Source organism: Aquarana catesbeiana, linkage group LG04, assembly GCF_042186555.1.
Source record: "Aquarana catesbeiana isolate 2022-GZ linkage group LG04, ASM4218655v1, whole genome shotgun sequence".
NCBI lineage: Eukaryota > Metazoa > Chordata > Amphibia > Anura > Ranidae > Aquarana > Aquarana catesbeiana.
Window position 1 is genome coordinate 330,273,702 of NC_133327.1, and position 107,476 is coordinate 330,381,177.

Consider the following 107,476-nt stretch of genomic DNA (forward strand, 5'->3'; position numbering starts at 1 on the left):
TTATCTGATTTGGAAATAATTTATTTGCAAATTATGGTGGAAAATAAGTATTTGGTCAATATCAAAAGTTCATCTCAATACTTTGTTATATATCCTTTGTTGGCAATGACAGAGGTCAAACGTTTTCTGTAAGTCTTCACAAGGTTGTCACACGCTGTTGCTGGTATGTTGGCCCATTCTTCCATGCAGATCTCCTCTAGAGCAGTGATGTTTTGGGGCTGTCGCTGGGCAACACGGACTTTCAACTCCCTCCAAAGGTTTTCTATGGGTTTGAGATCTGGAGACTGGCTAGGCCACTCCAGGACCTTGAAATGCTTCTTACGAAGCCACTGTTTGGGATCATTGTCATGCTGAAAGTCCCAGCCACGTTTCATCTTCAATGCCCTTGCTGATGGGAGGAGGTTTGCACTCAAAATCTCACGATACATGGCCCCATTCATTCTTTCATGTACACGGATCAGTCGTCCTGTTCCCTTTGCAGAGAAACAGCCCCAAAGCATGATGTTGCAACCCCCATGCTTCGCAGTAGGTATGGTGTTCTTTGGTTGCAACTCAGCATTCTCTCTCCTCCAAACACGACGAGTTGTGTTTCTACCAAACAGTTCTACTTTGGTTTCATCTGACCATATGACATTCTCCCAATCCTCTTCTGGATCATCCAAATGCTCTCTAGCAAACCTCAGATGGGCCGGACATGTACTGGCTTAAGCAGGGGGACACGTCTGGCACTGCAGGATCTGATTCCCTGGCGGTGTAGTGTGTTACTGATGGTAGCCTTTGTTACATTGGTCCCAGCTCTCTGCAGGTCATTCACTAGGTCCCCCCATGTGGTTCTGGGATTTTTGCTCACCGTTCTTGTGATCATTTTGACTCCGCGGGGTGAGATCTTGTGTGAAGCCACAGATCGAGGGAGATTATCAGTGGTCTTGTATGTCTTCCATTTTCTAATTATTGCTCCCACAGTTGATTTCTTCACACCAAGCTGCTTGCCAATTGCAGATTCAGTCTTCCCAGCCTGGTGCAGGTCTACGATTTTGTTTCTGGTGTCCTTCGACAGCTCTTTGGTCTTCACCATAGTGGAGTTTGGAGTGTGACTGTTTGAGATTGTGAACAGGTGTCTTTTATACTGATAACAAGTTCAAACAGGAGCCATTAATACAGGTAATGAGTGGAGGACAGAGGAGCCTCTTAAAGAAGAAGATACAGGTCTGTGAGAGCCAGAAATCTTACTTGTTTGTAGGTGACCAAATACTTATTTTCTACCATAATTTGCAAATAAATTCTTTCAAAAATCAGTCAATGTGATTGTCTGGATTTGTTTCCACATTTTGTCTCTCATAGCTGAGGTATACCTATGATGACAATTACAGGCCTCTCTCATTTTTTTAGGTGGGAGAACTTGCACAATTGGTGGCTGACTAAATACTTTTTTGCCCCACTCTATACCTTTTCTGAAATCATACAATACAGCGCTCGCAAATATATATAATATGTGATCTCAAAAGAAAAAAAGGAATTTTGTTGCAGCTGCAGAATGAAAGTACTGTACTTTAGTGATAAATAACCAAGTGAACTGCGCTAGCAACTGTATATAATTAAGATGTACCCCAACAAAATAAAAACAACAATAGTGAATATGAAAGTGTCACAAATGGTGAAAAAAGTATCAAAGACCTGGACATGCAACCTGCGCAACGCACCCAATTTGGTGTGAGAATGTGCAGGAGTGCACTACCAGAACCACAAGACCTTCAATATAGGTGATAAACCAATTTTTGTGCCTATTACTGTACAATGAATGGCAACGGGAACGTACAAAACTGCGCTCCCTGAGTGAAAACTTTCACTACAATAAAAAACAATTGGTGTGCATATTTGAACAAATAATATAAAAAATATGAAAAATATCAATTATCATAACACTCATGTGAGGACGGAAAATAAATATACTCTCAAAAAAATATTATATTAATGATATATACAATCAAAGACCGACTTATGGAGCGATCCTCTCAGGAAATGCAGATGGGATAGTGAAATCATAAAATGTCACCAGTACCAAACAGAAGAAACGTAACTAGTGGTTAGAACCCCTTCATGGGAGAAGCAATAGGCAGACTTCCAGCTTTTTCATCCTTATGATCACACAGGGCTGATGGTATAACAATGTTGAAATTGCTTGAAAGGGACCACAAAGCTCGCATTCCACCAAAAGAGAAAGGAGAAGCATATAGCATAAAACCTTAGGGCACCAAGGGGTCACCTGCGCATAAAAGCGCTACTCACGGGACCGGTATGCAGAGCAGGCAATCAGATAATATGGTCGGTTCGCCGCTCTCCGGCGTGCGTTCCACCAACACCAGGAAGTGATGTCACTGGTAGCAAATCAGACAGACGTGGACAGGATATTGCGTCGACGCGTTTCGCCCCTCCCCCAGGGCGTTATCAAAGACTCCTTTTTAGAGTCTTTGATAACGCCCTGGGGGAGGGGCGAAACGCGTCGACGCAATATCCTGTCCACGTCTGTCTGATTTGCTACCAGTGACATCACTTCCTGGTGTTGGTGGAACGCACGCCGGAGAGCGGCGAACCGACCATATTATCTGATTGCCTGCTCTGCATACCGGTCCCGTGAGTAGCGCTTTTATGCGCAGGTGACCCCTTGGTGCCCTAAGGTTTTATGCTATATGCTTCTCCTTTCTCTTTTGGTGGAATGCGAGCTTTGTGGTCCCTTTCAAGCAATTTCAACATTGTTATACCATCAGCCCTGTGTGATCATAAGGATGAAAAAGCTGGAAGTCTGCCTATTGCTTCTCCCATGAAGGGGTTCTAACCACTAGTTACGTTTCTTCTGTTTGGTACTGGTGACATTTTATGATTTCACTATCCCATCTGCATTTCCTGAGAGGATCGCTCCATAAGTCGGTCTTTGATTGTATATATCATTAATATAATATTTTTTTGAGAGTATATTTATTTTCCGTCCTCACATGAGTGTTATGATAATTGATATTTTTCATATTTTTTATATTATTTGTTCAAATATGCACACCAATTGTTTTTTATTGTAGTGAAAGTTTTCACTCAGGGAGCGCAGTTTTGTACGTTCCCGTTGCCATTCATTGTACAGTAATAGGCACAAAAATTGGTTTATCACCTATATTGAAGGTCTTGTGGTTCTGGTAGTGCACTCCTGCACATTCTCACACCAAATTGGGTGCGTTGCGCAGGTTGCATGTCCAGGTCTTTGATACTTTTTTCACCATTTGTGACACTTTCATATTCACTATTGTTGTTTTTATTTTGTTGGGGTACATCTTAATTATATACAGTTGCTAGCGCAGTTCACTTGGTTATTTATACCTTTTCTGAAGCTGCTCTGGTCCGGTCTCCAGTGGCAGAATCTCTGCAGAGGACACAGCCAACAATGGCTGTGTAATGTTGAGTGACGTCACCCATAGAGCTACAATGGGGCTTCCGTTGTCGGACATGTCCTCTGTACCCACCTCCACAGCAAAGCTGCGGCTGACAGCTCAGCGTGGGATCGGGTTGGATCGGCTGCACAAAAGATATGTATACTGATTTCTTCTTTACAGGGCTAGATGGGTTAGTATTAGATCGTCTATGTCTGTAGATGCAGGGATTTTACTTTTACGGTGGACGTCTACTTTAAAGTATGCAAAGATAATTTGGTGACTTTATGCATTAGGAACATGTATTAAACTCCATGCAGTATATATTTTAACTGCCTATGTGTTTCTTGTCTACTTGTAGGAGTGTACATATGCCTTCCACATACTGAGTCTGCCAATTGATGCATTTACTTCTTATAAACTACTGTTCTATTGGGGGCAAAGAGGCAGTGGCAGGTTCTCTCATTCCACCACTCACTGATACTTGCTTTTCCCATTCTCCCTGCTTATCCATTCATCGGACAGACCTCTAAAATACTGTTCATGGTGCTTCATGGGGATAGGGGAGAATGTCCTCTTCCTCCCAGAATGCAGTGTCTAGGCCTGAACACAGATATGGGAAAAGAGTGAAGGTCAGTAACCCAGTACAAGCTCCAACACTGACCTATAGAAAGTTTACACTGAGTTTTAGACAGACAAATAAAGGGCAGGGAGCGCACAGTCCTTCAACCCTATGATGTTGCTGCTGTAGGAACGTAATGTCACAGTAACAGGTTGTAAACAAACTTGTGGCCGAGTATGTTTAGGTATGCTTTAGCAAGCTCCCAGCTGGTCAATAGACGTGATTCAGACAGTTGTAAAGCCACCTTATCATTTCTGTGAGGCCTTTTCATTTCCTGTGTAAAAATTAACAGGTTATCCTCAATTGCCTCTACAAAATTTGCAGATAAAACTTATGGTATATTTTCAATACTATACATGAAACAGAAGGCTGCACCATTATGTTAACTCGAATATAACAATTATTTAATAAATTAGAATAAATAGAAAAAAAACACACACAAATTATTTTTTGGGCATATAAATGGCACTTTATTTATTTAAAGATGAATAAACAAATCTTTATTAAATTCAAATAAACACTGAAATATGTAATAAAATTAAACACATATCGCTTAGTCACAGAACTCAAGCGAAATATAATCAAGAATAATCATAAACAAATGTTCCCTTGAATCAAGGTTGACATACCACATAAAGTGCCTGCTACAGAGTGGGAGGGAGAGGAGCTCTCTGATTCGATGCCAGTCAACTGTGACAGACAGATAAATAGGTTTATTTTCAATTGTGAAGAATATTAAGTAAAGCAGTCACAATTGGGCTTACGCAGGTATCAGGGATCGGCAAGATGTTCGCACATGGACACTGGTGAGTCCATGAGCGGTCCTTGCAGGATCTGCAGCCACCGCAGACTTTTTTTGTACTAACTTGAGTCTGCTGCTCTCTGTCTGTCTCACTGAGACTGTCCCTCCCTCACCTCTGATGCAGTGGCTCCGCTTGGCTGCTTGGCCGCTCGACTCCTGACCCTCCTGTGTACTGTAGAGATGTAGATCCGGCCAGTGCTGCCCACTCAAGTGGAGTGGTGAGGGAGTCCTGCGTGCAGATTGATCGGTTGAAGGGACTGTCTGGGAGGGGTTGTGTTGTGCAGCGGCCGCTGTCACATAGGTTAAAGTGAGGAGAGGGCTTCCCTTGTGGCTAAGTGCAGAGTACCCCTGAAGGTGATGACAGAAAGGGTGATATGCCAAAATATGCATGGACTGCCTGAAGATGAAGCTACCTGATGGTTCCAGATGTGAGAAAACCCAGGAGTAGAGGAGTAGTCACAGCAGGTGATTCTCTGGATGTGCTGGCAGATCTTGACAGGTCTTGATGGATGGGTAAGCAGAAGCAAGGTCAGAAGCCAGGCCAGGGGTCAAACACAGGAAGTCAGTCAGCAGCAGAGGCAGAAGCATGGTAGAGATCAAGCCGGGATCAAACACAGGAAGTCAATCAGGAATAAGGCAGGAGCAGGTCCGTGAAGCAAGCTGGGGTCAGAGCCAGGAGAGAAGCCAGAGCAGGTCAGGGGTAAGCTGGGTTGGTAACAGGTGGACAAGCAAAGCACAAGGCACAGGAACACAGGATACAAGGCTGCCGATAATTCAGCAACTTGTAAGAGCCACTGCTATCCTTATATATCACACGCTGTTTGGCGTGTTATTTATCATACAACAATCACAGCAAAACTGCATCATGTTTAGGTGCCATTAAAAATAAATGGTAAACACACATGGTGCATATTGCCACTTTTACAGTGCAGTTCGGAATTGCGGACTGAATCGCAGTGATTCTGCCAAAGATCCCAAATCACCAGATGTGAACAAGACCTGGGTAATTGTCATTCAAAGTGTAACACCACTGAAATCTGAAAATTGGCCTGGGCAGGAAGGGGGTGAAAGTGTCCGGTATTGAGGTGGTCAAAGTAGCCTATTACGTTTGTAACTACCACAGGCACACAATTAGGACCAATGTTTACCCAACTGCCTTATGAAGCAGGTTAATGTATAGAACAGGTTTCTCAGCTGGGGGTTACGCTGCTTACAGCCATTGCACCAAATTTTTATCCAATCAGTGGTAGCTTCCCCTGTAGGATACACCACTGAGAACCACTGAATGGATTGATATCAACCCAGTGATACTCTGAGATTCAACGCCTGATGTCACCATTGTGAGCCAGCAGTGTGGATCGAGAGGAGTGGCTTGGTTTTCCAGCTAATTACAGCCAATTGATCCTTCAGAGTTTGAAGGGCAAGTGAGGAACAAGTTAATGCTATATTAATCTCAAAAAACAAAAATGTTATATATTGCAGCTTACCAATTATGACAGTGCTACAGTGCCTTGCAAAAGTATTCACCTCCCTTGGCATTTTTTGTGTTTTATTGCCTCACAACCTGGAATTAACATGGATTGTTTGAGGATTTGCAATTTTCAGAACATGCCCACAACTTTGAAGATTTTTTTTATTTTTTATTGTGAAGCAAGCAACAAATAGGACAAAAAAACAGAAAAAGTCAATGTAACTATTCACCCCCCTAAAGTCAATACTTTGTAGAGCCACCTTTTGCGGCTATCACAGCTCCAAGTCGCTTTGGATAAGTCTCTATGAGCTTGCCGCATCTTACCACTGGGATTTTTGTCTATTCCTCCTTGCAAAACTGCTCCAGCTCCTTCAAGTTGGATGGTTGGCGCTTGTGAACAGCAATCTTTAAGTCTGACCACAGAGTTTCTATTAGATTGAGGTCTGGGCTTTGACTAGGCCATTCCAACACATTTACATGTTTCCCCTTAAACCACTCAATTGTTGCTTTAGCAGTGTGTTTGGGGTCATTGTCCTGCTGGAAGGTGAACCTCCATCCTAGCCTCAAATCACACACAGAGTGGTACAGGTTTTGCTCAAGAATATCCCTGTATTTAGCACCATCCATCTTTCCCTCAACTCTGACCAGTTTCCCAGTCCCAACTGCTGAAAAACATCACCACAGCATGATGCTGCCACCACCATGTTTCACTGTGGGGATGGTGTTCTTTGGGTGATGTGATGTGTTGGGTTTGCGCCAGACATAGCATTTTCTTTGATGGACAAAAAGTTAAATTTTAGTCTCATCAGACCAGAGCACCTTCCTCCATACATTTTGGGAGTCTCCCGCATGCCTTTTCGCAAACTCAAAACGTGCCATTTTATTTTTTGCTGAAAGTAATGGCTTTCTTCTGGCCACTCTGCCATAAAGCCCAACTCTATGGAGCGTACGGCTTATTGTCGTCCTATGTACAAATACTCCAGTCTCTACTGTGGAACTCTGCAGCTCCTCCAGGGTTACCTTAGGTCTCTGTGCTGCCTCTCTGATTAATACCCTCCTTGCCCAGTCCGTGAGTTTTGGTGTGCGGCCGTCTCTTGGCAGGTTGGCTGTTGTGCCATGTTCTTTCCATTTGGTTATGGTAGATTTGATGGTGCTCCTAGGGATCATCAAAGATTTGGATATTTTTTTATAACCTAACCCTGACTTGTACTTCTCAACAACATTGTCCCTTACTTGTTTGGAGAGTTCCTTGGTCTTGATGGCAGTGTTGGGTTAGTGGTGCCTCTTGCTTAGGTGTTGCAGCCTCTGGGGCCTTTCAAAAAGGTGTGTATATGTAATGACAGATCATGTGACACTTGTGGACATCATTTCACTAATTATGTGACTTCTGAAGGTAATTGGTTGTACCAGAGCTTTTTATGGGCTTCATAACAAAGGGGGTGAATACATACGCACATGCCAATTATCAGTTTTTTATTTCTGAAAAATAGTTTTATGTAATATATTTTTCTAATTTTACTTCACCAACTTAGACTATTGTGTTCTGATCCATCACATATAATTCAGATAAAAAAAACATTGAACTCAAGGCTGTAATGTAACAAAATAGGTAAAACGCCAAGGGGGTGAATACTTTTGCAAGGCACTGTATGCCCTGCCACTGTGTTAGGAGAGGTAAATCACACAACTCCCAAATTTTGCTATTTGGAGTGACTGTCCTTCTTTTGAGACCAAATCCCTCTGTCCCTTGTGCAGCCTCAGTTGTTTCTCTTTTAGGTCTGATGTGTACATCTTTGTACAAAATGTATTATTTTACCACCAAAAGCATTATGCTTGTTGGAATACAATGCTCATTTGTATTTTGTGCAACAACTACATCAGCCAGTAGATGGCAGTGTTTACAAGTTTTTAGCTGCATCTATGGTAATACTGTATGTCTTTTTTCTCTGCATAATAAAGTTTCCTGTTACTGACTGCAGTTAAGCAGCAACGCCCATGTGGACCAGGTGTGCACTGTTTTTCTGTTCTGTAGGGCTATATACATAATTTCTAACAGGGTATGGCCCAGGCATAGCCCAGAGAAAAGCTGAGAACCCAGTTGTAGCCCAGTCTTAGCCTGCTACACCAAAATAAATATACACATGACTCTTCTATATGCAATCAGCTCAGTTTCAGGGTCTTGGAAATCTTCTTTATAGCCTAGGCCATCTTTATGTAGAGCAACAATTCTTTTTTTTCAGATCCTCAGAGAGTTCTTTGCCATGAGGTGCCATTTTGAACTTTCAGTGACCAGTATGGGAGAGTGAGAGCAATAACACCAAATTTAACACAAGTGCTCCCCATTCACACCTGAGACCTTGTAACACTAACGGGTCACATGACATCGGGGAGGGAAAATGGCTAATTGGGCCCAATATCGACATTTTCACTTAGGGGTGTACTCATTTTGTTGCCAGAGGTTTAGACATTAATGGCTGTGTGTTGAGTTATTTTGAGGGGACAGCAAATTTACACTGTTATACAAGCTGTACACTCACTACTTTACATTGTAGCAAAGTGTCATTTCTTCAGTTTTGTCACATGAAAAGATATAATAAAATATTCACAAAAATGTGAGGGGTGTGCTCACTTTTGTGAGATACTGTATGTATATGTGTGTATATATATATATATGTGTGTGTATGTGTATATATATATATATATATATATATATATATATATATATATATATACTATATATTTGTACTCAGAGTCTCTTGAAGATAATCAAGAAAATGTAATGGAGGAATGTATGCCTAAAATGTCAGTATGCCTAAAATGTCAATGGAGGAATGTCAGTATGCCTAAAAGGGGGCAAAAATAAAGACAGTAGGATGAGCATGAAAAGGAGATTTATTTGAAACAACAGATTAATCAGCCAAATGTGCAAATGCATGGGAAATCTCGACGTGTGGATCTGGAATATACCTGGAGTAGCATGATGACTTCCACCTACCTAACCTCTTGATAATGTTAATGGGAACCCCCTGGGGGGAGGCCGCTGAAGCAGCCCCTATCCTGAAAAATGACCTGAGTCTGACTTAGGGTTCACCCCTAAGTTTATCAGAAGGGTGCGGTAATGTTTGACAAAGAGTGCTGTGGTAAAGGCTGTGGTAGGGGGGTTACCCATCTGGATACCCTTAAGAATGGCCTTAATGGAATGTGCCGAGAATATAGATAGCCTATCAGAATGCCATAAGGACGCAAAATGTTGGATTCCTGCCAAGTATGTTTTAACGGTGTTGTGGGACAGTTTAAGCCATGAGTGGCAGTGGGCCATAAAGCCAGAAGGTATTGAATGTTGTAACAATCAGGCCTAGGGTACTGTGCTTAAAAAGTCTGGAAAGTATTCTAGGCTGTGTTATAAGCCTTCCCCGTGTTGGCAGATAATGATCTGTCGACCAACCCTACTGCAATAGCCCAGTGAGTATCTAATCCATTGTTCGAAGCGAGAAGTGCAGGGATGGGATAGCCCAGGCGTCTGGGACCTGCTGGAGAACAATGGATAATTAAAACGGGATATAGAGTGTCCGCAGCTGTATTCTGTATACCAATTAATGACGCTACAGTGCAGCTGGAATTTGAACTGGAGAGACAGCCAAAAGAGCCTGCGTACGGAAGCCATGATGAGTAATGAACTGGACCTACCTTGCTGAAAATCTTGGAGGTAGCCTGGTTGTCTGTGGCAAAACTTGGTGTTACCTGTCCATAAGTGACCCCACACTTGCGCTGTAGACACTATGGGATAATCTCAAACAAAGCGACGTTTGTGCAAACTTGGAAATTGCCAGGCATTCATCTGGCCATGGTCCTGCTAACCAGTGAGGGCCAAAAAATTGCCTCATAGCCTTTGGTGGCTGCAGTATCAGTAATGACCTGAGGAGACAACAGCGCAACTGCATGGATAAACATGGTGATGCCGTTCCAGTGCTGGAGGAACTCGTCCCAAAAGTGTAAATCGGGAAAAGCCGCAGAATCTAGGGTAACAGTGCCAACAACCGAGAAATAAAAAACCTGCCTTTGGAAATGATCCTCATGGCAAAGTTGCATGCTTAGCAGTGATTGCAATTCCTTCCTGGAACAGACTCGGGAGATCGTAACCAAGGATACGGTCTGATTATTGCTAACTTATCCGCAGCCAGACTATCATAGACCGAGTGTCTTAACCGTGGAAAATGATGAAGTGAACATAGTGCAGGACTAAGCGCGTGGAAATCTCACAGATCATTCTGTATAATACATATTCCTATAGGAAAACATATTTATCATAATGACTTTATTCTTCCAAAGAGGGGAGGATGAATGTAATAACCACGTGGAGCTCAGGAATGTAGAGAGCTCAGGAGGGAGCAGACCAAGCCAGTGAAGCCCAGAATGGAGGGGACCAAGCCCCTGGTGCTCAGGAAGGAGGAGACCCACCACAAGGAGCTCAGGAGGGAAAAGACCCACCACAAGTAGCTCAGGAGGGAGGAGACCGAATACGGGGAGCTCAGGAGGGAGGAGACCCACCACGGGGATCTCAGGAGGGAGGAGACCCTGCTCATGGAGCTCAGGAGGGAGGAGACCCAGCCTGTTGAGCTCAGGAGGGAGAAGACTCTGCCCATGGAGCTCAGGAGGGAGGAGACCCAGCCTGTGGAGCTCAGGTAGGAGGAGACCCAGCCCGTGGAGCTCAGGAGGGAGGAGACACAGCCCACACATACTTTTGGCTGTAAAAGATAGATAAGGCATCCCTGTACTTTCCCCATATATATTATGACTAGTCAGCGGTGACTGGCAGACCTAATCACGATAATTTGATTTACCTAAAAGCTTCAGAAGCAGATCAAGTTGCTGATATGAGTATCCCCAGTCCAGCCAGCTCTGACCCCCGTCTCCTGACATCGGAGTCCCCCAGCCCTGCAGGTAATAGCAGAGCCAGCTGGAGTGCAGCCTGTTAGCATTGCATTGTTGTGAGTGACTAAACAGCTCCTAAGGAACAGCATACATATGTGACACACGCAGTAGCAGCCTCTGTGCTGGGGGAGTGACTGCTGATTGAAGTGAGAGGCTGAATTTTACCGCCATTGGCTCCACAATTACCTGCCTACCTTGCCGGGGAATGACGTAATACAGAGTAACAGCTTCCCCCCCCCCCCCTTTTTTTTTAAATGATCACATGCCCTCTGTTCTCAGCTGCATAAGAGCTGAGGAGAGGAGAAGTAGGCGTACACTGGTCTTCACACTAAAAGGCTACGCAAAGGGCGGGGTTCAGTGTCAGGACACATCTGATTTTTGGAGGCAATCTGGGTTCCCAGCATAGCTAGAGAACTGACCATTGTGTGTTCTCATGCTTAGCATGGTCAGTTTTTAATAGGAAAACAGAGAAGCAGGCAGGAACACCAGGGGTTTCACACAAAGGAAGCAATACAAAGAGAAGAGGATACATTTTCAGACAGTACAGCAGACACATATCATTGATATGAAATGTTGGGTTTACATATTCTTTAATAGGTCGAACTGCAGATACACTGAAAAGTCACAATAATTGGCTGAAGTCCTCACCTTGAATTGCTGAGGGGCGTATACAGAAATATAAGATCAAACTCCCTTCAAGAAATGACCACCAACCACACCTTGTTTTAATTGTAGCTGCTAGTGAAGCTGACAACTCACTCTGGGATTGTTGCTGACTGTTCAGGATGGCTGTCATCCTTTTTCTGGAGGTAATTGATGGCTGCAGGTGAAACTGACAACCTTGTTGACTGGTAAAGATGACTGCCGTCCTTTTTCTGAGATAATGGTAGGCAGAAGTAAAACTGACAGCTTTGTTGACTGTTAAACATGGCTGCCATCCTCTCTCTGAGGTAATGGTGGCCACGGGTGAGACTGACAACTCAATCTGGGATTGTTTCTGACTGTTCAAGATGGCTATCATCATTTTGCTGAGGTAATGATGCCTGCAGGTGAAATTGACAGCTTTGTTGACTGTTAAAGATGGCTGCCGCCCTGTCTCTGAGGCAATGGTGGCCAGAAGTAAAACTGACAGCTTTGTTGATTGTTAAAGATGACTGCTGTCCTCTCTCTAAGGTAATGGTGACCACAGGTGAAACTCACAGCTTTGTTGACTGTTATAGATGGCTGCTGTCCTCTCTCTGAGGTAATGGTGACATTGAAAATCCACCAGGCCAAACTTTCATATCCCTGTGTCCTTCCTCTTCTCCGGTTTGATGCAAAGTTCAACTCACTCTTAGCTATAGACAGAGCCTAGAATAAAAGTGAATGTGCTACTTTAGATGTGACATCCCCTAGCTATACAGTGCCTTGAAAAGGTATTCATACCCCTTGAAATTTAATTCAATCTTATTTTATTGAGAAAGGAAAGTGTACAGTACACAAATATGTCATTCAATAACACATATAAAGAGATAAACATAATTTTAATACCAGTACCATACCGCCTCATGGTATAGGGAATTTGTTAGCTTCATTAAGTTAGTTTGATATACAAGCCTGTGTAGCTATATCATCTATCATGACTTATTAAGGGTCGGTGAGCACCACTATCTACTCAACGAGTGGTGCCTACTTATTACAAATATGCTAGGGCTTTTGTTGTTGTGCTAAGCGCGATTTCTCTTAGGGTGAAACTCTATGTGTGTCATAATTTCCGTCAGATGAGACTAAAGATTATAGTTTGTGTCGTCGTGTAGCACTGTAACATATAGCGTGAAGAAGGGGAATGAAAATGAGGATAGAGGGGTCAAGGCAGTATGGTAGATAGATAGTAAGAGGGAGACATTCCACTTAGGTTAGACAGTTGCGTTGGTGGAGTCCTCTGCAGCCCAAGGAATAAATTCCAAGGAATATCAAAACATAGACCACGAGGTCCAGGTCTTGGAGAATTGCTCCTCTTTACCGTTTCCTGCGACAACATTCGTTCCAAGCTATTGATTCAGTGCACTTCAATTGCCCAATAAACCAGGGAAGGCATGTTCGTCGACTTCCAGTGTCTGGGCAGAACTGTTCTAGCTGCTGCAAGAAAGTGACACAGAACGTCTTTTTTGACCGATTTAAGTGGTCCAGGGAGCATAGATAGCAGAGCCACCTCAGGAGAGAGTGTGACTGAGGTCGCCATAAGTCTGCAGTACAGGTCGGGGATCTTTTGCCAGGGGGGCATTCCCACCAAATGTGGAGTAATGTTCCCTTGGATGACAAGCAATGCCAGCAGGTATCTGGGAGCGCCAGGTTTATCCAGTGTAAAGTTGAGGGGCATCTGTACCAACGGGTCAACAACTTGAACCCTTTTTCTTGATCTTTGGAGGCTAAGGGTATTTTGTGAGTCAGAATGAAGCACTTTTGCCAGTCAACAGGTGAAATAGAGTGAACCAAATCTTCCTTCCAGGCCTGTGTGTATGGGGGGAGGTCGGGATTAGAAACCATATGTAGGAGAGAGTATAGTTGAGAGACCACATAAAGCAGCATATTCTCCAAGTCTGTTCAGTCAGTAAGTATATCGGGCAGGGATGGGAAGGTACGAATGTAGGATATCACTTGTTGCCTCTGCAGCCAATGGGTCGAAGTATGAGGAGATGGGCCGGAGGGAACGTCTTTAATCAGAGAAGAGTCTGAACATAGGACTTGGGCAAGTCGTCTGTGTTCCTCCTTACACCAAGGTCCAAAATTCACCCCCTGTAGGGCCGGTGGAAAAGTCCCAAACAGTAGAGTCATGGGTTCTTTTAGTGGAGATAGGGTCTTGTAGGAATTCATTCGGGTCCATATTTGTTTCGTTTGTCAGGTGAGATCGCCAAGGGGTACCCCTCCCTTCAGTGAATTCTCTGGGGGGCGGTAAAGCGCGAAGGTCTATTGGATTAAGATGGCTTTCTATTTGTACCCATAATTTGGTGGAGGAATGGTGGAACCAGTTAAGTATACGCGTGAGTACTGCTGCTCTACAGTATATAGAGGCATCTAGATCTTGGGGAGTGATGGAGTCTCATAGCGTATCCAAGGACGAGCCCCCCTCCATATAAAGGAGGAAAACAGTTGGCGGAGCTTCCTTAAGAACCAAGAGGGTATGGAAATGGGAATTGTCTCGAACAAATATAGAAACCGAGGGAGGACGTCCATTTTTAGAGCACTCATGTTGCCTAGCCATGATAGTCGTTTCTTCGGGTAGTTTGAGAGATCTGACTTGGTTCTAAGCAGAAGGGGAGCAAAGTTCAGGGAGAACAATTAGGACCCTTCTGTGGGTAAGGATGAGCTCTGGCGTGTTCGCACAGCCCATGTGCAGAGCCCGCCAGGGAGTCGGCGCTGCGCTAATCACAGGCAGTGAGACATTTTCCGATCTCTGCAGCCGCGCATCAGGAAATGTCTCACTGCCTGTGATTAGCGCAGAGCAGTGCCGACTTCCTGGTGGGATCTGCACGTGGGCTGTGCGAACACGCCGGAGCTCATCCTTATCTGTGGGTATTTGGATTCCAAGGTAACGGATGGAAGTGGAGACTTGGCGGAGGGACTCCTGGGACAGTAAGATGTTCAAGATTTCTGACTTAGTATGATTTACTTTGAAGTTGCTCAGCTTCCCAAACCTCGCAAACTCCTGCATTATATGTGGTAAGGATAGATGAGGTTGGGTTACAAACATTAACAGGTCATCTGCAAAGAGAGACAGTTTGGAATGAGTGGGGCCTACCGACATACCTGAGATGGGGTTATTGCGCAAGGCAATTACCAGGTGTTCCATGACAAGGACATAGAGAAGGGGAGATAAAGGACAGCCTTGTCGGGGGACAATGAGCCTTTCACCCTAATTCTAGTGGAGGGAGAGGAGTAGAGGGACATAATTCGGGATAGCACATTGGGGCCCAGACCTATCTGCGCCAGAGACATCTGGAGGAATTGCCAGTTGACCCAGTCAAATGCTTTTTCTGCATTGACCGTCAAAAGGCATAGAGCTTGTGGAGAAGTTTAAATTAGGGTTAGGTTATAAAAAAAAATCCCAATCTTTGAACAGCTCATGGAGCACTGTTCAATCCATCATCCGAAAATGGAAAGAGTATGACACAACTGCAAACTTACCAAGACATGTTCGTCCACCTAAACTGACAGGCCAGGCAAGGAAAACATTAATCAGAGAAGCAGCCAAGAGGCCCATGGTTACTCTGGAGGAGCTTCAGAGATCCACAGCTCAGGTGGGAGAATCGCTCCACAGGACAACTATTAGTCGTGCACTCCACAAATCTGGCCTTTATGGAAGAGTGGCAAGAAGAAAGCCATTGTTGAAAGAAAGCCATAAGAAGTCCCATTTGCAGTTTGCGAGAAGCCATGTGGGGGATTTCATGGATAGAATTCTTTTAAAATAAAGTTATTGGTTCAATGTATCTGTTTTTAACCCCAATGAAGGCCTAACATTTTCCAATATTCTTGTCTTGTTTATTTCATTACTTGCTTTTCATTTCAGGTTGTTTTTGTTGCTTTTGGTTGGGTGCCTTAGGCTCCTTTCACACAATAGATCTGATTAGGTCTGCCTGTCCGTTTTTCAGGCGGACCCTCCATTTTCCTCTATAGGCAGTGGGATGTAGAAGGACCATTTACACCTGGCTACCTCCAACCTGATCAGGCAAAAACAAACTGAAGAGGATTCGTTCCTCTCCGTCTAGCCGGATTGGATCAGAGGGTACTAGGGAGAGAACAGACAGCTAGTCCGTTTACATCTGACTGCCCATAAAGCAGAGTGGGCTGTGTCCGTGTCCCCACTGCATAAGCAGAGTGGACACGAACCTGTTATCTGGCTGCTTTGCTCAGCTCAGTAGGGGATCAGCGGACTGATCCCCAGCTGAGAAGAAATGGATCTGGCCCCTGTAAAAGGGGCCTTATGGGGACTGCAATCCTATGTTGTTGCTGTCCATGGAAGCAAATGTAGTGTTGTCACTGTGCACCAGAGCAAATGTAGTGTTGTCACTGTGCACCGAAGCAAATGTAAAGTTGTCACTGTGCACCAGAGCAAATGTAGTGTTGTCAATGTGCACCGAAGCAAAAGTAGTGTTGTCACTGTGCACCAGAGCAAATGTAGTGTTGTCACTGTGCACCAGAACAAATGTTGTCACTGTGCACCAGAACGAATGTAGTGTTGTCACTGTGCACCAGAACGAATGTAGTGTTGTCACTGTGCACCAGAGCAAATGTAGTGTTGTCACTGTGCACCAGAACGAATGTAGTGTTGTCACTGTGCACCAGAACGAATGTAGTGTTGTCACTGTGCACCAGAGCAAATGTAGTGTTGTCACTGTGCACCAGAACGAATGTAGTGTTGTCACTGTGCACCAGAACAAAAGTAGTGTTGTCACTGTGCACCAGAACGAATGTAGTGTTGTCACTGTGCACCAGAACAAATGTAGTGTTGTCACTGTGCACCAGAACAAATGTAGTGTTGTCACTGTGCACCAGAACGAATGTAGTGTTGTCACTGTGCACCAGAACGAATGTAGTGTTGTCACTGTGCACCAGAGCAAATGTAGTGTTGTCACTGTGCACCAGAACGAATGTAGTGTTGTCACTGTGCACCAGAACAAAAGTAGTGTTGTCACTGTGCACCAGAACGAATGTAGTGTTGTCACTGTGCGCCAGAACAAATGTAGTGTTGTCACTGTGCACCAGAACAAATGTAGTGTTGTCACTGTGCACCAGAACGAATGTAGTGTTGTCACTGTGCACCAGAACGAATGTAGTGTTGTCACTGTGCACCAGAACGAATGTAGTGTTGTCACTGTGCACCAGAACAAAAGTAGTGTTGTCACTGTGCACCAGAACGAATGTAGTGTTGTCACTGTGCACCAGAACAAAAGTAGTGTTGTCACTGTGCACCAGAACGAATGTAGTGTTGTCACTGTGCACCAGAACAAAAGTAGTGTTGTCACTGTGCACCAGAACGAATGTAGTGTTGTCACTGTGCACCAGAACAAATGTAGTGTTGTCACTGTGCACCAGAACAAAAGTAGTGTTGTCACTGTGCACCAGAACAAATGTAGTGTTGTCACTGTGCACCAGAACAAATGTAGTGTTGTCACTGTGCACCAGAACGAATGTAGTGTTGTCACTGTGCACCAGAACGAATGTAGTGTTGTCACTGTGCACCAGAACGAATGTAGTCTCGTTTTCCCTGTGTGCAATAAAGCAATTCCATGGGTACTTTTAATCTTTTATCACATCTACAACTCGCTGCTTACATTAAACTAACAATCCGTGAGCTGTCCCCAAGCCCTGTATAGTTAGCCGTACAGAAGCTTAGTACATTCTCTTATGCACAGACATCTCCATATCAGATTCCATTCCTAGTAACTGTTCCCTCCGCCTCTGAGGCACAGCACGCCTCGCAGTACAGGGAACGTCACTTCCGGGTTCCGCTGATGTGAGTGTGTGCATATAGAAGTGAGTCCCGTGGTGTACACACAGCTATGGCAGCCCGGGGTGAGTTCTACCTGTGCCAGTGCTGGGACAGAACAGACTATGCGAAGTAGCTGTAGTGTCTCGTTATAGAGTGTGTAAGACATGGAATTAATGAGAGTATACACTCCATGGAAATGTGCAGTTACAAGTAGTGTGTGTGAATGGCTGACTGCTGCTTTGTGGTGCAATGAGCTTCCTTCATAGACTGGGAGTACTGCAGTGGAGTGGAATGTTACTGGAATACTTTGGTGCTGGAATGGTAAATGTCTTGTGGATCAGTAAAGAGACTTCTATTGGTATCCAGTATACATGGCTGATCTCTTTCTGTGGGTGAGATCTCATCATAGGACTCTTATCCGAAGTCTATGACTAGGAGGAGTAGTATGTGTTCCACAATCAGTACTGGGATCATTATGTAGAGATATATAATACTGAGAACATCTGCAAAACCTAGTTATCAGCCAGGGTTTTTCTAGAGGTCACCAGGGCTGCCCTGAACAATAACAGATTGATCTTCCACTTATAGTGGCCACAAATGTAAAGCATTATATTACAGTCTGATTACACAATCTAATTTAGATTTACCAAGACTATGTAATAGGAGTACACACCTAAAGAATCCATTCATTTTTAGAATATCTGACAGGCCCTTGCCTTACATAGTTGAGGGTAGATCTAAAGGAGATTGCACAATGAGATTTGTATGGTACAGTATAGAGTTAGTATGGTCACCTTAACCACTTGCCTGCTGGGCACTTTCACCCCCTTCCTGCCCAGGCCAATTTTCAGCGCTCTGTCGCACTTTGAATGACAATTGCACGGTCAGGCAGCACTGCACCCAAATTTAATTCTTCTTGGTTTTTTTTTTTTTTTTTTTTTAGACAGAGTTTTTTTTAATTGTTTGCTAGACAAACGAAAAAAGACCGAGAATTAAAAAAAAAAATTTTTTTCTCAGTTTCTGTTATAAAATTTTGTAAATACGTAATTGTTCTCCTTCACTGATGTGCAGTGATGAAGCACTGATTGGCAGCACTGGGGGGCACTGTTGGGGCTGCACTGATTATCAGTGTAGATGTCCCCCACTTTCACTTAGGGGTGTACTCACTTTTGTTGCCAGCGGTTTAGACATTAATGGCTGTGTGTTGTTATTTTAAGGGGACAGCAAATTTACTGTTATACAAGCTGTACACTCACTACTTTACATTGTAGCAAAGTGTCATTTCTTCAGTGTTGTCACATGAAAAGATATAATAAAATATTTACAAAAATGTGAGGGGTGTACTCACTTTTGTGAGATACTGAAAATTTCAAATCTAATTTGACTACCTATTACACATTCCCTTCTGTAATGTAAGTGTGCCCCCTCTACATTGTAAAGAGCTGCACAAACTGTTGGCACTATATAAATCGTGTATAATAATAATGTTCCCAAAGGTGAACTTATCCTTTGACTGCTGCAGCTCCTGCCCTCATTCAGGACTGTGCTGCCTCCCTCTCTCTTCTCTGCTGTTAAGATGAGAGCAGTGGAGGCTGGAGGGAAGGATCAGCAAAGCTGTATTTGCAAGCTTCCCATCAGCTGCCCACAGACAACGGGTTGCCAAACCTGGCAGTAGGAGAATTTTTTGGTAAAATAAAGTTTTCCCCCTTCATCTTCCAGGACAGGTTACTTGGAAAGATAATTGGCTCCGCCCTCTACAGGAAACACAAATCAAAAAGTTTAAAATGCCCCTCCCCTGTTACAGTTACATAGTAGGTGAGGCTGAAAAAAGACACAAGTCCATCAAGTCCAACCTATGTGTGTGATTATATGTCAGTATTACATTGTATATCCCTGCATGTTGTGGTCGTTCAGGTGCTTATCTAATAGCTTTTTGAAACTATTGATGCCCCCCCCCTGCTGAGACCACCGCCTGTGGAAGGGAATTCCACATCCTTGCCGCTCTTACAGTAAAGAACCCTCTACGTAGTTTAAGGTTAAACCTCTTTTCTTCTAATTTTATTGAGTGGCCACATGTCTTGTTAAACTCCCTTCCGTGAAAAAGTTTTATCCCAATTGTGAGGTCATCAGTACGGTATTTAAAAAAAGAAATCATATCCCCTCTCAAGCGTCTCTTCTCCAGAGAGAATAAGTTCAGTGCTCGCAACTTTTCCTCGTAACTAATATCCTCCAGACCTTTATTAGCTTTGTTTCCCTTCTCTGTACTCGCTCCATTTCCAGTACATCCTTCCTGAGGACTGGTGCCCAGAACTGGACAGCATACTCTAGGTGCGGCCAGACCAGAGCCTTGTTGAGTGGAGAATTATCGTTTTATCTCTGGAGTTGATCCCCTTTTTAACCACTTACCAACCGGCCCATAGCCGAATGACGGCTGCAGGGCGGTTGGATAACTCTGGGTGGACGTACTATGACGTCCTCCCAGAATTCCCCTCTCGCGCGCCCCCTGGGGCGCGCACCTGAACACATCCGTGACCGCCGGGTCCAGGGGACCCGGCGCATCACGGATCCCGGTAAATGGCCGCTGATCGCGGCCGTTTACCATGTGATTGAGCCGTCAAATGACGGCGCGATCACATGTAAACAGACCGGTGTCATCTGATGACGCCGGTTCCTCTCCTCCCCTCCTGTGTACCGATCGGTACACAGTGAGCGGGGAGGGGGATGGATGGATGTCTGCAGCGCTGTGGGCTGTATGTGTAGTGCCCACAGCGCTGCACAGAGACATCCATCCATCCATGCTCAGCCATCCCTCACTACTAATGCTGTGCAATACTCTGCAATACCCCACAATACTCTGCAATGCTGTGCAATACTCTGCAATACCCCCACAATACTCTGCAATACCCCCACAATACTCTGCAATACTCTGCAATGCCCCCACAATACTCTGCAATACTCTGCAATGCTGTGCAATACTCTGCAATACCCCCACAATACTCTGCAATACCCCCACAATACTCTGCAATGCCCCCACAATACTCTGCAATGCCCCCACAATACTCTGCAATGCTGTGCAATACTCTGCAATGCCCCCACAATACTCTGCAATGCTGTGCCATACTCTGCCATGCCCCCGCCATACTCTGCCATGCCCCCGCCATACTCTGCCATGCCCCCGCCATACTCTGCCATGCCCCCGCCATACTCTGCCATGCCCCCGCCATACTCTGCCATGCCCCCGCCATACTCTGCCATGCCCCCGCCATACTCTGCCATGCCCCCGCCATACTCTGCCATGCCCCCGCCATACTCTGCCATGCCCCCGCCATACTCTGCCATGCCCCCGCCATACCCGCCATACTCCGCCATACCCCGCCATACCCAGCCATACTCTGCCATACTCTGCCATACCCCGCCATACCCCGCCATACCCCGCCATACCCCGCCATACCCCGCCATACCCCGCCATACCCCGCCATACCCCGCCATACCCCGCCATACTCCGCCATACTCCGCCATACTCCGCCATACTCCGCCATACTCCGCAATACCCCGCTATGCTGAGCCATGCTCAGCTGTACTCGCCCTCTGTATGTGGCCAGGCTGTGGAAGTCTCACACATGGGGTATCGCCGTACTCAGGAGGAGCAGGAGAATCTCTTTTGGGGTGTCATTTTTGGCATGTACATGTTATGTGGTAGAAATATTGTATAAATGGACAACTTTGTGTTAAAAAAAAAAAAAAAGCGTTTTAACCACTTCCCGCCCGCCGGCCGTCATACAACGTCCTTGACTTTGTGCGGAGATATCTGAATGATGGTTGCAGCTACAGGCATCATTCAGATATCAGCTTTTTCAGCCGGCGATTCCCTACACCATGAGAACGATCATAGCAGCTGTTCCACTGCTTGATCGTTCTTACGGGAGGCGAGAGGGGACGTCCCCCCTTCCCGCCGCCTTGCGGTGCTTCTACCGACTCACCGCTACGATCGAAGCCAGGATCTTTTTTTTTTTTTTTTTAATTTCAGGCTTCCCAGCCTAGAGGTGAGATGTGGGGTCTTATTGACCCTATATATCACTGTAAAGAGGACCTGTCATGCCATATTCCTATTACAAGAATGTTTATATTCCTTGTAATAGGAATAAAAGTGGTCAAAATTTGTTTTTTTTGGAAAAAAGCATCAAACTAAAATAAATAAAGTAAAATGAACAATAAAAAAAAAAAAAAAATTTTTAAAGCGCCCCTGTCCCTGTATGCTCGCATGCAGAAGCGAACGCATACGTAAGTCCCGCCCACATATGAAAACGGTGTTCAAACCACACATGTGAGGTATCGCTGCGATCGGTAGAGCGAGAGCAATAATTTTGGCCCTAGACCTTCTCTGTAACTCAAAACATGTAACCAGTAAAAAATTTTAAAGCGTCGCCTATGGGGATTTTTGAGTAGCAAAGTTTGGCGCCATTCCACAAGCGCGTGCAATTTTGAAGGGTGACATGTTGGGTATCTATTTACTCGGCGTAACTTCATCTTTCACATTATGCAAAAACATTGGGCTAACTTTACTGTTTTGGTTTTTGTAAAGCACAAAACAGTTTTTTTTCCAAAAAAAACGCGTTAAAAAAATTGCTGCGCAAATACCGTGCGAGATAAAAAGTTGCAACGACCGCCATTGTATTCTCTAGGGTCTTTGCTAAAAAAGCATATATAATGTTTTGGGGTTCTAAGTAATTTTCTAGCTAATAAATGATGATTTTTACATGTAGGAGAGAAATGTCAGAATTGGCCTGGGTGCTCCAGAACGCCTGAAGGTGCTCCCCTGCATGTTGGGCCTCTGTATGTGGCCACGCTGTGTAAAAGTCTCACACATGTGGTATCACCATACTCGGGAGTAATAGCAGAATGTGTTTTGTGGTGTAATTTGTGGTATGCATATGCGGTCTGTGAGAAATACCCTGCTAATATGACAATTTTGTGGAAAAAAAAAAAAGTAAAAAAAAAACCTTGATTTTGCAAAGAATTGTGGGAAAAAATGACAACTTCAAAAAACTCACCATGCATCTTTCTAAATACCTTGGAATGTCTTCTTTCCAAAAAGGGGTCATTTGGGGGGCATTTGTACTTTTCTGGAATGTTAGGGTCTCAAGAAATGAGATAGGCCGTCAGTACTTCAGGTGTAATCAATTTTCAGATATTCGCACCATAGCTTTTGGACGCTATAACTTTCAAAAAGACCAAATAATATCCACCGATTTGGGTTATTTTTACCAAAGATATGTAGCGGTATAAATTTTGGCCAAAATATATGAAGAAAAATTACTAATTTGCAAAATATTATAACAGAAATGAAGAAAAATTTATTTTTTTACAGATTTTTCGGTCTTTTTTCTTTTACGGCGCAAAAAATAAAGAACCCAGCAGTGATTAAATACCACCAAAAGAAAGCTCTATTTGTGTGAAAAAAAGGACAAAAATTTCATAAAGATACAGTGTTGCATGACTGAGTAATTGTCATTCAAAATGTGAGAGCACCAAAAGCTGAAAATTGGTCTGGTTAGGAAGGGGGTTTAAGTGCCCAGTTGTCAAGTGGTTAATGCATGCCAATATTCTGTTTGCTTTGTTAGTAGCAGCTTGGCATTGCATGCCATTGCTGAGCCTATCATCTACTAGGACCCCCAGGTCCTTTTCCATCTTAGATTCCCCCAGAGGTTCTCCCCCCAGTGTATAGATTGCATTCATATTTTTGCCACCCAAATGCATTATTTTACATTTTTCTACATTAAACCTCATTTGCCATGTAGTTGCCCACCTCATTAATTTGTTCAGATCTTTTTGCAAGGCTTCCACATTCTGCAGAGAAGTTATTGCCCTGCTTAGCTTAGTATTGTCCGCAAATACTGAGATTGAACTGTTTACCCCAACCTCCAGGTAATTTATGAGCAAATTAAATAGGATTGGTCCGAGCACAGAACCCTGGGGGACACCACTACCCACCTCTGACCATTCCGAGTACTCCACATTTATCACCATCCTCTGAACTCACCTTTGTAGCCAGTTTTCAATCCATGTACTCACCCTATGGTCCATGCTAATGGACCTTACTTTGTACAGTAAACGTTTATGGGGAACTGTGTCAAATGCCTCATCTACAGGCCTTCCTTTATCTAGATGGCAACTCACTTCCTCTTAGAAGGTTAATAGATTGGTTTGGCAAGAACGATTCTTCATGAATTCATGCTGATTACTGCTAATGATACTATTCTCATTACTAAAATCATGTATATAGTCCCTTATCATCCCCTCCAAGAGCTTGCATACTATTGATGTTAGGCTAATTGGGCTGTAATTCCCAGGGATATATTTTGGGCCCTTTTGAAATATTGGTGCTACATTGGCTTTTCTGTTCTCTGGTGGCTGTGGTTACCAGACCCCCTTCTAGGTGCTCAGACTGGGTGTGCCTTAAGTTTGCCTGCCTTATGCTAGAAGGATTCTTCTTTTACACTATACTTGCCTTCAGGTTTGAAAGGCAACTACTGTAGCCCGTCGGTCGACTAAGGCTTCTGGAATGCTTCACGTTTGGTGGAAGCATGTTCCAAGAGTCCTAACGTGGTGACGGCATCATTTTGGGGATATGTGGTCTTTTTGGTGCTTTTCCTATTACTCCCACTTTATACCCACAGCCAAGACACTTATGTTACAGATCCCAGGAGGCTTCCATGCTGTCTGGTTCTCCTGGTGATGTCAGAAAAGAAAATGAAGACACAGGACCTACGTGCCAGATAACAGCAGGACAAATCTGAATTTGCTGGAGTATGTGTGTTTTAAGGATAATTCAGTGAATGTTTTGAAAAGAGTAGGAAAGGGTTAAATAAATTGTTTTTTTTTTTTGTTTTTTTTCTGTCCCACTGGGGGTGGTTGACCTTCACTTTCTGTCCTGAAAACACAACAGAAAATGAGAGGAAATCTCTCTAAAGTGAAGGAGGCTCTAATAGTCTTTGGAAGATGCTTTTCCCTTTTGATGTTCATTGCTGGTGTATTCCTTTGTGGATCCACTATAAGTTGGCTACTGGCTATAGACACACCAAGCATAGGGGTAATCTCCCAAGCAAGGTCAGAGTCAGCAATACCCATTCTCAGTTTTTTTTTTGGATCAACTTCTACTTTGGAGATTTATAGCCTTCAAGAAAAGACCTTTGTACTTTTGAATTTATTACTCAAGTACACAGTATGTATTCACTGTAATGTGATCTCAGTGTTTTATCATTTCATTTGTCTTTTTTTTTTCCCTTTTCCACAGAGAATGTCAGCTTGCTTTTTAAGCTGTATTGTTTGTTGGTAATGACTCTGGTGGCTGCTGCATATACTGTAGCTCTACGATACACAAGAACAGTAACAACGGAAATGTACTTTTCTACGACGGCTGTTTGTGTGACAGAAGTTATAAAGTTATCAGTGAGTGTGGTTATCCTGGGAAAGTAAGTCCCATATTTCTTATTATTCTGTTATGCTATCCAAAAAAGTGACATCAAAAATGTGTTTTGTTTTTGTTTTGCTAACAAAATGATTTAGCTTGACCTGGGTGTGCTTGACTACAGTTAGAGAATGGTTTATAAATGCTTTACAAATGTTGCTATAGTTTCTGATGGAAGAGGACGCATACTTGTTCTAGGTCAGTGGCCCAGAAAGACATTCCATATCTAACATCAATAGTTTCACTCTCTGGACTCTGCGGTGTGGCAGGAGTGTGTGAATCACAAAGTAGCTGTATGTATATGTGTGTAAATGAAATTTCTAGGGCATATACCCTATACCCTGCACCCTGCTCCTCTGTCCCTATCATTGGCAGTGTATAAAATAGCAGCCAAAATGCAGCCACTCCTGGGTAAAATTACATTTACAGATTGCCTTCAAGCTACGTTAAAGCGGTAGTAAACCACAGTCTTTTAGATTAAAAAAAATAACCTGCTAGACAATGGCATAATGTGCTAGCTTGTATCACATAATAGAACAATATGAAATGCTTTCCTTAGAACAAAGCCCTCCAGTGGTGCGCTGTTAGGGCTTCCATCTTCACTCGATCTTCCTTGTGGGTTCGCTGGCCACCTTCATTTGATTGGCCGAGCCGCGATGACGTCACTCCCGCGGCACAGAGCAGACCGCACGGGTATGCATATGCCGTCCCTTTAGAGTGCATATGAGTGCATGTGAACATCTCCTTAGCAGTGCAAGTTCAGAAGATATTCACTGTACCTACAGGTAAGCCTTATTATAGGCTTACCTGTAGATAATGTTAAAAAAAAAAAAAAAAAAAAAAAAAAAGACTTTACTACCACTTTAAGTAATATAATGTATTGTTACATTGTATTTACTATTTCGTCCTATGTAAAGTAATGGGGTAACTTTTAAAATGGTAGTAACGGCTTTTTAAAAAAAAACTGTATACCTACAGGTAAGCTTGTAATAGAGCTGCACGATTCTGGATAAAATGAGAATCACAATTTTTTTGCTTACAATAAAGATCACGATTCTCTCATGATTCTCGGCTAACTTTACTGTTTAGTTTTTATTTAAAATTTATTGAAGAAAGAGCCTTGTGCATTATCGTTTGATAAGTTTTAATAAAAGAATGAATTAAAAACTACTCACGTGTGAAAGGGAACCGCAATATAAAATCGGTCTGGTATCAACAGTCTCCAGGTGACAGAGAGGACATGGGAACCACTGCTGACTGACACGTTTTGAAGGTATACCTCAGAGCCTAGCAGTGCTACCTCCTTCAGCTACTTAAATATACATGTGCATCCATAGACCCCATCCCAGAGAGGCTCTTCAGCCCCTCCCTACTGGACTGCCCATGATTAGCTGTAGAACCTCTCTGGGGTGGGGTCAACCAGCAGTGGTTCCCGTGTCCTCTCTTTGTCACCTGGAAACTGTTGATACCAGACCGATTAAGGCTTTACATTGTGGTTCCCTTTCACACATTTGTGAATAGTTTTTAATTAATTCTTTTATTAAAACTTATCAAAGGATAATGCACAAGGCTGGTGTGCCCTCTTTCTTTTTTCCTTGTATGTATGGGCATATCTGTTCTGCAGTGGTTACTGGGCTGCTTCCAAACTGATTTGCAGGTGCAACACACTGCGAGTTACTGGCACTGAGCCAAGACTTCTGTTATTACCTGCGGTTTTGGTGCGCTTTCAGAATGTGCACCACACCAGCAGGATATAAAAGAAATCTGTGGCAAAGTGCAGCTAACCCACAGGAAAGCCACAGGTGCGCTGTGCTGCACCCAAGTTGCAGGTAAACCACAGGGCATCAGTGTGAAAGCAGCCTTAGGCCCCTTTCACAAGATCGGTCTGACCCAATTGGACCATTCACCTCTATGGAGCGACAGATGTAAATGTCCGTTTACACCCACCCACCTACCTCCAATCCGATCCGCTTAAAAAACAGAAGGGGATCCTTCCATCAGGGCGGATCGGATCGAAGGGCTTGTAGAGTAGAGTGGGCTGTGTCCTATCTGAATATGCAGAGTGGACACGGACCTGTCATCTGCCCGCTCTGCTCATTGTGGCCCGCGACCAGTTACCAAGTCGCTTAAGTGGCCCTCGCTCTTCAAAAGGTTAGCCACCCCTGATCTAAAAAAAAAAAAAAAAAAAAGAATGTATCATTTGGTTCTATCTCAGCGCTGAGCAATGTTGTGATAAACTTTGCAGGTGTTCTGTCAAAAAGTGCATCTCGTCAGATAATGCCTCTGACGATCTGTACAAGACGTAACGTCACGCCAGCTGATATCTTGATCAGCTGGTATGACAACACTGCGCATGCGCAGATCGTCGGATGAATTATCCGATGATCAACAAAGCGCGGTGTTCTGTCGAATAGTGCAGATCGTCTTCTGCCTGTGACGTGATCGGTGATGTCTCGTGCATGCGCAAAGAGAGCGAGGCAGAATGTGACGATTAGATTCTCCCTCCGCGCTTTGCTGATCGTCGGATAATGCCTTTGATGATCTGTGCAAGCGCACTGTTGAGATCACGCCAGCTGATCGGGAGATCAGCTGGAGTGACCTTACGTACTACACATGCGCAGATTGTCAGAGGTATTATCCGACGATCTGCACTATTTGATAAAACCATGGCTGTCTTCTTCCTTTTTTTTTTTTTTATTTTTTTTTGACAGCTGTGGGCAGAGCTCAGCTTTGCACTTGTTGCATGAATTGTGGAAATGCCGGATTAAGATCGTGAGGGGGGTTGAATGGAGATTACAATTGAAGTAAACAATATAATTATTAATATTATATCTGTGTATTAATTTGTCTAATCCCTATAGTAGCTAATCTGTATGAGTCTGATAAGCACAATGATATAACAAACACCTCTGCTTAGTAAACAAGTTACATTTATTTCCCAATAAAAATAGGAATGTATTAAACAGCATAACTAGGAAAACTAACATAAAGATACTACAAGAAATTGCAATATTACAAGGCCTACAATCATAACACAATACAAGATTGATACTTAGCACATCCTCCTCGGCTGGTCCTCAGGTCTTAAAGAGACTGTTTCTCTAGCAAACATTTCTTTTTAACAAACATACCTCATCCAGACCCCCCCCTTTTGCCTGCCCAACTTTGCCTTTGGACGAATCACAGTGTCTCTGGGGCGTTCCCTCAACAGGCTATCATATGGACCGTCTTGCCATAGCTGTCCTCTGGGGGGCAGTGTTGGTCCATGAATTGCCATCATCCAACCGATGTCAAATTCTACAAACACCTGGGCCCTTGATTTCCTGTATCTCACCTCATCCATCATCCCTGTCAGTTGAGCTGCCTTTGAAGCCTGTGCGGAAAGCAGTTAATCAGGAAATTCCCATAGACAGATCGGAGCCCGCATTGTCATGCGCAATGGGAGCTAACCAGGCTACATTCCAACCTGGGAGGCCACATCCTGTCCTCCCGGAAGTGTGAAACTTTCAGTCTTTTCAAAAACCATGGGAGTCTGGCTTCTCTTAGGCATAGTAAGGAAATATATGCAAAATACGATATTCATGTTGAATTCCAACATATGCCGCTTTGCGCCTGAAGGGCGCATACCAGCCTTCTTCAGACACGGCTCCTATTGAACAGCCATAACTGTCTTAACGTATGTTGCTCCCCAACATGTGCTTCCGAACCAGTACCTATGGAACAGTCCTTTAACTGTGGTAACGTATTGCGGTTTTCAACAGGAACATCTATGGAACAGTCCATAAGGGTCTTACTGTGTGTTGCGCCTCTCAACATAGGCCTCAGAACCAGCTCCTGTGGAACAGTCCATAACAGTCTTAACGTGCTGTGTTACCCAACACGTGCTGCTTTGCTACTGGGTGACACACCAACATCATTCTTCCGTGACAGCTTCCATGTCACCACTCTGTGTCTTCTTCTCTCCGATATCTTCAGGACGGGGTGCAGTACAGGCAAGGGGTGTCCATTCACTCACCATTCACCAACACACATTCAGAGCAACCTATCAACCAGCTTTCCGATATAGAGTCTCGAGGAGGGCCTTTGGCCCATGTTATTAGCCTAAAATACACCTTTATCACACTATACCATAACATGAAACCAACCCATTACCATAATATATACATATATACCTATGATCCATCAGACTATGCATCCCATTCCCAACCTCCTATACCTCCTCATTGTAGATACGGGCCGGGATTAGGCAGGCTCGCTCACAATGGCCTTTCCTACCACAATTCTGGCACGTCAGTGGTATTTCAGGGTTCTGAACTGGCAGCAAAGCCTCTACCATGTATGAAGAGACCTTACCATCAATTCGTCCCTCCACTTGTATAGATAAATGCGAGACTTTCCTATACAAATGTCGAGTCCAACAACACATACCAACTTGAACCAATGATGAAACTGCAGAAATAATGAGTAATATTACCACGGGATGTATCAAATAATTCAAAATACTGTTGGCCTTACTGGAATGTCCGAATATTACCTCACACCAAGACCCTCCCACATCATTTTCTAGTTGATGTACTATCTCCTTTATTACATTCTGATCATGGTAGATGGCTATAGTAGCATTAGCTCTCTCTTGCTGCAGCATCCTCATAAGGCTCTCATCTCTATCCCAATCTGTTAATCATTCCTGTATCTTCCTTCCCATACCAAGGTTCAGGGCTCTCAGATTAACAGGGCGGTTCTGGTTGACATCCACAGACAGATTGGCAATATGCGGTACCACATAATTCCATTCCTGTGTCTGGATTTCAGCGACACCGCCAAGGGTACACCATGATCCTCTAGCTATTGTCAGGTTCACAGAACATCCTAGTTCCATGACTAACGATACATTAGTATCCTTTAGGACAAAGAAACAAACTCTCCTATGTCCCAAATAATACACCGGTGTTCCCTTTGAGGCAATGTTCTCCCCATCCAGAACACAGAGTGAGGAATCTTCCCAACATTTCTCATCCACCACCGTGTATTGACCTGGCATACAAAGGATATCATGGTCATGCCTCCGACAGAGGGAAATATCAACCTGCCTCCAGCTCCCGTCCTCTGATCACATGTGGGTAAGTTAGCCTCAGATGCAACAAAGTAGAATCCCCAGTCAGCAAGCCCATCGATATCACCGAATACACAGATTGAGTCTGCACTTCTGTATATGGGATCAATGAGGAAGCGTAACATCTCTCATAATCCAAATTAGTACAGCCTATCCAGGCATTCGACCACCAACTTGGATTAGTGTAAGAGATGTGCTTTGGTAAAATCTTACTGAGCTGTTATGCCAACTCATAAGACCTCTGTCCCTCATATGGAGGCTGTACAATCAGCTCAATGCTGGTTGACACTTCCACCTGCCACTTCGTGCACGCAAGAGCCAATGACAGATTCCTGTCCTCTACCATCACATTCTCTACCAGCCTCTCAACATGGTTGACAAAATCTTGAACCACTTTAACCTGGGTACTTATGTGACTTTGTTGAATGTTATTAAGGATGCCATCAATCTCTCTGAGTAACAAAGCCCCGCTTATTGTCTGAAGCTATGGCTGCGAGTTTGTTCCTCAGGAGGCCGATGTCCACCCCATTAACAACACCCATCCCAGCTCCTATTCCCCCAATATAGTGCTGAATACATCCCTCCTCTTCTGGTTACTCCTCAGACATACGCGCCCTGCATGAACCTCATTCTGTGTCCGCACATCTCTGGGAGCAAGTCACTGGTACAATGATCGCACTTGATTCAGTGTATACTCAGCACATATAGGGTAATAGGTTTTTATCAACCACTGTGAGATGTTGCAGCTCCATGTGGTGAAGGCATGTACCCTGGTAGCCAGCGTTTGTTCCCTTTATGTAACGGAGCATGCTCCTGTGTGTATTCACTGGCCTTCCCTGTGCCGGGTTTCAACCTCTCAGGTGAGACATCAACCAGGCGTATCTCCCCATACAAGGAAATTTTCACCCCATTGATGTGTCACCTAGCCAACCTCTAGTCTGGCCAACCGACACCTTATTATGTATAAGTGCCAGTCTCCTGGGTACCTGCACCATATTACTTCCGTTACGTCAATACATGTCATACATTAAAAACCTTTTCTTCTTTCAATTTCCTCCCTTCAACAAAAAAAACATATTTTACATTTCAGGTTCTGACAGATTGGATGTGTATATTCCTTCCCCAACCTCCAACCCATCGCACATGTATTAATAGCACGTTTGTATTCATCAGGAGTGACTCCGGCAAAAATGTCTCACATGTGTCGTTGATAGGCACAGTCCTTCAGATTCAGGATTAGCACTAAAGTGTCCATAAGCAAAAACAAGTATTAAACTGAATCTTTTTGTTTGTCCTTTCTCTCCTGATGTTTATCAGAACAAATTTGCAGTGTGGTATGGCACAGTCAAACTGCCAACCAGATGAACATCTGTCATCCATGTTCCAGAGACCTCTCCAATCACGCTTCACCAGGACTCTGGAAGTGAAAAAAACAAGAGCAAAATCAAATTCTTATCCATAGTATCTGCTCGCTTACTACGTTTACTTATAGTTCCTTCCTTGGAACCCAGAAACTTAGTATTCCTGGTTTCTGCAACTCTGACCAAACTATCAAAACAACCATGACCTCTTTAGGCTGAACCCACTCTAAAATGGATCCCCATGGTATGATCAACAATTTCAAAACAAAACGAACGTCAATGTTGACTCTCAAAAATTCTCAATTTAAGCATCAAAAACACAATGCATTATCTGTACTTTCAGACCTATGCACCAACCCCCCTTTCAGGTGGACAAAGCGTACACCTTGTAACTTTTTCCACCTGAATGAACATAAAACAAAGAGAAAAAAAAACGAATTCCAGAGGCTAGAATGGCCTCCTACCAACAACTCTTGTCTTAAATCAACAAGATGTATTCAGCTGCAGAACATATCCCATGACCATCTATTCAGCTGCTAATTGACGGAATAGCCAGTTACCCCCCTTTCAGGTGGACTAAACAATAATTTCTCCACCTGAACAAACAAAAATAAAATGGATGAATAAACAACTACCAAAATATTAAAAAAAATTTAAAAAAAACTTAATAACAAAGGAAATTAAAATTCTGGCCGTTATCGCACAAGAACAACATGACAAGACAACCACCTTAAGACAATGACAAACACTCAACTTTTAACTAAAGACATCCATGGATTTTCCTCCTGAGAAGAGTAAGTGCTCATTTCCATCTGAAAGACAATTAGTTAATGGGAAAAACAAAAAAACAAAACATCTGTACCTCATCACAACATTTGTAACTTCACTTGTAACACTTGAAACCCTTAATGCCTGACTATTGTTTATCTTATTTTTTCATTGTTTGCAAACAATTACTAATTAATGAGCTCATGGTACCATTTGATAATCGATTATGCCTTTACCATAACCTAACCCCTGTTTTGCTAAATGTTCTCTTTTTGAAGAACCTGCAAACAAACACAGATATTAGTATCCAAACCAGTTTTATCTTCTTCCAAGGTCTCTGAAAAAGGAATACAAAGACAGTGATTACACACAATTATCATGACAAATGACTTTTTTAATCCCCCAAGCCTTTTCCCATTAATTGTAATGTAGGGGGGCATTTGCTATGTATAAGGTTTAGATGTGAGCGTTGTATTTAAATAAAATATGGCAAGGAGCAGCCATGCAGCTCACTAAGTGCTGCTAACATTGTTTCCCCCAGTGCTACATTTGAATAACAATGCGGCTACCTCCATTTTGACTTTACGTAACTGTTCTCCATACTGACGATTTTCAGTCTGTAGTCTCCACATTTGGGTCTTTAAAGGGAAATGAGTTTGATTACTACGGCCTCCATGCTTTGGGTTGCTACCCCATCGGGCAGAATACACTTCATAATGCCTTGGGGTCGTTTTGGGGTACTGTGATCTTCTTTTGATACCATTATTTGCCGCCCAACAATATTTAGCGATGTGACCCCCCCTTTTACACAAAAAACATTTGAGGGCTGGTCTCTCTGTATAGGCCCTTCTTTGAGCATACGGCAGTGGAAACTCACATTGCTGGACATTATTACTATGCTTGGAATAAGCAGACTTTATACTTTCATCGTCTGAGGAGTCATCAGAAGTTTCAACTCCTGAATCACTTTCAAGCACAGTTATCGCACTTTTAGTTACATCTCCACCATTGATTTCTGTCATAGCAACATCACTTGCAGCAATAAGAGCGTCTGTTTTTTCTGCATGCTTCACTTCTATCTTTGCTGAGCACTGTGCATGTGCGGAGGGTAGCTCCACCATTGCACATTCAGCTTTTGCATGTTTGGAGGATAACTCCATTATGGTTGCCTGTGCACCCTGTAATTCCTCCCTAAGCAGTGTGATAACACACAAACTCTCAGCCTCCTTTTGATTCAATGATGCGATACATTGTTCCTTCAACATACATGTTTTTTCTAACTCATCTAATCTCTGTTCCAATACACACTTCTCAGTCACTAATTGTTGAATGTGATCAGCAACATGTGCATCTGCTTTTGCAACCATTGCCAATATATTCTCTGTTACACTTTGTACCTGTTCAAATAATTGTTTCCTCTCACTATACCATTCTAATTCTTTTTGTTCTGCAATGTCTTTCATCTTCACCAACATGCATATGGCATTGGCAATTCTCTCTTTCTTGCCTTTTTTGGAAGACTTTTTATACTCTATGGCATCATTATAAGTACTGCATTGTTTTAATAGATCATTGTATTGGTGTGTTAATGCATTCTCTTTTATAGACTCAAATCTAACACAGCCATACTTGTTAACAAAACCTTCAATGGCTTCCATTGCTATGCTAATTCGTACCTAGCTACACTGAAGTTGCTTCCACAATGCCCACAGCTAGACAACAAAACACACACAGATAAAACTGTTTGAAAGCAAACTCTGATTTGTAGTTCCACAATCAAGAGCAAAAAAACAAAAAAGCAAAAAACAAAAAAAAACAAAAAAAAAACAAATCCAAAAGCCGTTTAAAAACAACTTTGTTCCTCTCAGCTCTACAGTCTAGAAGACACAAGGCACACTCTTAGTCAATGCCTTACTATATTCCCACTGATTTCTAAACCCCTTAGATCGCAGGCCACATTGAACTTCTGTTGGAACAGAGCGCTATTTCACACTCACGTGGGGACCAAATAAAAAATACACTAGTAATGAAATTAATAAAAAAAATAAATAAAAATGAAAATCAATAAAAAAAATTTAAAAAAAATAAAAATCTATATTTCTCCCACTTTTTCCTCAAAGATGTGTGGTTTATCCTGTCAATCTGCAGGCTATATCAGTACCAGGGATGATCAATCCCTTCACTCACCAGTACCGTTTACTGGTTACAGGCCTAAAACACATTAACGATACAAACGTTTAACATATATACATATATCAGCCAAAGATCTCACCAGGTTCTACGCGTCCATCTCCCTGATGAAATATTTCACAGAATCTTCATGACCATCCAAGCGTGGTTTCAGAATTTGCGAGCCAGCGCCAATCTTGTCCACACTAGAGACAATTTTCAGTTCTGGGTGTATTTGAGGATTTATGCTTACAGGGTCTCAAGACAAAAAATACATTAGGTTTTTGTGGATTCTGTGTAAAAAATAACATTCACACGCTCTCTGGGTGCCAATTGAAGTAAACAATATAATTATTAATATTATATCTGTGTATTTATTTGTCTAATCCCTATAGTAGCTAATCTGTATGAGTCTGATAAGCACAATGATATAACAAACACCTCTGCTTAGTACACAAGTTACATTTATTTCCCAATAAAAATAGGAATGTATTAAACAGCATAACTAGGAAAACTAACATAAAGATACTACAAGAAATTGCAATATTACAAGGCCTACAATCATAACACAATACAAGATTGATACTTAGCACATCCTCCTTGGCTGGTCCTCAGGTCTTAAAGAGACTGTTTCTCAAGCAAACATTTCTTTTTAACAAACATACCTCATCCAGACCCCCCCCTTTTGCCTGCCCAACTTTGCCTTTGGACGAATCGCAGTGTCTCTGGGGCGTTCCCTCAACAGGCTATCATATGGACCGTCTTGCCATAGCGGTCCTCTGGGGGGCAGTGTTGGTCCATGAATTGCCATCATCCGACCGATGTCAAATTCTACAAACACCTGGGCCCTTGATTTCCTGTATCTCACCTCATCCATCATCCCTGTCAGTTTAGCTGCCTTTGAAGCCTGTGCGGAAAGCAGTTAATCAGGAAATTCCCATAGACAGATTGGAGCCCGCGTTGTCATGCGCAATGGGAGCTAACCAGGCTACATTCCAACCTGGGAGGCCACATCCTGTCCTCCCGTAAGAGTGAAACTTTCAGTCTTTTCAAAAACCATGGGAGTCTGGCTTCTCTTAGGCATAGTAAGGAAATATATGTAAAATACGATATTCATGTTGAATTCCAACAACAATTTTTTAACGAATTATCATGCTGCTATAGCTTATAATGAGGCTTACCTTTTTAGGTACAGTAAATATCTCCTAAACCTGCACTGTTTAGCAGATATTTACTTTAGCAGCACCGGTTATGTCATCATGCCGTCCTTGTAGAGAGCCGTGCTGTGTGCATGAGCAGGAGTGATGTCATCCTGGCTCGGCAGATTTAGGCCCTGTTCACACCTGGACCTTTGCGATCATGATCTGACAAATTGCAATCACGCTTGTTCAGGTGCCATTCATTTTCAATGGTACCTAAACGCAGGTGCAATTCTCATGACAAACCGCATCATGTGAAGCTTGTCGCTCAGAAAGAAGCAGGAGCTTCTTTTGGGAGACCAGCTTTGCGCAACGCGGTTTGCTGTGATTGTAGCACGTTGAATCGCACCTGCATTTAGGTACCATTTGAAAATAACTGAGCAAGCATGGTGCAATTTGTCAGTTTTGCAAAGCGTTTTGGGATCGTGGACAGAATTACGATTCTGTCTGCAATTGCAAACGCCTAGGTGTGAATGGGGAGTTAGGCCATGGGCTTATGAAAAAAGGCCTCTAGTATTGTGTTTTTTTGTATGTACGTTTATGATCATACCTATGCGCATTTATGCATGCTCTGCATTAAGAGGCGTATGAGTGTAAACTCTTTTGATTGGCTAGAATATTATTTTATTCTAGCCATTAGAATAAATTTATGAGCATATGCCTATGTTTAGGTGCGTTTATGAGCATATGGGCGTAAATTACGTTTTGAAAACTCCTCTGAATGCAGGTTTGGTGCATTTTTTTTTTTTTTTTTTCTATGCCCCTGAATGCTACTCTTTGGCTCCATGCACACTGGGCTTAAAAAAATGCCAGTTCCCTCATATAGAGTGTTTTCTCTTAGTCATCTTCCAGGACGGCACACCTGAGAGATGAGAGGCTCCTCCCTACAGGAAACACAATCAATCGACAGCTGTTTTAAGTCCCCACCCTTCCCCTGGATCCTCAGTTTTTGATTGTGTTTCTCCCTACACAGCAAAACTGTTTGTTTTTTTCCAAATGACCCGAAGCCTGGGGCTGGTGGTCCCCCCCCTGGGAGCCGGACCAAATGCCTGGGAAGGCCTACAGCCACATCACCCTGAAAGTGAAAGAGGGCGCCGCCTGCCCGATCTCGTATGATCTCAGAGGCTAAGCAGGGTCGGGCCTGGTTAGTACCTGATGGGCCTCTGGGTCTGGCCGGATATATTTATCCTTCCTGGGGGGTTCCCCTATCCTTTCCTCAGGGGGGCAGCAGAAACTGGAAGAGCCCCCCTGAGAGCTGAAGGCCCCTGGGTACAATGGTGTCCCCAGAACTTCAGGGGCCTTTTTCCTGTCTCCCCCCTTACCTGTCCAGGCGTCCGTTCAGACGGGTGCTGGCTGTCAGTTCTTTCCAGGGCCCCCGACTCCTGGGCCCCTGGTAGCTCGCGTGGGCTGCTGGGGAGGGCGCCACCTGAACGACCCAAGTTCTTACCCAGGAGGGAAGGCTGAGAGTCAGCAGGAGCAGGCGCCCACATCCACCTTTCGAGGAGGCACCAGTTCACTACGGTGGATGTCTGCCTAAACCACCTCAGAATGGAATGAGGAACGTACGGCATTGCCCCCCCAGGTGTATATACTGACTGGCAGGACACAGCCTAACCTTGCAGCTCCCTACGGGGACAGCAGTTGGGGGGGCACTTTGGCGGCTATCCTCCTTGCGTGTGGACCATAAGGATGGAAAAGCAAGCCCGGTGGCTGTGGCAAAAGGGGAAGACGACAACAGTGAGTACTTTCCTTTTACCTTGGGAATTTAGCTGCAAAATCCCCAATCCCAGCCAGATGGTTTCTGGGCATTTGAGATAATCTCCCCTGGGGTCTGGATTCAAATAGCCCAGAAGCTTCTGCTAAAAACACCAGCTACAGCTCCCTCTTACATCAGAGATGCTGTATGGTGGACAAGTGGTGCAGAGGAGCGAGTGTGCCTAAACCACCTCAGATGGGAAAGAGGTAGGTAAGGCATTTCTTCCCCTTCCCCCTGTATTTACTGAGTGGTACCGTGCAGGACCTGGGGTCTGCATAACAAAATAGCCCAGAAACTACTGCTAAAACCACCAGCCACAGCTCCCTCTTACAGCAGAGACACTGTGGTTATCACAACAGTAGGTTGCCAGCCTCTCCCTACATGTCCGGTTGTGGGACATTAGTAGGGATGAATAGAGCGAAGGGGGGGGGGGGGGGGGGGGGGGCCTGGTACATACAAAGAGTTCCTTACAGGCCAGGTATACCACTAAACAATTTATGGATTGTGCAATGGTTGAAGGATTCAGGAGTAAGCTCTTCTGGTCAGCAGGTGCACTAGGTTATATGGCCCTATTAGCCCAGCTGCTAGGAATCTGAAGTCATAAGCTCCAACCTCCCACTCCACCTTTTACATTGTGGTTATATTATAGTGCAGGAGGTAAGAAAAACCTTTTTGTTGATACATGATTGCTTGTTTAAGGCCTGCAGGTGGCTATTTTCCTCCAGGCTAAATTGGTGACCACCTTTTCTAGAGGCTGTCCTAAATTGGTCTCTAGGGCTGGGCTCATTGAGACTTTAATTTCTGATCAGCCCCACCTGTGTGTGAGCTGGCCAGCGTTTGCTCAATCTACGGAGGTAATGTAGGACAACAGCTACTATAGTAAGGTGTCTAACCATTTTAGGATTTGCTCCTTCACTGGGGGTGAAGTATTAGTATCTACAGCCCAGGCTATGCCTAGGAATCAAATTGCTTTGTTTGGTTATTTCATAAAGGGATACACCATGACTCCTCCTTGGTTGCACACCAGTAGACCTCAGTAGTGAAGGTTTGTCCTTGCTGGGATGTTTTGTGGCACAGCAGAAATACACATTGAGATATGTGACATTTCTGCTCATAAGGGGTATATTGCTGTACATCAGAAATGCACTGCACTGAAGCTTGGTTGTTGTCTGTTATATCCTAAAGGTACTGCCTTATTTGGCTACAGATCAGAAAAATACAACAGGGAAGGTGGTCTGTACTTTCTGGTCTTGTGACGCATGGAGGAAATGCACATCATTGAGTCTTGTGACACCTCTGCTCATATTTGTTATATTGCTGCACATCAGACATACTCAAAATTGAGTTCTGTCTGGGGTTTTTTTGTGTCCTGTATTACTGCCTTATTGGTTGCTTATTAGAAAGGCAGTAGTGAAGATTGATGGTCCTGAATTGTTGGGAAATACAAATTGAACCTGTGCCAGGGGTAGTACTGGTACTGCCTTTGGTAATCGGTGCAGCCCCGCAAGGTGGCATCGGGCTGACCGTGCTATTAACGGCAAAGGCTGCCGATTTTAGGCATGCGATTTGACAGGTTGAGTCTCATGCCAAATCACTTCAATATGGATGTGCTATCTCTATTCAGATTGTTATATTGTTGCACATCAGATATATACAAGATTGAAGGTTGTCTGTCCTTTTATGTCTTACATTTACTGCCTTATTGGCTGCATATCAGAAGGGACACAGCAGTGGGGTTGCTTGTCCTTTTCTGATTTGTTTTTGCTGCCTCAGCAGGGAGACACATTGAGGGTGGCGGCGTCTCTGCTCAGTATTGGTATATTACTACACATCAGACATACACAAAGATTGAAGATTGTTTGTGTCCTGTATGTTCTATATTTACTGCCTTATCGGCTGCATATCAGAAAGGCACAGCAGTGAGGGGTGTCTTTTCTGTTTCTCATTGTTCTACCTTGCTGCTTCTTAAGGATACACAGCAGGGGGTTGTCGGCTGCACGCCTCCAGGGAGATACAGCATTGGGGACCCCTCGCTTGTTCAACCTGAAAATTGCAAGTTACCTGCGACCTGTGTAATCTTGAGGTCTGTGGATCCAGAAAGCGGGGTCTGTTTGGTGGCGCTGCGACCTGGAGTTGCACAGACACGAATGGTTCCCATTGGAAGCCATAGTGTATGACTTTTCTCTTGCGTTTTTGTGGTTGCAGTTTGGGTCACACAGTTTTATCTGTCCCTTCTGGTTGAGGTTTTGCTACACAACAAGAATAGGCATCATGGAGTTATTGCCTTACTTTACAATACACCAGAAAGATCGCAGCTAGGAAGGCTGTCTGTTTTTATGTGGCTGCACAGCAGAAATACATCATTGAAGCTTGTTGGTGCTTTCTGTTTCAGATTCCCTTACCTTACTGCACTTCAGAAAAACACAATGCTGCAGGTTTCTTGGGTCCTTTCTGTGTTGGTTCTGTGTGACTGCACTACAGAACTGCATAACAGAAAAGATATTGTCTTGTGTGCCATATTGATCTTATAACTGTATTTGGTGGTTCGTCAGAAATACGCAACATAGAAGTTTGGGTCTTTCTGTCTTTATGGCCCTGTTTTGCTGTACATCAGTAAAACTCCACCGTAAACAGGACTCCCGTCCTTTATGTATATATATATCAGTTATGACCTAGCTAGCTGCACTTCAGAAACACGCAGCATTTAGGGTCGGTTCACACTGAGGTAGCACGACTTACAGCGCGACTGCCTCAGGCGACCCAGGACACGACTCAGCGGCGACTTGCGAAACGACTTCTGTATAGAAGTCCATGCAAGTTGCCCCCAAAGTCGTACAGGAACCTTTTTCTAAGTCGGAGCGAACGGTTAGAATGGTTCCTATGCACAGAGCAGGACGCTACTTGTCAGGTGACTAGGTCGCCTGACAAGTCGTCCCAGTGTGAACCAAGGTGTGTTTGCGTGTGTCTTAATGTTTTTACATATTGGCTGCACATCAGAAAACCAGACTGTGAGGACTTTTGTCTACATTGAAGTTCAGATTTGGGTCTCTCCCATATTTGATATGTTGGTTTAGCTAGCCACACTCGGATACACATTATTGTCTATGCTTGTGTCCTTTCTGTCTAAATCTATTGTGCTGGGTCCACAATCTATGATCTTTTTTAATTTGTGATATTAATAATGCATGTATCACCTTTTGTATTTCAGCCCTCTTTTCCGTGGAGGGGCCTGGAGTTCTGGCTGCAGTTGTCACATGTCAGCCTCAGCCCCTTACATTCAGGAATGCTGGAACCATTTCCTAGGGTTGAAGCCCAGTAGGGTTATAGGACACTGGAGGAAGGCGATAAAGAATCACCCTGCTTAGTAAGAACTTGGGAAATTCTGTTCAGAGGAGTATTATGACCTGAAGATGAAGTATAAAGATGTATACCCGACCGAATAGGTTACGGCTCGGTGCATGGCCTTCATCTCACCCTTCTAGCAGAACTAGATGTAGCAGTATAAGTGTTATACTCCTGCTATGAACTTTATTCTCCTGAAGTAGGCACTCAGGCGTAAGTAAAGCCACAGAGTGGGCATGCCTTAAACCCAGGGATCAAGCCTCGGTTAATCTATTACCCTTAAGTAGGCTTCCCTTTAGTCTTTGCTGATGTAAAGATAAAAATGAACAAAAAAGGTTGTCTGTTAGGGGCCCACCTTTTTTTGCAGTTTTAATTCCCTGAACAGGGTAGTGTTAAGACAGGCCCTCTTAGTGATCAATGAGTGTCCTTGTCTTACAACACAGGTCTCTGATTAATCTTTAGGGTTTCTAAGTAGCACCTACAGGCACAATAGGCCATGGTTGTTAGATGTGTGAGACAGGCAACATTGCTAACCTACAAGTTTAACATGTTTTCTGATTCCATCTTTAAGAGCCCACTCCACCTAGGTCCTGCATCCGAAGCGGAGAAGGCAGGGACATCGGTGGAGTAGACCTGCAGACCAGCCGCATAATCCAGCTATAATACCTTCATCAAGCATATGGAGTGGAGGTAAAACTCACTGCAGAACCAAGGTCCGCCAAGAGGGTCTTGCAGTGGTCCCACCCTAAGGTAGGCCTGAGGTACTTGATTATCCTCTCAGGTGTGCCGTCCTGGAAGATGACTAAGAGAAAATTGACAGTTACTTACCGGTAACTGTTTTTCTAGGATATCTTCCAGGACGGCAGGCCTACTTCCCGCCCGTTGGAGGAGGGAAAATGGTAGAACACTAGAAGGTGAGTACCTATAAGGAATGATTTCCCTTGTGAACCAGGTTCAGGAGTTACTTCTCTACAAACTGAGGATCAAGGGGAAGGGTGGGAACTTAAAACAGCTGTCGATTGATTGTGTTTCCTGTAGGGAGGAGCCTCTCATCTCTCAGGTGTGCCGTCCTGGAAGATATCCTAGAAAAACAGTTACCGGTAAGTAACTGTCAATTTTTTTTTTGTACACAATTTAGACGAGTTTAGGCAAGTTTTTTCAAGTTTTTTTTTTTTTTTTTTTTTCTGACAAAGTTCCATTCAGAAAGGCAAACCAGAAGGGTTTTTTCCTGCCTCTAATTGCTGAATTTAAAATATGCCTGTAATCGTCCCAATGTGCATGGACACATAGGATAACATTGTGTTGCTCCTACTGGCAGAACACCAAACTCCTGTAGAACTTTTAAGCCGATTTTTAAGCCAGTGTGCATGGAGCCTAAAATACATCTGTAAATGACACAATGGGGGTTATTCATTAAAGGAAAATCCACTTTGCACTGCAAGTGCACTGAAAATGCACTTGGAAGTAAAGTCGCTTTAGATCCGAGGGGGATGTGCAAGGAATATAAAAAACAGCATTTTAGCTTGCACATGATTTGATGATAAAATCAGCAGAGCTTCCCCTCAATTCAGATCTACCCCTTAGATTTAGAGCGACTGCACTTCCAAGTGCACTTGCAGTGCAAAGTGGATTTGCCTTTCATAAATAATCCCATTGGGGGTTATTTACGAAAAGCAAATCCGCTGTGCACTACAAGTGCACTTGTAAGTGCAGTCGCTGTAGATCTGAGGGGAAGATCTGAAATGAGGGGAACCTCTGCTGATTTCTATCATCCAATCATGTACAAGCTAAAATGCAGATTTTTATTTTTCTTGAATGTCCCCCTCAGATCTACAGCAACTGCACTTCCAAGTGCACTTTCAGTGCAGAGTGGATTTGCCTTTAGTAAATCAACCCCAATGTGCATATGCACATTAGTTAACCCAGAGCTACTTTCAGGGGCAAAAAAAGAAAAAATGCCAGACGCCTCTAACAGCAGCATTTTTTTTTCTGCCCATGTGCAGGAGTTCTTAGAACCCCTGCCAAGTTTTCACTTGGTTTAGATTCTGGAGACAACCTTTTACCAGATGGGAAAATAAGGGAGAAATCAGAAACTGGGAAATAGATAACAATACAAAATCCCTACATACCGTAACTTAAAGCCCACCTCCCAGGAAAATTGAAAAAATCCACCCTTGCGATGGGCAACCCCTCATCCTCTACCCCTGCACTGCAAAGATTAAATGCTAATCATGTCTAGGGGCTAAAGAGCAGGCTGTAGTACTTACCTTACACCCCTTTCCTCATGCTCTTCTTTGGCCGGTGTATATTAGGTGGACACGCTTGTACATTGTGTATACCCCATAATGTGTGCTGTTTTCTCCCTTCTGTCTCCTGTATTATGTAGATGGAATTTTGTAGATGATTTTGCCACTATAGTGAACTAATCATCATCCATATGATGGGAGTCACAATACAATAAGCATATACTCCACAGTGGTATTTATTTGGTTGAGGGGTGCCCCCGATATTTACATTTCATATTTTTTTACTGCACCTGCATGGGCATATTTATAGATTTGGGAAGTATATATCTTTGCACATTTTGCAGTTGGCAATTACATTTTCAAATGTTGGAAAGAAATCGATCCTTGCACACAATTGCTATATTTCATAAATGCTGATCAGCTGGTCTGCCATGCCGTTCTCAGTTCAAAGGTCAGTTTCTGCTAATATACCTGAGCTGATTGACCTTCTTACTGCTGCAGGTAATCTATAACTATATTACTTTCCAGCCTCCTATAGATCACTTGATTACATTAAATGCTTATAACCTGCATCCTTGGAACTTGATTAACCCATATATTAGCAGGTTCTCTTACTTAAATATATTATATTTTGGAATTATTTTGAAAATCATGCAGCATGTTAATAGGGACTTGTTCATACCATGATGCTTGTGTTAACACACGTTGAACATGTTAATTTGTAAAATGGCTGCAAATTTTTGGTAATGATAATTCGTGCCTCTTAATTACGGTCATGCCTGTTCGTTTAATTCTGTACCCCTCAATTAAATAGTCAGTGTTGTACTACTCCTTTACATACAATTCACTTTAATAAGCTCCATGGCTCTCACAGTATATAACCTGTCCTTCAACTTGTAGTCCTTCCCAATCAATCAATATTGTGCCCCTTATTTTCTGTATGGAAATCAGCATGGCACAATTGTAGGCACTTTGGCTGGGCCTGCCACTTCTTGTCCCATGAGTGTGTGCTGTGCTATTTCCATCTTTCCATGTGAGAAATTAAATGGTTCCTAAAAGGGGCTTGATTGAAAATATGTGGCCTGCTCATTCTCATGGCACAACCGTTGTTGCTGCTGTTCCATGGGAGGACTTCAACTTCTAGCAACAGCTTTCTAATTAAGGCCACATTCACACGTCTGAACAGGGCCTTCAGCTGATGACTGCAGCAATAATTAGCAGATTCCTGCGAATACCATAACAGATCGGCGCTGCTCCAAGCCTGCAGTATCAGTCTCCCAGGTTTACACTCTGTATTCAGGTGCTGGCAGAGATAAAGCACATCTCGTTCCAAAATATAATATGACATTCAGGTACTGCCACACACTGTATTGAACTCCAGACTAAGATAAATGAAAGACAGGCTTCAGCTCAGATCCCAGCCCATCAGTCACACTCCTCTGACATGTTCCACCCACATTGGGCTTAATCGTAGCCCAATGTGGGTGAAGCTGGGATCTCAGCTGAAGCCATTTGCCATTGCCATTTACAGTATGTGGCGGTACCTACATAGCAGATTCCTGTGGCTGGAAACCTAGGTATATGCAAAAAATGTCAGCATGTACAAAGCAATGACAGGCTGACAGGAGCCATTGTCTACCTCCCAGGTACATCTGTCCCTAGTCGCAGGTAACCACCGGATGTGCGAATATATGTGAACAGTGGCATAGAGCGACAGCCCCTGTCAGCCTGTCATTGCTTTGTACAGGCTAAACAGCCACAGTTGTTTACAGACACCTGTTATTCAAGCTGCAGGAATCCACTGCCCAGCTTACCTACCAAATAGTGGGGCTGGGGGCTGAGCTTTGCTCCAGAATGGGGACCTTGTGATAATGCCCTTTACTTAAACAGACCTTTTAGTTTTGAAATATTAGAAAGGCTGGTAGGTTTGGTTTAAACAGTTTTAATTGTACATCTGATTGAAAGCTTATGACAATCCATTGCTTTTGTTCACATTGCAAAATTATTTCTGTGTCACTGAGACAAAGATTTCTTTAAAGTAAAACAAAGGAACATAAAACATCAGTATTAAAAGTAAACCCCAAATTAATACATTTTACCTTTTTAAAGTAAAACTTTTTTTTTTTTTTTTTTTAGGTAATGATAGGTTTTAAACCTTGTCCGTTTTTTGCCATCTGTGTCCCATTGGGGAGATTTCCCATCACTTCCTGTCCCATAGTTAGTACAGGAAGTGAGAGGAAATCCCTGCAAACTAAGGCAATCCCTTGCAGGGGTCCCCAAGGTCACCAGAATTGGTGTCCCCAATGGAAGATTTCCTTAAAGTGGATGTAAACCCAATGTCATCCTTTCTAAACTACTGCCATAGAGGTTATCTATAAGGATATACATGCCTCCTGCATGTATCTTTACCTGTCAAATGTCTCCCCTCTGTCTGTTATTAGACCTGAAAAACTGCATATTCTGTGGGTGGATGTTGTCTGGAGCTCGGTGGGTGGAGTTGTGATGTCAGTAGACTCCCTGCCCACCTCTACACTCCCCTTGTCAATATGCATTTAATCCTGTGTATTTCTAACACTGAACTTCTGCTATGATCTCTAACATCCAGTGAAAAGACAGGAAAGTAACCACATGACTTCAGCATGCCCAATTATGCTGAGGTGTGATACAGCCAATCCTTGCAGAGCTGCTGAAGAAAGGAGTGGGGGTGGGAATTAAAAAATACTGCATGTGTTTTAGGCTAATGCATGAGATGTAAAAAAGAAAAAGGAAAAAAGATCCCCCAAGGTGGGTTTTTTGGCAGCAAAATATAAATATCGAGTCAAAGTGTGTATAAAATTGAAAAAGTTTATTTTACAAAAAATCACGTTATGAAATTGAGACATGAGCTCCAATGGGAAGTATATGAACCTTATTTCAAAATTGGCATACACTGTACAGACATTTTTCATAATGACGCCAGAAACAATGTCAACCGTATGAAAAATAAAGCTGACGCGTTTCAACCCAAATACTGGGGGTCTTCTTCAGAGGTTCAGTCTGTAGAGAAATATATAGTATGAATACACATATGGCATGACATTTGCATGTGACAAAAATAATCCACAGCGTATATATCTAATGTAATTACCCAACAGTGTATGTCCAGTGGGAAAAACAAGGGACTTCCTACATATAAGTCCCTTTTAAAAACTGCTCACTTCCTCACCCTCAGAAGATCCCAACACAACTCCACCGACACCGCAACCAGAAGGAGGGGGCAATGGTCCACCGATGTGGCTTACGAGAAGTCACACTGAAAGGTCACCCTCCATCGGGCCAGATGATCGATTGGGGGAAAGGGGCGCACCTGCAGTGCAGATCCAAAAATGGACAAACTGAATGCTATATCCCTATATCAAGAACAGCTCTTTGAAAAAATATATTATAGGTAAAGGATAATAAATAAAAAATGAAAGTAAATATGGGAATCAGGAAAAATGTATATGTATGTATATATAGTTAACCAGGACAGTGGTCAATTGACCAACTAGCAGGCATAAATCCAGCTGCATTCCATATATGCAGCTAGTAGCCTATAAGTGCTTGGTAACTACATTTTTATTAGGTAATACTAGGTGGATAAATATATGAATAAAGAAAATGAGATTGTAAAAAAGGAAATAAATGAAAATATTATTATTGGCAAGTGAGTGATGTAATGGATTGGAGGGTCAGAAGAACATATATCAGCCCAATTGTAAAACACAATTTGTGAAAAAGTGAATAAAGGTGCAGTGACATATAAAGTGTGTAGTGCTGACCTATAGTTATATAAAATTATATAGAAAAGGTGGCCTGAAAAAGTGAAAAGTAATGCATGCCATGCATGCATGGACCTAGTGAAGGACTAGTGAAACCAAACAGTACAACAAGTGATCCATGTGTAAGTGAGGGGAAAAAAAACAAGAAAAAGAAACCCCCACCAAAAGCTGGTTACACGAAAGTGACAAAACAGGGTGAAAGAACAAAATAAGCCAAGTATACCTGAATCGATATTGAAGCTATTATGAAACTGCGCCAAAACGCCCTATATAGATAGACTATAATTTGTGGCCTGGCCTGGGATTGGCCACGAAGTATGTCAGGCTCAGAGGATCAATGTCCACACTAAGTCGACTAGTCTGAAATATATATATATATATATATATATATATATATATATATATATATATATATATATATATATATATATATATATATATATATATATATATATATATGGAAAGGTGCCATAAGTATCCGCTCAAAAGAGCATAATATCCTTATTATAAAATATAGATTTAAAGGCGAGGATGGCGCAGAAACATAGTGCTCAGATGTGTACTTCCTGTGTGGGAGCTGCATGGACGTCAGACCCACCAAGTAGAGAAGTTACAGATCCAAAACCATCCACACATATATGTACCTACCAAAGGCGTGTCCTAATCAAATTGGATCCTCTGCATGCATCCCCCCCCCCCCCAAATCAAACCCCATTAAGGGCCGATCAGGTGGACCAACATGGGAGGCATGGCCGCCATACAGGCAGCCTCGTGTGGCTTTCCCGGCGTTCGGGACGGGTGTGGCGCCCCGAAATTACATCACTCCCGTCGTAACTACGTGACGTTGCACGCGCGGGGCCCCATGCATGCGCAGTGACGCGAACGTCCGGGAATGGTTCCGAACGCCGCCGGCAAGGAAGGAAAATCCCCAATATGGAAGCCGGTACCAGCCCGGGTGCCTGATGGGGAAAGGGGGAGGAGCTGCTGGGAGAATCGGCTCCTCCCCCTTGCCGGGAAGGCACAAAGGAGGAAGAAACCACCCCCCCCAAAAAAAAAAAAAACGGAAGAGGCGGCAGTGGGCGCGTCGGATCCCCAGGGTGGCAGATAGAAGAACCAGAATGAGACATCACAGCAATTTTCATTGGTCTACAGACAAATAAATTGTATGGACAGATGTTACATAACATATGTGAATATTCTCATAGACTCATTTCAATTAACATAATGGTATAAACCAGACATCATACACAATATACATATACATGAGACATCATCATAGGCAAGGAACAATAATCGCATTTATTGATGGCTTTGCAAAGATACAACTATATGAATAAAAAAGGGATAAAAACAGAACAAAATGAAAAAACCAAGAGCAAAATCAAAAGGCAGATCATCCACAAAAACCGGGTGGGAGCATGACTGCCAAAAGGGGATAATTAAAAGAGGGGCTTTTTTAGAAGAGAGATTTCTATAGGTGTTTATTGAGTTTTCCCTGAAACAAAGCCCTTGAGAAATGGAGCAAATGAGATAGCCTCATTTAATCCTGGGAAAGAGGTGGCATCTAATTTGAATATCCACCTCTGGTATATGCATGCGATCGAGTGCGGTGAAGGATACTTTGGGCATCCTATAATTGTGAGCCGTCACCACATGTCGGCCAAGTGGTACATAGTGGTTACCGATTTGCATATGATAGATATGTTTAGAGATAGGACGATGGAATTCTTGTTTTGTCTTTCCGACATAGTACGCTCCGCATTCACATGACATGAGGTACACCACTCCTCTTGTCTGGCAATTCGTAAAATGTGCTGGTTTGAACATTACTCCATTCGGGAGACAAAAAGTTTTTCGCGTCTTATATATTGACAGAAGGAGCAATGTCCGCATGGGAACGATCCAAAGACTGAACATTGTTTCAGTCTTTTTTGTTCGTCCTTGAATTCACTTTGGACCATTTTGTCCTTTAATGAGGTAGCCCGTCTAAAAGTAATAGAAGGGCTAGCTGAAATAAATCCACTCACTTTGGGATCGTCCCTAAGTATGGACCAATGTTTTTGGATGATGTTTCTAATAGAGTGGTGCTGTTTAGAGAATCGGAGGATGATCCGGGTAGAATTCATACCATGATCATTCGCCGTCCTCTTTTTAGATAACAAGTCACATCGAGATTGTGCCGCTGCTCTATTGTAGGCCTTACGTAGACAGGAACGGCTGTAGCCATGTGCCAATAATCTGGACTGGAGGCCATATGCTTCCTGTTTGAAAGAAGTGTCGTCAGAACAATTCCTGCGTAAACACAGGTATTGTCCATACGGGATAGACTTTTTTTAATACTGCAGGATGAAAGCTGTCTGCATGGAGTACTGTGTTTCCTGCAGTACTTTTTCGAAATAAAGTACTAGAGATTTTGTCATCAGAGGTATGTCTCAGCTGGACGTCCAAAAACGTCATTTGTTTGTGATCGTAAGTCATGGTAAACTTCAAATTGTGTTTATTCTGATTGATGCAGTCAAAGAATTTTAACAACATCTCCTCAGAGCCCTCCCAGATGAGGAGGACGTCATCAATGTATCGTAGCCACAAATATATGTGGCTCTTATACATGACGAGGTCCCCGTCATCTGGGAGGGCTTTCTCCCACTCCCCCAGGTACAGGTTGACGTAGGCCGGGGCACGAGATGTAAATCACCTGTCACTCAAAGCAAGGGGGAGGATTTGACAAAGTTTCTCTCAGTTTGTCAAGATTTATCTCACTGAACAATAAAAGAGAATTGCTCAGAGCTGGATTAACTCTGTGTGGCAAGACTGGGCTCAAATGATAGGAAATCTTATACGCTACAGTATGATATAAAAAAAAAATAAATAAAAAAATTCGGGTTTACATCCACTTTAACCGGTTCAATACAGGGCATTTTCATCCCCTTCCTTCCTAGACCAATTTTTAGTTTTCAGCTCTGTCGCACTTTAAACGACAATTGCGCGGTCGTGCGACGCTGTACCCAAACAAAATTGACGTCCTTTTTTCCCCACAAATAGAGCTTTCTTTTGGTGGTATTTGATCACCTCTGCGGTTTTTATTTTTTGCGCTATAAACAAAAGAAAAGCGTCAATTTTGAAAAAAACACAATATTTTATACTTTTTGCTATAATAAATATCCCCATTTTTAAAAAAAAAAAAAATTTTTTTCCTCAGTTTAGGCTGATATGTATTCTTCTACATATGTTTGGTAAAAAAAATCGCAATAAGCGTATATTGATTTGCGCAAAAGTTATAGCGTCTACAAAATACGGGATAAATTTATGGCATTTTTAAAAAAGTTTTATTTATTTTTTTTTTTTTTTACTAGTAATGGCAGCGAACTGCGATTTATTTATTTATTTTTTTTTATTTTTATTTTTTTTTCGTGACTACGACATTATGGCGGACGCATCGGACACTTTTGACACATTTTTGGGACCATTCACATTTACAGCGATCAATGCTATAAAATTGCATTAATTACTGTATAAATGTGACAGGCAGGGAAGGGGTTAACCACTAGGGGGACACGAGAGGTTAAATGTGTTTCCTAGGGAAGTGATTCTAACTGTAGGGGGCGGGGACTCACAAGGGGAGGAGACCGATCAGTGTTCCTCTGTACTGGGAACACAGATCGGTCTCCTCTCAACTGACAGGACGTGGATCTGTGTGTTTACACACACAGATCCACGGTCTTGCTCGGTTAACGGGCAATCGCAGGTGCCCGGCGGACATCGCGGCCGCCGGGCACACGTTCTGGGTCCCGAGCAACGCGGCGGGCGCGCGCCCCTTAAGACGGCCGGGAAGCCCAGGACGTCATATGACAGCCACCCAGGATGGGAGATCCCATCTGCGGCCGTCATTTGACAATACGCCAGTATTTGAAGTGGTTAATATTACTTTTCTGGGGACAACCCAAAATTTGGGATTTCTTTTTACTTTCACTTTCACTGAAGTTTAAGAAGACATATAGAGAGGGTGAATCTCCCTAACGAAAGCACAGATCGCAATAAAAAACCTAATCGATGTTCTAATCCATCTCTACTCTATTCAAAAGTAAAAGTTTTTTACTTTTAATCATACTTTAACATTTCCCTGGGCATTTAAACACTTATAGAATGACTGCCACATATAGTTTAGTAAACTGGAGTTTTATTTTGGATTTATTGTTTAATTTGCTGCATATTTTGAAAATGAAATAATATACTGATTATTTTTCATAGAGAAACTGGCAGTGTTAGTAGACTGATCAATTCTTTAAAGGAGAATGTGTTGGAAAGTCCAATGGAGATGATGAAGTTAGCTATACCTTCCCTGGTGTATGCTTTACAGAACAATATGGCCTTTTTGGCTCTTAGTAATCTTGATGCAGCTGTGTACCAGGTAAGTAGCAGTGATAGAAAGTGCTTAGGAGAGTAATACATTTTCTAATACCATTTGGCCTTTAAAGGATAAGTTCACCGTTTTTTTTTTTTTTTTTTTCAATGTACATCTTTTTGCAGGTAAAAAAAAAAAATTTGAATTTTATTTTCATTTTTTTTTTTTTTTTTTTATTTGGAGCCTGTAAAGAATTGCAACCGTGGTCAGCAGATTGCTGGTACCATGCAGGACTCCTGCAGACTTGTCAGTGTATCTGTCTGCTCATACCTCGTATGGGCAGACAGATACACAGTTAATGAACTACCAGAGCGCTCAACCGCACAATGGTAGTTCTTTTCAAACCGCGACAGTGGGCACCTGGAAAAGATGCCCACTCGCAGTCACTGGGAAGTGGGTGGGAGAGGCTGCAGCTGCTAGAACGTGTTACCTCTAAATATGGGTGGTACATGTAACATTCCAAATGGTGAACTTGTCCTTTAGGAATGTATGCAGCAAAATCCTAAACTTGTCCCCCCATGTATTTTTTCCATCATTTTAGGTGACTTATCAGTTGAAAATCCCATGCACAGCTTTATGTACAGTTTTAATGTTAAACCGCACTTTAAGCAAACTTCAGTGGCTTTCTGTTTTCATTCTGTGTGGAGGGGTCACTCTAGTCCAATATGGTCCAGCAGAGACTACCAAGGTTCAGGCAAGTATCTTCACTTGTTCTTTGTACTTATGTTTTTCTTTTAATATGCTGAATGAAATTTATAGACGTCATTTTTTTACAAACATTGCTCACATTTGATAGACTGCTTCGTTTGTCCCTGGTTCTTAGACTAAACATGTTTTAGTGTTTTTAGCTAGAAGACTGACATTAAAAATATACTGTATATTAGAGCACAGATATACTGGGTCAGCAAAATATATAACCTGTTCATGTTTAACATACACTTATCCATAGATAAAAAGAATACCAGGCCTTTCTGGTGGGCAAAGCTCTTAAGTTCCTGGTAGTGTAAAAGTTTGCCTTTCTGCCTCCCAGACATTCCTATAGGCCAGTGAGGCAGCCCAACGTAGTGATGATCCAATGGGACCCATACATTTGTGTGACATATGCCTTAATAGGTGAACATCTCAGACTAAATTACAATAATAAATATGAGAATTGGAATAGTATTATGTTCTGCTATGTTCCTATTTTATCTAAGCTGGCTTTAAACCTGTTTTCATGCATTTAAGTGCATTATGCATCATTTTCCAAATGTTGCTAGGGTAAGAGGATGTGGCTGTTCCAAAGACTTACATTGCAGCTCATGACAAAGTTTTGTGCGTTTTCATGTGCTCCAATTGTTTTCCAATTTCTGACCCCTTGCTGCACACTGCCATAAAACCTGGATATTACCTGACAGTACCTGAATATTCTACATAATGTACCACAGTGCATACATGTGAATCATCCCATTATTGCCAAGTAACACGTCTTTTGATGCATATGTGTGAACAGGGCCTAAATGTGTACCAACTGCAAAATGTTTAATTTTTAGGGGGAAAAAAATTGTAATGTATTCACTAATTAATATTATATGAATACTATGTGTTCACAAAAATACAGAAAAAAGTAATGTAGTGCTAAAGTAGAATTATGTTCACTCACCCAGTAGTTTTAAAGGCAACGTCGACCACTTTAAGCAGCCTTTCACTAAGTGGAAGTAAAGGCAAAACCTAGCTAACTCTAAGCCTACTCCCACCCACATTCTAAGCTTACTCTATCTAGCCCTGTAAAGAAAAGATCTGTATATTTACCTATTATGAAGCTGGTCTGGTTCCAGGCTGAGCTGTCAGTGGCAGCTTCAGTGTGTGGGAGAGGCAGCCGACAATGGAAGCCACATAGTAAGTCTATGGGTGATGTCACTTCCCAGGCAGTTCCCAGCCATTGTCTGTTTCATTACAGGTTTAGATAGATCAGCTTAGAATGGGGGTGGGAGTAGGTTTAGAGTTGGTTTTGCCTTTACTTGCATTTTAAATGATAAGTTCACCTTTTAAAAAAAAATAATGCACATTTTTTGCAGTGTGGAAAACATTGCACCAATGATCAGCAGATCGCTGGTGCTATGCAGGTCTTCTGCAGACTGTCAGTGTGAGCTGTCAGCCCGTACCTTGTACAGGAAGGCAGTTTCACACTGACAGGAAGAATCAATAAACTACCACAGCGCTCAACAGCGCCATAGTAGTTCATTGCGAACTACAAGCTGACAGCCGCAAAGGCTTGCCGCTACTAGTTCGTTCATTCACAGAACTCTGTGCATGAATGATGTGGGCAGTGTGAAGAGTGACTTGGGATTTAATGGGGATGGCCAATGTGTGTGTGGCCTAATGTGTGGGCGGAGCCCTGCACGGCCGTGCTCTTTTTAAAAGGTGCCAGCTAGTATAGGGAACTTCTCCCTGTACTGCTGCCACACAGAGGCAGCAGATTGCCAAGCTACTACAGGAACATGTTCATGTTCCACCCGTTTTAAGGGTTTTAACCTGTTTCTGTAGCTGAACTTATCTTTTCATCTCAAAAGTGACCCAAATGGATGACTGTAACCTACCGCCAACAGCTTATGGCAATGCAATTAATGTTGGTGGGAGCTTGCCAAAATCTAGTTCAGAGCGTTAACATTTGCCTACAAATTTGTGTGACCAGCATTACACTTTTTTTTTTTTTTTTTTTTTTTTAAATTGGTGATCTATAGGCTGGACCACTATGCTTTTTGAAGGGTTTATCCATAATTGCAAGATTAGCATTGACTTTGAAATGTTTGCCCAACCTTGGGCTGCTCAGATGTGATAGGGAGGAAATGCTTAGCATAGAAACTCACTGAAAACTGAGCATGTGCAGAGTTGCCAACACTGCTCTGCAAAATCGGACAGAAGGTGGAGATAGAGAATAGCAAAATCGACCAGGTTTTTTGCAGAATACAGAAAAGGAATCTCATAGTGACTAAGTGAGTATGAACAGCATGTAATACACCATTTATTGATAGTTTTTTATGCTGTGGGTTTAGTGACACTTTAAAGTAAACCTGTCCTCAGAGACACGAGCTGCCATTGCTGACCTCCTGAAAATTGCTAGTTGCCTGGCTATGCCTAGCTTTAAAGTGTCTGTTAACCCAAAGAAAAAATCATATTCTGGTCCCTTAAAGCATATTATACAGCACAGTGCTTGTGCTATGTAATCTGCCCCCCCCTCTAAACTGTAAAAAAAAAAAAACCCTGAATATACAACTTCCTGTATGGCCTCTCTAAACAGACCACGATAACCAGGGCTGCTCCGCCCTGATCACTGTGGTCAAAGTGCCTCTGTCTGTGATAGGCTGCCCTGCCCTGCTGTGCTCTCCTCTTTACACCCTCACTCCCCTCCTTCCTGCCTGTCTTCCCCCTCTCTGTCTCAGTCTCCGCTTAGCCCCCCGCCGCTATTATTGAGAGGCTGGCATACCACACTGTTAAGCATTTTTAAAAACGAGCGTTGTAAATACCCATTTTCAGCTGACTTCAGGCCGGTCACGTGACTCGCGGCCGCTTTACAGCTGAGACAGCTTCTGTGGGTGGAGCCGAGCGACCATATGATCTCCCCGGCTGACGTCAGAGGGAGATCATGGCTCCTCCCACAGAAGCCATTCGTCGGAGCTGGAAAGCGGCCATGAGTCACGTGACCGGCCTGAAGACAGCTGGAAATCGGTATTTACAGCGTTCGTTTTAAAAAATACTTAACACAGTGTGCTTTGCCAGCCTCTAATGGAGGGGTTGGCATAGACTTTTACAAATGGGTTCACAAACACTTTAATGTGTTTTAGTCACAATCCTTGAGCAAGCATGTTTTAAATGATTTTCAGAAAAGTATCAGAACTCTTGTTCTCTTTGTCCTAGGTTATTTAATCAAAGTATGATAGCCAGGGAACTAACATTCTCAAAAGTAAAGGTCAGCAATGGCAGCTGAAAAATGTTCTGATGACAGGTGTACTTGGAATACCTGTGCAAAGTATCTGTTGATTCCTTTAGGTATAAACATTGCCGTGTTTATATAGAAGGTGTGGTGACTATTCCCGGGTGTCCTGTTCCATAGCAGGAACTGAATTGTTAACCCAAAGCTTTAACTAAGGGCAGTAAAAACACTTAACCTCAACAAATGAACCATTTATTCCTTTATTCTGTGTATGTTTTATGCATTTAGCCATGTCAAATCACAATATACTGTGCATATTGCATGAAGCCAAATATTAACTCTGGGACACAACTGTAACTTAAACCACACGCAACAAAATATAACTGTTTAGAACTCTGTTCTCAGCTGTATTATTCTAATCGTTAAGAATACCATTTTCCAGGTGTATCCTGCCCTGCTTTGTCCCTCCATGTATTGGGACAGTGACACTACTGTATTAAATGTCATAGTTTTGGCTTGTTTCCCTAAGTTTTTTTTGGGATAGGGTGGACACACATTCCACTAATTTCAAAATAAGTAATTTAATTAGTTGACTCGTGGAATAATGATGATATGTAACAATCAGCTTATCCACAATGTCAGAACCAGTCATTTTATATTGAACAAAGAGATGCATTATTTACAGTGTCTTAAAAAAGTATTCATATACCTATGAAATTTTCCACATTTTGTCATGTTACAACCAAAATTTTATGTGATAGACCAGCACAAAGTGGCACATAATTGAAGTGGAAGGAAAATGATAAATGGTTTTCCAAATTTTTAACAAATATCTGAAAAGTGTGGCGTGCATTTGTATTCAGCCCCCTTTACATTGATACCCCTAACTAAAATCTACTGGAACAAGTTACCTTCAGAAGTCACCTAATTAGTAAATAGAGTCAGCCTGTGTGTAATATAATCTCAGTATAAGTACTGCTGTTCTGTGAAGCCCTCAGAGGTTTGTTAGTGAACAAACAGCATCATGAAGGCCAAGGAACACACCAGACAGAGATAAAGTGGAGAAGTTTAAAGCAGGGTTAGGTTATAAAAAAAATATCCCAAGCTTTGAACATCTCACAAAGCACTGTTCAATCCATCATCTGAAAATGGAAAGAGTATGCACAACTGCAAACCTACCAAGACATGGCCGTCCACCTAAACTGACAGGCCAGGCAAGGAGAACGTTAATCAGAGAAGTAGCCAAGAGGCCCATAGAAATTCTGGAGGAGCTGCAGAGATCCACAGCTCAGGTGGGAGAATCTGTTCACAGGACAACTATTAGTCATGCACTCCACAAATCTGGCCTTTATGGAAGAGCGGCAAGAAGAAAGCCATTGTTGAAAGAAAGCCATAAGAAGTCCCATTTGCAGTTTGCGAGAAGCCATGTGGGGGACACAGCAAACATGCGGAAGAAGGTGCTCTGGTCAGATGAGACTTTTTGGCCTAAAAGCAAAAACGCTATGTGTGGTAGAAAACTAACCCTGCACTTCACCCTGAGCACACCATCCCTACCGTGAAACATGGTGGTGGCAGCATCATTTTGTGGGGATGCTTTTCTTCAGCAGGGACGGGGAAGCTGGTTAGAGTTGATGGGGAATAGGGATGGAGCCAAATACAGGGCAATCTTAGAAGAAAACCTTTTAAGAGTCTGCAAAAGACTTGAGACTGGGGCGGAGGTTCACCTTTCAGCAGGACAATGACCCTAAACCTACAGCCAGAGCTACAATGGAATGGTTTAAATCAAAGCATATTCGTGTGTTAGAATGGCCCAGTCAAAGTCCAGACCTAAATCCAATTGAGAATCTGTGGCAAGACTTGAAAAATGCTGTTTACAGACGCTCTCCATCCAGTCTGACAGAGCTTGAGCTTTTTTGTGACGAAGAATAGGCAAAAATGTCACTCTCTAGATTTGCAAAGCTGGTAGAGACATCCCCAAAAGACTTGCAGCTGCAATTACAGCGACAGGTGGTTCTACAAAGTATTGACTCAGGGGTGCTGAATACAAATGCACACCACACTTTTCACATTTTATTTGTAAAAAATTTTGAAAACCATTTATCATTTCCCTTCCACTTCACAATTATGTGGCACTTTGTGTTGGTCTGTCACATAAAATACATTTATGTTTTTGGTTGTAACATGACAAAATGTGTAAAAGTTCAAGGGGTATGAATACTTTTTCAAGGCACTGTATATACATATGCGACTTGTAGTCTGTACTTAGTTAAAAATGTAATGCTGAGTAGATGGTCATACTATGAATTTAATAGCTCTAATTACTTATCAGATCTGGTAAACCTGACTGTGTATGGTAAACCATGTGTATCCACTATGTTGCTGCTTAAGCTGGCCATACTGATGAACTTGCTGAAAATTCACTCGGTGGGTGGCCCTGTCGGCACCCTTGTGTCCAACATGGTTTTATTGAAAAATTGAAGGAACTGCTGGAAAATTGACAGCTTAACGGCATCTGCATCCAATCTGTTCAGGGCGGGACTAGCTGTCAGCATACAATAGCTGCAATGAGAGATTTGTCCATGTGTCCTGATAGATATAGGAATACTTGTGGGATTTTTAAGGTGCATATACAAATAAATTGATCAAGGGAGGTGTATTAAAAAGTATACATTTTATTTAAACAAAGATTAAGAAAAATTGTCTAAAAGCAATTCTATAGCAAGTACAGAGGGTACAATCTATATGGGTACAGCACATTTGAAGGAGTTTCCAACATGTTTCGTCCTCAATCTGGTCTTCCTTAGGGGATGGTGTCCACTTGGAGCACAAGCCTTCTAGTGAAGAAAGTATATAGAATACAGAACATTTTTGAGCACCAACAACAAAAAATACAACAGCAAAAAAAACATAAAAGAATAGGTTTACATATATGTGCATACTCGACTCGAAGGTATCCCTAATCACCCTAGGCTAAAAGCCGCTCGGCTGTTATACCGGAGGAGCGGGAGGGGACATCCTCCCGCCGCTCTTACCGGGCCTCCCGTGCGATCCGTAGGCCCGGTGTCCAATCGGCTGCCTCCAGCGGCTGTGGGCGGGCTGGAACGAAGCTGTGGGCGGCTTCGTTCCAGCCTTCTCAATGTAAACGCGGAAGCGACGTCATGACGTCACTTCCCGTTTACTCAGCTGCCAATGGCGCCGAATTTAAAAAAATACACAGTATTCAGAATCGCCGTTTTCGGCGATCTGAATACTTTGAAGTGCAGAGGAGGGATCGGGGGTCTTTTAGGCCCCCGATCCCTCCATAAAGAGTACCTGTCACCATCTATTACTGTCACAAGGGATGTTTACATTCCTTGTGACAGCAATAAAAGTAAAAAAAAAAACATTTTTTTTTAAAAACACAATTTATAAGTCTAAAAATAAATAAAATAAATAAAAAAAAAAAAAAAAAAAAATTTTTTTTAAGCGTCCCCGCAGCGAAGAAAACGCATACGGAAGTCGCGCCCGCATATTAAAACGGTGTTCAAATCACACATGTGAGGTATCGCCGCGATTGTCAGAGAGCAATAATTCTAGCCCTAGACCTCCTCTGTAACTCTAACCTGGTAACCGTAAAAAAAATTTAAAGCGTCGCCTATGGAAATTCATAGCTACCATAGTTTGTCGCCATTCCACGAGTGCGTGCAATTATAAAGCGTGACATGTTTGGTATCTATTTACTCAGCGTAACATCATCTTTCACATTATACAAAAAAATTGTGGTAACTTTACTGTTTGGATTTTTTAAAATTCATGAAAATGTCCCTTTTCCAAAAATTTGCGTTTTAAAACACCGCTGCACAAATACCGTGTGATATAAAATATTGCAACAATCGCCATTTTATTCTCTAGATTCTCTGCTAAAAAAATATATATAATGTTTGGGGGTTCTAAGTAATTTTCTAGCAAAAAATACGGATTTTAACTTGTAAACACCAAATTTCAAAAATAGGCTTAGTCATGAAAGGGTTAAATAAAATTGTATACTTTTTAATACACCTCCCTGGATCAAATTACTTGTATATGCACCTTAAAAATCCCACAAGTATTCCTATATCTATCTTAACTAGGTATGTGGTGCTAATTTTAGTGATTTGTCAATGTGTCCTGTTTAGCATGGATGCAGGAATCTGTTGGGGCCCATCAACAATGATGCTCTTTTGATGTGTTCCCATTGACGCACAATAGAATGTGCCTTTTTTGGCGCACTTTTGCAAACCTTCACCAAAGATGCATCATGCCTGGACTTTTCAAAGCACAGCTCACCTGTGGTATGGAGCGTTACATAGGATTTAATGGGTATGGCCAATGTGTGTGGCCTAATGTATGTGTGATCTAAACATTTACAAAGGTTTCTGTCCCCTTTACAGGGGGTCTTCCTAGTGATATTTAAATGACTGGAGGGGAGTAGGGTGCATGTGATGCAGAAAGAGATGATATGTGTGGACTGTGGTGTGTGTTTGTTTTTATTTTTAATTTTTTTTAATTTTGGGTACTACATAGATGGGGAGTGTGTTTTGTTATGATCAGCTGTATCCAAAATGTAAAAGTTTTGGCTGTTGGTGCAATGTGAGCTAGGTTAACCTGCACTTTCTGCCAACTCCTAAAAATGTATAATGTATGTATGTAGCAAATCAACATACAGTGGATATAAAAAGTCTACACACCCCTGTTAAATGTAAAAAAATGAGACAAAGATAACTAATTTCAGAACTTTTTCCACCTTTTAATGCGACCTAGAAACTGTACAACTCAGTTGAAAAACAAACTGAAATCTTTTAGGTGGAGGGAAGTAAAAAATAAAAAAATAAAATAATATGGTTGCATAAGTGTGCATACCCTTATACTAATACTTTTAGTCAGGATTATCACATTTCCAAATGAAGACTCTAACTACCAAGACCTGAGGTGTGCCTTGGCCTGGCTGGTCAGTATGCCTAAGAGAGGGCAAAAAAGACACAAAGTAGGTGTGATGTGAAAGTTACAACGAAGAGCCAGCAACAGCCATCCGTCCAGAAATAGCGAAAGCCTGGATGACTACAAAACGGGGATAACGTATGTAACTGCTAAAACAGGAGGATCTCCAACGCCCCATGTACCTGATGAAGAAGGGACCCCCTGTTCAGGACCCACAAAGTGCCTCTGATCCCGACCGACGAACATCCAGAAAAGGGGTTTAGGATATGAGAATATGGAAGGTGAACCTGGATATGAGAACAAACTGTTCGTGGTGAGAGGATGCATATGGAAGGCAGAAAGAGCTGACCAGAGGAATATTGCAGAGAAGGACGTATCCTTTGATCCGACACCGTTGCTGTGTTACAGTAATGAGACCACCAACCCCTGGCTTGTCCCTCTATCCTATTCATGGGAAAGTTGAAAGCCAAGTAAAGGGAACTGCCAAGAGCACGAACTGGTAACTGCACCAAGGGTAGGAGACATGAAGACTGAAACACCATGAAAACCTGGCCAGTAACTGGTAGCCGTGCGAAAGAGACAGACTGACAGGAGTTTGTAGGGGCCTGAAATGCTGGTCACCTGCTAGATACTTGATAGTGTTGGAGGATGGCAAATTGCAGAGGCAATGCAGCGAAAGCCAGAGACGTGAACCTATGAAACCTTCCCACCCTTGGTAGAAGCCCTCGGAATACACTGGATGAAGAACCATAGGCCAGATTGATTGCCTGTGACCAGGCAAGCCCCATTACCTGCAGGCCCACTGAAAAGAGCTGGGGTCGCAGCCGACACCTCCACTCTAGCCAAGTGGGCTATGAACCCCTTCATCCTGTCTAACAATTGTAGCATGGACGTTGAGAGCGCATTAATAATGCATGAATCTGGGTTAAGAATCAAGCATAGAACATGTGCTGGTGGATGGAAGAGGTTGGGACAGAGATTGGAATAAAAACCTAAATGTACTGCACCCCCCCCCCAGCTGAGGCCAGGAAAGGGGTACACCAGTAATAAAACTCAGCAATGAGTTTGGCATGGTCCCACCCTTACCTGATGGGGTGCTACCATGCACTGAACCCCAATGCGGCGTTGGAGAGATGAATGCGAATTTGACGCTTCCGGAACGTGCATCATGCCCTGAACTAAGGAAACACAAACTGGAAAAATGAGAACCGACAATCAACCCATAAACAACACCACCCCTACGTATCTGACAAGTATGAGGATGTAAGTTCAGAAATGACAAGACAACAGCGCGTGAATGTGAACCTAATGACACCACCCTAGTGTATGCAGTGAGCGAGCCCGAGCAACCTGCAGCGCCAAGACAGGTAATTAAAAACGAACACTCAGGGCTGAGGTACCCACAAACTGTGGTGGGTAGTAGTAAAGGTGTAATGGTGAACGTGCATGTGTGACGTATGGTATACAGGTGAGAAGATTGTGGGACGATAATCAATTAAAAACGAAACCTCAGCCGTATGGGTCTGTAGACGTGACAGACCCTGGATGTGAGCCCTAGCTAACAGAAATGCTATGACAGGAATGCTACGAACAAAATATGACAGAACAACAGAGACAGATAACAAACAAACCCTCAGGGCTGGTCTACCCACAGACCGTGGTGGGTAGACGTACAAGTGTAATGAAATGAGCGTACATCGTATGATGTATGTTATGCGGGCGAGAAGATTCTGGGACGACAATAAATTACAAATGAAACCTCAGCCCATATGGATCCGTAGACGTGACAGACCCTGGATGTGCTACGATACGAACGAAAATGCTACTGCAGGACAAAGCTATGAAAGAAAGCTACACAGGAAAATGCTATGACAGGAAAATGCTTATGACAGGGAAATGCCACGAATGAAAGCTATGACAGGAAAATGCTATGAATGAAAGCTACGACAGGAAAATGCTACGAATGAAATCTACGACAGAAAAATGCTACGCATGAAAGCTACGACAGGAAAATGCTACGAATGAAAGCTACGACAGGAAAATTGCTACGAACGAAATTCCACGACAGAAAATGCCATGAATGAAAGCTACACGGGAAAATCCTGCGACAGGAAAAATGCTATGCACGAAATGCTACGACATGAATTTCTACAAATGAAAGCTACACGGGAAATTGATGTGACAGGAAAATCGCTACAACAGGAAAAAATGCTACAAACGAAAAGCTACGACAGGAAATGCTATGAATGAACCTACACGGGAAAATGCAACGACAGGAAAATACTACGGCAGGAAATCGCTATGACAGGAAATGCTATGGATGAAAGCTACACGGGAAAATGCTGCGACAAGAAATCGCTACGACAGAAAAAATGCTATGAACGAAATGCTACGACAGGAAATGCCATGAATGACAGCTTACAAGGGAAATTCCTGCTACTGGAAAAAATGCTATGAACAAAATGTTACTACAGGAAATGCTGCATATGAAAGCTACAAGGGAAAATTGCTACGACAGGAAATAACGCTACGACAGAAAATAACGATACGAACGAAATGCTACGAATAAAAGCTACACCAGAAAATCAATATGACAGGAAAACACTACGAACTAAATGCTACGACAGGAAATGCTACGAATGACAGCTACAATGGAAAATGCTGCGACAGGAAAAATCACTATGAACGAAAAGCTTATGACAGGAAATGCTATGACTAAAACCTACACGGGAAAACGCTGTGACAGGACCGCAGACCACGCTGACAAGAACTGCTTTGAGCGATCCGCTATGACAGGAAAATGCCATGACCAAACCACTGTGCCTGACCCGCTGCGACTCATGACAGCACCAGTTATGACTGAACATGCAGCGACAGGAACACTGAGACTGAACGCCTAATGACAGCGCCTGCTGTCAGCACCTGAACGACAGTCCCCGACAGGAATGCTAAGACGCTGAGGATGGACGCGCTGACCAACCCTGCTAGACTGGAGCGTCATGACTGAACATGTGTGACAGCATCCGCTATGACAGTGACAAACTAAGACAGGAAGCTAGGACTGAACGAATGACAGCACCTGCTGATTTTTTTGGAGCAGCGCCATCTGTGTGAGATGTGTGACCCAGAATCCCCAGCACACCAGAGATCAAGCTGGTGGTGGGCGTGTCTGTACAATGACCTCAGCAGGAACAGCCCGCTCTCACCTTCTGCCAGCGCAACATGGTTCAGGCACTGGGGGAATGGTGGGAAAGTATGAAAAAGGACCCCCCCAGAAAGATCATGGGGATGGTCTCTGCTGACTAGACTTGAAGGGAAGGCCCCCGGGGCCATTTGCTGCTCTGTCACTAACTGGCAGGTCAATGAGCAGAAACAAGCATGCGACCAGTGAATTATTACAGTGTCCTGAGCCCCTGACCTGTGTATGATTAGCTCCGATCAGCAGATGACCAAACTGAAGTAAGGAGCACCGTGGCCGCTGATCACCAGCCCCCCCCCCCCCTCCCTGTGTGAACACCGGGAGAAGCGGGCGGAAAAGTGAACGATTCATTCACACCAACAGGTGGGTGGCATCCGATGAGGGCCCTCCGTTGATGCCACCCGCCCACACATACCGGAAGTCACGTATAATGCCCCGGAAATGACGTGTTGGCTAACCCAGAAATGATCCGACGAAGGATCTGATGGAGGAGGAGGGATATATAGCCCTCAGACTCCTCCTACAAATACAGGCCTGCGGCCAGCCTTCAACTTTGTTGAAGCACCTTTTGATTTTATTACAGCACTCAGTCTTTTTGGGTATGAGTCTATCAGCATGGCACATCGTGACTTGGCAATATTTGCCCACTCTTCAGATCACCCCACAGATTTTCGGATCGGATTTAGGTCTGGGCTCTGGCTGGGCCATTTCAAAACTTTAATCTTCTTCTTCTGGAGAAGCCATTCCTTTGTTGATTTGGATGTATGCTTTGGGTCGCTGTCATGCTGAAAGATGAAGTTCCTCTTCATGTTCAGCTTTCTAGCAGAAGCCTGAAGGTTTTGTGCCAATATTGACTGGCATTTGGAACTGTTCAAAATTCCATCTACCTAAGGCCCCTGCAGCTGAAGAAAAACTGCTCCAAAGCATGATGCTGCCACCACTGTAGGTATGGTGTTCTTTTGGTGATGTGCAGTGTTGTTTTTGCGCCAAATATATATATCTATATATATATATATATATATATATATATATAATCTATATATATCTTATGGCCAAAAAGTTCATCAGACCATAACACATTTTCCCATATGCTTTTGGGAGACTTCAGATGTGTTTTTGCAAAATTTAGCCGGGCTTGGATGTTCTTCTTTGTAAGAAAAGGCTTCCGTCTTGCCACTCTACCCCATAGCCCAGACAGATGAAGAATATGGGAGATTGTTGTCACATGTACCACACAGCTAGTATTTGCCAGATATTCCCACAGCTCTTTTAATGTTTATGTAAGCCTCTTGGCAGCCTCCCTGACCAGTTTTCTTCTCATCTTTTTTCATCAATTTTGGAGGGACGTCCAGTTCTTGGTAATGTCACTGTTGTGCCATATTTTCTCCACTTGATAACTGTCACCGTGTTCCATGATATATCTAATGCCTTGGAAAATCTTTTGTAACCTTCTCCTGACTGAGGCTGGGTTCACACTGGTCCGACAAACGCTCCGACATTGGGAGCTCATGTCGCATGACGTGTGAAATTTAATGTTTCCCTATGGGAGCCGTCCTAACTGGTCCGACACAAGTCGTTCCGACTTTAGAAATGCTCCCTGTACTACTTTGGTCCGACTTTGATCCTATTTCAGCCTATTGACTATCATTGAAGTTGGATCAAAGTCGGATTGCCGTCTTGCATGATCCGACTTCGGCACGCGACTTGTGCTCAGATGTTCTTGAGGGGGAACTCCGCGCCAAATTTTAAATAAAAAACCGGCATGGGTTCCCCCTCCAAGAGCATACCAGGCCCTTGGGTCTGGTATGGACCTTGAGGGGAACCCCCTACGCCGAAAAAACGGCGTGGGGGGTCGCCCCCAATCCATACCAGACCCTTATCCGAGCACGCAGCCCGGCCGGACAGGAATGGGGGTGGGGACGAGCGAGCGCCCCCCCCCTCCTGAACCGTACCAGGCCGCATGCCCTCAACATGGGGGGTGGTGCCTTGGGGGAGGGGGCGCGCTGCGGCCCCCCCACCCCAAAGCACCTTGTCCCCATGTTGATGAGGACAAGGGCCTCTTCCCGACAACCCTGGCCGTTGGTTGTCGGGGTCTGCGGGCGGGGGCTTATCGGAATCCGGGAGCCCCCTTTAATAAGGGGGCCCCCAGATCCCGGCCCCCCCACCCTATGTGAATGAGTATGGGGTACATCGTACCCCTACCCATTCACCTAGGGAAAAAGTGTCAATTAAAAAAAAACACTACACAGATTTTTAAAGTAATTTATTAGACAGCTCCGGGGGTCTTCTTCCGACTTCGGGGGTCTCTCCGGTTCTTCTCCGCGCTCTCCGGGTCTTCTGCCGGGCTCCTCCGCTATTTTCTGCTCTTTTGCTATAGCGGAGGAGCCCGGTCTGCTGCCTTCTTCTCTTCGGGGGTCTCTCCGGTTCTTCTCCGCGCTCTCCGGACCTTCTGCCGGGCTCCTCCGCTCTCTTCTGCTCTTTTGCCGCTCTTTTGCTATAGCGAAGGAGCCCGGTCTTCAATCTTCTGCCTTCTGCTCTCTTCTCCTGATGTTGACACGACGCTCTCTGGGGCTGGAATGCACTCTAAGCGCTCCGCTCTGACTTATATAGGTGGTGACCACGCCCCCTTATGCCGTCACAGTCCCTGGGCATGCCGAGACTGTGACGTTTTAGGGGGCGTGGTCATCACCCGATGACCACGCCCCCTTATGCCGTCATAGTCCCAGCATGCCCAGGGACTGTGACGGCATAAGGGGGCGTGGTCACCACCTATATAAGTCAGAGCGGAGCGCTCAGAGTGCATTCCAGCCCCAGAGAGCGTCGTGTCAACATCAGGAGAAGAGAGCAGAAGGCAGAAGATTGAAGACAGGGCTCCTTCGCTATAGCAAAAGAGCGGCAAAAGAGCAGAAGAGAGCGGAGGAGCCCGGCAGAAGGTCCGGAGAGCGCGGAGAAGAACCGGAGAGACCCCCGAAGAGAAGAAGGCAGCAGACCGGGCTCCTCCGCTATAGCAAAAGAGCAGAAAATAGCGGAGGAGCCCGGCAGAAGACCCGGAGAGCGCGGAGAAGAACCGGAGAGACCCCCGAGGTCGGAAGAAGACCCCCGGAGCTGTCTAATAAATTACTTTAAAAATCTGTGTAGTGTTTTTTTTTAATTGACACTTTTTCCCTAGGTGAATGGGTAGGGGTACGATGTACCCCATACTCATTCACATAGGGTGGGGGGCCGGGATCTGGGGGCCCCCTTATTAAAGGGGGCTCCCGGATTCCGATAAGCCCCCGCCCGCAGACCCCGACAACCAACGGCCAGGGTTGCCGGGAAGAGGCCCTTGTCCTCATCAACATGGGGACAAGGTGCTTTGGGGTGGGGGGGCCGCAGCGCGCCCCCTCCCCCAAGGCACCACCCCCCATGTTGAGGGCATGCGGCCTGGTACGGTTCAGGAGGGGGGGGGGGGGGGCGCTCGCTCGTCCCCACCCCCATTCCTGTCCGGCCGGGCTGCGTGCTCGGATAAGGGTCTGGTATGGATTGGGGGCGACCCCCCATGCCGTTTTTTCGGCGTAGGGGGTTCCCCTCAAGGTCCATACCAGACCCAAGGGCCTGGTATGCTCTTGGAGGGGGAACCCATGCCGGTTTTTTATTTAAAATTTGGCGCGGAGTTCCCCCTAATACCAAACAATGCCGGGCATTGGCGGGGATCCAAGTCGGATCCCCGTTCATTGAAAGTCGGACACATGCCGGCTTTATGTCGCAGGGCAAAGTCAGATCCAAAGTAGGACGGCTGTCGTGTCGCACCAGTGTGAACCCAGCCTGATACCTTTAAACAATGAGATCCCCATGCGACTAAGAATGGGGACCTACTAGAACAGCTGAACGTTATTTGGGGTTAATCAGAGGCACATTAAATGATGGCAGGTGTGTACTGACTCCTATTTAACATGAGTTTAAATGTGATTGCTTAATTCTGAACACAGCTACAGCCCCATTAATAAGAGGGTGTGCACACTTATGCAACCACATTATTTTATTTCTTTATTTTTACTCCCCCCCCAAACACCCCCCCCCCCAAAAAAAAAAAAGATTTCATTTTTTTTAATTAGGTTGTACAGTTTATAGGTATCAATAAAGGTGGAAAAAGTTCTGAAATGATTTTATCCACTGTATTGTTTTAAAAAATGCCATAAGAAAGCAGTGATGTCATGGTGATAGGAGTTAGCGTACCTTACAGATTAATTAGTATAGTGAACTTTACATTTTGTCGTTTCACAGATTGAACAAAATCATTTATTGGGATTTGCTGCTGTGGCTGTTGCAGTGCTGTGCTCAGGATTTGCCGGTATATGTAATTTGCAGTTTTATCTCTTGTAACTGTAAAAACTTTGTGTTGATTCCAGGGTATGGTATAATTTTGTTTCCTACATGCAACAAATTTATATTTAGTATTAATATTTATCTGTCTGTCCTCTGTACCAGGGAAAAAGTTTGAGGGGAATGTTGCCCGTTTATCATCATATGAACATTTTTGCTGAACATTAAGGCTGGTGTGCAATGTGATCTGGCTGAGTTTAGCCCAGTGATGATGCGCCGAGTTTAGTGGATCACACGGTTTCCTTTTTCTTTTTTTTTTTTTAATACAAACTTTATTGAGATGTCACACAAAAGCTCATACAGTTTAATCGCAAGCTACGCAGTGCAAGGCAGTGGATTGCCTCATGCTGTGCTGGAAAAAAAAAGGCACGGGCACATAGGAGACGAGGCATTTTGCCTTGTCCGTGCGGTGGAACTGTGCTGGAATAGCCACCCAATGCAGTCCCACCTCTTCTGGCGTGAACCAAATTAGTTTACTTATTTTAACAAAAGCATACACTGCATAATTGTTATAGTATTTCTGTATCACATGCCACATTTACGTTTTCCCAAATTATCCTCCAGGACAGTTCATTGGAGAAATAGCTCCACTCACCTATAAGAAACTCAAGATCAGGGTCCCAACATCCATCACATTCTGTTCTTGTGTTTCTTGGCTCCTGCAAACACTCCATGCACCAGCTCCTGGTTTGATTAATTTTTTTCTCCAGCGGATCAGCTGCAGAGGTCAGGCAGCTGAAGACTAGGATTGCAAGCCACATGGATATAGCAATCCTAAGACCGTCAGGATGGAGGAAAGGAGGTCACAACCTATACCTTTGTTCTCCTGTGACCTTTTCCTGACTCTGTCTACCTGCTTGTTGGTAGTATCTGCCTCTTGTGCACATTGTCTTCTCAGGGCTTATGGACCTCTGTCCCATCCAGCTCTCCTAGCTCCCATACTGGGGGAGCTTGTGTGGTAGGTGGGTTTTGACTTGCATATAGGTACCTGAATGTAACGGAACATCCCACTTTCCTCTTGAGTGCTTCCATCAGTATATCGCTTCCTAAGTCCTGGATTTTCCGATATCGTAAGAACCAGGCGAGACTAGCTCAGTTACACAGCTTGAACATGGAATGATTTATTGGACAAGAAGTATGTCAGTCCCTCACATGCAGAATAACCCCAAATATTTACCCAAAACCTAACACAGTGGTTTAGCTAACGAGGTAGGGCTGACTCATGGCTAATCCCATCACATCACTTAAAGAGGGAGTCCACCTAAATCCACCTAAATAAAAAAAAATATTAAAAGCCAGCAGCTACAAATACTGCAGCTGCTGACTTTTAATAAATGGCAACTTACCTGTCCCAGGGTCCAGCGATGTCGGCAGCCGACGCCGATAACCCGCTCGATTCTCGGCAGCTGCCGCCGCCATCCTAGGTGAGGGAATCAGGAAGTGAAGCGTTGCGGCTTCACTTCCCGGTTCCATACTGCACATTCGCGAGTCGCGCTGCAAATCATAACTGGTCCCCGCTATCTCCTGGGACCTGTGTGTTTCCCAGGAGACAGCGCGGAGGAACAGGAAGAGGCATAGACTCCCGTGGGAGTCTATGCCGGAAGTGGATGCAAATACCTGTCTTAGACAGGTATCTGCACCCCCCTCCCCCCTGAAAGGTGCCAAATGTGACACCGGAAGAGGGGGGAGGGTTCCGAAAAGCGGAAGTTCCATTTTTGTGTGGAACTCCGCTTTAACCACCTGGATGACTCTGATGCCACATATCAGACCAACCTTGCCGACTTCAAGCTAATTGCAGACAATACACATTATCATAAGCGCAAACCTTCAAACAATAGCAGACGACCTAATTACAATTATTATTATACAGCATTTATATAGTGCCAACAGTTTACGCAGCGCTTTACAACATTAGGGAGGACAGTACAAGTACAATACAATTCAATACAGGAGGAATCAGAGGGCCCTGCTCGTTAGCGCTTACAATCTAGGAGGGAGGGTCAAGGTATACAAAAGGATAATAGCTGTGGGGGATGAGCTGATGGAGAAAATAGTGCAGTCGTTAGATGGAGGCAGGATAGGCTTCTCTGAAGAGGAAAGTTTTTAGGGATTGCCTAAATGTGGATAAATTTGGAGACAGTCTGACAGATTGGGGTAGGGAATTTCAGAGGATGGGCGAGGCTCGTGAGAAGTCCTGGAGGCGGATATGGGAGGAGGTGATGAGAGAGCTAGAGAGCAGGAGGAATGGAGAGGGCGATTAGGTTGATATTTTGAGACTAGGCTAGTGATGTAGCTGGGGGCAGAGTTGTGGATGGCTTTGTAACTTGTTGTTAGTATTTTGAATTTAATTCGTTGGGCGAGTGGCAGCCAATGGAGGGATTGGCAGAGGGGGGTAGCAGACACTGAGCGATTTGTAAGGTGGATGAGTCTGGCAGCAGCATTCATGATGGACTGAAGGGGGGGATAGTCTATTTAAAGGTAAGCCAATGAGGAGGGAGTTGCAGTAGTCGAGGCGAGAGATAACCAGGGAGTGAATCAGGAGCTTTGTGGTTTAGTTGGTTAGAAAGGGACGTAGTTTAGAGATGTTGCGGAGGTTGAGGCGGCAAACTTTGGAAAGTGATTGGATGTGGGGCCGAAAGGAGAGTTCAGAATCCAGGATAACACCTAGTACCCTGACATATGGGGACGGGTGGATGGTTGTGCCATTGCTCTTGACAGACAAGTCAGGGGAAGAGGCACGTGAGGGAGGAAATATTATAAGCTCGGTTTTGGACAAGTTAAGTTTGAGGAAGTGGTGTGACATCCATACAGATATGTCGGTTAGTAAGTTAGTGATGCGCGAGGAGACTGATGGAGTGAGTTGAGGGGTGGAGAGATAGATTTGTGTGTCGTCAGCGTAGAAATGATATTGAAAGCCGTGAGAGGCTATCAGCTGACCCAGGGAAGAGGTGTAGATTGAAAATAAAAGAGGTCCAAGAACAGAACCTTGGGGGACCCCGACAGAGAAGGGAAGAGGAGTGGAGGAAGTAGAATTGTAAGTGACACTGAAGGTGCGTTGGGATAGGTAGGATGATAGCCACTGAAGAGCACAGTCACGGAGACCGAGGTAGTAAAGTTTTTTTGAGGATGAGGGGGTGGTCAACCGTGTCAAAGGCAGCTGAAAGATCCAGAAGTAGGAGTACAGAATAGTGTCCGTTGGTTTTTGCAGTTAGTAGGTCATTTGTGGGTTTTAAAAGAGCAGTTTCTGTGGAGTGTTGAGGGCGAAATCCAGATTGAAGGAGATCAAGAAGGTTGTTTTTAATGAGGTGGTCACTCAGTTGGTTGTAAACCAGGCGTTCAAGGAGTTTAGAGGAAAAGGGGAGCAAGGAGATAGGGCGTAGGTTGTTAAGATTGGTAGGTTCCAAGGACGGCTTTTTAAGTATGGGGGTGACCAGTGCATTTTTTAGAGTATTGGGGAAGACGCCAGAGGTGAGGGAGAGATTGAAGATGTGGGTTAGAGAGTGTAGGATGGAGTCAGAGGGCGACCGTAGCATATGAGAGGGAATAGGGTCCAGGGGACAGGTGGTTAGGTGGGCGATAGAAAGGAGTTTAGCAACTTCGTCTGTAGTAGCAGATTTGAATAGGGGGAGTGTCAGTTGTACCTGTTGACATGGGGTCTTAGCTGGGGGAGATACCTGTAGAGCGGAGATTTCATCGCGGATTGTATCAATCTTGTTTTTGAAGTGATTAGCGATCTCCTGGGCAGTGAGTGAGTCAGTGGGTGGAGGCATTGGAGGACAAAGTAGAGAGTTGAAGGTAGAGAAGAGTTTACGGGGACTAGATGAGAAGGTGTTAATAAGAGCTGTAAAATAGGTTTGCTTGGCAGTGTGGAGGAGAGAATAGTATTTTTGGAGGGCAGATTTGTATTGGTTGAAGTCTTTGAGAGACTTAGTCTTGTGCCACAGACGCTCAAGAGCGCGACTACGTTTTTTGATTATTTTAGTGTCATCTGTTTGCCAGGGTTGTAGGGGTCGAGGCCTGATTCTGGGTGTAGTGAGGGGAGCGAGCTTGTCCAAGGTTGTAGTGAATATTCAGTCAGAATAAGTTGTGCCTTTTTAACCACTTCAATACCAGGCACTTAGACACCTTCCCGCCCAGCCCAATTTTCACCTTTCAGTGCTGTTGCAATTTGAATGACAATTGCGCGATCATGCTACACTGTACCCAAACAAATTTTTTATCATTTTGTTCCCACAAATAGAGCTTTCTTTTGGTGGTATTTGATCACCTCTGCGGTTTTTATTTTTTGCGCAACAAATAAAAAAAGACCGAAAATTTCGAAAAAAAACAAGTTTTTCTTTGTTTCTGTTAAATTTTTTTGTAAATAAGTACGCTTTCTCCTTCAATAATGGGCACTGATATGGCTGCACTGATGGGCACTGATACGGCGGCACTGATGGGCACCGATGAGGTGGCACCAATGAGGTGGCATTGATGATGGGCACTGATAGGCGGCACTGATGGGCACTGATAGGTGGCACTGATGGGCACTGATAGGTGGCACTGGTATGCGGCACTGATGGGCACTCATAGGTGGCACCGATGGGCACACATAGGCGGCACTGATGGGCACTCGTAGGTGGCATTGACTGGTATATATGGGTGGCACTGATGGGTACTTATGTGTGGCACTGATGTGTGGCACTGATGGGCACTGATAGGTGGGCACAGATGGGCACTGACAGGTGGCACCTATGGGCAATGACAGTTGGCACAGATGGGCAATGACAGGTGGCACTGAAAAAAGCATTGCTGGGCAGATCTGGGCATTGCTGGGCAGATCATGGATATAATAGTGCCAATCAGTGCCCATTTGTGGGCACTGATTGGCACAGATTGGGCACATGTGGATGGCCATGGGGTACATACCTGGCCATCCACGTTGCCCCTTCCCTGGTGGTCCTAGTGGCATCCCTGGTGGTCCAGTGTGGTGATCTGAGGGGGGGCTGCGCTGATAAACAATCAGCGCAGACCCCCCCTGCCAGGAGAGCCGCCGATCGGCTCTCCTCTACTTGCGTCTGTCAGACGCGAGTGAGGAAGAGCCGATCAACGGCTCTTCCTATTGACAGCGTGATCAGCCGTGATTGGACACGGCTGATCACGTGGTAAAGAGCCTCCGCCGGAGGCTTTTTACCAAGATCAGTGTAGCGGTGTGTCAGACTGACACACCGCTCCACCGATCGCCGCGATGCGCGCCCCCGGGGGCGCGCTGCGGCATGTTATCCTGCTGGACGTCATATGACGTCCAGTCAGGATAACACAACCACTTCCCGGACGTCAATCCGCTATAGGGTGGGCGGGAAGTGGTTAAGGACAGGTTTCCCGCCAATAATTATCCTTGAGTAATTTTTAACGAAGATATTTTTAAGATACAAAATCAATCAATATGACACAGTCTATGCTTGTGAAACTTATTCACGGAGACGTGTGGTCACACAAAATAGAAATTTTATTGGTAAACAAACACAAATAATCACATGAAATTAAGATACCGATTGCGTTATATGAACGTCTTGAAAATCAATAAAAACACTTGCAAAAATGGGCGTACCGTCCCTTTGACATAATACCACCATGATAATTTCTCGGTAGAATCAATAACCTTGTGAACTTGACAATTAAACAGAACATCTGTATTTCACACGTACAACCGTTACTTTGCTGCAGGTAAGTAAGTGGTTAAAATTGTGAAATAAATTAGACGTTTGCTTTGTCAATAAATGTGGCAACTATGCAAAAAGAAAAATATAATGAAAAATCTGAATCTTTAGAGAAAAATCTACAAGGTGGTTATTGATTCGGGAGAATGATTATCAACTGTATAATATTCAATACATCAATATCTGTGAGAACATATCAATATTTGAGAGAACATGCAAGATAAAATCAACATGATATAATTACCCATTCCAGGATGGCTGCAGTTCCTATGGGCTGGTTACCAGAGTTAAAATGGCTGCCGTGGTTTCAAAAATGGATACTCCTAAAGAGGATTTACTTCTTGTGACCTCCGAGTTCTAAGTATTAGGTGTTGAGGAATTTTCATGAATGTAAAGATATGTATTCATGCATGGTGCATGAGTGTCTGTCTGGGAGTGTGTGAGTCCCCCAGTGTCCCCCCTCAGGGTGGATCCCTGAGCTCTCCCCCTCAGCTCTCTGCTCCTTCCGTTCGTTCCGTTCTTTTTTCTCATCTTACTTGCCTCTAAATACCCTTTCAGATAATAAGACCATAAAAATTATAATGGCTCTGCCCAAAAGGAGGTGGCTCACTTCCCATTGGGTTAGGAGACTTAATGATTAACTTCCTCTGGAAATTTAGTGAGTTCAAATAATACCACCTTCAACCACCAGGTGTCTCACACGTGTTTTGAGTCCATCCTTTTAAATTAATACGTTCTATTTTAATAAGGTGTATAATGGTAAGGATAAGTATATACCTTTAAATATTCTGGTACTCGGTCTAATGTAAAATACACTCAGTATAAGTTTGATTAATCATCATTACATAACTTGGTTATATAACTGTATCTCTATAAATGTATATCTGTAAAACTGGTCTATCTAGGAAATACACACATTGTTATATATTTCATCAATACTACATAAAAATGACTATATGGATACCAGTATAACTTCTGGTATCTCCACTGAACATTTGTTTATCTTAAGTGTAGGCTACAATCTTATAAGATTATAATCATGATTATATGTTTTTCCTAATACTAATTCGTTACTTAAAACACTTCTACTTATAAAATCACACTTTCATATACATTTTCTTCATAGCAAAGTTGTTGGGTCCGCAGACGCCAACATTATAATGTCTCTGTGACCTACAATGTCAGAGATAGTTTAAAATGACTTATGATAACCTTATTGATACCTTATATTATTTTTGACTAGCACAATATTCAACTTTCACTAATGTGTTGAGAGGGACCTTGAACATTCTCACTGGGTGTTTAGAACTGACTTGTTTGTCTAAACCATCCTAAAAGTTCATACAATGGGTTCTGTTAGCCAAGGTGTTAGCTATTTAAACAGTTCTTCACTCGAACACAATAAGTGAGGTTATCTCTATGCGAGAAAAGTTTATATACCCTTGTGTCCTGTGGCAGCTTTTGTTTATTCACAATACCATGTAAATATCTCCTTGTTTTGTGACAAGAACAGTCTTTGTTCCAACAGCTTCCTTTACAATACATGCTTGTAAAAGTCTTCAATATTTAAAGAAGTAGTAAAACTTGGAAAACATGAGAGCGTCTAATTTGTCCTTAAAGGTAGACGAAAGGGCAACAGTTCATCTGCTTTTTGAGGCCTAAGCATCTCTCATGTTTCTGCCAGGAAATATAAAATATATTTCTTCATGAATTCACAACAGGGTGGACAATTAACAATACAAACAGTGATCTCCCCCCTCCTCAGCCTAGTAGGCAACAAACTATAGTAGGAGTAGACTGTCCGGCTCCTACACAGTTCTAGAGGCCTGTGATCAGCTCTTTCAATTAACATGTCGAGTTCAGAATCAAACAAACCAGGAATAGTCTTTATATATATATCATGGATAAATAATACTGTTCTATTTTAAGTAATCCAAGCCACATTTTCTCAATCACCCTGTGCCCCTAATGGACATAGGGTAGCTTAGAAATAAGGGGTGCATGAGGAGCTTAAACAAGAGTTTCCCAAACTTTCCAAGGGATTGTGGGTTTCATGGGCCCTCCCGTCACACCTGGCCTTGACCCAGTGCTAATCCTGGAAAGCGTCCCCCCTGTGGAGCGCACAATGGTGGCCTAGCCTCTCCTTGTCATAGGCGGGCCCTGGTATCATGCAGCAGTAGCTGCTGGTTCCTCAGGCTGGCATGCAGGTGGGAGACCCCATTAACGTGGGCCGATGATGCACTGCCAGTGGGTACTGCAACTGAGGGTAATGGTGCCTGGAAGTGATGTCTGTGGGAGACTGCTGTCCAGGCTGGAGTGCATAGGCACTCGCACCTGATGCACTTCCAGTGCAGCTGGACAGGATGTAGGTAGGAGGTGTCCATTTGCCCGTGGGTCCTGTCTTGTTGAGGCACGCATGCCTTCAAGCCTTAAGTGACTGTGCAGGATCAGTGGACATTAGGTGGTCCAGACCTCTTCCACTGTGTTATGATCTCTGCTATAGAGGGACCATAGGCAGCAGCTCCATCTGCATTCCATATTAGTAAGACTCCCCCCCCACCTCCCTATCAAGGAGACCAAAAAGAGGAGACCAAAAAGAGATGTGAAAGTTGTGGCTCTCAAGCTTGTGGAAGAAATGCCTGTGCCAGTCATGTCTCGAAAAAGTTGTATGGACAGCTAATTTTTTTGCTTTAAGGGTTTGATAGGCTCCCTAAATCAGAAAATCTCCTCCTCTGCATTTCAGTCTTCTGTTGAGTTCTAGAAAACTTTAATTGGCATCCTCATGTTCCGCAGGCAGTGGGACCACTGCATAGGAACCTGAGTAAGCCTTAGTAGAGGTGGACTCTAGATCAAAGTGATATATTCCAGAGAGCAGATCCAAAAGCAGACGAGGTTTGGAGGAAACCAAAGATCAATGTTTAACTGTGCACCAATTGTTAAAAAATATTATTTTCAGGGAATGGAAAGACCCAGCAAATATTATCTTTGATGAAGAGCCTTTGGAATGGCAAGTCAAGTTACCCAAATTGGGAGCCTCCATCATCATGATATCTAAAATATTTGATCCCTCCTTTTGAGGGCTTGAGACAATTTAAACATCATGAACAGAAAGGTGGACGTTCTTCCGCCTCAGGTTTTTTTTTTTTTTTCGAAAAAAGTTTTTTATTGGACAATTTACAGTTTGAACATATTTCTGCAGGTTATAAGGCAAAACTGTAGAAATGCATATAACAAAGATATGTGGCTTATGAACATGTAAGCACAAAATGGAATTTATACAGAATAAACAATGAACTGTAACAATCAATTGGGTGGAAAACCTTCTGTCCATATTATTCATGTGATTCCATGTTGGGAAGGGTTATGGTTTTACGAACCCTCCGTGCATGTGTCTGCAGACTCAAGCCACCTATCCCATATTTTATTGTACTTGTCTGGACAACCTCTGTTAATGTAGATGAACTTCTTGTAGGGGAGTGTGTTATTTATTTCTCTTTTCCAGTCGTTGAAGCTGGGGAGAGTGGGTATCATCCACTGTCTGGCTATAATTTTTTTTTTGGCTGAAAACAGTGTTTCATTCAAGAGTGTTTTGGTAAATTTGTCTATCTCGGAGTTGGAGAATATGCCCAGGAGGCATTGTTTGGGGTCAAGGGTCAAAGGGGATCCCATGTCCTCATGGAGGAAATCTACAATCTGCTTCCATAGACTCTGGAGGACCGGGCATGCCCAAATTAAATAGAAGAATGTGCCCGTCGCCCGGCTACACATTGCGCACGGGGTAGAGGACTGTTGCCTAAAGCGGGCGACTCTTAGGGGGGTAAGGTATGCTCGGTGCACAATGTACAGCTGGGTCAACCTGTCAGAAAGTTTGGGAGGTACAGTATTGCATGAATCCAGTGCTTCACTTCACTATTCATCCTCCAGTGGGCCTACCTCTCTTTCCTATCTTGGTTTAAGGCTATAAGCTAGCGTGGTTGATGTTGGGGTTAGGAGCATGACATAAATCCGAAATCATCAGCCTTCGTGGGTCATCCCCCCTGACTACTGCCATAATGACAGTGGGGGTAGACTGCGGCAAAGGTTGGGGGAACTGAGTTTGAGCTGCGTGGCACACTTGAAAGAATTTAAAGAGCAAGGAATCGGGCAGCCGAAACTCGTTTTCGAGGCCCTCAAAGCTTTTAATGTGCCATCGGAAATTATGTGGTGTAGGTAATATATCCCGTGTTCGCTCCATATCTCTGTGTCAGGGATCGGGAGGAACTCAGAGTAGTTTATTGTGCCATAGAGGGGTGTAGTCATATTTGGGTGTTGACAGCATTTTAGTGGCAATGTCCCATATGCGCCTATATTGGTACAGGAGAGACCCACGGTCTCTCTTAGAGTTATTCCCACTATGACCCACTGCGATTGCACTTAGTGGATCTGTGGTTAGTTGCGCCCATTATGGACAAAGGAGCGTGAGGAATCTGCCTGTTGGTTTTGTCTGTGGTATAGCTGAGATAGTTGGGATTCGAGGTAATAGAGATTCAGGTCAAGGAGGGCCGTTCCACCCAGGTCAGTAGGGTTCTTAAGGACTCTCCAGGCCAGCTTGTGTCTGTTGGTACCCCAAATAAATGTCTTGAGTATGGCCTCCATTGATTTAAAAAGTTTTTAAGGGTAAGTATACGGGTGTGTGCCAAAGCATGTACAATAGTTTGGGTAGTAATATCATTTTAATAATATTAATGCGGCCCCAGACACCGAGGGGCAGTCTCGCCCACACCTGAGTTTTAGACTTGATGAGATTGAAAAGGGGCTCTATGTTAAGGGATATATAGTCAGACGATGTCCTATTCACCAGTACTCCAAGGTATTTGATTGTGTTTACTCGCTGGAGTGGTAATTGCTCCTGTAGCTTGGGAGAGGGGAAGCTGTCCATTGACAATATTTGGGATTTCTCCCAATTCATTTTGAGGCCGGAGAAGTGACCGAAGTGCTCGATCATTTGTAATCCCTTCTGGAGAAATGTGGTGGAGTCGGCCAGATATAGTAGCGTGTCGTCTGCGTATAAGCTAATTTTTTTGGTCAAGGATCCAAGGCAAAGACCCTGGATCTCGGGGTCTTCTCTAATGGAGATTTCAAGGGGCTCCGCCGCCAGGTCATAGAGAAGCGGAGACAGCTGGCAGCCCTGCCTAGTGCCCCTGGATAAGTCAAACGTCTGGGAGGTCATCCTGTTGGCCACTACTTTACCCTTGGCGCCAAGTATAATAATTGAACCCACTTAATAAAATTAGGTCTGAATCCAAAGCTACGTAAGCATCCCCACAGGTATCTCCATTCCACGGAATCAAAAGCTTTGGCGGTGTCCAAAACCACTACTACCCGGAACCCCACATTAGTATGTGTCGCTTGTAGGTTAATATATATAAATATATATAAATCCAGCTTGGTCTGCATGGATCAGGGTTAGTATCACTTGGTTAAGGCGGAGGGCAAGTACTTTGGCCAAAATCTTTATATCTACCTGGAGGATTGATATGGGTCTGTAAGATTCCGGGAGGCCCGGGTCCTTGCCCGGTTTAGCAATGAGTGTAACCCCCTCGCTCATCGATGGGGGTAGGGTGAAGTTATCGAATAGATAATTATAGAGGGACAATAACTTGGGAGTCCGTATTGCACTATATTTGGGCGTAAAATTCTATGGGTAACCCATCTGAGCCTGGGGCCTTGGATCTGGCAAAGCTCGCGATTGCCATGGTTATTTCATCTAGTATAAGAGGTGCTTCTAGCGTAGCCATTTGGGTGTCCTTTAGCTGTGGGAAGGTGATACCCGCTAGTAGGTTCTCTAGTTGGGCTTCAGTAGTGGAGGCCTGGGAAGTATAAAGCTGAGTAAAGAAATCTCTAAATTTGGTAGTGACAGCTCGGGGTTCTATGATCTCTTCCCCATTAGGGCAAGTGAGTGAAATGACAGTAGGGGGTCTATCTTCGCTATGTGCTTTTCGCCTCAGCTTTTAAACATGTAGTTGCCAATGCCTGCATCTCTAGAAAGTTTAATTTCTGTAGTGAAAAGTTACAGGCGCATCATTCCCAAACCTCCTTAAGAGAACAAGTCTATTCGGTTAATCTCCGAAGCAGAATCATTTATTGCAGATGCCACAGCAGAGACAGTATGCATGGTCACTTGTACCACTGCCTTAGTAAATTTTACATGCCAGAAAGGTTTGGGCAGGCAAAGCAGCTTCCAAAGGCTGACTCTGTGGCCTTTCATTCGACAGTAAGTTGATCTTTAGGTGTGGATCAGAGAAGGGCCAGAAATGAAATGTATTTTTTAATCCTCGTATCTTTCTTAGAAAAAAACCTTCAAAAGTTTTGTCTAATAATCAAATTAAGGAAATTTAAAGCAGTGAGGTATAGAAGCTTCTGAATGAAGAGTTTATATACAGTAAGAAATCTTCCTCCAGGCTTCTTCATGGCAACCTTCGATGCCTATCTACACCTCCCCATCCATCTGGACCCCCACCAACTTCTACACTTCTCAGTCAGGGAGTCAAAGAAGGCGCAACAGTTTCAGTTCCAGGCCCTCTCCCTCTAGGCTTAGTCTTAGCCGAGAATTTTCATGAAGATAATGTCAAAAGTGATCTCAGAAAACCAAGTGTTTTTGGTGAGATAGTTTCCATTCGCATCTAGAGAGGCCAGAGACTGGCCTATATAGCAGAGCTTCCCAGGGGGTTTGAGTTCTGAGTTAAGTCATGTTTCTGTAAAATGCTTAGGTAGGGCAAAGAGTTGGGCCAGGTGAAGTTGTAATTCTAATGGAGATGATGGGGACTTTAAGGTTAGGTGTAGGGTTTTGGATTAGTTTTTGTTGACCTGAAGACTTGAGAGTTGCAAGGTTGCTTGCAATAAGTTTGGTTACTATGTATATAAAGTTTTGGTTTCGCCCAGTGTAACTGCCTTTTACCTGCAAAACTCTAGCTTTAGTTCCTGTGCCTCCCTAATGGTTAGCGAGACTACCCATTACAATAAAGAGAACCTGTGTGAATAGAAATATAACATTTACATCTAGTATTTGCAATACTGATTACAGTTATGATCCTCTGTATATACAGTATTGTTTAGGGTCATATGTGCAAAACTCTCCTATAGTTGTGAGGTTGTTTTGTTTTTTTTTTTAATTAATGTTTTCATCTGTGCCATGTTTTTAACGTCTACCTTGCTCATCTGTCGTGCGAGATGGATTCACTGTTTCTCATTCGTTCATTGACAGACACAGCCTTCTTATTCAGAACCATAGGGTTATATCGCCTATATTAGGAGTAGGACTAGGCAGAACGAAAAAAAACAAACACTTGGGCCGTCCTCAGACAGTATATAACCCCCTCCCTGCTCTAGGCATTGTTTTTTTTCTGCCTAGTCAGGAGTTCCCTGCTGGGATCTCTAGTCCTGGGAATTTTTGTTTTTTTGTTTTATTATTTTTTCTTTTTCCTTGATTTTTTTTCCCGGTGAGATCTACAATCAACTGCCGGGCTGGGTGACGGACTGGATACTTAGATCCAGAGGGTCACCCCAGTTTGGCCAGCAAGCGTGTGCAGACCTCAGCTACGCGCTAGGTCGGCCGCAACATAGCTCCACTGGACAGGGGCTGGCCCTGTGAGTTAAACGTCTCGCAAGGTCCGGGTCTCGGCCTGCGTCACAGCGTTCCTCATGGCCGACAGCCCCCCACTTCAGTGGCGAGGAGGATCTGTCTTGGAGCATTACTTGCGCGCTTCGCTGGAGCGGTAAGTAGGGGGCCCCCAGCCTCTCCTTCCCTAGAGGGGTGGGGGGTGCGGGTACTCCCTTGGGTGGTTGGTCCCTCCGGGGTTCTCCTCCCCCCCTTTCCTTCCCGGCTGAGGCCCAGGCTTCTGGTCTAGGGGCTTTGTGGACGCACTGTCCCCCCCTTCCACCCTTGGGTTGGCTACTGGGGGGGTATCCCATGGGCCCACCTGCTGCATTTTGGGGGCCCAGGAGGTGAGTGACCGGACATCTGCGTTCGGGTGACTGGATGTGGGGGGTGGCCCCGGGTCTGTCCCCCCCCTGTGAGGGGCCCCGGGTCTGTCCCCCCCCTGTGAGGGGCCCCGGGTCTGTCCCCCCCCTGTGAGGGGCCCCGGGTCTGTCCCCCCCTGTGAGGGGCCCCGGGTCTGTCCCCCCCCGTGAGGGGCCCCATGTCTGTCCCCCCTGTGAGGGGCCCCGGGTCTTTGGAGGGGCTTCGGTCTGTGCTCCCTGTGCAGGGCCTCTGTCGGGGAGCGCTGGTTTTCACACTTAATGCATCTGTGCAGGAACCTTTTTTCAAGATGGGGGGTGCAGCGGTGGCTGAGGCAGAAGGCCGATATCCCTTTGGATAAGTGGTTTTGCGCAGCAAAGGCGTTCCCTTTTCCCTCTTATTCTGACAAAATTGTCCATGAGGACTGGGAGTGTCCAATGTGTTTTTTGTTTTCCAAGAACACTTGCTGTAAGGTACCCCTTTGGGGAGTCCCTCCTTCAGTAGTGGATCCCCCTGTCTCTAGGCTGCTCAAGGCAATCATGGATTCAATAGAGGAATCTCTGGCTTCTAAAGTTCCAGCTGACATACCTGGAGGGGGAGCCAGAATCCCCCTGTCTTTGCTGCATTGGAGGACCTATTGGTCCAGGTGCTGCAGTTGTCCCCATATGTCGCTTGGCTGCAGTTACCCTGGTTGCTGAGCTCTCCGTTTCCTCAGTGTGCTGAGACATGTATTTTAGGGGGCGACCCTGAATGACATCGTGTCGCGTCTTGATCTTGTCCGGTTACAAGATAGTTTTCCGTCTGTGTTCCTCCAAAGAGTTTTTTTTGCTTCCAAGGGCGTTTGTCGTCAGACTGCTGGCTGTTCTCCGCGGGGGGGGGCTGTGCAAGCCCCGTTGTTGTAGAGTGTGATGGTCCCAGTTCCCATGCTGAGAACGGTTTCAGGGGTTTTATTCGAACCTGTTCACAGACAGTCTACAGGATGGAAGGCAGGAACAATAGTTCAGGATGGAGTCTGTCCGCACAGCGGTGTCACTCCTTCATCATGGGGACTTTTTGACTTCTATCGACATCACGAATGCTAATGCTATTCTGTTATGTGCTCGACTCCAGCACTTCCTCAGTTTTTTGCTGTGGGTGTGGAGCATTATGAGCATATGGTGTTGCCCCTTTGGGTCTGTCCACCGCTCCTCGGGTGTTCACGAGGTGTTGGCCCCAGATCTGGCATGGTTACGTCGGTGGAGGTTTGGGATCCTGGGCTGCCTGGACGATCTTCTTCTCTGACTTATCGACTACTCCAAGCAGCAACGTAGTTCTTATACAAACTTTGACTGATTTCAGTGGAGTCTAAACTATCGGAGGTCTGCTTGGCCCTGCCAGATTATTGGATTATGAGCCTGATACTGAGCCTGACCCGGGCTTCAGCTCTGGCCAGCATGTTTCTTCTCCCGGACAATACCCCCTGGAAGTTGCAGACTGCGTTTTTTCATTTACTGTCCGGCAGGTGGGCTCCTCTGCGGATCTGCATGTAGGTGTTTTGTCCGAAGACATCTATTTTTTTTTTTTAGGCGATTCCATTTGCACAGTTCCATAGAAGCTCCCTTCGGGGACAAATGACAAATAATGGGACAAATATCCAAGGTCTCTGGACAATCGGAGTCAGGAAACCAGAGTCTCCCTAGTCTGGTGGCTTCGCTCTCCGGTGGGGTAAATCCTTTCTCCCCTTGTATTGAACAGGGTGACCACCCATGCCTGTCTGTCCGGGTGGGTAGAGGTCCTGGGACTGAGCTCTGCTCAGGGTTCGTGGAATCCGGACTACCGAGTAAGATCCTGGAACTTCATGCGAACAGACTAGTTCTAGATCATGGACGGATCGACTTCGGGGGCTTCCTGTACGGATCCAGTCAGACAAGGCAACAGCGGTGGCTTATGTCCTTTACCAGGGCAGGCCAAAATGGACTGTTGGCGGCCCTGGCTGTTGCCAGTATTTTCCGGTGGGCAGAGCATCTCGTTCCGGCCCTTTCTGGCATACGCTTTCCAGGAGTAGAATACTGTAAACTGTAAAACGGATACCTCAGTTGGTTAGGGTTGGACCACAGGGTGGGCCCTTCCATGAGCCATGTTTTATCGTATTTGGCTCCACTGGGGGCACGCCTGAGGTAGATCTGTTTGCATCCTGGCTCAACAGGATGGTACCAAGGTTTTAGGCAAGGTCACAGGATCTTTTGGCGGTTCTAGTGACCCATGTTTGCTCTATGCCTTTCCTCCTCTCCAGCCTCTGCTGTGGCTTTTTGGCAGGATCAAGGCTGCGGGGATTCCGGTCATTCTTGTGGCTCCGGATGGGTCCCAGTGGTCTGGGTACGCCGACCAGGTGCGGCTGGTCGCCAACGTTCCTGGGCGACTGCCTCAGGAAGGACCTACTGTCCCAAGGACCGATATACCATCCTGCTTTAGAGTCACTGGTTATTAACGGCCTGGCTGTGATGGTCCAGGTGCTGCAACACTGCTGATGGGGGGGATGAGAAGGAAGGGGCCTCAGGCACATTGTGGCCCAGGTGTCAGCCTGGGCCACAATGTGGTCTTCTTTAGCGTCTCCTGGTCTCGCACTTCCTGGTGTGCACCTTTTATTCCAGGGGTTAGGCGTTTGTTTCCACCAGTGCGGTTTCTTCTACCGCCGTGGGATCTGATATTGGTGATTTTGGTTCTCCAGAAGCCTCTCTATCTGAGAATATTCGGGAGATTCCACTACTTCTCTGTCTCGGAAGGTGGCCGCAAGTTTTTGCAGGCAGTTGTTTAGAGGGTCTATTCCCTCTTGAAGGGGTAGCATTCAGGTTGGGGTGCAGCTGGTCCTGTGTGAAGCTCTTGTTACCTGGATGGCTCTTGTGTTAGTCTTGGGAATTTTTGTAGTCCCACCCCTCATGTTTGGCACTGCTTTGGGACGTCCTTATGGTTCTGAATAAGAAGGCTGTGTCTGTCAATGAACGAATGAGAAAATAGGATTTTTTACTTACTGTAAAATCCGTTTCTCTGAGTTCATTGACAGACACAGCACCCACCTCTCTATGGAATTTTTTTGATACTTCTATTCCTGCTTGCTACTAGACTGAATGTCTAGAGCAGGGAGGGGGTTATATACTGTCTGAGGACAGCCCTTGGGCGTGGCCAAGTGTTTTTTTTTTTTTGTTCTGCCTAGTCCTACTCCGAATAGAGACAATATAACCCTATGGTTCTGAATAAGAAGGCTGTGTCTGTCAATGAACTCAGAGAAACGGATTTTACAGTAAGTAAAAAATTCTATTTTTTCTATGTTCAGTGAACAGATATTCAAAAATAAAATCTGATTAAGAAAATGAGCGTTGCTAATGTGGTTTTATGTTTCCAATCGTAGGCTCAGGGGCTGACATACAGTATGTGTGCAGACTTCACCCTATGAGTAATTAATTGACTTAATGATTGGAGAAGGAAATAATTCACACATTCTAAAAATAAACTTTTTTTGCGTTTTTGTGGAGGGGGGGGGCTTTAGAACACAGGAGGAAAAATGGAAAAGTTATCCATGCTTTAAAGATTGGGGTTTTCCTTTTTTATGCAATGAAAGCTGGAAACTATATGTACAATGTGGGGTATATGGAACCCCTCTGGATTTTACATTTTTTATCCTATATATCTTTCAGGGATGACACCTGTGTCATTGACTGTTTTTTGTGTTGTTATGGCTTTTTTTTCCTTGTTTTGTTGTTTCTAAAAAATCTTATGAAAATAACTTGAACAACGAGTGTGCAACCAGTGAAATTTGAACAGTCTGACACAACCACTTAACAGGATCAGGATAATAATCTTGGGGTAATGGTAAATCCCATCATTTTATTCTGTTAGGTTCCCTTTAAAGTGGAACTTTGCTGTTTGGGGCTCCCGTGAGCTCTTGCCATAATGAGCAAGCATCAGTGTATTTGCAAATTACTTTATTAACTTATTTCCATACGATGCTCTCCTTTTCTCAGTCACCACTGCTGCCTTCTCCAGTGTGTCTTTTTGGTCTGGAATTTTTGGAGTTTCCTATCAACTGGACTTGGATGATCTAACTCCCACACATGCACATGGGAGTTACTTCATCCTGTATCTCTGCTACAGATGCCAGGGTTGTCCGATAAATTACAGCAGACCGGGAAAAAGCTTTTATGGCAACAGAGACAGTCTTTTTTACCATAAATACCTACCGGCTTGCAAGACGGTCCTGGATTTCCTTAGCGGATAGAAACCAGTGGTAACTCAGGTCATCGCTATCCATCCAGAAATTAAGTGTCAGTTTTGGGTGGATTCAGTCATTTCAGTGTAACAGAAAAGTTAAAGGAAAAGCTCATCTTTTTTCAAAAATGCTCCCTCCCTACAGAACCTTGCTTGCTTCCTCTGATGGTTGTGGTCCCTGTGTTGTCTGCATCCCAACTGGTACAAATTTAATATAGGGCTGCCTATGCCTACACATCAATGCCCCATAGACCAAAATGGGATTTTTCTCCTGTAGTAGGTGTATGGCCCATTTAAGTTTTGGGACATTAGTGCACCTTCACTAGATTTTTAACAGTAGAGCTGCAAACAGTACAGGAGCTACAGCCTTCAGAGAAGCTAAATATGGACCTGCTAGGAGAAGCAGGTGTTGGCACAGCTGAATGTATAGAGGGGTGCTTTGGGATGGAGGGTGAACAAAAGAAAATCTTGAACGTTTACATCAGTTAAAGCGGAGGTCTGCCCACCTCTGCAAAAATTAAAAGCCAGCAGCTGCATATACTGCAGCTGCTGACTTTTAATAATCGGACACTTACCTGTCCTGGAGTCCAGCGATATCTGCACCGCAGCTGATGTTTCCATCAGCTGTCGGGTGCTGCCGCCTCCAGTGCGAGTAAGGGAACCCAGCAGTGTAGCCTTTTGGCTTCACGCCAGGAACCCTACTGCACATGCGCAAGGCTCCATTCCTCTCCCCTACTGGCCTGGCGATGGGGAGGAGGAGGGAGCCCCAACCGTGACGTCAATACCCGCAGCTGAGGCTCCCGGAAGTGGGGAAAGCATACCTGTGAAAGACAGGTATGCTTTTCCCCTCCCTCCCCCGAAAGGTGCCAATTGTGGCACCGGAGGGGGGAGGAGTACAATGAGCAGAAGTTCCACTTTTGGGTGGAACTCTGCTAGAAGGATGCTAAGAATATAGAAAATAAACGAATAGACCTGCCTGATTAACTTTATGTTCTGTTGACTAATTTGTCTTTTTCAGGAGTGTATTTTGAGAAGGTGTTGAAAAGCTCGGACACATCCCTATGGGTGAGGAACATCCAGATGTATATCTCTGGCATCATAGTTACACTAGCTGGTGTCTTTCTGTCTGAAAGAGAAGGTGTTATGGAAAAGGGATTTTTCTATGGCTACAATTACCTTGTCTGGTTTGTAGTATGTAAGTACAGCCTCTTACACTAGCGACACATCTTCTGCCTGTAGAAGTACAATTTTTCTTATTTAATATGAAGAAAATGATTCAGCTGTTTGGAAAATGTTTTTAGCCTCTCAGCCAAATGGTTAGTTATGTGGCATTTGAGCAGAATTGATGTAACGGTAAGATGTATTATTTTAAACCTGGCCTTGGCGCACATCATAAGCTGTAGCATGAGTAATGAGGCCTGCTTCATTAGATTTTCAGTGGTCATTTGTCAGTATTTCTATAGACATAATATCAGTATAGTGTTAAAGTTTAGGTAATCTTGTGAAATGTAATTCAATCTGTGTCTTTTACCTTCTGTTTTGATTATTTAGATATTTTCTCACCTTATTAATTTATTGCTATAATATGATTATGACACACAATTGATCATTGTGTACTTTATGCTCTTTTCACAGTTCTGGCTAGTGTTGGCGGCCTTTATACTTCAGTTGTTGTAAAATACACAGATAACATTATGAAGGGCTTCTCTGCAGCTGCAGCGATTGTCATATCAACCATTGCATCAGTGTTGCTGTTTGGCTTACAGATAAGTATGTTTTTTGAAAACTTTTTTTTTTTTCAGAAGCGCATTAAAATTTTCTTCCTTTCTTCTTGATTATAGCGTGTTTCCAAACAGTATAATGCACTTAATTCCATTACCTAAATAAAGCTACTTCTTTGCGGTTAGTTATCAGATCATTTGTATATGCAGTTTTATATAGCAATATTTCTCACAGACTATAAATTTTGTTACACAGTTGTGCAGAAGTGAAGTTATTCCTCAACCCTAACAATCTTATTTAGTTCCTGTTTATCTTGACAGCCATCTTGTCACCTAACTACCTGTGCTGTGTAACCAATTACACTGAAGAGAAGGAAAGATTGATCGCACACTTGAATCCAAAAGATGACAAAATTACAATAGTTAACTGATCATCATTGCAATTTTGTCTGGCTCATGACAATAAAGAAATTTCTACAGTATCTTTTGGATTCAAGTGTGCAATCAATCTTTTCTTCTTGATATTGCCTATGGTGATGAGCCGGGATTAGCACCTTGGACCGGGTGTGTCCATTTTTTGCCTGAAGCAGTGTGTGCACCCTTGTTCTGTAACTAATTACACTGTTCCCAGCTGTCTTTGAGGACCACAGAAGCATTTCCCTCTATATTATGGGGAAGAGGTGAGGTGAGGGGAAGGTTTGTGTAGTCCAGTCCTGGAGTGACAATGCTGCTTCTATTTAGATGCAGTACAGTGAGAGAGTGCTGTAATAATTTTGTACTTGCCAAACCTCTTTTTTTTTAACCATTCAAGTTTTATATTGCCACCTTCAGGAGGTTGGGACAGTGACAAACAAAAGACATTAATCTAGCCCCTCTAAAATCATGTATGTAAGTGTACTGCCTACGTTTTGTGAGCATGCAGCGCATAGGTCCCTCTCCTCTGTGTTACTGGCCATATCTATGTTAATGGACCTCAAGAAAGATTTTTCTTTTCTTTATTGTCTGAAGGACACAATAATTGTGGAAGTTCCTAAACAGTCAGGACATCCAAAAGCAGTCCATTTGCAGGGGTGGGTAAGAGCCACTTTTAAATCCTAGCAACGTGGAGATCATATTGCAAGAATAGAAGATTGAAGAAATCTGTACCTGAAAAATGACCAACTTGTTTGGAAATTGCCATGGACTAAAAGCAGACCACACACTGTCCAATAGCAAAAAAATAAATAAATATTTTGGACAACTACAGACAAGGCAAAGGCCTAGCATAACTTCAGGGAAAGAAAGCTTGGAAATAAAGCAGATGTCCAAATAAAAGGTCAACAGCATAGGTTATATTGAATATTCCTGACGCTTGATTTCAGGGAGAGGAAGGTCTATAGAAAGATAGGATTAGTACCTTTTTAAGGACAACTAATCACTTAAGGAGAGAGCCTTCTCATCATAAAATGGAGAGATGGGAAAAAACCCTTAGCTAACAAAAAATTGAAGGGTGCTAACCCCAAAGGGTGGGGAGTTCAACAACACCAGTTTAAAAAGGTAGGCAAGTATGAGGATATATTGTACCTGGCATAAAAGAACATCCCAATCAAAAGGATGAGAAACAATCCTTCCAAGCAACACCCACGTATTTATCCTAATTGTACAGTACCAGACTCCGGACTGGTATGCATAGACCATGGGTTAATATGCTGCTACCTTCAGGTGATTAGACAATGGCATAAAACTTTTTCTAGAGCAAAATCCATATGACCCTGCTCTCTCTGTGAGGCTCCAGGTAAGTGTGTGTGGGGTTTTTTTTATTTTTTGTGTCCTGAGGTGATGAGCCTGTTCTACTCTGAAGAAGTATCTTTTCTTTTCAAACTCTTAAAAGATAAGTTCACCTTTGGAATAGGTTACAGTTTCCACCTGTTCTTAGGGTGGAAGTTGGAACATGTAACATGTTCCAGCTCCTGCCTCCCTGTGACAGCAGGTGAGTGATCATCTCCCCATACCCGCTGTCAGAATTGAACCACTTCCCATCCTGGCTATTCTCAAATGACATCCACAGATGGGATCTCCCATCCTAGGCGGGTGTCATATGACATCTTCAGCTTAAGATCGGTATAGGGGGCACGCGCCTGCAGCATCACTGAAGAGCCAGTGCGCGTGCCTAGTGGCTGCGATCGCTCGTGACAGAGCAGGAACGGGGATCTGTGTGTGTAAACACACAGATCCACGTCCTGTCAAGGAAGAGGAGACAGATGTGTACCTAGTATATAGGAACACTGATTGGTCTCCTCCCTCAGTCCGCTGCAATGTCGCAGTCTTGATAAAAATCGCAGATCGCCGCCATTACTAGTAAAAAAAATAAATAATAAAAATGCCATAAATCAATAACCTATTTTTTAGGCGCTATAACTTTTGCGCAAACCAATCAGTATACACTTATTGTGATTGATTTTTTTTTTTTTACCAAAAATATGTAGAAGACTACATATCGGCCTAAACTAAAGGAAAAACATAGTTTTAAAAAACAATAGGGATATTTATTATAGCAAAAAGTAAAAAAGTGTGTTTTTTTTTTTTTTTTTTTTTTAAATTGTTGCTCTTTTTTTGTTTATAGCGCAAAAAATAAAAACTGCAGAGGTGATCAAATACCACCAAAAGAAAGCTTTATTTGTGAGAAAAAAAAGATGCCAATTTCAGTGCCGCATCACAACAAATGGCCCGGGCAGGAAGAGAGTCAATTCTTCCGGGACTGAAGTGGTTAAAAACAGTACAGCCATGTGGGGCTCTGTCCACACAGCTGCATCATTGGTTCACAGAGTTCTGTGAATGAATAAACTTGAGCGCTCTTGTAGTCCATTGATACTTCCTGCCATTCAGGAACTGCCTGTTTAAAGTATGGACAGACAGCTGTAATGAGTGTTGGCAGAATCCTGGCATTGCACCTGCAATCTGCTGATCACAGGTGAAATTTAGCCTTACAAGCTACAGAGAGAAGAAAATGATAAATGCACATCTTTTTGCAGTGTAAAAAAAAAAGTGCATTTATTATTTATTTTAATTAAAGGTGAACTTGGCCTTAATTATTTTCATCTAAGTCTTCTATTAATCATCTGACTACTTATTGCCTTGTGCTACCTGTCAGTTTCCAGATCCCCTAAGTGTAGACCTTGGGGACTGTACCAGCATCTCACTGTTTGAGACTGGCCTATAATAATAAATGCTTTGGACACTGGTTCCTCCATTAGGCACTCACCTTGCAATGAAGTGCAACATGTGCAATTAGCTGCAGGGTGCTGTGGCCCATTTCTGTGATTCCCAGACCTCAAAGACCCCTTTGGGTGTGCCCACCATGACAGGAGAAGCCTGGCCTTTGTTATGGTGCAGGGTTGTGGACAAAGTAAGACAGGGTTTCCCTGTAGATGGACTCTGATGTTTGGCTTTAACAACACTATCCACAGGTCATAGCTTTTAGTGGGCAGAGGTCCTTATTTACTTGTGGCACCTCCTGCCATTTTTTTCTCTAACATTTCTCAGTGAACACTTTTGAAATTTGGCATTGTTCTCTCCTATTGAGACTGAAGCTGGACATACATGTGGTTTAACAAAGAAACGGGCCTGATTTCCACATTCAATGTGGATGCGGAAATCCTCCCTGCTGTGTTGGCGTATTCTGACAGCGGGGAGACTCCTGTACCGTCAGAATACACAGATCAGCGCTGCAGCCTATTTCTAGCAGTGCTGATCATGTGGAAATATATCAACAGGGCAGTTCAACCACAGTGTCCACACGTGGATCGAAATTCAGCTGCTCCCTTTGAATAGGCCAAATTTTGATCCATGTATGTTCAGCTATAGTCTGAGAAGGATAATGTATCTGCGTCACGTCTCCTGGCTGACGTATTTCGCCTGTTCCACCGAGAATGGTTTCTATGCAGTTTTAGTGAATAAACTCCTTAGTGTCTCTATATGCACATGCAAAATCTCATCCATTTTACTCTCATGAATTGAGTACCCCACTGGGGATTCCCTCACTAACTGTGGTGGATCACAGGTGCAAAGAATGTTGTGACAAAAGGAACTAATTAGCACATGTTCCACAGACGGCCTACAGAAACCGCTATTACCCTGTGTGTGGTTCTGTTCCCCTCATCTGACTCTGGCTTCTTCTCAGGCATGGATCATGTGGCCTAACAAAAGCAGATTTCTCTGCTACTATTAAATATAAACTAATTCTGCAGTGAGCAAAATAAAAAAAAAAAAAAATCAGTACAATAAATTTTTAATTGGTTGTCAATTCATACATACAAAATATTAATGCTTTAACCTCCCTGACGGTATTCCCGAGTGTGGCTCGGGGTTAAATGTCAGCACCATTAGCGGTAACCCCGAGCCACACTCGGGATTACATCTCAGGATCCTGGTGCAGGTTACTTACCTTGTCCCCCGGATCCTGCAATGTCCCCCCGCGGTGTCTGCGGGCTGCGTCCTCTGCCCGAAGCCAGACTCCGTTTCCTGCAAACGTCGCGATGCACAGGGGCGTAGCCTGGTGGCAAATTAAAAAAAATTGTAAAAATCATAACACATACAGTACTGTAATCTTACAGATTACAGTACTGTATGAAATCATTTCACACATCCCTTTTGGCCCATGCCCTGCATGCAGTTTTATATCATATATACTGTTCTTTCTGCCTGGAAACTTGAGATTGTCCATAGCAACCAAAAAGTGTCCCTTTACGTCAAAAGTGGCTTTGGACCAGCTAGAAAATAGCGATAGTAAATTAGAAGACTTGCAGAATTGAGCGATAGTGATTTGTGGGGAAATTTTATTTTATTATTATTATTATATTATTATTTTTTTTATTTATTATATTATAATTTATGATTTTGTGTTTCAAACTTCATCATACCCGGGATATCTACTAGACTCTTGGTGGACAGATCTAAGTGTGTTATTGCTAAGAATTACAGGCCTACAATATAAAACGCCAAATTTCTATGCAAAATAATTGTACCGCTTTGAGACGCAAAAATCTGAAATAATCATACCGCCAGGGAGGTTAAAGTGTTTATATAGTATAAAAGTTCAAATGGTATGAAAATAAAGTTCATTTAATAAACTTTATTTCATGAGTGCTCAGGCATGGTGTCGTCTTGTGCAATTTTCACATATAAACGTAAGCCCTCTGTGCCTAACACCACCCATTTCGCCAAATCAACATGCCTTTCTATTTCTAGATTGGCATTAGAAGCATAAGATTCCTCCAGGCAGTGAGCTACCCTTTAGAAATGGCTGTTGATTTGGTGACTGTGCTCAAAACACCACCACACTGTGCTGTGATCACAATCTTCTCACCATTGACCCCTTAATTACAGGAGGTCAAATCAAGCCTGGTTGCAAACCATGGTAAGATGTTGCCACACACCTCCACACTATTCTCTTTCCGGTATAGCAAATGTCCTTGAATTTTGGTGTGCTTTGTGTGTTTCTTCTAGATCTATGGAGTAATTCAGTAGGAAATGTTGCCTCTGTACAGGGGCTTCCTTTAATAAAGACCAGTTGCTGCTGTCCTCGCTCCTTGTGCAAGATGACTGGTAGGGATGAGCAAATTCAAGATAGGTTCAGGTGCGAAAACCGAGCCCCACTGAAGTCCAAGCCCAATGTAAAAAAAAAAAAAATAAACAAAAAAGTAATGGCAATTTTCAAGGTGGTGGGCTGAACACTACCATTCCCCTGGGTAGGTGTGCAGTCTTTAAGTGAGAGCTTGGTCGCTTCTGCGCTGCCACAGGATTAGCCCTCTCCCTAACCTGAGGCTTGACAGTTGGACGTGTGGTTTTACCCTTCTAGTCCTTGCACCCAAGGAAGCTGCCATCTTAGCCTCTGTTTGAGCTGTAGTTGCCATGCTGCACCAGCCATTTGGTGGTTTGACAGCGACCATAAGCACACCAATAAATGTAAGTTATCGTTTAAAATGGAGTTCCGCCGAAAAAGAAAAAAAACATTAAAGTCAGCAGCTAAAAATACTGCAGCTGCTGACTTTTAAAATAAGGACACTTACCTGTCCAGGGCACCCACAATGTCCTCACCCAAAGCTGACCCGTCCCTCAGCTCCAGGTGCCAGCATTTTCAGTAAGGGAATCAGGAAGTAAAGCCTTGCGGCTTCACAGCCTGGTTCCCTACTGCGCTTGCCCGAGTCACAGTGTGCGTTCTGAATGGTCCTTGCTGTCTTCTGGGACCTGTGTGTCTCCCAGAAGACGGGGGGGTGGAACGGGACATGGTGTAGTTCGCTTTAGATTCTGCGGCGCTCTTTTGCCGGCAGTGGGAGCAAATACCTGTATCCCCCTGAAAGGTGCCAAATGTGACACCGGGGGTGGGGGGGGTGGGGGGAGAGGAACCCGATCAGCGGATGTTCCATTTCTGGGTGGAACTCCACTTCAAAGCACACCTTAAATTTATCCCTTTTGGGGAACTGTTCTGTTAAATTGGTTCTGGTTTATAAAGTTTTTTTTTTTTTTTTGGCAGTGTCCCAACCCCCTAAACGCAGCTGTATAACCCAACTATAAAAATTCTCTTTTTTCCCTCGGTGGACCATAAAGAAATAACTTTTTTATTTTCTGTAGGAAACTTAAATTCTAGTACTGCAATCCTGCCAGGCTCTCTCCAGTGTTGCTTTTGAACTGTTCTTTTCTAATGTAGTACGTAGTTCATCATGCAGATCAGTTATGAAAAGAAAAATTCCCTACAAGTATCTGTGTATTTTGTTAATCGATTTCGACCATTTCACAGGGATATTCTTGTATAAGTAATGATAAAAAAAAGGTCAGTCTTTTCACAAAAAGTATATATATTTATTTTTTTTCTCCCCAGCGTTAACATTTTTGATCGGTGCTCTGCTTGTGTGTGCGTCCATATATACCTATGGATTACCCAGGAAAGACACAACCAAGGTTGAAATACAGCACAGCAGTAACTCCAATGAAAAATTGATCAACGTCTGACTAAAAAAAAGATCTTGACTGTGAAGACCATGTAATATATGATTCTATTGATACTTCAGTCGAGAGGGGCCATTGCAGTACAGGAGATACTGCTCAACTATGGAAAGCACATCTGCCAGTGAATGTAATATATGCAGTGCCATTTTAAGCAAAAGTCAATCGTTTCTCTTGCTGTCGTGATTTTGTATAAAGTATATTATGATGACCTGACTTGTTTAACGGACTTATACATTCCAGTTTTGAAGTGGAATGAACAAACTTTGAAGACGAGTGTTTGTAGTCTTGGAAGGACTAAACAATGAGCTGTCCTACATTCAGCGTAGACCGTCTAGATGTCTGCTTACAGATGAGACTCGCAGTTGTTTAAAGACTACAGCCTCCCTGTTTGTATTATTCTTCCCAGCATTTACCAGTGATTAAGCAGTACCACCTTGGAAGATACCACAATAATTTATTTTGCACCTCTTTTAAGTTCCTTTTTGTATAGACATGGAAGAGATGAATATGGTTTTAGTTTTTTTTTAAATAAAACCTTTTATGAAAGTCTTGAATTAACTTTTTTCCAGAATGTGTACAGTCTACATAAAGGTCATGTACCCATTATAGTGGGTACATGTGTCGGCAACCACTGTTTCTTGCACAAATTACCATAGAAAATGTGTCAGGCTGGGTTCGCATTTATGCAAATTGAATACCGGTTTACCCGCATCCAATTCGCAAGACAGGAGACTGTGATTGGCTCTCAATGGACGTGTGATGTCCTAGCCATGCCCCGCTATGTCCGGCTTCGGTCGTTGCCATAACAATGGTGCTAAATCAGCCAAAAGTAGTTGGATCTGTATGTGCGTTATAATTAATCGAAATTAGTCGATTAATCGAACACGAAAATTATAATCAGTAACAGCCCTAACAAAAAAAAAAATATATATATATATATATATTATGGAATCATGGGCTATATTGGTACCTCATCCCCATTTTGTACTATAAAACTTGTAGAGAACAGCTGAATGGGACTATAACAGTACCAGAGAGGATGATAACCAGCAGTTTATATAATATTGTCTTTATTCCAAAAAGTAAAATCCTAACATAACATTATTCATAAAACCACAAAAACATTGGTTCAATACAGGATATTATAGGCCAATCGGATACTATGATATTGACTCTATTGTTACGGTGTCGAGGTCCACGCATTTCGCAAAAATTGTTTCTTTAGGGCCTCAATGTCTTGACCACAAAACATAGGTGGCCTATCCAAAAGAAAGCATAACTATTAATTATACTTCAGTAGACATGAACATAACATGTTCATCAGCCTCCATTGTCATACTGCCCCCCTGCCCATATACATATATACAGGGAAGGACCACTTACTTCTAAGGTGAACCAGTAGATAAAGAGGAAGGAATGGTGTGTCATATGTATTTGGGAAGTGGCTTAGTATGTGATGCCGTTAAGTCATACAGGAAGATATAAAACTAGATAGTCCTATTATAAAGGAAAATTAGCAAAACACTGGTTGGCTATGTGTGAGCAACTAGGCTATTATATTACAGCACAGACCAGCCAAAGAAATAACACACTTACTAGATATTTAATCACTAAAGCATGAGGCCCAAGGCCCAGACTAAGCGATAACTGCAAGTATCACAATATTCAGTTTTATACAGGACAGCATGACCTATAATATACAATAAATACAAATCCAGCATTACAATTGTATATGATATTCCTTTTGCTAAAAAAAAAAAAAAAAAAAAAAAAGAAATCGTAATAAAATCCATAGACATTAGTCTATACCTTTCCTGGCCCATATCTGTGGGTCCGGAACTTTATTCATGTGCATTGAGATTGGGACTTCCCCAAAGGTGAACACAAGGGGAGAACCTCTCTGGAGAGCGATACTGGGCTCTAGTCCTATGCCACACCTTGATGGTACTGTGCATCAGCTCCATAATCCCAGGGTGGGACCCTTCCCCCCTGAACACTAGGTTGCTAAGGGTGGAATAGGATCCCATAATAGCTGCCTCCAGAGTTACAGCCAGGTTATCTCTAGGTTGGGAGAACCGCCACCTTACCATCACCAGGACTGTCACCCAGAAAATTAGGCAAGGATAGACCTCCCTGCGTGAGAGGCAACTGTAGCGTGGAAACAGCCAAACGTGGAGGTCTCCCATTCAACTAAGGAAGATATAATGCCATTCAATTTATCAAAAAAAGGAATCGGGGGGTAATAGAGGAGAGTGAGGAAAAAGATACAGGAACTTAGGCAAATACACCATCTTTACTAAATTCACTCTGCCTAACTGAGAGAGAGGGAGAGACCTCCAGGCCATGCATTTCTGGGAGAAGGTCCTTAGCAGCGACAATAGGTTTCGGTTAAAGTATGAGGACAAAAGGGGCTCTTACCAACACACCCAAATATTTGAATTCATTAACCCAAGCTAATGGGGTATTAGTCTGGGGAAGGGGGTCGGAGACATGCAGAGGAAACGGGATTGATTTACCCCAGTTGATTCTTATACCTGAAAAAAAGACCCAAAGGGCTGGAGGTAGAGATGAGATGTCTTATAAATACAAGAGGGAATCATCTGCATACAGAGATATATTATCAATCGCCACCCCCACCTGGATGACTTCTACCGCTAGGGCAGACCTAACACGAACTGCCAGAGGCTCCATTGCCAGTGCAAACAGGCCCGCGGAGAGTAGGCAGCCCTGCTTGGTACCTCCGGTCAGGGGAAGGAGGGTGACAGAGTTGTTAGTAGGAATCCTGGCCTTAGGATTATGATAAAAATTTACGTAGGGCAGCCCAGAGGTAGCACCACTCCGCTGAAGCAAAAGCATTTTCAGCATCCAGAGAGGCCACCACCCCTGAACCACCCCCCCATCGAGAGATGGGTAAGAAGCCTTCAGATATTAATATCTATTTCCCTACCCAGCATGAATCCGGATTTGTCAGCATGTAACAGAACGGTGATCAGTGTTCAGTTGACCGGCTAAGACCTTTGCCCGAATTTTTGCATCCACATTAAAGAGGGAAATAGGCCGATACGAGGATCACTGATCCGGGGTTTTCCCAGATTTTAGAAGGATCACCATAACTGCCTGACATAGAAAGGGGGGAGAGATTCCTCCTCCACTGCCTTCAGAAGCACAGCCCTAAATGTCAGAAGCAACTCCTCCATATATGAATGGGTGACGATATTCCGCGCTTAGGAGAATAGGAACAAGGAAGGACTGCTGCCCCCCTAAAAATGAAAATCACCTAGGTGAAATCCAGTGTACAGAAATTGCTATAAACAGGGGAATTGGCGCTGTCCGGCTATATGTGCATTAAACAATGATTCCTACAAGTGTAAGAAAAAAGGAGGCATACATTTAGAAAAAATAATAAAATAATAAAAAATAATAAAACAATTAATATGCGTGTGACCAATGTGTTGTGGGAGCTATTAAAGTGCAAACAACACTCCCAACAGGTGTTAGAATAATAAAGTGCAACTTGCTCCTGAGATAAATATATATGTGCCAATTTCTCAATAAGAACCAACTGCCTATATATGTATAGAAATGTGCCCAAAAGTAAAAACAAGAACTCCGAAATAAACACTTATGGCAATAAAACAGTATTGGCAGTAAATAACAAACAATTATGACAGTAAAAAATCCCCAACATGTGTGCATAAAAAATTCCAACAAAGCAATGTGTGAAAGGTAAAGAAAATATATATGTGAAAAACAACAAAAATGTATAAAGCAGTAAGTGTCCAAAATCAAGGTCCTAAAGTGTATCCTTTTGGTGAAAAAAAAACATGATTTCAGCATTGACTGGTGTTGTCCCCGTCCTTCACTGCACCCCCACTCGTGCTTACACTCACTGGACTGCCTAACTCCTGCAGGAACTCTGTACAAGTGGAACTGGTCTAAGCGAGAAGGATAAACACCCCTGGACGGAGGACCACTTCCTGGACTTTGCCATCGCAGGATTTTCCACATATGCCTTTTACCCCTGCAGGGGTTAGGCAGTCCGGTGAGTGTAAGCACGAGTGGGGGTGCAGTGAAGGACGGGGACAACACCAGTCAATGCTAAAATCACGTTTTTTTCACCAAAAGGATACACTTTAGGACCTTGATTTTGGACACTTACTGCTTTATACATTTTTGTTGTTTTTCACATATATATTTTCTTTACCTTTCACACATTGCTTTGTTGGAATTTTTTATGCACACATGTTGGGGATTTTTTACTGTCATAATTGTTTGTTCTTTACTGCCAATACTGTTTTATTGCCATAAGTGTTTATTTCGGAGTTCTTGTTTTTACTTTTGGGCACATTTCTATACATATATAGGCAGTTGGTTCTTATTGAGAAATTGGCACATATATATTTATCTCAGGAGCAAGTTGCACTTTATTATTCTAACACCTGTTGGGAGTGTTGTTTGCACTTTAATAGCTCCCACAACACATTGGTCACACGCATATTAATTGTTTTATTATTTTTTTCTACATGTATGCCTCCTTTTTTCTTACACTTGTAGGAATCATTATTTAATGCACATATAGCCGGGCAGCACCAATTCCCCTGTTTATAGCAACTCCTCCATATATGTTTTATAAAACTCGGCCAGCAGGGCCTGGAGTCTTACCAGCCTGCAGAGAGGCCACCGCTCTCTGAAGCTCTTTCAAACTGATGGGGCTATCCATGCCTCTGGGAAGGTAGATGGCAACTCAATCTTCTCTAGATAATTATGCAGCTCCTCATCTGTGCCCGACCCCTGAGAGCTGTAGATAGAAGGACGTGAAACTGTTAATAGAGGTGGGATCAGTCAAAAGTGATCCATCCGCATCTCTAATGCCAAAGATGGACACAGGCGAGCAGCTTTCCCTAGCCAGCCATGCGACCATTCTTTTCCCCGTGTTCGAAAACACGTTGGGATTGATGTAAGAGCTGGTTTTTAGTGGCAGACGTACAAAGCAGGAGAACATCCCTCAGAGCAGCCTGAAAAGCAGAATACACTCGGGAGTCCCTGGACTGGGAGTATTCCAACTCAAGAGCTGCAACCTTCTCCTCAGCCCGCCCCAACTCTACTCTCAAATTCCTACGGACTGTAGGTATGTGTGACTGAAACCTCCCCCTGGAGAAGGCTTTAATAGCACCCCAAGTGGTGGACAAAGAAATAGAGGGATCCTGGTCATTCCAATACCGTATCATATCAGATCTATATGGTTCAGAATCCCTTGAGTTGGATAACCAAAACCTGGACAGATGCCAAAGACTGTCCATCGGAGCCGTAGACACCGTTAATTGTAAGGCAATTTGCACATGATCTGAGATGCCACGAGGAAGAATGGAGACATCCCGAACCCTGGGGAGAACAGACCTCCCAGCATAGACTAGGTCTATGTGAGAGAAGGTTTTATGTGAAGCAGAGTGGCATGTATATGCACGTTGATGAGGACGACGACACCACCTCCACACATCTGTAAAGTTGGAGGCCTCCGCCCATGCAACCAACAGAGGAGAGTCTGTCCACCCCAGCATCCGGGACCAGATTAAAGTCCCCAAAAATCAGTACATTGTCAGATGGAATTTAGTATAACATAGCAGCCGTACGGGTCCAGTCCCAAACGCCAGTAATCGAAAGGGAAGGGATTTATGAACCAGGATGCTAACCCCCCCGGGAGTAATTGGTATATGAGTGTTAATGGTGACCAACCCAGGGTTTCTTAAAACTCAACAATTTACTCCCTATCAGATGGGTCTCCTGCAAAATACAAATCTGTGGGGGATAGGAGTTCAGGAATTAAAAAAAACAGGGACCTCTTCATTGAGGAATTCAAACCCCTGGTGTTCCAAGACACAATAGTGCAGTTAGCCATTGTCACTAGACAAAATGAGGTTCAATATGATGGACAGAGATGGGGTTAAGAGCAGAACCCAGGCCACTGCACATAACAGGTCAGTTAGAATATGGTATCCCAGAATAGCATATGTAACACCACTTGTAGAAAAACAAAAAAACAATAACATAACAACCTCAACCGAATCCCTCACCCTAACCCAAACTTTGGGGAGGTTTCAGACCCACACACAGGACAAAGGCAGAGACGCCTTTCAGGGGGAAACGTGTGCAAAATTACATCTATAGTCTGGCAGTCAATTGGCAAACATTTATTGTGAAACTTGAAACTGGTAGAAAAAAGTGGGTGCAGTCTCCCAGCAGCCGCTGGGGGTACAAAACTTAAGTATCAGGTATGAAAAGAACAGCCTATAGGCATATAAACACAGGCCATAAGGATATGGGAAAAGGCTAGGCAGCTTGTATCCAGTCAGGGACAACAGAGGATAAGCCAGTGGGGTGACACCATAACCTCCAGAGGAACAGCTTGAACAAAAAAATCCAGTCGGCAACAGAGTAGGTAGTGGATATAGTTCCAACTTACAGGCGGACCAGAAACGCAGAACAAGCCAGAATTGCATATCCTTGGCGTGGAACAGAGAGCACTTAACAGAATTTATTAAGCGCCTGGGCAGTGTATCAATCCAAGCAGAAGCTTCCTCAGGGGGTGTGAAAAACAGGACAGATTTGCCATCCTCCACACGCAATCTAGCCGGAAACAGCATGGTGTATTTGATGCTCTTGGTGCAGAATCTCGCTCCCACCGACTCAAATGATTTCCTTTGACGCTGCATTTCCAACTAATAATCCGGGAAAAGCAGAAGTTTAGCATTCTCAAAACGCAACTCTCCCAGGGCTCTGGCCTCCGCCATCACCGGGTCACGGTCTCAGAAGTGCAATAATTTACAGATGAAGGTACGAGGTGGCGCTCCTTAAGGCCCCCTAGTGGAGGGTATACGATGAGCCATTTCCACAGTGAAAAATTGAGAAAAACATGCTGAGGGAAACAACTGCTGCAAGAGGCGATCAGTAAAGGTGGTAGCATTGGAGCCCTCAGCCCCTTCAGGGAGTCCTATATTGCGCAAATTGTTCTGCTGTGGAGGAATGTAATGAACGTAATGATAATCAAAAAACGCCTATTCTCTTATGTGTATACATGATTCTGTGCAACACCTTACTTATTATAGAGTAAACAGCTTAGCTCTGCTTTGGAACAAAAGATGGCGCCTATGCACTGGAGGTATGAGGAAGTAAAGAGAAGAACCAGCAACAACCAAGCCTCCAGCATTAAGTTCCTGCATTCTTCTTGTATTTCAGCCAATAAGATGTGCCTTTTAGACTGACCACATTTACACAATAGTGACGTATACTCTATTGTCTTTTGTGTATAACATGTTGGGCACCGCCCTGCAATAAACAGAGATGAGGAAGTGATTGAACTGAGCAGTCAGCGTAATTACTCCCAACATGCATGCACATCTACACAACATAATTAGGAACAGCAGCAGACATCTAACCTGAACCCTATTGCGGTTCTGATCCATCACAACTGGCCCCGATAGCAATGGCAAACCCAACCTTTGAAGAGACGATGGCAGCTGAAACTGGGTTCTCTGACACTAATCTGTGGCTTGAGTGGATGAGATTCAGTGCAAACCAAGATAACATAAGTAACTGCTATGTTTGTGGTAGTGCCAGGACACATTTAGGGACAGTCCCTCTCCAGATCCCACAAGACAGTGAGGAATGTTTTCTCATCCTGTTCACTAATACATTCACCAATCACTCTGCGTGCAAAATGTGGAAAAAGGAGTATCCTATAGTTACCAAAATCCCGAAGCCTGGAGAGGGCATAGCCATATATCCCAGGAACTACACCTGTTACTCTACCAGGGTAAGGGAAGGTTCCTGGGTAACTCCACCGAATGATACTGCTCTACCTACAGTGGTGTCTCGGGGAAGTTAACACAGAGCCAAACCCTGTCCCTTAGTGACATATACTGGATCTGCAGGGACCTAAAAATCAGGACCAGATTGGAGGCAACCTGGACTGGTGAATGTGCCCTTGCAAAGGTCATTATGCCTCTCCATATCCTAACAGAAGATACCCCTGATACATACACTGACTCAACACCCAGTTGCAGGAGGAAGCGGGCAGCTCCCTCCGGAAGCTTTGACCCTCATGTGTACATAGATGCCATAAGGGGTCCCAAGAGGGGGGGGGGGGTCCCTGATGAATTCAAAGCCAGGGACCAGGTAAAAGCTGGTTTTGAGTCTTTAATCCCCATAATAACTGTTAACAAGAATCTAGATTGGATTAACTACATATACTATAACCAACAGAGATTTGTGAATTACACCAGAGATGCCCTCCAGGGAATTGCTGACCAGTTAGCCCCCACTTCCTACATGACATTTCAGAACTGGAGGGCCTTAACTGGTTCAATACCGGGCATTTTCACCCCCTTCCTTCCCAGACCAATTTTTAGTTTTCAGCGCTGTCGCACTTTAAACGACAATTGCACGGTCGTGCAACCTTGTACCCAAACAAAATTGACGTCTTTTTTTCCCCCACAAATAGAGCTTTCTTTTGGTGGTATTTGATCACCTCTGCGGTTTTTATTTTTTGCGCTATAAACAAAAGAAGAGCGACAATTTTGAAAAAAAACACAATATTTTTTACTTTTTGCTATAATAAATATCCCAATTTAAAAAAAAAACAAAAAAACACATTTTTTCCTCAGTTTCGGCTGATACGTATTCTTCTACATATTTTTGGTAAAAAAAAAATCGCAATAAGCGTATGGTGCTCAGTCTGAGGCTGTGGAACTTGGTGTAAGTGGAGCTGGTATAAGTGGGAGTTAAAAAGCAGAGTTAGAGTGAACAAGTGTTGCTTGAGTGGCGAGTAGGGTGTGGGTCCTCGGGCCTACTCTGAAAGTCTTGGGAGGGGGTGGACATAGGCCTTTTGGCTTGGTTCGCCCTCTCCTTTGAGGGGTCTCTCTTCGGGAGAGCCCCACTGTACTTGGGTTGGTCTGCTTCGGCAGTCCTTCCAGTTGTGGGGGTCCGCCTGGTTTCGGCCAGATGGACCCTTTGTCTGAGTACCTCAGTCCCTGTCTGGAGCCTAACGCCCCGGGGGATCAGGGTAAGGTCCTTCCCTAGTGGAGGACTCTGTACACCCGTTGCACGTTTTTGTGTTTCACTCTCTATGTGTGGGCACTTTTTTTTGGCACCGGGTGGAAGTTTTTGAGGTGTGTTTTGCACGCCACTGGCTTTTCGATAGAGTGTTGCTTTTGGTTTGCTGGGTTTGCTGGGTTGCATTTTTGGGGCTTTTCCTTTTTTACTGGGTTGCATTTTTGGGGTTTTTCATTTGCCTTTTTCTGTCACTTTTTAAATAGCTTTTTTTTTTTTTTTCTGGTTCCTTCAGTCTATCAATTAAGGGGGGTGGTTAATTGCTCACAGGTGCCTATTTAACTGGGTGTAGGACTCAGTCTGAGCGTGCTCAGTCTGAGGCTGTGGAACTCGGTGTAAGTGGAGCTGGTATAAGTGGGAGTTAAAAAGCAGAGTTAGAGTGAACAAGTCTTGCTTTTTGTTTGCTGGGTTGCATTTTTGGGGCTTTTCCTTTTAGTTTTTAATTTGCCTTTTTCTGTCACTTTTTAAATAGCTTTTTTTTTTTTTTCTCTGGTTCCTTCAGTCTATCAATTAAGGGGTGTGGTTAATTGCTCACAGGTGCCTATTTAACTGGGTGTAGGACTCAGTCTGAGCGTGCTCAGTCTGAGGCTGTGGAACTCGGTGTAAGTGGCGCTGGTATAAGTGGGAGTTAAAAAGCAGAGTTTAAAACAGGAGGTTATAACAGGGGTCATAGTACCTGTGTAGTGTGAGTATCTGAGTGTTGTCTGAGTAGTGTGTGTGGATCATTAGTACTTGTGTATTGTGTACTGTATACTTGAGTATTGCGAGTGCACGTAGGTCTGCGACTGTACGTAGGTCTGTGAGTACCTGTGTATTGTCTTGTTGTGTACCTGTGTATTGTCTTGAGTATTAGTGCCAGGAAGCTAGCTGTTAGGTAATTTGGACAGGGTAAAATCCCCAAATCCTCACTAAATTTAATAGGTACGATGCCCGGCGGGTGTGGAGAGGCGACTCTTTGTACATCTTGCGGCATGTATGCGTTCCTTGATCATCCGATCGAGGGCGAATACTGCTGTGCAAAATGTAAGCACATTGTTTCCCTGGAAGCCCAGGTTCTGAATCTGGGGAAGCAACTGTCAGCACTGAGAAGTCCCTCCATACTAAAGGTGAGCCAGGGACGTACATGGCAGGTGCCGGTGGGTGCCAGCACAGAGGCGGGTGGAGACAAAGAGGTGCAGGTACTAGCAAAGAGTAGATGGGTGACAGTCAGGAGGGGTAGAGGGGGAAGTGCCAGGGAGGCCGATCCAGGACTGGAGCATCCCAATAAGTACGCTCCATTGAGTGACATTGGTGAAACCAGTCAGGGACCAGCACTGCTGGAGATGAGGGACTCTCCTAGCTGCCAGGGGAAGAACTCCTCCAGTGAGAGTGGGGGGGAAGCAAAGGGAAAGGAAAGACAGATTCTGGTGGTAGGGGACTCAATTCTTAGAAGGACAGAGAGGGCAATCTGTAACCAAGACCCGAAGCGCCGAACAGTATGTCGTCTACCGGGCGCTCATGTTCGGCACATCACGTATCTTGTGGACAGATTACTGGGAGGGGCTGGGGAAGACCCGGCTGTCATGGTGCACGTTGGCACCAATGACAAAGTCAGAGGCAGATGGAGTGTCCTAAAGAACGATTTTAGGGACTTAGGTGCTAAATTGAGGAAAAGGACCTCCAAGGTAGTGTTCTCAGGAATACTACCGGTACATCGAGCCACACCAGAAAGGCAGAGGGAGATTAGGGAAGTGAACAAGTGGCTGAAGAGCTGGTGTAGTAAGGAGGGGTTTGGGTTCCTGGAGGACTGGGCCGACTTCTCAGTCCGTAACCGGTACTATAGAAGGGACGGACTACACCTAAATGAGGAGGGTGCAGATCTGCTGGGAATGAAGATGGCCAAAAAGTTAGAGGGGTTTTTAAACTAGGCGATGGGGGGGAGGGTCCAGAGACAGTGATAGCCAGCGCGGAAGATATTCCAGGGGGTAGTATTGGGGGCATTAGTGGTAGGTTAACCAAAGCACAAAAACACAAGGTGAGTATAGTAGCAAGTCCTAGTTGCAATCTTGAAACACCCAATATGAGGACAATATGCGACCGGTCTAAACTATGTGGCATGTTCACCAATGCCAGGAGCATGGCGGACAAGATGGGTGAACTAGAGATACTGTTGTACAAGGAGGATTTGGATTTTGTGGGAATTTCAGAGACCTGGTTCAACAGCTCTCATGATTGGCTGGCAAACATTCAAGGGTATACCCTATACCGCAAGGATAGAGAGGGTAAAAAAGGGGGAGGGGTATGCCTATATATCAAGAATAATGTACAAGCGAATGTGAGAGATGACATCACTGAGGGAGCTAGAGAGGAGGTGGAATCCTTATGGGTAGAGCTCCAAAGGGATGAAGCTAAGGGGAAAATAATACTGAGGGTATGCTATAGGCCCCCTAACCTGAGGGAGGAAGTGGAGATGGATCTCCTATCACAAATTGGATTAGCAGCAAGGATGGGAAGTGTTATCATAATGGGGGATTTTAATTATCCAGACATAGACTGGGCGGAGGGAACCGCGCATTCATTTAAGGCTCGCCAGTTCCTTAATGTCTTGCAGGACAATTTTATGGGTCAGATGGTAGACGCACCAACTAGAAATAAAACATTACTGGATCTACTGATTACCAACAATACAGACCTGATCACAGATGTGGAAATACGGGGCAATTTAGGTAACAGCGATCACAGGTCAATTAGTTTCAGTATAAATCACACAAATAGGAAACATGAAGGGAACACAAAGACACTGAATTTCAAAAGAGCCAACTTCCCTAAACTACAAACCTTGCTAAAAGGCATAAATTGGGATAAAATATTAGGAACAAAGAATATGGAGGAGAGATGGGTTTGCTTTAAGAGCATATTAAATAAGGGCATTAGCCAATGTATCCCATTGGGTAATAAATTTAAAAGAGCGAACAAAAATCCTGGATGGCTTAACTCCAATGTAAAAATGCATATAAAAGCAAAGGAGAAGGCCTTCAAAAAATACTAGGGTGAGGGATCATCCTCAGCATTCAGACTTTATAAAGAATGCAATAAGAAATGTAAGGGTGCAATTAGGATGGCTAAGATAGAACATGAAAGACACATAGCGGAGGAGAGCAAAAAAAATCCCAAGAAATTCTTTAAGTATGTAAACAGTAAAAAAGGGAGGACAGACCATATTGGCCCCATAAAGAATGAGGAAGGACATCTGGTTACAAAGGATGGGGAGATGGCAAAGGTATTGAATTTATTCTTCTCCTCAGTCTTCACGAGTGAATCGGGGGGCTTCAGTAACCAAAACTGCAGTGTTTATCCTCATGACACAACACAGGAAGCACCTCCATGGTTAACAGAGGACGGAATTAAAATTAGACTTGAGAAACTTAACATTAATAAATCACCGGGACCAGATGGCTTGCATCCGAGGGTACTTAGGGACCTCAGTCAGGTGATTGCCAGACTGTTGTTCCTAATTTTTGCAGACAGTCTATTGACTGGAATGGTACCAGCTGATTGGAGAAAAGCCAATGTAGCACCAATATTTAAAAAGGGCCCAAAAAACATCCCTGGGAATTACAGACCAGTTAGCCTAACATCAATAGGTGTAAACTCTTGGAGGGGATGATAAGGGACTATATACAAGATTTTAGTAATAAGAACGATATCAGCAGTAATCAGCATGGATTCATGAAGAATCGTTCTTGCCAAACCAATCTATTAACCTTCTATGAGGAGGTGAGTTGCCATCTAGATAAAGGAAGGCCCGTAGACGTGGTGTATCTGGATTTTGCAAAAGCATTTGACACAGTTCCCCATAAACGTTTACTGTACAAAATAAGGTCCGTTGGCATGGACCATAGGGTGAGTACATGGATTGAAAACTGGCTACAAGGGCGTGTTCAGAGGGTGGTGATAAATGGGGAGTACTCAGAATGGTCAGGGGTG

At 43.8% G+C, this 107,476-nt stretch overlaps 1 protein-coding gene across 1 annotated transcript; it reads left to right on the forward strand.

Annotated features, from left to right (window-relative positions):
* The first annotated feature begins 17,680 nt into the window (after positions 1–17,680).
* On the forward strand, positions 17,681–94,951 carry SLC35A1 (solute carrier family 35 member A1). Its single transcript, XM_073626909.1, has 8 exons — positions 17,681–17,792; positions 25,004–25,181; positions 51,180–51,339; positions 51,875–52,027; positions 67,665–67,731; positions 86,719–86,895; positions 87,336–87,470; positions 94,278–94,951. Exons 1-8 carry the CDS (start codon positions 17,780–17,782, stop codon positions 94,406–94,408), a joined length of 1,014 nt encoding a protein of 337 aa, XP_073483010.1. The 5' UTR covers positions 17,681–17,779; the 3' UTR covers positions 94,409–94,951.
* The last annotated feature ends 12,525 nt before the right edge of the window (positions 94,952–107,476 follow it).

Bases quoted from the DNA above. Each gene is read 5' to 3' on its own strand.
- SLC35A1 (XM_073626909.1), top strand. The intron at 86,896-87,335 runs GTAAGTACAGCC...CTCTTTTCACAG, and splicing joins CCTTGTCTGGTTTGTAGTAT to TTCTGGCTAGTGTTGGCGGC. The intron at 87,471-94,277 runs GTATGTTTTTTG...TTTTCTCCCCAG, and splicing joins GCTGTTTGGCTTACAGATAA to CGTTAACATTTTTGATCGGT.